Source organism: Tamandua tetradactyla, chromosome 5, assembly GCF_023851605.1.
Source record: "Tamandua tetradactyla isolate mTamTet1 chromosome 5, mTamTet1.pri, whole genome shotgun sequence".
Lineage (NCBI taxonomy): Eukaryota > Metazoa > Chordata > Mammalia > Pilosa > Myrmecophagidae > Tamandua > Tamandua tetradactyla.
This window is the reverse complement of record NC_135331.1, coordinates 24,602,837-24,746,000: the sequence shown is the minus strand read 5'-3', so window position 1 is coordinate 24,746,000 and position 143,164 is coordinate 24,602,837. Positions and strand designations below refer to the sequence as shown.

The following is a 143,164-nucleotide window of genomic DNA, read 5'->3' as shown; positions in this document are numbered from 1 at the left end:
TCGGGAGGTTTCGTGGGGTCACTGAGCCAAGCAGGTGTGGGTGGGTGGGTGCTGTCCTGGAGTGTGGAGGCCCCGTATGTCCGGGAAGGGGAGGGGAGACTCTCCTGCAGGCCATGGTGACTATGGAGAGGGTGTCATGGCATCTGGAGGCAGGCCTGGTCCCCACAGTGAAGGAGGCCAGGGCAGGGGATGGGGCCAGGCCTGGGGGCCCACTGTGGCCTCAGTGCCCCTCTTCTGGAAACTTCTGTCAGAGTTTCTAGGGTAACAATGAAAGGACCCCACAAGGAAACACCCAACCTCCACCACGTGGAGGATTTCCAATTAAAGAATGGATTCTGTTCAATCTGGAAGATTTGAGCTGCCAAGTGCATGGAAAGAAGTGAGCCAAGAGGAGCGTCGTGAATGAGAATGAGGATCCTTTCTTGAGAGAGTTTTGGGATTAGGCAGAAGGGTTGAGGGGGTGACTCTGGCAGGGTCCTGCAGCCAGGGAAGGTGGAGGTGCAGGGAGCTAAGGACACTGTCCAGCAGCCACGCTCTTCTCCACCATGCTGCCCTCATGGGTGACCTGGCAGCGTAGGTGTCTCCTCTTCTCCACTGGGCGCTGTCCAGGGACAGGTAGCTGCTGGCCGCATACCTGCTGTCGGCCTGCTTGGAGGGCCTGCTGGTCTGCACACCCTGGGAGATGGCATTGCCCCCTCTCTTCCACGTCACATCCACGCTGCCCGGGTAGAAGTCACTGATGAGTGGCTTGGTTGGTCACCAGCTCCTCAGGGGATGGAGGGAACACGTGGACATTGGGTGAAGCCTTGGGCTGACCTGCAGTTGAAGAGATAATGTGAGGTGTGCAGAGGAAGAGCCAGGGGCCTTGGTGGCCCCTTGCCTGTTCCCTCCTAAACCCTGGCAGATGTTCACAACATCCTTTCCCATTCCTCTTCTTGCTTTTCCCTCCTTATGTGGAGCTCCTTGGGAAGCAGAGAACCCAACGCTCTCTTTAGAAGCCGTTCCCCTAATGTCCTTCCTCCAGGGACCTGGCTGCATGCTGCCTCTGTCTGCCTCTCTTTCCCCATTAACAGTGTCAGGCGGTCCTTCCTGGCCCCTGGTGTCCCTGGCATCTGGGCCTCAGTCCCAGCACCCAGGACAGTGTTGCAGGGCCCTAACCCATCTTTTGCCATCCACGTGCCCCATGCCACTTTTTCCACACCCGGGCCCCTGCCCTCTGACCTGGGGTGCCCTGCCCAGCCCACAGGATGGTCCTGGTGGTGTGTACAGAGCCCCGAACCTGTGCCTGGAATGTGGTATGGCCTGGAGTACCCCATCTTGCTTGGGGGCCAGGGGCTACCCGAGCCAGGCCTTCCCAGCTTTTGGGGTGAGTAGGGTGGCTCCTTCTAGCCACAGCCCCCAAGAGCACCGCCAGGCTTCGTATACTTCTCCTCTCCACACTGTCCAACCTCAGATCCATTTCCTCAGCGGCCTTTTGGGGGTGAGGGCCCAGCGGCCCCACCTTCATCTCTGGGGCCCCCACAAATCCTGACTCACTTTACAGCTGAGTAGTGCTCTACACCCCCAATTTGCTCCAGGCCATCACCAGCAGGTCAAATGACTCTTTGTGGAAGGTGGAGAGAGGGGGCAAGCCCCGTGGCAGGGCAGACAGCGGGGCCTCAGCAGCGAAGGAGCTCGGGGACAGAGAGCCTCTACCTGACAGAACCCCGATGCCCGGGCTTTCCGCCCCGCTCCTTTCTGACCACTGTGCTGGGAGGGACGGGCTTGCTGCCCCCTCGCCCAGTCTCATTGTCTCTGCATCCCTAGAGGAAGCCGGACCCCCTTTTGCTGTCTGTGGGCTCCCCTCGGGCTGCCCCCTGCCTCCCCGGGGCCCAAGGTCCCAGCCCAGCCCCGGCGTGTCCCCAGGCCTCCCATGCAGCCTTCTCAGTCCTCAGCCCAGGACTGGGGGCTTGGGGCTCTCTCTAACACCTCCCCAGATCCCCTCGTCAGACACCTCTGCCCCCCACCCCGGCATTGCCCTAGAGGTGGGGAAGGAACCGTCCTGAGGCCAAACTCCCAGCCCCAGGCTCTGGAGCCAGGCACAGAGCAGCTGCTGGACTCTGGAGGTGCCTGTTGTGGCAGCTGTCCTGCCGGTTACCCCAAGACCAACTTGCCTCCTCTGGACCCCACAGAGAAAGGAAAGGGGTGTTAGTCCTCAGGCTGGGGAGAGAGAGGGGACACTGACTTTGTGGAGACAGGAGAGGGGTGGAGAGGCTGGGAAAGGCTGTGAGAGCCATTTACCGAGGATGGTGAGCTGGGTCCCGCCGCTGAAGACATACCATGGTGACTGAGGCTGAGACCCACACGCATGGGACCAGCATCTGGGGCCTTCCTCTTGGAGACCGGGCTGGTGGGAACTAACTGGGCATGATGGGCACATGGCTGAGCAAGTGGGGTGGTGTCCTGGGCACAGTGGGGTGGGCAGCCAGCCTCCTAGAGGCTGGGGCACCCCTAGGGTGAGCACAGCCTTAGCCATATCCATCTATCCAACTGCCCATCTGTCCGTCCATCAATCCATCCATCCATTCATCCATCTTCCACCTATCTATCTATCCAACCACCCATCTGTCTGTTCATCTGTCCATCCATCGATGTATCCATCCATCCATCATCCATCTGTACGTTTTCCATCTATCTATCCAACCACCCATCTGTCCGTCCATCTGTCCATCCATCAATGTATCCATCCATCTATCCATCCATCCATCATCCATCTGTGTATTTTCCATCATCCATCCATCTGTCCATCTAGCTATCGGCATCAGCCACTGAGCCCCCATCTGCACCAGACACTGTTTAATCTCTCCCCAAAACCTTTCAGGCCAAGGCCCTCAGTACAGCCAAGATCACTGCCCTGCCCAGGCCCCATGGTGCCTCATCCCTGCAGGATGCACTGATGAGGTCTGCCCTCCCCTTCTTCCCAACCCATGTACAGCCACCAGCCTAGGTTCCCCTCTCTGTGCGTCTGACCCTGCACTCTGATGACTGCCTGAGGGGTCTCAGAGCTGTCCTTCCAGACCTCACCTCTCTTCGCCACTCCAAATTCATATACATTCTACCCCCTGAACATACCTCTGCTCGAATGTTTCCAGGCACTTCCAACTCAACAGATCATGAACAAAACTCATCCCATTTCCCCACCACTTGCTCTCTGGCAGTGTCCTCATTTTAGCAGCTCTCTCTCTCTAAGCCAGGGACCTAGAGCCACGCCAGGATGCTTCAGCTTATCGAATTGCCCTCTTTGTCCATAACATAAAAATACCATTAAAATAATGAGAAAAAAGAGCCACCCAATCACACACCAAGAGTTTGTGACTGCAAGAATCCTCAGGTTTTGCCAACTCTGATTTATTCCCCAATGTATTATATTTAAATTGTGTATTTAAATATGATAACCCATGATATTGAAGCCAGCATTTTCTACCTTAGCAGTAGGACCATCTTTGTATGTATGATGTGCACATAAGACTTTTGAAGTAAAATTTAATATAAACATAATATGAATTCAATACCTAATTCTGATTTAAAGAAAGCAAACACCCAGCATTTTAGTAAGTTAAATGCTTACTAGTTGAGGATCTTCTCCCAGAAGCTTTACTGCAGACTTAAGAGTTAAAGGCAAAGTCACACACTCTCAGTTTTATTAGTCAACGTATTTTGGAAATTCTAGCCAATGAAGTGAGATAAATTTTAAGGAGTCATAAGTATTAGAAGAAAGGAGAGAAAATTGTTCCTTTCAGATGATGTGATAATCTACTTAAAAACTACAACAACAAAAACCCATGAGAACCAGCAGAAAAACTACTAAAACTAAAACAAGAGTTCCTAAAGTGACTGGATATAAGACCAATATACAAAACTCAGTAGGTTTCCCTTCTACACCCGGAGTAAACATGTTTATATATGAAATTGGGGGAAATTTACAACTTCGATAAAAATTATTAGGTGTAAACATAAAATGTCTAAGGTTCACATGAAGAAATTATAAAGCACTTGGCATAATAGAGAAGTGAGTGAATGGAGATACATTATGTTCCTGCATGGAAATGCTGAACATTGTAAAATTCTTCTCAAATTTAGCTATATATTCTATAAAATTACAAGCACGACAACAAAAGAATCATTTATGCAAAGTAGCAAACTGGTTCTAAAATCTGGCAGTAAGGATAATGTTGGGGAATGACACATATTTTAAAAAAGAACATTAATGATGGGTTCTTTCATCAGATATCAAAACATACTATAAAGCTAAAGTAATTAAAACAATATGGGTCTGATATAGGCATATATCAATAGATATTAATAGATCGATAGAACCACAGAGAGAGTTCAGAAGCAGAAATGTGTATAATCAATTAGTATTTGCTAGAAGTTGCATTTATATTCAACAAATATGAGATGGTCAGCTCTGCGTTTGGAAAATAAAATTGGATTCTTACGTCCACAAAAAATAATCTCCAGGTGAATCAAAAAACATCAGAATGATACAATTACCAGAATAATATATAGAAAAATAATTTTATACTATTGAAATGAAGATGACTTTCTGAATCATGGCACAAATTGCCAAAACCACAAAGGGGAAGTTATACCAATCAGACACATAAAAATTAAAAACTGCCCTATAGTGAAAGACCTGATAAGCAAAAGCCATAAAACAGACTAGGGGAAAATATTCAAGCATATATACTAGACAAAGAGTTAATATCCAAAATATATAAAGAGTTCCTACAAAACCATCAGAGACTCCAAACAATCTGAACACAGGTAACTGAATCAGGTGAGTTAGGACCAGTCAATTCACAGAAGAAATCCACCTCGGTAAAAATACAAAAGGAAAACACGTTTCACCAATGATTCAATAGTGCACAAAACAATGGCCAACAGTTCTATTTTTTGCACGCCAGATGAGCAACACAAAAGACCAGCAAGGAGGAAGGGGAAAGGGCACCGCCCTTCCCTGTAGTGACTATAAATTGGAATAGATTTTGGGAAGATAACTAAGCTCCACCTATGAGCATTTCAAAAGCACGTTCTCTTCAACCCCGCAAATCTACTTTTAGGGATTTAACCTGTGGGTATATGTAAGTGTGCCTCACACACACACACACACACACACACACACCAGTTTCCACTGCAAAATCACTTGTAATTATTTTATTTTTATTTTGGGGGGGGTGCATGGTCCAGGAATCGAACCCAAGTCTCCCACATGAAAGGCGAGCATTCTACCACTGAACCACCCATAATTATTTTTTGATGGAAGTAACCTACATGTCCATTAAAAGGAGAAAGGTAAAAACAAATTCCCGTTCATCCTGATTTTGCACTCTCATAAAGCCATTACAAGATCTTCTCATCCATGTAGACTGACCTATAAAATGTCAGCAACATGTGGTTTAAAAAACTAGTTTCACTGCATTGAATTATGTATTTGAACACAGTTAAAGGAGGAAATTTGGGGTTGTAATCTGGTACTAGCACAAAAACTAAAAAAGAAAAGTTAGTTGCAGGATGGTATGTAGAATATAGCTCCTCCTTTGCCAACTCCTTCAATATCCACGTGTGTGTGTGTGTTTCAGGAGCACGCATACATAGGAAACAGTCCAGAAATGTATAGCACATATTTCCCTCAGTGTCATCTCTGAGGACCCGGTTTTGGGGAGAAGAGAAAACAATGTTATGGCAAAACATTCACTTTTTATTTTATATATTTCCATGCTTCATTTTTATTTTGGCAACAAGCACTTGGTACTGTTGTATTAAAAATTATTGTAGAAGACAAAAATAAAGTTTATCTTCTTGTGAATGGTTTGAAGGTTACAGCCAATTATATAGCAAAAATCAAAATCAAACGTAACCCCAGCCCACCAAAGACACATCCTTAATATTTTTCCGTGTTTTCAGATGAGAGACTTTTGCAAATGCACACATACTTTTAAAGCACAATTGGATGCACTCAGTAAACTTCACATTATTGCATCCTTTTTTTTTTAAATAGCTTTTCCCATGCTAATATGCTTCAGAAGCATAAATTTGAAGTTCCGTGTAGAATTCCTTATGAAGGATATCCCATCATGCATCTTATCATACTCTTTCTGCTGCTAGTTAGGTTATTTCCAGTTTTCTCCCATTATAAATAGTGCTGCCCTACCCAGACTTGTGTGTCACCCCTTTGGCCATATCTCTCAGTCTTCCTCCCTTAGGCCAGATTCCTAGAGGTGGAATTCCATAAAGTAAACTTTTGGATAAACTTGTTGTAACTTGATGCATGTTGCTAAAATGGTTGCACAGTTTAAACTCCCTTCTACAATCCATGAGAGTGTCCCTTCCTCCCTGGCTGCTGGTTACAAATAAGCTCAGAAGCTCTGTGCTTTATCTGGGGTTGCACAGCCAGGGGTGGGGGTGGGGGTCCCACATGGACCCCCACCCGGGCCTTTTCTACAGAGGCACCCTGGGGTGGCCTGAGCTCTGGAGGGCCAGTCTCAGGAGGTGAGACCCACCCTGACCCTTGAGCCAGTGGCCCCTGCCCTCTGAGGTAAGAGGGCAGAGGTGGTGTGTCTGCGGAAAGGAGCCGGATGCCTGGGCAGCAGCCACCACCCGCCTGGAACATCCTGCCCCTGTCTCCCTACCACCATCTTCCAAGAGCTGGGCCGGAGCTAGGGTGAGGCAAGTGAGGTACTAACCTAGGATGCAAAATGCAAGGGGCGTCCAAAACTCAGTGACCAAGACAAATCGTATTTCATCACACTATTGAAAAATAAATATTCATGCACAAAATCAGCAATGAGCAAAAGAGCGACGTGTCAAATAAAGACAGCTTCTGCCAGACCCTGCCTCTCCCAGACATCCTTCCTTCCTGCTCATGTGTCTCCCCGGTCACTGCCCTCTCCCCTCTGTCCCCCGTTCTGGGCTGGGATCACAGGGACCCCCCTTGTCCCTCTGTGACCCGCTCGGCGCTTACCTGTCCAACAAGCTCTGCAGGCTCCAGGGGCTGGACCAGCTGTTGCCTCTGGGCCCCGGGGTGCTGGGCGGGGAGCAAAAGGCCTTCCAGCCTGCCCTGGGCTTCATGGGCTCTGGAGGTGCCTGCTGTGGCATCTGTCCTGCCGGTCACCCCAAGACCAACTTGCTTCCCCTCTTTTTGTGTGTGCGTGTTATTTTTTAATTTTTTATGTTTAAAGTTTAAATCTTTTTTTTATCATTATTATTTTTTTTATTTTACATGGGCAGTCACCAGGAATCGAACCCGGGTCCTCTGACATGACAGGTGAGCATTCTTGCCTGCTGAGCCACTGTGGCCTGTCCTGTGCATGTTATTTTTTTAATGTTGTTCATTTTTCCTTTTTTTGGCTTGCTCTTCAAGTGTTTTTGTATTTTAATTTTACATATCTTCTCTTTTTTGTTTTAGGTTTTTTCTCTCGTTTTTTCATTTTGTGTTTTTCCCCCTCTCATTTATTTTTTTTCCCTTTAATATTTTTTATTTTATGTTTTGTTTTTCTTGTTTGTTTTCTATATATTTTACTTTTATTTTTCTTTGTAATTTTGTGTTTGTTGGGTTCTTTGTGTGGTTTTAATTTCTTGGCCTAGTGAAATTTGAATGAAGGCAGGTTCCTTTTCTGCCTTCCCATTACGTGGGTCTTTGGAATGACTTTTGGTGTGACCTTGGACACGTGTCCCTGTTTTCCAGGCGAGAACCCTGAGGCCCTTAGAAGATGAATGCAGGGCTCAGGCTCATCCTGAGAGGGAGGCGCAATGAGCACGGCCCTTAGTTTTTAGCATCACATGTTCACACAGGAGGTTTATATTTGGCTCCAGAGACTTCTCCCTGGGCTGGATATGGTCCGAGGTGGGTTGTGGTGGCAGAAGGGAGGGAAGGGCAGGGGGCTTGGGTTGGGGTCATTTCTGAAGCCTGGGAATAATGGCAAAATGAGGATAGTGCTGCTGTTTCCATTCGGATGCCAGCTGGGTGCTTTATGCTTTCATCCAAAGAGGTAAGCATCTCCGCACCCCCGTGTGGAGATAAGGAAACTGATGACAGGGCAGACTGGGTACTCTTGGGACCCCACCCAGCCAAGCGGGGACAGGACTGGGTCTGACCTTGAGGCCTGGCTCCTCCATGGGACCAGGACCTGTTATGTTGTTGATGACTCCTAATCCCAAAGGCCCATTTGGGATCAGGCTGATGGGTGCATCGGGAAAACTCAAATCCAGAGGCCAGCACAGAGCAACTGCTCAATAAACACTGTTTGAATCTGGGTGAGTCAAGATTTCTTTTATTTCCATTGCGGTCAGACCTGCCCTGCACCCCCCCCCCCACACTCCACCATCTTCACCCCCTATCCTGGTGGGGAAGGGTCTTGTTGTGCCACCACATAGGACTGCAGGGAGGGGCAGCAACCTGAGATAATGGACATGAAGAGCTGCATGCTGGCAATTTATTGGTAGCTGTTATCCTCATTATTTTTGTCATTAGCACACTATGACCGCTCCTGGCTTACCTGATGTGGTTAGGGGAAACATCAGCTCTTGTTAAATCCTGCTGCTCCTGACCCTGGAGGACACTGCAGAGTTGCCCAGAAAAGAAGCAGCAGGTGAATAAAAGGTGACTTCCAGGTCAAGATGGCGGCTTAACAACGTGCGCATTTTAGTTCGTCCTCCAGAACAACTACTAAATAACCAGAAACAGTACAGAGCAGCTCCCGAAGCCGCGATAGTGACCAGACACACAGCGTACACCAGTCTGGACCAGCTGGACTGGCTGTGAGCACCCCCCAGAACCGTGAGTTCCCAAAGCTGCAGCGGCCAGCGCCCTCCCCAACAGGCCGCTTCCCAGAGGGGAAAGGAAAGGACTTTACCAGCAGCAGGGACTGGGGACAATCAAACGCCAATTGTGGAACTAATTAACAAATTCTGACTACTAAAAATAGGCCCCCAGCTTAGGTGAACCTGATCAAAGCGGAAGTTGCTCATTTTTGCCCTGGAGCCAAGGAGGCAGGACTGACAGTAAAAGGGGGAAAAAAAAGAAGGAAACAGAGGTTTTTGTGGCTGTGTATCTACAAAGGCTAGACTGCCTCTGGATACAGCTGCAGGACTTTTCGGGCTGCAACTGCCCCAGGCATTGGCAGAAGTGAGCTCTTTTGGGCGCCTGTCTGGAACCTGTGCCTTCCCCAGGGGAGGGGCGAAGCCCCACCCAGGTGGAATCCCTCCATCAAGGAATTCAGACCCCAGGGCTTGGTAATTTGAAGCCATTAAAACCAGCCTACAACCTCTCCTCTGTCTCCACCATGCCCCCAGCAGGGAGAGTCTGCCAAAGTTAAAGGTACCACATCATCTTATGCTGGTGGGACCTGCAGTCAGACAAGCGCCACATACTGGACAGGATAAGAAAAACAGAGTCCAGAGACTTCACAGGAAAGTCTTCCAACCTGCTGGGTCTCACCGTCAGGGAAAACCGACGCAGGTGACTCTTTCCTCCTGATAGGAGGCCAGTTTGGTCTGGGAAAATCTGGCTGGGGTCTATAATATCTAAGTAGACCCTCCTAAGTGTGTGTGGGGGGGAAGGCACCACACAAGCAGGGCAAGAAACAAGAAAACGAGAACTGAAAAATTCTCCTCTGTTAAACAAAACTGAAGCTAAAGGTCCAGATAAAGCCGAACGGAATGTCAAAGAACAGATAGACAACAAATTCATCCAGCAAGAAAACCCTAGATAAAAGAAGTGAAAGCAATCTCCAGAATAAACTAATTAAGGTAATTAAATGCCTAGACGCCAGCAAAAAAATAACAAATCACACTAGGAAAATTGAAGATATGGCCCAGTCAAAGGAACAAACCAACAATTCAAATGACATACAGGAGCTGAAACAATTAATTCAGAATGTACGAACAGACATGGAAAACCTCATCAAAAACCAAATCAATGAATTGAGGGAGGATATAAAGAAGGCAAGGAAAGAACAAAAAGAAGAAACTGAAAGTCTGAAAAAACAAATCACAGAACTTATGGGAATGAAAGACATAGTAGAAGAGATGAAAAAAAGCAATGGAAGCCTACAATGGTAGATTTCGAGAGACAGAATATAGGATTTCTGAACTGGAGGAAGGAACATCTGAAATCTGACAAGAAACAGAAACTATAGGGAAAAAAATGGAAAAATATGAGCAGGGACTAAGGGAATTGAAAGGCAATATGAAGCGCATGAATATACGTGTTGTGGGTGTCCCAGAAGGAGAAGAGAAGGGAAAAGGAGGAGAAAAACTAATGGAGAAAATTATCACTGAAAATCTCCCAACTCTTATGAAAGACTTAAAATTACAGATCCAAGAAGTACAGCGTACCCCAAAGAGAATAGACCCAAATAGACATACTCCAAGACATTTAATAATCAGAATGTCAGAAGTCAAAGAGAAAGAGAGGATCTTGAAAGCAGCAAGAGAAAAGCAATCCATCACATACAAGGGAAGCCCAATAAGACTATGCGCAGATCTCTCAGCAGAAACCACGGAGGCGAGAAGACAGTGGGATAATATATTTAAATTATTAAAAGAGAAAAACTGCCAACCAAGAATTCTATATCCAGCAAAATTGTCCTTCAAAAATGAGGGAGAAATTAAAACATTTCCAGACAAAAAGTCACTGAGAGAATTTGTGACCAAGAGACCAGCTCTGCAAGAAATACTAAAGGGAACACTAGAGACAGATACGAAGACAGAAGAGAGAGGTGTGGAGAAGAGTGTAGAAAGGAAGACTATGAGTCAAGGTAAAAAGAAGGAAAACTAGATATGACATATAAAATCCAGAAGGCAAAATAGTAGAAGAAAGTACTACCTATGCATTAATAACACTGAATGTTAATGGATTAAACTCTCCAATCAAAAGACATAGTCTGGCAGAATGGATTAAAAAACAGGACCCATCTATATGCTGTCACTACTCAAAGGACACGAGGCCAAGGACACAAATGTACATTTACACACCAATGTTTATAGCAGCATTATTAACAATTACCAAGAGATGGAAACAGCCAAAATGTCCATCAACAGACAGTTGACTAAACAAACTGTGACATTTACATAAGATGGAATATTATGCAGCTGTAAGACAGAATAAAGTTATGAAGTATGTAACAACATGAATGGACCTTAAGGACAGTATGCTGAGTGTGATTAGCCAGAAACAAAAGGACAAATACTGTATGGTCTCACTGATATGAACTGACATTAGTGAATAAACTTGGAATATTTCCTTGGTAACAGACACCATCAGGAGATAGAAATAGGGTGAGATATTGGGTAATTGGAGCTGAAGGGATACAGATTGTGCAACAGGACTTAATATAAAAACTCAGAAATGGACAGCACAATACTACCTAACTGTAATGTAATTATGTTAAAACACTGAATGAAGCTGCACATGAGAATGATAGAGGGAGGAGGGCTGGGGACATAAATGAAATCAGAAAGAAAGATAGATGGTAAAGATCGAGATGGTATAATCTAGGAATGCCTAGAGTGTATAATAACAGTGAAATGTACAATGTACAAATTTTAAAAATGTTTTTGCATGAGGAAGAACAAAAGAATGTCATTATTGCAGGGTGCTGAAAATAGATGATAATTAATACTTTAAAATGTAACCTTATGTGTGAGACTAAAGCAAAAAATGTTTATTTGTTACAAAATTTATATTTTGACTAGAGCATTTCCTAATATAACTCATGTAGATAGTTTGATTAAATGTCATAAGTACTTGGAATCTCAGGTAGGACATGAGATTTTGTTGGTTTGTCCAGAGTGATGCCCCGATGAATCCCAGAGTGATTTGATCAGTGACTGGAAAAGTATTTGCAAGCCCCTTTGGGGAATGGTGAGAGTGGGGAGAAATTCAACTTCCCCAAGTTGAATTTTTGATATTCTCACAAGCAGTGTGGACAACCAAAGCTATAGGCTGAGCCCCCAGTCTTGGGGTTTGTTCACATGAAACTTAACCCCACAAAGGATAGGTCAAGTCTACTTAAAATTTAGGCCTAAGAATTACCCCCAAGAGAGCCTCTTTTGGTGCTCAGATGTGGCCTCTCTCTCCAGCCAACATGACAAGCAGTCTCACCACCCTCCCCCTCTCTGTGTGGGACATGACTCCCAGGGGTGTGGACCTTCCTGGCAATGTGGGACAGAGATCCTGGAATGAGCTGAGACTCAGCATCAAGGGACTGAGCAAAACCCTAGAATGAGCTGAGAATTAACATGAAGGGATTGAGAGAACCTTCTCGACCAAAGGGGGAAGAGTGAAATGAGACTAAGTGTCAATGGCTGAGAGATTCCAAACAGAGTTGAGAGGTTGTCCTGGAGGTTATTCTTATGCATTAAGTAGATATCACCTTGTTGTTCAAGATGTAATGGAGAGGCTGGAGGGAACCGCCTGAAAATGTAAGGCTGTGTTCCAGTAGCCATGTTTCTTGATGATGATTGAACAATAATATAGCCTTCACAATGAGACTCTGTGAATGTGAAAACCTTGTGTCTGATGCTCCTTTTATCTACTATATCAACAGAAGAGTAGAACATATGGAATAAAAATAAATAATAGGGGGAACAAATGTTAAAATAAATTTAGTTTGAAAGGTTAGTGGTAAATGAAAGCGAGGGGTAAGGGGTATGGTATGTATAATCTTTTTTTTCTCTGTTATTGTTTTATTTCTTTTTCTGTTGTCTTTTTATTTCTTTTTCTAAATCGATGCAAATGTTCTAAGAAATGATGAATATGCAACTATGTGACGATATTAAGAATTACTGATTGTATATGTAGAATGGAATGATATCTTAATGTTTTGTTTGTTAATTTTTTTAATTAATAAAAAAAGTTTAAAAAATGAGACCCATAAAAAAAAGACTAATAAAAATTGGTTATCTTGTTAAAAAAAAAAAAGAAGCAGCAGATTGCAAATTTCTGCCATTCACACTGATCAAGTGTCCTCCTGGCTTTCCAGATGCCTTTTCTGCTGTGAGATCTTTGAAGTGTCTGTTTGATTCCAGATCTGCCACCCAGCCAGGGCTTGCTCTGTCTCTTTGTTTCAGCAGCTCATAAAGGGGCAATCAGGGTATACTAAAGTGAATTTTCTGGCCTGCTCCTTTAAGAGTTGCTCAGCCCACATTTTGAGTCAGACACTCCTTAACTTTCCTGCCAAGTTTGATGAAGACCAGTGCAGCCATTTCCATGGGAGGCAGGAACAAATAGCCTGTCACTTCATTTCATTGATACAGGTAATGATTGCTGGGAGGCAGCTCTCCAGGGGTCACGGCATGTCCACAAGAATCAAGAGCAATGGCCCTGACTGACTTCATTCTGGACTATCTTTCCAAGAATGCTTGTATACTGAGCAGCCGTGGAAGACAGAGATAGCATCTCCTTCTGGAGCAAAGAGCAAGCATGCTTGCAGCTTTGGAAGACAGAGTGTTCCCCAAGCATGCCTAAGGTCACGTATAAAAAATCTGGACTCCCTAAACTCAGGTGTGCAGGTATCACCTGGCCCTTTCTGCATCACCCTAGGGGAACTGGGGCTCGAGGAGCTGGTGTGAGAAAATGATACTGCTATTGCTGTGAGTAATAGACAGTCCTTTGTCTCTGATCCAGGAGTCTTGTGTCTTCCACCAGCATCCCTGAAATTGTGGCAGGCTTACTTTTTAGCTTGCAAGTAGGGTAAGATCTCAGACCCTCAACAGTTCTTGATGATGATGATGACACTGAGAAGGAGTAGAAGGAGGAAGAAAGAGATGAAGTTGATCATTGTAATCATGACCTAATGGTTTGACTCAACACATTAAAACTCCGAGCTGGATCTGTCCACTCTGAGAGCCAGGCCCAGTGCTGAGGGCTGGATAACACAAATAAATGCCAGAGAGCCCTGATCTCAGCGAGCTATTACAGTCAGGAGCTGAACTGGGCTGTGGGCATCCTAACAGACATAATGCATGTGCCTGGGGGAGTCCAGCCTCTCCCCCACCCACTGTGGTGCTGGCCCACTCTTGCCTTTGACCTTGAACTTCCCACACTTTGAGGATTGGGCAGAAAAAACCCCAGACCTCCAGGCAGAAGCTGCTCCCTCCCCAGCTGTCTGGTGTGGTGAGATACTCACCCCATTCTCAGGTCCCGGAAACTGTGGTCTCCCCCAGGGACAGCCCAGCTGTTGTGGAGAAAAAGGGGCTGTCCCTAACTGGAGCTATCCCCAGATGCTCCTCCCCCAACCCCAAGCCCGTACACCCGCCACGGCCTCTGGGAAGATGCCACCGCAGACCACATCCTCTCGTGGTGACCACAGTCGGGCATCCGCTTCTGGCTGGAACTTGGAGACTCTCGAGGGATGGTCTGTGCCTTTCCAGCAGGTGCAGCTGCGGCTCTTGCCTGCCCAGGCCCCTGTCCCATCCCCTGCAGCCTGAAATGTGCTGAGGGCTGGATTCAGGCTGGGCCAGAAGAGTTGGGCCCAGCTGTCCTGCTTGGCAGACACCTGGCTCAGAACCCTGGCTGCTCGACAGAGCCCCATGGGTCCACCTGGGCCCTTGTCTCCTGAAGCACTGGTGCACATGCCCTAAGTTCTCTGCCAGATCCAGGCTAATGCTTGGGTCAGTCAGCACTCCTTCTTTATAGGCTGCTGCTGATCAGTCCCCTGCCCAATTCTCCATCTCGAGAATCCACCTTCACCCCTGGGGAATTCTGTTTTCTACGCCCATGTTTTCTCATCTTTATGTTCACCCCATCCTGTCCTCAGATTCCAGCCATCTTGCCCTCCTCATCTTCAGCTCTTCCCTGCTAGGAACTCAGAAGTCAGGGACAGCGAGTAAAAGTACCAGTTTTCAGAGATGACAAATGTTCTGGAATTTTCCAGTTTCCTCAGAGTCAGGGTCTGTCTCCCCGGGAACCCTAATGTCCCTGGTTCCTCTGGTCATCCTGGGGGTGCAGCCCCCCTAGTTCTCCTCCAGGAAAAGGGTGAGAGAATCTGGCTCCCTTTATGGATGTTGCTGAGTCAGTGCCCTGGAAGAGACCCTCCACTGAGGAGGAAACTGAGGCAGAGAGTGGGAGGGTTTGTTGCCCAAGATGTAGAACATGTTGCTGTAAAGACTGCATCCCGGGACTTGGTACCAGCACTTTTGGGGACGGATGGAGCCAGCCTGCAATTGGAGTGGGGGCTTTGGGAAAGTTCTGCTCTTTATCCTCTCACCTCCCTTCTCCAGTTCCTCTTCCCCCAAGTGCTGGTGGCAGCTGTAAAGAGAAGGTCCACTAAAGGCAACAGAGACCAGCAGAAGAGGGGGGCCACAGAGCAGAGTGGGCTGGACGTCACCCACCCCTGAGGCTCTGAGTCTGGGCGAGCTGGGGGCTCTCTCTGACTGTGACCCTGCTGTGCTCCTCTGGCCTCTCCTTTGTCTTTCCTGGAGCCAGTCCTTATGGTGGGAACATCTCAGGTGCAGATTTTCTGCGCCCAAGGAAGTCTGCTCACAGCCACCTCCTGCTCAGCCCTCCCTGCAGCCCTGGAAGGCAGCTGGCCCAATGCACCGACCAGGAACCAGACATCCAGGAAAACCAAGAAACAAACCGTGTGGGAAAGGATGGCCCTGTGGGACCTGGAGCCCAGGACATGGCAGGTGTGTGTGTGTGTGGGGGGGGGGTGGACAGGGAGAGGGGAGACAGGATGGGTCAGGAGGGGTCTGATGGTTACAACCCACAGCCTGGGTTTCTGTGGTCTGGTTTTCCCAGTTGGGATCTGTTAAGGTTTGCTAAAGCTGCTGGAATGAAATGTACCAGAAATGGATTGCCTTTACAAAGATGATTCATTAGCTTACAAATTTACATTTCTAAAGCCATGAAAAATCCAAATTAAGGCATGTACAAGAGGAAACCTTCACTCGAGAAAGGACGATGGCGTTCAGGCTTTCCCTATCTTATAGTAAGGCACACGGCGAAGTCTGCTGCTGTTCTCTCTCGGGTTGTTTTCCAACATGGCTGTCTCAGTTCTTGTGGGTCCTTCTGGCTTCTGCTGGGTGTTTTCTCTCTTTAAGTGTCTGTGGATCATTTCTTCAGTTCTCCAGGGCAAACTCTGGATATCATCCCTTAGCTTAACATTTCATGGGGCATTTTCTGTCTTCAAATTTCTATGCTTTCTCTGTGGCAGGTCCATGCTGCTGTACAAGCTGCTCTGGCACTTGTACCATACGATCCAGCAGATCCAATGGTGCCGGAAGCGTCAGTGGCAAATAGAGATGCTGTTTGGAGGCTTTGGCAGGCCCTTACAGGAGAATCACAATGCAGACCCTTAGGATTTTGGAGCAAAGCCTTACCATCTGCTGAAGATAACTACTCTCTTCTTTGAGAATCAGCTTTTGGCCTGCTACTGGGCCTTGGTAGAGACTGAATGCTTAACCATTAGCCACCAAGTTACCATGAGACTTGAGTTTCCTATCATGAGCTGGGCAACCAAGCTATAAAGTTGGGCATGCACAGCAGCACTCTATTGTAAAATGGAAACAGTATTTAAGAGATAGGGCCAGAGCAGGTCCTGAAGCTACAAGTAAGTTACATGAGGAAGTGGCCCAAATGCCCATGGTCTCCACTCCTGCTGCATTACCTTCTCTTTCCCAGACCACAGCCATGACCTCTTGGGGAGGTCCTTACAGTGAGTTGACTGAGGAAGAGAAAGCTCGGGCCTGGTTTACAGATAGTTCAGCATGATATTCAGGTACCACCAGAAAGTGGACAGCTGCAGCATTACAATCCTTTTCCAGGATATCCTTGATAGACACTGGTGAGGGGATATCCTCCCAGTGGGCAGAACTTCAAGCAGTGCACCTGGTTGTTTATTGTGCTTGGAAGGAGAACTGGCCAGAGGTGTGTTTGTATACTGACTCATGGGCTGTTGCTAATGGCTTGGCTGGATTGTCAGGCACTTGGAAAGAGAATGATTGGAAAATTGGTGACAAAGTGGTCTGGGGAAGAAGTATGTGGATCGACCTTTCTGAGTGGGCTAAAAATATGAACATATTTGTGTCCCATGTGAATGCAAACAAGAGGGTGACTTCAGCAGAGGAAGGTTTTAATAATCAAGTGGATAAGATGACCCATTCTGTGGATACCAGTCAGCCTCTTTCCCTAGCAACTCCTGTCATTGCCCAATTGCCGGATGTAATTTCGGCCCGTTCCTCTAGCTCTCTGCCTAGCAACATATTCAAGCCATTCCATTGGACCTTTCTGCTCTCAGCACACCCAATCCCTCGCTGCCACCCTTAGCCTCCTCACCAATCACGCAGCGCGCCTCCCCTGCCCCCCCCATTTCCGCCTCACCACTATATAAACCTCTGTACTTCCCCTAATAAACGTTCTGGTGCGCACGCCTTGCCAGCTCCGCCAGTACCCGCGAGTCGTTCTTTCCCTCGCGCGCCCTCCACACCTTCGAGCCCCCGGGGAACCGGCACAGTTCCCCACCATCGCTGAGAGGAAGACCCCAAGCGGGAGATAAAGAGCTCCCGCACCCAATGGGCTCATGAACAAAGTGGTCATGGTGGTAGGGATGGAGGTTATGCATGGGCTCAGCAACATGGACTTCCACTCACCAAGGCTAACCTGGCTACAGCCACTGCTGAGTGCCCAATCTGCCAGCAGCAGAGACCCACACTCAGCCCCTGATATGGTACCATTCCCCGAGGTGACCAGCCAGCTACATGGTGGCAAGTTGATTACATTGGACCACTCCCCTTGTGAAAGGGGCAGTGATTTGTTCTAACTGGAATAGACACATACTCTGGATATGGGTTTACTTTCCCTGCACGCAATGCTTCTGCCAAAACTACCATCCATGGGCTTACAGAATGCCTTATCCACTGTCCTGGTATTCCCCACAGCCTTGCTTCTGATCAAGGAACCCACTTCACAGCAAATGAAGTGCGGGAATGGGCACATGCTCATGGAATTCTCTGGTTCTTACCCTGTGCCTCATTATCCATAGGCAGCTGGATTAATAGAAAGGTGGAAAGGCCTTTTGAAAACTCAATTTTGGTGCCAACTAGGTGGCAATACCTTGCAGAACTGGGGTGATGTTCTCCAGGAAGCTGTGTGTGCTCTGAATCAACTTCCACTGTATGGTGCTGTTTCTCCCATAGCCAGGATCCATGGGTCCAGAAACCAAGGCGTGGAAATGGGAGTGGCACCACTCACTATTACCCCTAGTGATTCACTAGGAAAATTTTTGCTTCCTGTCCCTGCAACCTTGAGCTCTGCTGGTCTACAGATTTCAGTTCCAAAAGGAGGAGTGCTTCCACCAGGAGAAACAACGATTCCATTGAACTGGAATCTAAGACTGCCACCTGGTCACTTTGGGCCACTCATGCCCTTGGATCAACAAGCCAAGAAGGGGATTGAATTATTGTCTGGGATGATTGACCCTGACTATCAGGGAGAAATAAGACTGCAACTACACAATGGAGGTAAAGAAGAGTTTCTTGGAATACAGGAGATCCCCTAGGGCGTCTTTTAGTACTACCATGCCCTGTGATTAAAATCAATGGAAAACTGCAACAACCCAATCCAGGCAGGAATACCAATGGCTCTGAAACTTCAGGAATGAAAGTTTGGGTCACTCCACGAAGCAGAGAACGAAGGCCAACTGAAGTGCTTGCTGAGGGTAAAGGGAACGTGGAATGGGTAGTAAAAGAAGGTAGTGATATATATGAACTATGACCACATGATCAGCTACAGAACTGAGGACTAGAATGGTACGAATATTTCTTCCTTGCTTGGTAATTAGTATCTATGTATTTATACATAAATCAAATATCTTTTGTTTTACTCTTTATTCTGTCCCGTTTATCATATGACATAAGCTGGTTTGTTCATGTTATAGTATATAAGTTGTAAGTATCACATTTAAGAGTGAATATTACTCAAGGACTTGCGCCTTGCTCTGGATAGATTTAATGTTTCCGCTTGTACGTGGGACAGTTGAGTATTGTTAGATGAGGAAAATATGTGTCTGTTACTGTTTTCTATTTAGTGGTTAAGTATGGTTTAAGGTGATGTGTATAGCTGCCAAGTTGACAAGGGGTGGACTGCCATGGTCAGTTTCATGTGTTAACTTGGCCAGGTGGCGGTGCCCAGTTGTCTGTTTGGGCAAGCGTAGGCCTGTCTGTTGCTGGGAGGACATTTCATGGACTTAAATTATGACCACGTCGGCGGCATCTACAGCTGATTGTATTTGTAATCAGCTAAGGGAGGGTTTTCTGCAATGAGTGATGCTTAATCTAATCACCAGAAGGCTTTTAAGGAGGATTCAGAAGAGACAATCATGCTTCCTGCTTCCGCTGGCGAGCCTCTCCTGAGAGTTCATTGAGGACCTTCACTGGAGCTGCCAGTTCATGGCCTGCCCTGCAGACCTTGGACTCTACATCCGCATGGTTATGTGAGACACTTTTATACATTTTATATTTACAGATATCTCCTGCTGATTCTGCTTCTCTAGAGAACATTAGCTAATACAACTGGAAACGGATTGCCTATATAAGGGGGTTTTATAAGATTACAAGTTTACATTTGTAAAGCCATGAAAATGCCCAAATTAAGGTATGTACAAGAAGATACTTTCACTCAAGAAAAGCTGGTGGTGTCCAGGGTTCTCTGTCACATGGGAGGGCACACAGCAATGTTTGATGGTCGTAATCTCCTGGGCTGGTTTCCGAAATGGCTGTCTCCGCTCCTGTGGGTTGGTATGACTACTACTGAGCATTTTCTCTCTCTAAACATCTGTGGGTCCCCTTTTAGGCTCTTCAGGGCATACTCTGGATCTCATCTCTTAGCTTAGCATCTCCCAGGACATTTTCTGTCTCCAAGTGTCTGTGCTTTCTCCTTCTTAAAGGAATCCAGTAAGCCAGTTATACCTACATTGAATGGATGGGGTCACATGTCCATGAAAACAACCTAATGGAGAGGTCCCCTCCAAAATGATGTGTAGCCCCACTAGATTGTACCAAAAGAACATGGCTCTTCTGGTGTACATAATTTCTAGGCAGCATAGGATCCTTTTAAGGCTGTTGGTATTTCTAGAAATGAGCAGCACTGGCATGGGCTGGTTTGTGCAGAGATGGCCTCTCTCCCAAAGTGAATGAGCTTGTAGGGAGAGGAGACCTGAAGCTGAGGGTCCATTCCCAGGAAGCTCCATCTCCACAGCAGCCCCCAGCTGAGCTCAGGGCCAGGGCCAGCCCAGGGTCCATGGGGGCTGAGGCTGTGGCAGAGCCTGGGGGCCTCACCTGTGCAGAGTGAGGATGGTGAGCTGGGGAGGGGCCAGGCCATGGGGAAGAGACCCCAGAGCTCCGCGACCTGAGACCCTCCCCCAGCTGGGAAGTGCTCCCTCAGGAAGGAAGAGGCTCCCTAGAAAGTTCCCACGGTGGTCAGCCTGGGTTCAGCGGGCATGGAAATGGTGAGGGAGGGGATCCCATCTCAGTCCCCACTTCCAGCCCCCAGGGTGTCCTTAGAAGGAGGAGGAGCCCACTGTCCTTCCACCTGTGGTCTCACAGCTTGTCCTAGAGAGATGGTGCCTGGACCCCATTTCCCACAGGGCTGACTTCCCAGTGGGGACTTCCCAGCCACAGCGCCACCTGCAGGCAGGAGGACCTTTGTGGCTGTGAGAATAACCAGGAGGGAGGAATGTTCCACAGAGTGAACAAAGGGGCCCCAAATACCTGAGTTTCCCTTTAAATGCTGCCTGCTTTTCAAAGACAGTAAGCCTGTTTTTCTGAAAGTTCGACCCCCATACAAGCATTGCCAATAAAATAAATGGATGAATGTGTATAAAACTATTTTCTCAAAATTCAAATAGACTCTGGGTTTTCTTTGGCACCCCAATCATCAAATTCTTGTGATAGACAGCTTTTGACTCTGGTGGCACATGGGATTGGGCAGCTACTTGGTGGGTGGAGGTGGTGACTTTAGCGTTTCCTCCAGGCCCAAGGAGGATGGCAGCCTAGACCTAGCCTTACTAGGGTGGGGGTGGAAGAGGCCCAGCCATGTCGGAAATGACCCAATGTCTGCTGAAGCACAGGGGGTGCTGGTTTTAGGAGACGTGCTGACTTGAACTCTGAGGGCCTGCTGGCAGAGGCATCAAATGAATATCAGATACGAGCAAGACATCAACAACCAGAGGCCCAAGTGTGGCCGTTAATTCTGAATTCATAGCAGAGCAAAAGAAAACAACAGGCAAATTTACAACAAGCTTGGAATTACAGTCCACACAACTCAAAGGATTTCTCAAAGACAATTTGAAGAAGCTAGAACCAGTCCTAAGGGATATATTCTACTGAAGAGTCCCTAGTTGATGTTCAGCCTGCCTCATTAAGAGGATATTTGGCCCCTGGGAAGTAAGAGAATTTGAAATTTGAAGAAGATGAAGAGGAGGGAGGTCACAGAGCTGGTACTACTGATTCCTTTCCTGCCAGAAGTCCTGGAACATTATGCCAAGGTTACTATCAGACCCAGGAAACATTCCTCACTATAAGAATTGAGCAAATTGGCAAGACAGCGGCTGGGCACAGCATTGATCTCCATATTATGATTGGTTTAAAGGGCCCAAATGGTATAGATTTAAACTATCAGATACTTGCTGTTCACGTAACACTTCAGCCTGTGAGTTGTCAGAAATCTAGACCTTAACTCTTCAAGGGGCAAGAACCACATTTTCTCCATGTTCAGTATCCTTTGAAGTGTTCAGTACCTTTGTTTGATGTTGCCAATGAGATCTAAAAATAATCCCTTAAAAAAAACTATGGTAAAAATATCCTAAAACTAGAAAAAAAATGTGATAAACAGAAGAGGGAGCCAGAGTTCCATACTAATTTAACTCTGGGCAAGATACTGCTGTGGTTTGGAGAAAAGAAGGTACTTCGGTTCATTTTAATGTGGATATTAACCTCCGCATTGTAGATAGAATTTCCAATCATTGCATATTTAGATACTTTGACATTACTCCATATGAAAATATACAAGACAGTAACTCGTTATAATTTGTTTACATTGCTTTTGACTATTGGGGCATAAATAAACTTTCATAGTACATCTCAGTTGGGCATTTGTTGCACTGATCTTGAAGATGTGTGGTGGGCTTCCTGAGGGTTAGATGGAGAACCCACATATTGTGACATTTGCTATTTTAAATGAACAACCCCAGTGTGAGGGGAATGCAGTGTCAGTGCTTGGCCTGTTTTTAAGCTAGCGTAAAAGGGAGACCACCAAGTTCACTGGCTAATTGGCTAAGAGAGAGAGGCCACATCTAAGCAACAAAAGAGGTTCTCTGGGGGTGACTCTTAGGCCTAATTATAAGTAGGCTTAATTATGCTTCCATTTAAACAAAGTAATCATGGTAAATTGTTTTTTTAGCTCATGCACTTCAAGATATCTAGATTTTACCTTCAGTTTTCTATGGTCAATTCTGCTTACTAGATAGATGCTAATAAACGCTCTATGAGCCTGAAAGAATTCTCAACCAAATGCAGTGTCTCTTATCTTGATTGGATTAATTCCAGATTCTAAAATGCTTCAACCCACAATACCTCCAGGGGTTGAAGACTTGCCCTAATCACTTACTTTGCCCTAATCACTTAGCATTTAGACTATGAGTTGCCAGATTCCTAGACCTTAACTCTGCAAGGGGCAAGAACCACATTTTCTCCAAATCCTATCCTTCCTTTGGATTGCTCTGTACCTTTTGTTTGATGTTGCCAATGAGATCTAAAAATAACCCCTTAAAAAAAAACTATGGGAAAAATGTAGCAAACTGGAAAAAAAACATGTGATAAGTAGGAAAGGGAGCCAGAGCTCCATACCAATTTAACTCCTGTGCAAGATACTGTTGTGTCTACAAGAAAAGAAAAAACTATGGTTAAAGTGGACATTGAGCTCCAAAAGAAGCATGTGGAAAATTCCCACATCTCCTTTAAATTCAAACATGTCAAAATTAATATAAGTTTTACCAGAACTAGCTTTTTACTTTGATTGTAGATGGGTACAATTCAAACTAGGCCTATTGAAAGAGAACTACCAAAGAAATTCAATGGCTTTCCAAAAAAATGTACTTATTGACCAAGAAACGACTTTATCTTCATCTACTTCAACCTTTGCAGAAAGAAGTGTCTGGACTCGAATGTCATAGATTTCCTGTGCATTTTACCTGTGCACTTGGTAAACCCTCATGGCCCTGGGAGCTCATTCATCCTGTGGTCAGCAGGTACCCTATGGGAAGCCAGGGGGTGCCCAGTGCATAGCTGGACACAGGCATCCAGTCCAGCTCATCACCGACGTATATATCTCCTTGGATATGGGCTTTGTATAGATGTCGGAACAGGCTTTTACTTTATGATTAATTGTGCAATTAGTGGTCTGTTGCCCCATCCCCATCCTCCCTCCCATGGGTAGGACATGCTTATTTTAATTTTTTTTTTTTAACATTTTCTTATTTTAAAATATAACATATTCAAAGCAAATAAAGAAAAAAGGTTATGATTTTCAAAGCACAATTTCAACAAGTAGTTACAGGACAGTTCCCAGAGTTTGTCATGGGCCACCATTCCACCATTTCAGAATTTTCCTTCTAGCTGCTCCAAAACCCCAGAGACTAGAAGGAATATTAATATAGTGATTCAGCAGTCATCAGCATTTGTTAAATTCTTTTCTCTGTTATTCCTCGTCCTTCTCCTTTGATCCTTTTCCCGATCTACAGGGATCCTTGGACAATGCCCATTCTGACTTATTCATGTTAAGAAGGGGTGTCAAAACTAAAAGAGAGGAGCATATAATTAATTAATGATCTTGGAGAGGCTGGTACCTCTGGGATTCAGGATTTCTTCTGGAAATATAGGTTCCAGGAAAGTAAACGTAGTGCATGAAGCCTTTTAAGAGTTTCAATTTGAGCCCTATGTGCTCTTAGGAGTCAACAGGGGTGATGTTGGTTGGGTTTTTAGCAAACCATGACAATAGTAGGCTCTAATGAAGTTGTATAAGAACAGCCCCCAGAATAGCTTCTTGATGCCATTGGCTCTTCCTTGGCCACTGATGTTTAATGTTATTACCCTTCTCTCTTTCCTTTGGTCCAGAAGGCATAGTCATTGCATGGTGCCATGGCCAGACTCATCCCCCCACATTATCAGGGGGATTTTCACCCCTGAATGTCATGTCCCAGGACATGCTCATTTTTAAACATAATACAGCAACAAGAATGCGCTAGAGTTTACATATCTTTTCACTTCTGCTCCAGAATGCTTTTTTTTTTCTTTCAGTTGTTGAGTTAACTTCAGATGTGGGGTTGATGTGTATAGAAACTTACTAGAGCCCTTTATAACAAGAGAAATTAGACACAGAAGTGAAGAGATGAAATGTTGTGTGTCCTTAGTCCTTCTGGGGCATGAGGGAGAGGGAGACCCAGACAGGGGAACAGGTTTTTGTCTCCCTCCCCCATCTGCCTGTGTTACTGTGGGGAGCGCCACTGCCCCCCACCTGACAGTAACAGCCTCGTTCTTGTCCTGGGCCCCGCTGATGCTCGGGGTGGCTGTGTTCCCAGAGCTGGAGCCAGAGAATCGGTCAGGGATGCCCGAGGGCCAGTTGCTATCTCTTAGAGAGGACCAGCTCAGGGGCCTGGCCTGGTTTCTGCTGGTACCGGTGGGCATATCTATCCCCGATGTTAGCTCCAGAGCAGTGAGCCTGGCCGTCTGCCTCAGGAACACTGACGCAAGCGTGGCTGGTCGGCGTGTAGGAGGCCACTGAGCCCACAATAGAGAAGAGGGGAGATGGGCTGGAGTGAGGGCTCCTCCCCTGGGGATTGCTGGACACGCCTTGCTGGTTTGATCTCCAGGGTTCTGGGACCCTACAGGGCCCCCCTCACAACAGCCCCTGAGAGTCACCCAGCGCTGTGCTTAGGGAAGTAGCCAGTGCTGGAATCACAGTGACCTGTCCCCTCTCTGGGCAGCTGCAGTGTCCTCTGGGGCTCACAGCCCAGGAGCAAAGCCCCAAGCAGTGGGTGACCCTGGGGCAGCACCTGTGCAGTGGGCCAGCAGGGCAAGGAGGAGAGGGGTCCTGGCCATGGTGGAGGCACCCCCAGATTTTTTCCCTGAGGCCACAGTGATGGGCTGGATGCCCCAGGCCTCTCTTATCCCCTGGCTGAGGAGAGCTTCAGTTACCAAATCAGCCAGGGCTCAGGGATTGCTCCTGAGTTTTGTGGCTTCCAGAGAAGTTCTCAGCCCCCAGGGACAGACAGAACAAAAGTGTAGCCCCTGAAAACACACCCACAGCTCATTGAATTTCCCTCTCCCTGCTGGGTCTTCTGAATCTGAGTTTACCTCCACCCCAGACTTCATCCTTGCCTCACTCCTGAGCTGGCCTGGCCTCAGCAGAGCTCAGAGGGGGCATCTGTCTGCCTCTTCCAGGGACATAATGTCCCTGCCTCAAGACTGGCCTGGAGGTAATCAGAGAGTTGCAGCCCAATGCTGGGCCCTCCAGACCCCAGGCTCTTCCTCTGCCCACCTGGTCCAGGAAGGAGGCAGTTAATCTGATTCCAGGGCCCAGAGATGTACAGGCCACAAGCATTTGGTAGAGAAGTTCAGAGGGTACTGCCAGTTAAACACAGCATCCCATCTGCCCTTCCGAGACCCCAGAGCAGTGAACTGATCACCTCCACCCTCCAGGGATTAGCAAGGTACAGCCTCCTCCCCAAGATGCTGGCTCGTGAGAGAGCTGGAATCGTGTCTTCCCCTGCCCAGGGCACAGGGAGGGTTTAAATCTCCACTCTGGCAGCACTCGTTCCTGCCCTTGGCTGGGAGCTCCTGGGGCAGGTCAGAGGGGCTTTGTGTCCAGGTCCTCACTGTGGGGTCAGGGGCTAGGGAAGGGGCTTCCAGGCCCAGTGGGCACAGCTGTGTCTGTAGGACAGGCGGGAGGAGGGCGACGTGGGACCAAGGGGAAGACACGGCATAAGGGGACACTTATAGCATTTTATCAGGACCAGGAAAGGCTGGGAGAGGGAGTGAGAGCCTGGAACTGCAGGCAGAGAAAGACACAGCTCCAAGAACTGGAGATAAGGCTCTTGGAGAGTCAGAAGGATTTTTACCTCAGTCCCGGAGACAGTCCAGTAGAGAAAGTAGGGCCCTTCTCCTCAAGCCTGAGGTCACTGTCACTGACCTCCTCTGGAGGTTAGAATCGCGTCTGCCCAGGTCCAGCCCCGGCACCAGGGGCTTTGCCCGGCGACTCCTTGCTGCCCCCGGGGGCTGCCCTGACTGCCAGCTGCAGCCACAGGGGCCTCCTTGTCCAGGCGGAGATACAGCACCTCTGCTCAGGCCTGAGGTTCCCTGGTCCAGGGACTTCTGGCCCCAAGGGGCAAGGACTCCACTCTGTGTGGCCCCATCTGCCTCAAGACCTGGGTCATTTAGCAGTGGGGCTGCCAGCCGATGGAGGCTTCTGCATATCTCTGAGTATTGTGTGGTCGTGGGTGGTCCTGGGGCTTTCTGAGGAGCAGCCAGACCCAAATGGGATGGCGGCTGACAGTGGATGTCATTTGTCACAGAGCTCTAGGGCAGACAGCGTAGTCCAGAGAGGTTTCCAGTTGTGACAACTACTCCATGGTGTGGCAGGGACATGAGAGGCAACTCTAGGCCGTCGCTGGGTGACAAGTGACCTTTACACAGTTAGGGACATAGAAAGTAAATTCCAATTGTCACCCAGATTCAGAGTATCCAGGGGCTGAATCCAGGGGGAGGTGATGTCACCGTGAGATGCTGCATGAGAGAGCCTTTTCCGGTGGGTGTGTCGGGACTGGGGGGTTGTTGTGAGACAGTGAATGGGAACAGGTTGGCCTGGGTGGGCTCTGAGAATTGCCAGCCCACCGTAGGGTTCACTGAGTCTGGTTTTCCCAGCTCAGGTCAGAGTGTCCATCCGGGATCCCTGATGCGAGATTCGTATCGTTGGGTAGCTGATGGCTGGGGGTAAGTGGCCTTACTGAGTCAGTCACACAGACACACAGCACACAGCACACAGCACACAGCACACAGCACACAGCACACAGCACACGACTCAGGAAGGAGACAACCCTCAGGGGTCAGTGGAAGGCGTCCGCCTTTATTGAGGAAGTGCACAGGCTTATATAGGCTGGGAAGCATGCAGGGACACATGTAGGGCTGGGATTGGTGGCCGTTGTTGCTAGGCGGAGGGCAGATTTCTGGGATTGGTCACCGTTGTTGCTAGGGCGGAGGGCAGATTTCTGGGATTGGTCACCGTTGTTGCTAGGGCGGAGGGCAGATTACCGGGATTGGTCACCGTTGTTGCTAGGGCGGAGGGCAGATTTCAGGTCAGCCATATTGTGTTGCCTTGCATCAGCCACGGCAGCCATGTTGGTGATATTTTATGATTTCTCCATCACATATCTCTAGGAATCTCTGGCCTGGGTTCCTGGCCTGGATTCTGCAGAAGTGGCATCTCTCCCAAGGCCATGGAGCCTACAGGGAGAGGAGAAGTGACCCTGAGGCCAAGGGGTCCACTGCCGGGAGGCTCCCCCTCTACTGCGGCCCCAGGGTGAGCTCAGGTCAGGTCAGCCGCAGGATCTTCTGGGGTTTGAGGCTGGGGGCAGCCCCTCTGCAGAGCCGGAGGAGGGTGGACAGGGAGGGGCCTGGCCATGTGGGGATGCCCTGGGGCTCTGCTCCCCAGACACTGCCCTGTTTGTTCCCTGCACATCGCTGAGTACGTGAAAGAGGCCTGGAGGGTTGGCTGCAGGTAAGAGGCGCTGCTACAGATGATTCCTGGAAGAGAGACCAGGAGCCATGAGAGTAGGGAAGTGGCGCAGGTGTGGCTTCCTCTTCAGAGGCCACGTGCAGCCCACAGTGTCCTTCCTGAGTGACAGGAGGCCCCTCCCCTCAAGCTGCAGCTTCCAAAGAAGCAGCTTCTTTGAGTGGAAAGGGTTGATGTCTCTGCTCCATTTCCTGTCAGGTGGTGATTGCTGCTTGTGAACTTTATATTAACACTACCCCTGCAGGCAGAAGTGGCCAGCGTGGAAATAAGAGTAACCAGCTGGAAGGACTTTTCCATGAGAAACAATAATCAAGTGAGCCACAATCTTCTGTAAGACGTCTTTCTGTTTCATAATTAATTGAGCTGGATTGGTGAAAGGCAGACATGTTCCAAGCATTGGAGATTATATGAATGAATGATATTTCATTCATTCATTTGTTCATTCATTCATTCTCTGAGATTTTCAGAGAATGAAACATCCACTAATTAAATTCAAGTGAGAGACTGAAGGATACACCAGGGTCCAATGCCAATTGGGTCCAAAAGGACTTGATCTAGGAAGGGGGTTTGGGCAGGTGGTGTGAGGTGTGGCCGGGAAGGAACCGGAAGGAAGATGTTAAAGGGTCCATTCAGATGCCCGGGGGCCTTGATGACCCTTCTCAGGGCATATCTGGAGGCTTCCTCCATCCCAGTTTATCCAGATAAACCATGTGCCCACCTTGGGGGATTGTTCAAACCTGGGATAGCAGCTCACTTAACACATAAATATTCTTATCCCCATTTGGTCAAGACTGCCACCTCCCTGAGCCCATAAATGTGGCCCTGTTCCAGCCACTTTCCTCCTTGAAGACCTCCCTTAATTCACCCACATACAAAGCTTCAACCCTTAGGGGTTGATAAATTTGGAATTATCAACCCCTATCTGCCCTCTGGAGACCCCCCAGGTCCCCGCCAGAGTGCTGTTCTCCCTGACACTAGCAAACCTAACAGTGTCCACAGAGCAGGTTTCTTGATGGCCTCCGAGAAGCTGGCATGCTCAATTCGTAATGGAAGGAGCTGAGGCCTGACCAGGTACAGGAAGTTGGTGCACCTCCCAGGGGTGGAGAGACAAAAGCAGTTCTAGAAGGTTCTCCTCCACTGAAGGCTCCTTCCTACCCAGTGAGACCAGCACAGGAGGAGGGGAGAGGCCATGAGACACCGCCTGGGAGCGGAGGCGCTTGTCTCACTTCCCCATCAGCTTGTGTCACTGGGACTCACTGCCAGGGGTGCCCACCGCCACGGTAGGTGACCCAGGAATAGGCAACCAAGACCTCTGCCTGGACCTCGCTGACCCTCAGGCTGCCACACTCCCCATGCTGGTGCCAGAGAATTGGTCAGGGATCCCCAAGGGCCGTTCGCTGTCCTTGTAGATGAGCAGCACAGGGGCCCGGCCTGGTTTTTGCTGGTACCAACCCACATATCTACCACTGATGCTTTCTCCAATCTGGTGATCCTGGCTGACTGTCACAAGGCCACCTACACAGAGGCCGACAGTGTCAGCACATAGGAGGGCACAGGGCCTGCAGAGAGGGGAGGGGAGGGGAGGAGAGGGAAGCAGGAGTGGGGGAGGGGAGGGGAGGGGAGGGGAGGTGGGACTGAGGCCGTGAGCTCACTCCCAAAGATCCACCCCTAGGATGGGCCTGTGTGACATCAGGGTTTGGGGCAGGCCCATCAGAGGGTCCTGTGGGGGCTGAGCCAAGGGCAGGGCCTGGGGGGCAGCACCTGTGCAGAGAGTGAGGAGGGTGAGCCAGGGAGACATCCTGGCCATGGTCAAGACACCCTAAAGCTCTGCCTCTTGAGGTCCCACCTGGGCAATGTTCCCCCAGCTTCTGTATTCCCCAAGGGAAGGGTAGGCCCAGGGATGCAAATTCAGACCAGTCCTCATTGGCCAGCCTGGGAGGCAGCTGGAGATTTTAGAAGAGAACCAGAGGGGCCTACCTTTACTTTGCAATGTCATGTCCACAGATTCCCCCTCCCGTGCCCAGGAAACCCTGACTCAACCTCACCACCTCCTGGAGGTCCTGCCAGGCCTTTGACCTAGGAAAGCCAGCCCTCCCTCAGCCTTCATGCTGTCCTTGTCCCTCCCTCTGCCCATTGGCACTCAGAAGGGTCGCCAGGAGCAGAAACCCCCATGAGGCAAGGGTGTCCAGGGGTGTGCCCTCAGGCTTGTAACCAGATGCAGCATGAAAGGCACATCCCCTTATTTCAAAGGAACTCTGGCTTGGAAAATGCTCACAGATTTGGTCACACTCACATCTCAGGGACCACCAGCCCAGGCCCTCTCTTCTCCAGGAAAAGGGGTCTCAGGGCAATAGCTCACTGGGAGGTCACCTCCCCTTACACAAGCCTCTGAAGTCCCAATTGGGGTGACTATTGGAACTCTTCTCTGATGACTCTCCCAAGCTGGGTGTGAGGACTGCTGAGGCACAGCGCCAGGAAGAGCCAGATGATGTGTCCCTTGTGACCATGACACCCCACGCAGTCCATCTTCATACTGGGACATCTTTGGGCTGGACCAAACACTGACTGTAAAGCAGCCTGTCCAAGGCCACCTTCCCATTCCATCCTCTATGCAGCATTGGGGGGCAGCTACCCCAGTGCACAGTCCAGGAAACGGAGGCTCAGCAAAGTGAGGGAGCAAAACATAATGGAGTATATTGCCCTCTGGCTAATGGAAACCTGCACTCCAGGCTCCAGGACAAGGCTTTCTCTAGAATAGTATGAGCTGGAGGAAGGGTGAGGGTTGGAGAGGGAGAGTGCAGCCATGGCCACAGGTGTCTGGTTTTCCAGCTGTGGCCTCAGCTGATCAGGACCCTGGAAAACCTCCTGGTATCTCTAGAAACAACTGGCACAATGTCCTGGCCTGTTTTCTGCAGAAATGGCAGCTTTCCCATGACCAAGGGTCCTGTGGGGAGAGGAGAGGAGGGTGTGAAGCTGCGGGGTCCATTCTTGGAGACCCCACCCCTTTAAAAGCCATCAGACAGAGGTGGCCAGACTCTTACCAGTGTCCTAAGAGGGCTGCACCTGTGCAGAGTGAGGTGTGAGCACAGGAGGGGCACTTTCACAGCTTGGTCTGTAGGAGTTCAAGCCTTGGACCCCATTTGCTGCCAGGTGCAGGCTTTCCAAGTTCAACTCTAGGGAATGACCGCCATGCCCTGCTGCCTGTCCCTGGGCTGAAGTCTTCAGGGAATGTTTGCTTTGAGGCCTCCCCTGCAGTTCAGCTTCTAACTGTGTCTTTGGGCTTGGGAATCTGCAAAGGGGAGGAGCTTGGGAGAGGGGGCTGGGGAGATGGGGGAGGCTGTGGAGCAGAAGAAGGAGCACCAGGTCATGGGACCCAGAGGGGAGACCTGCAGAGGAGGGAGGAAGCTGGAGGACTCAGGTGGGGAGAAAGATGCACAGGCAGGTCCCAGGTCTGCAGGGGCTGGTCTTCCATCCTTCCCTGAACCTGGCTGGAGCCATGTGGATGGGGGAGGACTGTGCCAGCCACCCAGAGCCTGTCCCCTAAACACCCACTGCTGTGCCCCTCACCCCATCATACTTTACTGGAAGGGAAGATAAATGCCTCTGTGACTGAGCTAGAATCCCACATCTCCCCTCCTGCACATGAGCATATTGATGTCTGGAGCCTTCTGTGAGCTCAGTAAACTCCTTCATCCTCCCTGCTCATCCTGTGGTGTATGTTTGCTATATCTGAGCTCTGACCATCCATGTCCACACAATTAACCATCAGGCCTAGGGAATCTGAGCCCAGGAGGACAACAGCACAGACTGTGAAGTAATGACACTTTTGGCTCCAGGCTTCCCCAAAGCCAATTATATCCAGATAACCAAGCTGCTCATCTGGGGAAAATAGTTCAGCCTGGGGCAAACAGCTCACTCCAGATGAAACAGTGTTGTCCAGGCTTGGTGCAACGCCTGCCCCTTGCTGCTGCATAGAATGAGGCTGTTGTGTCATCACGTGGTCCCGTTCTAGGCAGTTTCCCTCCTCGATGGCCTGCTTGAACCCCTTGAGTGAAGATCCTCAATCCTATAAATGTCCTTCCAGAACAGGCCCTCTGTGACTGTGGTAGTTAAGTTCAGGTGACACCTTGGCCAGGTGAAGGTGCCTAGTTCTGTTGCTGTGGACATGAGCCAATGGCATGTGAACCTCATCTGTCACTGATTACATCTGCAGTTGGCTAGGAGATGTGCATGCTGTAATGAATGATGTTTGATTTAATTGGCTGGTGCTTAAATGAGAGAGCGCAATGTAGCACAGCCCAAGCAGCTCAGCACACCTCATCTCAGCATTCGTACTCAGCCCAGGCCTTTGGGATGCAGAAAGGAATCACCACAGGAAAAGTTGTTGGAACCCAGAGGCCTGGAAAGAAGGCCAGCAGAGATCGCCCTGTGCCTTCTCATGTAGGAAAGAACCTCAGTTGAAAGCTGCCTTTCCTCTGGAAAACTATACATTAACTAAATAAATCCCCTTTTACTGAAAGCCAATCTCTCTGGTGTGTTGCATCCCAGCAACTAGCAAACTAGAACAGCGACCTTATAAAGACCCTGTTGGATGCTTTTCCCCCTAATACTAGTAGATGTAGACTTGCTGGGTGCATAGGATCTACAGTGGTCTTTGGGACTGGACTCTCCGAGCCCCCTCTCTTATCCTGTCCTGCACCTCAGGAAGTGAGTAGCATTGAACACAAATCTATTCTCCACTCCCCAACCTGTCTGTCTGAGCTTTTCTCTGAGCCCTGACCTAGGATCCTGGTGTCAGCAGTTCCCTAAGTTCAGAAGCCAGGTGGGGGCAGATGCAGCAGGGGGTGATTTGACCCAATGGAGGGCCTCAAAGAAGGCAAGTGTGAGGCTCTTGGCACTGGCACAATGACAAGGGGCTGGAGCCCAGGATTACCCTTGTTCCCAAGCTATGTCCACAGTGTCCTCTGGTGGTCCCCAGATGAATGTCTTCCTTGAGTAGGTGTTTTACAGTCACCACCTCACCCAGAGTTTCCTCACAACCCTACAGCAGCCCTTGGCTTAAGTACAGATGGAAGAACAGACATTGGCGGGTTAAATGATTTTCCAAAACTCATCCAGACAGTGATGAGTGGAGTCAAGGTTCAAACCCAAGAGACTGACCTCCAACCCTGACCTTCAGCCCCTGTGCCCTCCAACCTGCTCACCACCCTCCTCCCTCACCTCCTCCCGGGCCCCCCAGGACCCTCTCTGACTTCTTCAGTGCACCACTCCATCCTGTACTCATTCCAAAGAGTGCTCCATCTTCAGTGTTGGACTCTGTGTTCCGCAGGGAAGCCCAGGTCTCCTTTGGGACAAGGTGGAGAGCTGCCCGTGTGCTTCCTCCTTGGCAGGGAACACAAGAGCCTCTGTCAACAGGGAAGTTGAGCCAGTCCAGGTGTCTGGGAGGAGGTGGCTCACCCAGTCACACTCGCCATGTTGGACTCCTCTCCCCATAGGCCAGTCCCAGGATCCCATTTTCTCCAGTGTCAAAGCCACCAAGTTGGGACAGCTGTTGCCCTGGGAACAGAGTCTATTACTTTTAATGAGCATAACTGGCAAAAATACTCTTTTACCTAATGACTTAAAAACCATGTATTGGTTTTCCAAACCTAGTAGAGTTGATGATAATTATGAATATAATTTACTTGCCAAAGGCTGGTGGCCTTGTGTTCTAATTTGCTAGCTGCCGGAATCCAATATACCAGAAACAGAATAGCTTTTAAAAAGGGCAATTTAATAAATTACTAGTTTTCAGTTCTAAGACTGAGAAAATGTCCCTATTAAAAAAATGTCTATAGAAATGTCCAATCTAAGGCATCCAGGGAAAGATACCTTGGTTCAAGAAGGCTGATGAAGTTCAGGGTTTCTCTCTCAAGTGGAAGGGCACAGGGCAAACACAGTCAGAGTTTCTCTCTCATCTGAAAAGTCACATGGTGAACATGGCGTCATCTGCTAGCTTTCTCTCTTGGCTTCCTGTTTCATGAAGCTCCCTGGGAGACATTTTCTTTCTTCATCTCCAAAGGTCACTGGCTGGTGGACTCTGCTTCCCATAGCTATGTCATTCTGTTCTGCTCTCTCTGAATATCTCTCATTCTCCAAAATGTTTCCTCTTTTATAGGACTCCAGAAACTAATCAAGACCCACCCAAATGGGTGGAGACATGTCATCACCTAATCCAGCTTTATGACCACTCTTGATTAAATCACATCTCCAAGGAGATGATCTAATTGAACTTTCACACATACAGTATTGAATAGGGATTAGAAGAAACGGCTGCCTTTACAAAATGGGATTAGGATTAAAACATGGCCTTTCTAGGGTCCATACATCCTTTCAAACCAACACACCTTGTAAATAGAAAGTGTGAGTGGACAATGTGGTGATACAGATGCACAGACAGAGCCCCACGCTCTTACTCTTTGACATTTGGTTAAGGAAATAATTGTAGATAAGAGGAAGGCTACCTGCCACACAGACACATCCACTGCTCTTCTCCAGCCAAGTGTACCATGGAAAACTGCCCTGCAAAGTACTCAAAGACTGTGCATTTAGGGGAAAGACAGGGGTCCTTCTGTGCCCTCAGTTGATGCACAGGGAGAGCTCAGGGCACCTCCAAGCCTGCAGAAGGTGGTGCACAGCCAGGACCCAGACATAACTAAGATCACAGCTTGCGGGGCATAGCGGCATGGCTGGCAGGAGCTTTGGCCTCTAGTTCACACCCCCTTGGGAAGGCCCTATCTGTAATGGGTTTCCTTTCCCCAAGGTAACTGAATCTCCTCCTGAGGAGACCAGATTCAAGCCCCAGGCAGCCAGCAGGTTCTGCTAAGACTCCAACCCTTGCCTGACCCTCTGGAGTCATGGAGGCTTCTATTCAGACTTCTATTTTGCTCTCAGGCCCTGCAGGACTGACCAGGAATGAAGTTCATGATGGCAACTTAGGGCTCCGGTAACTTTGTGGCTTATGAATATGCATTTTATTTCTCCTAAGCTCTGTAGAAGAACAAAAGCTACTTCTCTAGAGAAGTCCATCAGTGGAGGGTGGAAAGGTTATTCTCCAAAATCATAAAGGTCTGCACTGAGATCTCCCAGAGGTCTGCTGGGACTTCAGTCTAGATGTAGGGGCAGAGAGCAGAGGGGTGGCGGGGGCAGGTCATGGAGGAACTCCCAGCGTCACATGAGCCAATGTGCTCAGAGCACTCCATTAAAGCCCGTGAATGGTCACCTCTCCCCTTCTGCAGGGGTGTTCTCAGACCTCTCCTGGGACCGTTCAGAGCTAAGCTGCATGAAATGAGAGCAACCAATGTCCTGATGAGTTATAAGGAGGAGCCAGGTTGAAGGGCCACCCCTGCAGTGCCTGGTCCTGACTGTGGAAGCCCCTGATGCAACTCCTTGGCCTCCCCTGCCCTCTTCACAAGGGGCTCCAGAAAATTCCCAGGGAAGCTCAGCCAGACATGGACCCCAAGTCTCAGTGAAGCGTCACGTATCCTGGGGGCCTCCCCTGAAGGACACGTTGCCCTTCATCATGCAGCTGTTGTGCTGGCTGATGCCCAATCCTTCAAAAGGACAAATAATGTGTGTGGGTGGCGTCCCTAGTTGAAAGAATGTAGAGAAAAGAAGTGGAAGAGTCAAAGCCAAATTCAGGATCCTGCTTCCTTGGGGAGAGAGGATGAGAGATGGATATTTTGGGGGTAGGGAGAAGCTCTAGGGGGAAATGCAGGAATGGGTGGAGGTGTTTCCATTTATGAGAGTTGTTTGAATAGGAAATAATCATTTCACTCACTTTTCTGTAGTGCAATCCCATTTCACAATAGTAGAAAACCACTCAAAAGGGGGATCATACCTGAATTTTATCCTTTCCTTAAGTACATAGAACACTGCAGAACTGGAGAAAAGTTCCCATGAGACATGACAAGCACAAGGTGAAAGAGCTGCCTCTGTGGTCCCCATGTGGTTGGAACAAATCACCCTAATCCCACACAAAGAGACTGGGAAAGAAAAGGACGGGGCCAGGGCACAGCACGCCATCCCACGCTGACCTGAGGGAGCTAAGGCCAAGGCCCGTGCCCTCCCCCCGTGCCCCTTGGCCCATCCAGGGCTTGTCCACACAGCAGGGGGAAGGAAGAGAGATGTCCCTCAACGTGGGGCTCCTCAGGAGGCCCCAAGGATGTCCCAGGAGTGCAGCTTTGCCCTCTCCTGGAGAGACCCCTGGGTGGCCTCTTGTGATTTCCAGTCTCACGTGGGAAGTGATGGTCATCATAGGATTTCAGAGACCCTTCATCCAGGAGTCATCCTTCAGTCCTATGGTTATAAAAGAAGGGACAAAATAGTGGTCATGAGAGTCCATCAGCTGAGGAATGGATAAACAGTGTGGGATGTCCATGAAGGGAATATGGGGATCATAAAAGAGAATGAACAATTCACACCTGCCACCGTGTGGACAAGCCCTGAAAACACTCTCCTCAGCAAGGGAACGGAAACACAAGGGGCCCCGCTGTATTTAAAGATTATGAGAAAGTTCAGGAAAGGTACAGCCACAACTACAGAAAACAGATGATTTCCATCCCCGGATGCTGGGGACAAGTGATGTGAGATGGTCACCAGGGGCTGTGCAGTCTCTTTTTCAGTGTTGAAAATGTTCTGACACCAGATAGGGCCGTGGTGGCCGTGCTCGTGGATGTAGAAAACCACTCAGTTAGACACGTTCCAAGGTGATTTTTCAATGAAGTAAAATCTTTAAAGTTTAAAGAAAAAGTCGGTCGGCCTAGAATTCTATACCCTGTGAAAGTATGTGTCAAAAGTGAAATACTTTCAGATGAAAAATAAATAAATTTAAAAAATAAATAAAAAGGTGATTTTTTTTTAAAAAAGGGAATTTTATCTTTGTGAATTAGCTACAAAATAATTATTAATGGCAATCATGCAATGGAGCACAGACCATGAAGGAAATGAAAAATCTGCATAGATTTATGTGCAGATAAAGACAGCACGAGAGACAGAGTGATAAGGCAGGTGGGAACTTGTTAAAAAACATTATAAAACTGTTTGAAGGATAGGCAGGAGCTCTTTATATTTATTATATTAGCAACTTTTAAGTAGTTTGTAATTATTCCAAAGAAAAATGATGATTTTTCACCAAGCACACGAGACTGATGTTAGCAGGGGGAAAGGAGTGAGCCCGGGCAGGGTTTGCTCTCACTTCCCTGGGACCCCAGAACACGTGCAGACGCTGCTCCCTGTGCAGGACACAGGGTGACGGTCGCCAGTCCTTGGGCTGGGGTCCGGAGGTGCTCAGGGGGGCTGTGGGCCCAGCCCTGGGGCTGGAGAAGCGACCAGGGGCCCCTGAGGGCCGAGCACTGACATCCTAAATGAATGAGGGGTTGGGGGCCAGGCCCGGGCGCTGCCGGAACCAGGTCAGGACATGTGGTCATCTCTCCCCCCTCCCCTGATGCTGCTGCGTCCAGCACAGGAAATAGTGACCATTGGTCCCGGAGCCCCGGACACTGAGGGAGGCTGAGTTAGGACAGACTGAGCTCAAGACCCTTGCAAAGAGAGAGAAAGGACAGTGAGTGCAGGACCCAGGCTCCAGATGGTTCAGGAGAGGAGTGGAGGAAGCAGTCCCCCGTTACCCCATAGCAGGGAACCCAGGCCCTGGTGAGACCCGCAGGTGGGCAGGGCAGCCTCAGGGCCTTTTTCCTCAGGCAGCCTGGGTGCAAGGGCGAGGGGATTCGAGCACATTGGCTCCCTTTCCTCCCTGCCTTATGGGGACCGAGGCTTGAGGAGGCACCTCCAGTGTCTCCTGCTCCTGGCCTCAGCAGGAGGGAGCGGGGAGAGACTCTCGGGCTGGTCCCCAGGGACCCAGAGCTGCTGTGCCATCACTCAGGCCCTGAGTGAGGGCTGTAAGGGACCCCAGTGTCCCCACCCAAAGGCCCCAGCTGTTGGCCCAGACTCTTCCCAGCTCCTCTGCCCCCAGGGCCCTGCCCCTTAGCAACCAAACTCCTGGAACCCCCCACCCCACCCCCACGGGCATTTCCACTATAAATCAGAGAGAAATGAGCAGGTTGCAGTGACAGAGAGGTGCTCACAGTTCTCTCCCCCACATCCCAGAGTGTCAAGCCCATGGGGGACATTTTCAAGCAGTCATTGAATTAAATAGTGAACATATTTAGAATTTTTTTTTTTTTTTTTTTTTTTTTTTTTTTTTTTTAAAGGAAAGACAGAGAGAAGGAAGGAAGGATAGAAGGAAGGAAGGAAGGAAGAAAGGGAAACATTTTTAAACATTTTCTTGTTTTATTGTATTCTGTTTCTCCGTTTTTGTTACATGGGCTGGGGCCGGGAATCGAACCGAGGTCCTCCGGCATAGCAGGCAAGCACTTTGCCCGCTGAGCCACCGCGGCCCGCCCCATATTTAGAATTTTATAGGAAAAGGATTATATGGCTCTTGTTCTTGAGTACTAGATTTTTTCCAAAAATATAATTTCAAGTGTAATTTAAAAAATTTCGTTTCATACCTTTTCCTCTCTCCTTCCTGCCCAACTCAGAGTCCAGACTAAGCTCTATGAGTGACCCCTCCCTTACCATGAACCCATCTCCAAATGAAACCATTCCTTCTGGTGCCACCTCCTGTCCATCCTCAGATCTGTCCACTGCCACCAGGGGCAGGTCAGGCGCAGCCCCAGGAGGGGCAGGGCCTCCCACCACGCCCTGCCTCCTCCCTTGTCCCCTATGCTCTGTCCCCACAGCAAACATAGGGACTGTAAAGCATCCCCCAGGCCCTGTCACTGTGCCACTTACTAACTTCTTTTTCCATAGCAAACCCCAGCCCTGGCTCCCACGTCCCACCTCTAACCTGCTTCACAGTTCCCCCCTGGTTCACTGGGGCACAGCCCCCAACCCCATCTTCCTTCTGGGGGACCCTCCTCAGCAGCCACTCCTGGGCCCACAGTGCTGATGGGTGCACCCAGGTGAGTCTTGAACCTGGACGAGGTCCCAGCACTGGAGGAGGGTGGGGGATAGGCCCCAGGCCCTAAGGACTTAGGAAAGGTCTTGGAAGGATGAAACCTGAGGATATGCCCAAGGTGTGCACACCCTGGAGAGGAAGAGCAAATGGAATCTCGCTGGGTTCGTGTCTCTCCCTGAGTTACATCCATAGAGATAAGGCCAGGGAGCAACCTGTGCCCCCATCTGTGGGGGCCTGTCCAGGGTTCCCTAAAGACTGGTCTCCTTGTCTGCATGAGGAGCTGGATTTGTCCTCGGCACCAGTTATCTCTGGGCATCCTGAGAACATAGGTTTGAGCTCGCCACCTTCTTGTGAAAACTCCTTTCATCCCCAGTCAAAGACTTGGATTAAAGAGGCTCCTAGAGTGAGATAAGACATGGAAACTTTAACGAGGATGTTGGGTCATTTGGTGATTGGAAACGTGCACATCAAGCTGAGTTTAATGGGAATGGGGTGGTGATGCAGAGATTGGGGCTGAGAAAGTTCTGAGGACAAACTTTCAGCATCACTTCTTCCCACCCGACATTTCTTATACAACACCTTTAAGAACGGTGGTCTCTAAACAAGGGAGAAAGTATTCTGAGGTCACCTCAGTAATGGCTCTCAGTAGGGGAAATGGGTGCCAGGAAGGAAATTTATGTTATAAAGATGCTGGAGTTCTGCTTTCTTTCTCTTTAGAAGGTAAGAGGGCTATTTTGCCTTTCCTGACCTATGTGGCTTTTGGTCCTGAATCTCAGAGGTACAAGCAGCATGTCTCCCAAGGACAGACCTGAAAAATGACCTGGCAGAGGAGATGACAAGTTCAGATGCCATCACTCTGGAGTGTGGACCTGGACTGGGGTCAGGGAATGGAACTTGGGCTTCAGCATGGAGAGAGCCCCAGGAAAATCCCACCTCCAAACTGAAAAGTCTCTTTTCCAGACATCAAGTTTTCCTACATCCTGAATCTGCAGTATATTCCTGTTTCCCTGCAGGCCAGCACCTAGCCCCAACCTTCCATCTGTGAGACTCTCCACAGCAGCCAAAGCGTCCCTGGGTGGAGAAAGTCATTTTGGGGAACAAGAAGAGGCTGGGCACTGGGAGAGGTAAAGAGAGCAAGAACAGGGGACTAGGGATTTGAGAAAGAATTTGGAATATGCAGATGCTTTCAGTTAAAAACTCAATTCCTCATAGTCTAAACAAAATGAAAAATATTTTTGCCACGTAAGAATTTTGATATAAAACATTAGTAGCATTGATTCCAAGATGACAAGGCCCTGAATCAGCCTCTCTGTGATTCTTTTGGCCTTGCCTCAATGTCACAAAATGGCTGCAGCACTCCTCATACCACCTTTAGAGGAAGGATGCAGGTGGCATTGTCACAGAGAGCATTTCTCCTCAACTTCTATCCCAACAAGGAAAATCCTTCTCCAAAGCTCTCAGCTGAATCTACTTAAAAGTTATTAGCCGATAAACAAACTGTGGTATATACATACTATGGAATATTATGCAGCTTTAAGACAGACTAAACTTATGAAGCATGTAATAACATGGATGGACCTAGAGAACATTATGCTGAGTGAGTCTAGCCAAAAACTAAAGGACAAATACTGTATGGTCCCACTGATGTGAACCGACATTCGAGAATCAGCTTGGAATATATCATTGGTAACAGAGACCAGCCGTAGTTAGAAAGAGGGTAAGATAATGGGTAATTGGAGCTGAAGGGATACAGACTGTGCAACAGGACTAGATACAAAAACTCAGAAATGGACAGCACAATACTACCTAATTGTAATGTAATTATGTTAAAACATTGAATGAAGCTGCATGTGAGGTATAGTGTTTTTTTTTCTTTCTCTCTATTATCGTTTTATTTCTTTTCCTGTTGTCTTTTTACTTCTTTTTATAAATCGATGCAAATGTACTAAGAAATGATGAAAATGCAACTATGTGATGATGTTAAGAATTACTGATTGTATATGTAGAATGGAATGATTTCTAAATGTTTTGTTAGTTAATCTTTTTTAATTAATAATAAAAAAAAAGTTATTAGCCGAACTTGGAACAGATGCCTGCTCACCCCTAAACCCTGAGCCCACCTTTCATGAAATCAAGGAATTTCTGCCTGAAAAATAAAAGTGGAGTCTTGTTAGCAAAGAAGAAAAGCAGATAACATCTTTGGGTAGACAACCTACAGTGTGCGCCCCAGTTGCTGTGCCTTAAAGGTAGCCAGGGTCTCAAGTAATAATTAAAAAAAGAACAAAATGAAACAAGACAAAACCTCTTCACACACCATTTATGTTGTGATAAATTGCATAATGCAGTTTATGGGCTGAAGCAAAACTGGAAAGAGCTGCATTCGTTCTCTATTTCTGCAGAACAAAGGACCCCAAACTTGGGTGCTGCCCACCTCTTTATTAGCACACAGCTCTGCAGGGCAGGGATCCATATGAGCTCATCTGTTTTCCCTGCTTATGGCCTCACGAGGCAGAAACCAAGGTGCAGGGCCAGCTGATCTCTTCTCGGAAATTCTGGGGAAGGACCCGCTTCCAAGCTCCCCCAAGTTGCTGGTAGAACTCACTTCCTTGTGTTGTGGGACTGAGGTCCCTATTTCCTGCTGTGGTTTGCTCTCAGCCTCTAAGGGCTGTTCTCCTTCTGTGTGGCATCTCTGACTTTCCCTTCTACTAACAGCTGAAGATATTCTGGCCTCAAGAATGGCAATGCTGTTAAAGTAAACCCACCCTGATAATCTCTTCATTTTACTGTTCACCGGTGACTGTGTTAATTACAGCTCTTATCCCTCTTGCTAAGTAACTAAGGGAGAGAAGCCTGGTCAAGGCTTTTTCCTGGCAGAGGTCAAGGAAGACTTCTTGGACTTCTGCCTAAACCAGAATTGTGCAAATAAATCACTTCAGGTGGGTGCCCTCAACAAAGAACATCAAAATGATGTCTCATAATTTTTAAATCATAAAATATGCATACTAATTTATTTTAATGATAAAAGTGTATCTAAGAGAGATGTCCAGTCTGGAAAATACATAAGAAAGCTGAAGCGAGAGTAAGTGCTTCTGCGAAGTGGGAAAGGTTTTAATATCAAGCAAGCTATAAAAGAAAACTTTTCAATAGAAGTAGAAAAATGCTTGCGAACTATTTCCACCGAAGTTGAATCTTTTCATAGAGAAAGAGTTAAAATGAACACTATAGGGTTGTAAGGAGGGCAAAACTGTGAAATAAAGAACCATTCCCAATATGTTTACATGTAATGTCCTATTACACACATTAAGTCCCCTATGATGAATGCCAAGAGATGTAAAATGTTATGTACAAAAACCAGGCGTTTCCCTTGCCCCCCTCAAAAAGTGCACATTTTTAAAAAGGCCTTAGAGATGCAGAACCCGAGGAGAGGCCCAGGACTGCAGGCTCTGGAAAGGAAAATCTAAGAGACTCCACTGGGGCTGCCTCTGCTCCGGGGTTATGTGAATAGGGCCAATCCAAAGAGCAGCTGGTGGCCCCAGCTGCCCTGTCAGGGGCTCTCAGGTGGGCATCTTGTCCGCATGGAGGAGGACAGGACCTTTTGTCTCCTGTCTGGTTCTCTTGGAGCCTCCTGAGAACCTGGATGCTGAGCTCAGCTGCTTCCCATGGAAGTGTCTCTTTCATCTCTCCCTCCCTGACTTGGTCTGATGGAGAGTCTTAGGGAGCTGTGCCACCCAAAATACTTTAAGTGTGGACTGTGGATCCACAGTTAGGGGAGGGGGGCAGGGGTGAGGTCGCTCAGGGAATGGAAAGTGCACCCCTTCCTGACTCTAATAAGAATAGGGGGAGGGTGGAGTTTGGAGGTGAGACTCTCCCGAGGACAATCTTTCAGCATCCCTGCCCACACCGTGGGCCACTTTCTGAAGACCTTAAGGCCTGTGGCCCTTGAATAAGGGAATGAGGATGAGGGGTGCTGGGGAGGAAACTCTAGATAAAAGGCCTGGAGACTTGCGCTTTCTGTTCAGGAGCTAAGAGGCCATCCCTTACTTTGCTAGACCTCTGTGGAAGTTATTCCTTTGGTTTCTTAGCAAGGTTCCCGGACACAGCATTACCTTCCAGGGAGACACAGTCACAAAGGGCAGAGCGGACGATGGTTCACATGCCAGCAGGCTGGGGGCGTGCGTTAGTTTGCAAGCTGCTGGAATGTGATGTATCAGAACTGGAGCAGCTTTTAAAAAGGGGGAATTTAACAAGTTACAAGTTTACAGTTCTAAAGAAGTGAAGGTGTCCAGATTAGGGCAGCCACAGGAGGCTACCTTCACTCAAGAAAGGCCAAGGGGTCAGGAGCACCTGTCAGCTGGGAAGGCACGTGGATGGCATCTGCTGGCCCCTTGCTCCTGGGTAGAGGCAAACTTGGCAGGAACAAGATGAGACAAGCAGCTCAGGCAAAGGCTTTATTTCAGACAGAAACAGAGCTGCCCGGCAGCATTTCAAGAGAGAAATGGCCACCCTAAGGTGGCAGGGGATAGGGTTTTTATGGCTTAAGGTTGGGGGTTGGGGGCAAGGATTAGGTAAGGTTCTATTATCTAGTTTTCAGAGTTAGGGGGTCAGGTTAGGAGCTGGCAGTGCTTCAATGGTCAAGTTAAAATTTAAGCGCTGCCTGAAGCATGCAGGGTTGTAATTGTCTTCTGCCAGGGGGTAGGGGTGGAGGGTGGGGGTGGAAGTTGAGTAAGGGGCATTATTAGAAGAGAACAGTTGCTAGAGGATGAAAAGGTACAGGCTAGGGTGGGAGAGCTATTTGAAATATTTGCCAGGTCACATCACGGGGGGAAGGAGCCTTGTTCTCCAAGCCAAACAATGGGCTTCACTGCTTTCGGCCTCTGTTCCTGCAAGGGTTCCTCACTTTGTTTCTCCGGGGCTGGTCTTCATCTCTTGGTTTCCCTTGGCTCTCTCCAGGTCCTAGCTTGCTTAAGATCCAGTGGTGATATCTGCTAAGCCCCAAGCAGCTCCAAACATCTGTGTCTCTGTTCTCGGAAGCAGCTGTTCTCCAAGCATCTACATCTGCTCTCTGTCGGTTCTGAGGCTTTTGTTGATTCTTGCTCTCTCCAAAATGTTTCCTCTTTTAGTAAACTAATCAAAACCCACCTGGAATGTGTGGAGTTATATCACCATCTAATCAAAATTAACCCACAATTGGGCGTGTCACATCTCCATGGAGATAATCTGATCAAAAGTTTCCAGCCTAAAGTATTGAATCAGGATTAAAAGAAACAGCTGCTCCCACAAGATTGGATCAGGATTAAAATATGGCTTTCCTGGAGTATATAATACATTCAAACCAGCACAACTGGGGTACAGAGAGGGATGCTGTCATGGTTAGGGACACGTGTCAATTTGGCCAAGTTGTGGTACCTGTTTATCTGATTGGGCAAGCACTGCCCTGTCTGTTACAATAAGGGCATTTCATAGGATTAGGTCATGATCACGTCAGCTGCATCCACAGCTGATTCCATTTGTAATCAGCCAAAGGGGAGTGTCTTCTGCAATTAGTGATGCTAAATCTAATCACGGGAAGCCTTTTAAGGAGGACTCAGAGGAGACAGGCCCTATTCCTGCTTGGCTGGTGAGCCTCTCCTGAGGAGTTCATCCAGGCCATCCATCGGAGTCGTCGGCTTCACAGCATACCCTGTGGATTTGGACTCTGTGTTCCTGCGGTCACGTGAGACACTTTTATAAATTTTATATTTGCAAGTGTTCCTTGTTGATTCTGTTTCTCTAGAGAACCCTAATACATCTTGGTACCAGGAGTGGTTCTTAAGAAACAGAATCTTAAAAATGGGTTTTTATGAGTGGTTTTCTACTCTGACTGGACTCAGAGACACTAAGGACTCTGATTCCCGTAATCAGAATGACACTCCCAATCCATGGACTGAGTTGGCAAAGGAGATAGTAAAAATATCATCATTCGATTCTCCTAATGCTTCGCTTGTACGAAGCCAGACTCTGGGGGATAATGTTTTTGACACCTTTACAGAGTTTTGTAGAAATAAGAGTTATAGAGATGTTGGTTGGTTGTTGTTAGATACACTGGCTACATTAAGGGGTGAAAGGGATGGGCTTAAGGCTTCAAATGAGAAGCTTAAGCGCCGTGTGAAAGATGTAGAAGTTTCTATGAGTATCCTGAAGGAAAATCTTATTTCCTGTAGCCGTAGACTTGAGATCTCTGAAAATCAGACTCAGAATCTTATTGTTAGAGTAGCAACTTTACAACATAAACTGAAATCTCAGTCTTGCATGGTGTCTGCCATTAAAGTGAGGTCATTGATTGGAAAGGAGTGGGACCCTGAAAAATGGGATGGTGACATATGGATTGATAATGATGTTGGGGGTGAGGTTGAAACCCTAGGCCATGCTGAGTCGTCTCTAGATAACCCTGTAATAGTCTGCCCTGAGGACATAGCCGCCCCACCTCCAGCCTGCCTTGAGGAATTGGCCACCCAACCTCCTCCTGAAGGGATTAGCCCTAGAGTGATTAATCTTGTTTCACCAGATGAAACTGCAAATGAATGCCCTGAAGCAAATGGCTTGGAAGATATTTCTAATTCTTTTCATGACCCACCCCCACCACCCCTCATTTCTTCTAGACCTATAACTAGACTAAAGTCCCAACAGGCCCCTAAAGGTGAGGTACAAAGTATCACACATGAGGAGGTATGTTATACTCCAAAAGAACTGTGTGAGTTTTCCAATTTATATAGACAGAAATCAGGGGAATATGTGTGGCAATGGATTTTAAGAGTGTGGGATAATGGTGGGAGGAATATAAGGCTGGATCAGGCTGAATTTATTGATATGGGCCCACTAAGCAGAGATTCTGCATTCAATGTTATAGCTTGAGGGGTTAGAAAAGGGTTAACAGCTTGTTTGGATGGTTGGTTGAAACATGGATCAAAAGGTGGCCAACATTACCTGAGGTTGAAATGCCAGAAATGCCCTGTATAATGTAGATGAGGGGATCCAGAGGCTTAGAGAGATTGAAATGTTAGAGTGGATTTATCATGCAAAGCCTGCTCTTACACCCCAAGAATGTCCAGAGGATGCACCTTTTACCAGAACAGTGAGAAATAAATTCGTGAGACTAGCACCATCATCCCTAAAGAGCTCTGTGGTTGCACTTCTCTGTAGGTCAGATATTACTGTAGGAACTGCTGTCACTGAGCTGGACTCCTTAAACACAACGGGGATGACAGGATCCCGAGTTGGCAGAAGCCAGGTGGCAGCACTTAATCGCCAAAGATAGGGTAGATATGGCTATTATAATAGACAGCAAACTCAAAGAAAGCATCAAAATTATATGCCACGAAGAGATTTGTGGCATTGGCTAGTAAATCATGGGGTACCTAGAAATACAATAGATAAGCAGTTTACTAAATTCTTGTTGGAGCTGTATAAACAAAAGAGTTCTAGGTCAAGTGAACAGAAGTCTAACTTGAATTACAGAAACCCAGAGTCATGGCCCCTTAATCAATTTCCAGACTTGAAACAGTTTACAGACCCTGAGCTCCTTGAATGAAGGGGAGGCCAGGTCCCTTTGGGGGAGAACCCGTTACACTGCCACAAATTTATACTGTTAATCTTCCTCCAAGTCTTCCCCAAGGAGACCGACGGCCTTTTACCAGGGTAACTGTGCATTGGGGAAAAGGAAATGATCAGATATTTCGGGGATTATTAGACACTGGTTCAGAAGTGACATTAATTCCAGGGGACCCAAAACATCACTCTGGACCATCAGTCAGAGTGGGGGCTTATGGAGGCCAGGTGATCAATGGAGTTTTAGCTCAGGTCTGTCTCACAGTGGGTCCAGTGACCCCGGACCCATCCTGTAGTTATTTCCCCAGTTCCAGAATGTATAATTGGCAGAGACATACTGAGCAACTGGCAGAATCCCCACATTGGCTCTCTAACTCGTGCAGTGAGGGCTATTGTGGTGGGAAAGGCCAAGTGGAATCCACTAGAACTGCCCCTACCAAGCAAAATAGTAAATCAGAAGCAATACTGTATTTCTGGAGGGATTGCTGAGAGTACTGCCACCCTTAAGGACTTGAAAGATGCAGGGGTGGTGATTCCCATCACATCCCATTCAACTCTCCTATTTGGCCTGTGCAGAAAACAGATGGGTCTTGGAGAATGACAGTGGATTATCGTAAACTCAACCAGGTAGTAACTCCAATTGCAGCTGCTGTTCCAAATGTGGTATCATTGCTTGAGCAAATCAATACATCCCCTGGTACCTGGTATGCAGCTATTGATCTGGCAAATGCTTTTTTCTCAATAGCTATTAGTATGGACCACCAGAAACAGTTTGTTTTCAGCTGGCAAGGTCAGCAATATACTTTCACTGTCCTACCTCAGGGGTATATCAACTCTCCAGCCCTATGTCATAATCTTGTTCGCAGAGACCTTGATCATTTCTGTCTCCCACAAGATATCACACTGGTCCATTATATTGATGATATCATGTTGATTGGACCTATTGAGCAAGAAGTAGCAACTACTCTAGATTTACTGGTAAGGCATTTGTGTGTCAGAGGATGGGAGATAAATCAAACAAAAATACAGGGGCCTTCCACCTCAGTAAAATTTCTAGTTGTCCAATGGTGTGGGGCATGTCGAGATATCCCTTCTAAGGTGAAGGATAAATTGCTGCATCTGGCCCCTCCCACAACCAAAAAAGAGGCAGAACGCCTAGTTGGTCTTTTTGGATTTTGGCGACAACATATCCCTCATTTGGGTGTGTAACTCCGGCCCATTTATCGAGTGACCAGAAAAGCTGCTAATTTTGAGTGGGGACCTGAACAAGAGGAGGCTCTGCGACACGTCCAGGCTGCTGTACAAGCTGCTCTGCCACTTGGGCCGTATAATCCAGCAGATCCAATGGTGTGGGAAGTGTCAGTGGCAAATAGAGATGCTGTCTGGAGCCTTTGGCAGGCCCCTATAGGAAAATCACAATGCAGACCCTTAGGATTTTGGAGCAAAGCCTTACCATCTGCTGCAGATAACTACTCTCCTTTTGAGAAACAGCTTTTGGCCTGCTACTGGGCCTTAGTAGAGACTGAACGCTTAACCATGGGCCATCAAGTTACCATGAGACCTGAGTTGCCTATCATGAGTTGGGTGTTGTCTGACCCACCAAGCCATAAAGTTGGGTGTGCACAGCAGCACTCTATTGTAAAATGGAAATGGTATATACGAGATAGAGCCAGATCAGGTCCTGAAGGCACAAGTAAGTTACATGAAGAAGTAGCACAAATACCCATGGTTTCCACTCCTGCTGCCACATTACCTTCTCTTCCCCAGATCAGAGCTATGGCCTCTTGGGGAGTTCCTTACAATGAATTGACTGAGGAAGAGAAAACTCGGGCCTGGTTTACAGATGGTTCAGCATGATATGCAGGTACCACCCGAAAGTGGACAGCTGCAGCGTTACAGCCCCTTTCTGGGTTGTCCTTGAAGGACAGTGGTGAGGGAAAATCCTCCCAGTGGGCAGAACTTCGAGCAGTGCACCTGGTTGTTCATTTTGCTTGGAAGGAAAACTGGCCAGAGGTGCATTTGTATAGTGACTCATGGGCTGTTGCTAATGCTTTGGCTGGATGGGCAGGGAGTTGGAAAGACCATAATTGGAACATTGGTGACAAAGAGGTCTGGGGAAGAAGTATGTGGATAGTCCTTTCTGTGTGGGCTAAAAACATGAAGATATTTGTGTCCCATGTGAATGCACACCAGAGGGTGACTTCAGCAGAGGAAGGTTTTAATAATCAAGTGGATAAGATGACCCGTTCTATGGATACCAGTCAGCCTCTTTCCCCAGCAACTCCTGTTATTGCCCAATGGGCTCATGAACAAAGTGGTCATGGTGGTAGGGATGGAGGTTATGCATGGGCTCAGCAACATGGACTTCCACTCACCAAGGCTGACCTGGCTACACCCACTGCTGAGTGCCCAATCTGCCAGCAGCAGAGACCCACACTCAGCCCCTGATATGGTACCATTCCCCGAGGTGACCAGCCAGCTACATGGTGGCAAGTTGATTACATTGGACCACTCCCTTCATGGAAGGGGCAGCGATTTGTTCTAACTGGAATAGACACATACTCTGGATATGGGCTTGCTTTCCCTGCATGCAATGCTTCTGCCAAAACTATCATCCATGGGCTTACAGAATGCCTTATCCATTGTCATGGTATTCCGCATAGCATTGCTTCGGATCAAGGAACACACTTCACAGCAAATGAAGTGCGGGAATGGGCGCATGCTCATCTAATTCTCTGGTCTTACCATGTTCCCCATCATCCAGAAGCAGCTGGATTGATAGAACGGTGGAATGGCCTTTTGAAAACTCAATTACGGTGCCAACTAGATGGCAAAAACTTGAAAGGCTGGAGCAGTGTTCTCCAGGAAGCTGTGTATGCTCTGAATCAGCGTCCGCTGTATGGTGCTGTTTCTCCCATAGCCAGGATCCATGGGTCCAGGAACCAAGGCATGGAAATGGGAGTGGTACCACTCACTATTACCCCTAGTGATCCACTAGGAAAACTTTTGCATCCTGTCCCTGCTACCCTGAGTTCTGCTGGTCTACAGGCTTTAGTTCCAAAATGGGGTGTGCTTCCTCCAGGAGAAACAACAATGATACCACTGAATTGGAAGTTCAGATTGCCACTTGGTCACTTTGGGCTACTTATACCTCTGGATCAACAAGCCACGAAGGGGATTACATTATTGTCTGGGGTAATTGACCCTGACTATCAGAAAGAAGTAGGACTGCAACTACATAATGGAGGTAAAGAAGAGTTTTCTTGGAATATAGGAGATCCCTTAGGGTGTCTATTAGTACTACCATGCCCTGTGATTAGAATCAATGGAAAACTGCAACAACACAATCCAGGCAGGACTACTAATGGCTCTGAAACTTCAGGAATGAAGGTTTGGTCACCCCACCAGGCAAAGAACCACGGCCAGCTGAAGTGCTTGCTGAGGGTAAAGGGAACATGGAATGGGTAATGGAAGAAGGTAGTGATAAATATGAACTTTGACCATGTGATCAGTTACAGAAACGAGGACGGTAATGCTGTTTTCTTCATGTTACACTGTTTAAGTTGTAAGATATCAAGTTTAAGAATGAATGTTGCCTAAGGATTTGCACCCTATTCTGGAAAGATTTAATGTGTTTCCAGTTATATGCAGGACAGTTGAGTATTGTCAGGTAAAAGAAAAAAAAAGTGTGCTTATTTGTTTTCATTTGGAAATTAAGTATGGTTTAAGGTGATATATATATAGGTGCCAAGTTGACAAGGGGTGGACTGTCATGGTTAGGGACATGTGTCAACTTGGCCAAGTTGTGGTAGCTCTTTATCTGATTGGGCAAGTACTGGCCTGTCTGTTGCAATGAGGACATCTCATAGGATTAGGTCATGATCACGTCAGCTGCATCCACAGCTGATTCCATTTGTAATCAGCCAAAGGGGAGTGTCTTCTACAATCAGTGATACTAAATCTAATCATGGGAAGGCTTTTAAGGAGGACTCAGAGGAGACAGGCCCCATTCCTGCTTCGGCTGGTGAGCCTCTCCTGAGGAGTTCATTCAGACCCTCCATCAGAGTCATCGGCTTCACAGCCTACCCTGTGGATTTGGACTCTGTGTTCCTGCGATCACATGAGACACTTTTATAAATTTTATATTTGCAAGTGTTCCCTGTTGATTCTGTTTCTCTAGAGAACCCTAACTAATACAGATGCTGAAAGTGAGATCAAGCCCCCAATTTCTTACTGTCCCTTCAACAAAATTTACGGTCTGAAAAATGGATTTGGAAACAACAACAAAAAAGCTTCACGTTTATGGATGCTATACGTACCCTAAAGTAACCCCAAATAGTCACACCCTTGCATAATCTCCTGTTACCAAATATGGGAGGAAACGTTGGCTTCTAATGAATAGTTTGGTAAGGGTAATAGGATGCCACTCACATGATTACATTATATTATACAAGACACCATCTCAGCAAACTGGAGAGAGAGAGATACACCCTGTTGGCCCTGAAGAAGCAAAAACCCCTGCTGGGGACGAAGGTGGCTGAATGCCAGAGACGTGCATGAAGGTTTCGGGAAAACATCTGGGTGTGTGCTCTTTCCTCAAGATGAGATACACTTGAGGCAGGCAGCAGATTCAAGGTTATAGCAAGGAAAGCTGGGTGTGCTTCCAGGGAGTCAGGGGAGGGGGGCAGGGGTGGGATCAATCCTCAGTCATGTAGGAAATGCTCTAGGTACTATGCAAGGCCTTGTGACTGAGGGACAGAGGGGGCATTTATAATGAACCCTGTGTATTAGCCAGGTTCCCTAGAGAAGCAGAACCCATAGGAGATATCTGTAAATATGAGCTTTACAAAGGTGTCTCACACAACCTTGGGAATGGAAGAGTCCAGATCCATGGGGCAGGTTGGTGGCTCCGAAGAAAGGTCTGGATGAACTCCACCTGGGAGGCTCACTGGCTGAAGAAATAGTGAGAAGTCCCTCTTCTTCTTTAAAAGTTCTCAAGTGATTCGAGTATCTCATTGGCAGGGGACACACCTTAGTTGATTGCAGATGTAATCAGTCACAGATGCAATCAGCTGACTGATGACTTCTGGTTTATCAACCAGCCATGACATACCTTTGCAGCAATGGTCAGGTTATCCTTGCCTGACCACACAACTGGCATCATCACTTGGCTAAGTTGAAACCAGAACCCAACCATCACACCATTCTAAGAATGGAGTGAATGGAGATGCAAGAATTGACTTCAGGAGAGCTGTCAAAGAGACCTGAGGGTAAGGTTAGTTCAGACCGAAGGGTCTGTCACAGAAATGAGGTTCTGGATGAGAGACCCTGAACCAAGGATGGGGCGAGGGGAGGGATGCTGAAAGGACAGAACTGAAGTCTCCTGCGCCTGCCATTCCCTTGGCAAAATTTGTAGGGCTTTTCCACATGAGGCTTAAAAATGGATTTAATGTGGCAAAGTATCAAAGGATGTTGGATCTGCGTTTCTAGGATAGAGGATATGGTATGGATCATGTATTGTTTTTGCAACTGTTTGGTAGTCTGAAATTATTTCAAAATTAAAACTTTATTTTTAAAAAATGGGTTTGAATTAAACACACACACACATTCTGTGTTTATGGGGTGTGGAAGATGCATCCCATGGTAACCCCCTGTGCTGGTTTGAAAGGATTCATGTGCCCTAGAAAAGCCATGTTTCAATCCTAATCAGTCTAATGGAAGCAACAGTTTCTTCTAATCCTTATCTGGTACTGAAGATTGGACACTTGATTAAGTTACCTCCATGGAGCTGTGACTCAATCAATTGTGGATATTAAACTTGATTAGATGGAGACATGACTCTACCCATTCCAGATAGGTCTTGATTAGTTTCCTGGAATCCTACAGAAGAGGAGACATTTTGGAGAAAGAGGGAGATTCTGAGAGAGCAGAGAAGGAAGAAGCAGAGTCCACCAGTCAGCAGCCTTTGGACATGAAGGAGAATGCCTCAGGGGGAGCTTCATGAAGCAAGAGACCTGGAGAGGAAGATAGCAGATGATGCCACATTCACCATGTGCTTTTCCAGATGGGAGAGAAACCCTGACTATGTTCACCATGTGCCTTTCCACTTGAGAGAGAAACCCTGAACATCACTGGCCTTCTTGAACCAAGGTATCTTTTCCTGGATGCCTTAATTGGACATTTCTGTAGACTTGTTTAATGGGGACATTTTCATGGCCTTAGAACTGTTAATTTGAAATTTATTAAATTCCCCTTTTGAAAAGCCATCCCATTTCTGGTTTATCCCATGAAGCTCCCCAGGAGGTGTTTTCCTTCTTCATCTCCAAAGGTTGCTGGCTGGTGGACTCTGCTTCTCCTGGCTGTGTCATTCTCTGCTCTTTCAAAATCTCTTTCTCCAAAATGTTTCCACTTTTTTAGGATTCCAGTAAACTAATCAAGACCCACCCGAATGGGTGGAGACATATCTAATCCAGCTTAACAACCTCTTCACAACATGTTTAATCCAGTTTAACAACCACTCATGATTGAGTCACATCTCCAGGGAGATGATTTAATTACAGTTTCAAATATACAGTACTAAATAAGGATTAGAAGAAATGGCTGCCTTTACAAAATGGGATTAGGATTAAAACATGGCTTTTCTAGGGTACATACATCCTTTCAAACTGGCACAACCTGTTTACAAATGGTTTCACACCCAAAGCACTGAGAATTTGGGGTTGAACATGTCTTGTGGGGGACACGATTCAGTACATAACAGTGGGCATATACTTTCAAATGTCTTGGGTATATAACTAAGAGTGGAAATGCTAAGCCATGTTTAAGTCTGTGTTTAATTTTTTGAGGAAAGGCCAAGTTGATTTCCATTGCAGTTGCACCATTTTAGCTTCCCATCAGCAGTGTATAGGATTCCAATTTCTCAACATCCCAAACAACACTCGATTGTATCTGACATTTGCATTTAGCTATCCTAGTGGCTATCAAGGGTTATCACCATGGTTTTGATTTGCTTTTCCCTAATGACTAATTATAATAAAGAAGGTGATGTCGTTTGTTGATGTTTGAATGTTGATGATATTTAAGCTTCACCCCTCCCTCTTTCCTTTCTCTTGCATATCTGGGCAAACTGATAAGCAAGTCTGTATGCTCCCACTTTGGCACTGGTGGACGATTCAAAGCACATAAGTTATGTGCTCTCTCTCTCTCTCTCTCTCTCAGCCAACACAGTAGGTGAACTCACTGCCTCCCCCTCTCTACGTGGGACATGACTCCCAGAGGTGCAAATCTAGCAACGTGGAACAGAAATCCTAGAATGAGCTGTGACTCAACATCAAGGGATTGAGAAAACCTTCTCAACCGAAAGGTAGAAGAGAGAAATGAGATTAAATAAAGTGTCAGTGGCTGAGAGATTTCAAACAGAGTCAAGAGGTTATTCTTACACACTATGTAGATAAAACCCTTTCTTAGTTTATGGTGTATTAAAGTGGCTGGAGGGAAGTACCTAAAACTGTACAGCTGTGTTCCAGTAGCCATGTTTCTTGAAGATGATTGTTTTATATATAGGTTTTATGAATGTGACTGTGTGATTGTGAAAACCTTGTGTCTAATGCTCTTTTTATCTATGGTATGGACAGGTGAGTAAAAAATATGGATAAGAAATAAACAAATAATAGGGGGGACAAAAGTTAAAATAAATTGAGTAGTTTGAATTACTAGTGGTCAATGAAAGGGAAGGGTAAGGGGTATAGCATGTATGTGTTTTTTCTTCTTTTTTCCTTTTGCTGGAGAGATGCAAATGTTCAAAAAATGGTGATGAAGACACAACTATGTGATGAAATTGTGAGCCATTGATTGTAACCATGTCAAGAATATTTATATGTCAAGAATGTTTGTATGTTTGTTCATTGTTTATAACAAAAATTTATATTTAAAAAGTCCCTGCAAGAATCCTCTTCCCAGCCTATACCCTAACCACCATAAAAACTAAAACCTGGCGTCCTTTCCTTACTCTCTCCAACTGTTTTACTTTGCTAGCTGCTGGAATGCAATACACCAGAAACAGAATGGCTTTCTATAAAGGAGAATTTATTAAGTTGCTAGTTTACAGTTCTAAGCCCACGAAAATGTCCCAATTAAAGCAAGTCTATAAAAATGTCCAAATTAAGGCACCAATATGAGGTTACCTTCACTCAAGAAAGGCCGATGACGTTCAGGGTCTCTCAAATGGAAAGGCAAATGGTGAACATGGCGATGTCTGGTAGCTTTCTCTCCAGGCTTCTTGCTTCATGAAGCTCCTCTGGTGGGTTTTCCTTCTTCATCTACAAAGGTCTTTGACTGCCTGGGCTCTCATAATTCTCCTGGTTCTCTTGTCATCCTGAAGTTTTCTACAAAATGCTTCCTCTTTTAAAAGATTCCAGTAAACTAATCAAGACCCATCTGGAATGGGTGGGGTCACATCTCCCTCTAATGCAAAGTTAATACCCACAATTGGGTGGGTCACATCTTCATGGGAACAATAAAAAACCTCCCACCAAAGCAAAATTGAATGAGGATTAAAGGACACGGCTTTTCTGGGGTCCACCAAAGATTCAAACTGGCACACATCGCATAATGTGAGATCTGCTTCCAACTAATAAAATAGAGCAAAGGTCTTGGGATATCACTCTCTTGATGAGGTCATGTCTATAAGACTCAGGTTAGCAGCCTGTGGAGAGAGGCTGGCCTGGGGAAGCCGAGGCCCCTGCTGAAAACTCCCCAAGGGCTACAGGGCAGCCCTCTAGGTTCCTCTCCAGTTTAGCCTCCTGATGATGCGACCTTTGGCTCAGGCCTTGATTTCCCCCCATGGTAAGCCCTTGACCAGAGACGGGCAGCCAAGTGGGGCTTAGACCCCTGACCAAGGCAATCAATGAGCTAATACAAGGGGGCTGCTTGCAGGCATCTGCTTGTAAAAGTCATTTTGCTGCAAGGGAAACTAAGACATGGATCACTGGGTCACTTCATTATTGCCCACTCAAGTCCGCTGGGAGACAGCTTCCCTTTTCCACTTCATTATGAGGAGCCACAGCAGTTTGGGGAGCCTGCTCCTGAAGCATCTGCCACATGGGGAGAGGAGCACAGGACCCAGCAGGAATCACCATCCAATCCTAAGGACAGGGTGAAACTGGGAGACACGGAGTACACGGGAAGCTTGGGCCTCATCTCCCCATGGCCTTGGACCCATGTGTTGGTGCTGCTGCCCCAGCTGCCCCACAATGCTGATGCCCCTCGACCTCAGGGTGGGGCCCAGAGAGGCTCAGGGGGGCCGTGTTCTCAGATGTGGAGTCAGAGGAGGGAGCCAGGACCCCAGAAATCTGAGAATTGTTGGCATAAGTTGGGAGCTTGGATGGTATGTTGACCTGCTGTTAGCTCCAGGAGAGCTGGTTATAATTTCCAGTTGCTGTTGCTTCCAGAGCAGGAGACAGTGACTGTGTCCCAGAACCCTAGACACTGAGGGAAGCTGAGTCAGGGCAGACAGAAGCCATGGGCCTAAGAGGAGGGAGGAGTTCAGTGAGGGATGAGGTCAGGGACATGAGCCAGGGGAGCCCAGGGAGGAGGGAGAGAAGGGTCAGTTCAGGGCCCCCTGTGGTCTCCTCCTTTGGTGCCTCTCAACTGTGCAAAAAGCAAGGAGAGAGAGGGGTGTGGGACCCAGGTCACAGTGGAGATGCCCCAGAACTCTGCCTCCCGAGGACTACAGCTGGCTCTGGGGTCCCCCAGGCCTCTCTCATCTCCTCTCCATCTCCTGACATGCACAAAGGGACTCCATCTGCTACTCCCTGAACCCTGACAATTCTTAGCCCTTCTTTGCTCTGAGCCCTCAAGGCTTGGCACTGAACAGACAAGGTAGGAAGGGAGAGGGGTGATAAGTCCCCTAAGAAAGAAGTGGAGGACACAGCCCATCAGTGAGCACCTGGCCCTCTAACCACTTCCCTCCCACCACACCAGCCTTCCCTGACCCTCACACTCCCAGGAAGATCTATCCTGCCTCTGCAAATCCAGACCTGCAGGAGGCCTAAGACCAGGATGAAATGATGCAGCCGACCCCTCTCCCCCAATGACCGCATTCGTAGCCAACCCCCAACTATTTTGTAGAGTGGTGGTTCTCCCACCAGGGCACGCAGTCATGGTGGGACTTCAGCCCACCCTGAAATCTCTCCAAGGCCACCCTCTGGGGTGACTCCTGCCTCTGCTTAATCCTCAAGTAGATTAGGGCCATAAAGACCACTTCACGCAGGTGTTGTTAAATCAGGAACACAGCATGCACCGGGTGTCACGGGCATGTGGCTGTCCAGAGAGGCTCTGTGCTAGAGCAAAGGACTCAGTAGCACCAAGCTACATCTTGCTTTGGCCACTTTCTAATGCTGTGTCTCTTGTGCAAATGTCTTATCTTTTCAGTCTCACTGTCTGAAAGAAACCTAGGACAGTGTGATGGTTAATTTCATGTGTTACTTGGTTTGTGTATGGTGTCCAGTTGTTTGGTCAGACCAGCACTGGCCTGATTGTTCCTCTGAGGGTATTTTGTACATATATTTGCATCTATAATCAGTTGAATGCATCTACTGTTGATTGCATCTACCATCAGCAAAGGAAGCTGCCTCAGCAGTGAGGGGAGTTTCCTCATCCAATCAGTCTGGAGGTGATAAACGTCCGAACTGGGAATTTTCAAATTTAGAAAAAAGAATCTCTGCCTCAACTTCAGTCAGCAGCTTCCCCTAGGGAATTCAGATTTCACTTGAGCATCATTTTTATTAGCATTTCCAGCCTGTGGCATGTCCCACAGAATTCAGATTTACCAGCCCCTGTGATCACCTTAGCTGATAGCTTATTATAAATCTCGCATATGTATGTGTATGTTGTCTATTCTGGTCTTCTGAGCACCCTGGCTAACACAGACAGCTTTAAAGTTCACTGTGACCTTGGATGAGTCTAGACAGAAAATCCTATACAAGTGAGATCAAAGTGCTCCCCTTCTGTTCTAGTCTGCTAACTGCCGTAATGCAATATACCAGAAATGGAATGGCTTTTAAAAAGGGGAATTTAATAAGTTTACTAGTTTACAGTTCTAAGGCCGAGAAAATGTCCCAGTTACAACAAGTCTGTAGAAATGTCCAATCTAAGGCATCCAGGGAAAGATACCTTGGTTCAAGAAGGTGGATGAAGTTCAGGGTTTCTCTCTCAAGTGAGAAGGCACACGGCGAACACAGTTTCTCTCTCATCTGCAAAGGCACATGGCGAACACGGTCAGGGTTCCTTTCTCATCTGGAAGGGCATATGGCGAACACAGCATCATCTGGTAGCTTCTTCTCCTGGCTTCCTGTTTCATGAAGCTCCTCAGGAGGCATTTTCCTTCTTCATCTCCAAAGGGCGCTGGCTGGTGGACTCTGCCTCTCGTGGCTATGTCGTTCTGCTCTGCTCTCTCTGAATCTCCTTCATTCTCCAAAATGTTTCCTCTTTTATAGTGCTCCAGAAACTAATCAAGACCCACCGAATGGGTGGAGATATGTTGTCACCTAATTCAGCTTAACAACCACTCTCAATTACATCACATCTCCTGGGACATGATCTGATTACAGTTTCAAATGTACAATGCTGAATAGGGATTAGAAGAAACGGCTGCCTTTACAAAATGGGATTAGGATTAAAACGTGGCTTTTCTAGGAGACATACATCCTTTCAAACCAGCACACCTTCATTGGTCTGTGCTCCATGGGGAGTTTAGTTCTTTCAGCATCAGGCACAGAAAGCATCTCTTTCCTGTCTCGGTTCTCAGTGTCATCCCGACACCAGTGAGTGAGGATCCGGCCTCCCTCGGGCCAGGCTGCTGCAGATCAGGATCTTTCCCGATGCCTCGTCCCCTTTCCCACTTGGTGGAGGCTCTTATAGCCTTATTCTAATTCGACCCAGGTAGGCTCTTACTTTCCCCAAATGAAAATACCTCTATTTGTGCCACTGATCAAGGGGAAAAAAATCATAGAAAAAGTTTACAAGTCAGGTAGAAATATGACTCAAATTCGTGCACTTTATAGGGACCCATGTCATCACTGTAGACTCTCCTGGGCATCTAGGCATGCTTATCTAAGAAGGTCTCAAATATGAGTTACCTGTACCTCCTGAGGGCGGGGCTCGTGGAACTTTCACTCCCTGTTTGTGCCAGTTTGAAAGGATGATGTACCCCAGAAAAGTCACATGTTAATCCTGATCCAATCTTGTAGGAGCAGCCATTTCTCTGAATTCCTGTTGAGCTCTGTAGGTTGGAAACTTGGTTAGGTTATCTCCATGGAGATGGGATGCCCAATTGTGGGTATTAACCTTTGATTAGAGGGCGATGTTATGTGACTCTCTCTGTTCCAGGTGGGTCTTGATTATTTACTGAAGTCCTTTAAAAGAGGAAACATTTTAGCAAGAGCTCGGAGCAGATAGAGCCCACAGGAACGACAGAGCTTAAAGAAATGACAGAAGCTTCAGAGCCAAGAAATGTGGACATGTCGAGAACAGACACGGATGTTCCCTGCAGGAACAGAACTGAAAGCAATGGAGCCCGGGAGCAAGGGACAAGCTAGGGACCAGCGTGCCTTCCCAGCTAACGAAGTCATTCCAGGTGTAGCAGCCTTTCTTCAATTAACATATCTTCCCCTGGATGCCTTTGTTTGGACATTTCCATAGGCTTAGAACTGTAAACTTGTAAACTTATTAAATTCCCCTTTTGCAAAAGCCATTCTAGCTCTGGTATATCACATTGCAGCAGCTACACACTAACAGCCCATTCTATATCCAGTATTTCAAACATTCGGGAAAGCATTACTTGAAATAATGAGTGAATGAATGTTATATTCATACATAATTTTGCAACGGACGATTGCATTATGTCATCAAAGTGAACCTGTGTTTTGTTGTCAAACATTACATCAGCTTTTCATCATACGCTAGCTCGTCCAAAAAGTACCAGTGCCCAACAAAGCACTTTCTCTTTCCCCTGCCACTGTTCCTCACCATAAAAACAAGGACCAGTGGCCAGCCCACTATGTCACAGCTCTGGAAGTCATCCTCCAGCCACTCGTTTCTTTCCCTCATGCTCCATACCTGAACCTCTTACAACCTGACAATGCCACGACACTTCCCACATCTAACACCTCTGTGCTCTCCTCAACTACACTTCATCCAAGTCTGGTCTGCAGTCATGCAGGCTTGAAGTTCTCCTTTCCTCCACTATGGCTCCTTCCAGCATCACCACAGCGAGCTTTAAAACACGAATCGGGACTTGATCTAGAAAGACACCCAGCATTCTTATTTCTTCTCTCCCACGATCTGCCTGCTTCCCCTCTCACTCCCTGCTCTCAACCCTCCTTTCCATGGCTTCTTCCTGTTCTCACAGAACCCTGAGGTCCAGCACGCCATGCCCTCCAGCTCGCCTGCCTGGCTCACTTCCCATATCATCCTGCCTGCTTTCTTCAAAAATCAGAATCAACTTGCTACTTCAAAACAGAGGCCTTCCCTGATATTTTTTCTTGTTTTCTCAGCTAAACTTCACAAGTCAGAGCCTATGTTTCTTTTTTTTTAATTTTTATTTATAAAACCAATCAACATACAGTATGACATTCTTTTATTTTATCACATAGTTGTATATTCATCATCATGATAATTTCTTAGAACATTTGCATCAATTCAGAAAAAGAAATAAAAAGAAAACAGAAAAAAATTCGTACATACCATACCCCTTACCCTCCCTTTCATTGATCACTAGCATTTCAATCTACTAGATTTATTTTAACATTTGTTCCCCCTATTATTTAGTTTTAAATTTTATATTAATTAAAAAAATTACAAGAAGGAAACACAAACATTCCCAACACATACACTCAGCAATTCACAATATCATCACGTAGTTGCATATTCATCATCATGATCATTTTCCAGAACAACCTATGTTTCTTCTTGAGCAAGGGTTACACATGAGCACCCCATGTCTAATGTGGATAAATGCAAAGCCCTCATTTATATGCATTTTTTCACTCGTTCATTCATTCATTCAGTCAGTCATGGTGGAACTTGGAGCCTGAAGCTCTGTGGCTCATAAACAGGAACATGTCTAGGGGAACAGCTGGCCAGATGCACAAAGTAAAGCCAGCCTGGTCACCCCTCTGTGACTCTGAAGGCGCCATGACCTGCAGTAAAAGACCTGGGGTCACTTGAAATGACAGGTCACTACCAGACCACACTTCCTGCCGTTCCTTACCCCAAAGACCCCTGCGCAGGCTTGACTGGCAGGGCTCTCACTCCCCACCCCCCCACCCCAACTCTCCAGCAGGAAAGGATCCCCGCCCATCTCGCTCTCCCAAATGGCCCGAAAACTGACTTCCTCCTCTGGACCATGTTAGGGCGGGGAACGGGGAAGCGCACTGCAACTTGAGCTGCGGAGGTTGTGTCGCCCCTCCCAACACGACTTCCAAAACTAATGAACCGCCCCTTCCGGGCGACATGACTTCCGGAACTAATGAACCGCCCCTTCCTGACGACATGACTTCCGGAACTAATCAACCGCCACTTCCGGACATCACCTGACCTTCATCCTTAAAAGCTACCCACGCACGAACTCACCTCTCTCCATCTTGGGTTTGGTGAGCTCTGATAGGGAGTGCAGAAATAAACTCGCCCACTTTAAATTTCCTGGTCTACCTTCCTTGTTTCTCACCCTTTCGCCTCCTAAACCTTTCAGACCAAGTGGCAGAAGCCAAAATCGGACCCAAACTGGTTCAAACAGCATGGGCTCTGGGTTCTGCCGTGGGGAACTCCGACAGCCCCACACACCATGTACCTTGCGAAACAGTGCCTGGCCCTGCCCACTTCCCAGACCCCTCCCCCACCCACCCGTGGCCCCGCCCACAGACCCTCCTCCCCGCAGGCCTGCCCACTATGCCTTGGCCCCACCCACCCCCGACGCGCCGTCACAGGTTCACATTCTCCCACCCAGTGTGACGCTGGTGGAGAGGATTCGTCCCTGAGGTAGAAAGGAGGACAAAGAAATCTGAAGTAATTGTTAGGATGGTGGGAGGCAGTGTAGAGAGGACTGGAAGTGTCAACTTCTGAGGATGCCGCAGAAAAAGAAAAGGTCGGGAAGGCAGGGGTGCTGAGGAGGGGCTGGAAGAGAAAAGAACATTCTGGAATGAAGCAAAGCTAAGGGCAGCACTGTTGGGGGAGGTGGGCTGCTAATTCCGGGGCCGCAGAAATGGGGTTGAAAGCCCAGAGTGGCGGGCGACCCCTCTAATGAAGAGAGAGAGGAGAGGGGTTCGGGGACGAGCCTCACCGTGTCCTGGCCAGCTGGGTGCCCCACACACTCCTGCACCCGAACCTGAAGGAGGAGAGCGCGACTGGAACAGTAGGCCGTGGGCGCTGGCTGTGAGCTTGTCCTCTCCCCCCATCCCGGAGCCCTGAAATTCGGCGGGTGTGGCCGTAGGGGGAGCACCCCGCCCCCCAACTCCCAGACCCCACCCTGGGCACCCGCATGCCAGTCCCCTCCCCCACCCGAGACACAGCCCAGTCTCCTCCCCAACCGAAGCCCAGTTCCTCCCTATCGGTCCCCTCCCCCACCCGGCCCCAGTTCCTCCCCGTCGGTCCCCTCCCCCACCCGGCCCCAGTTCCTCCCCGTCGGTCCCCTCCCCCACCCGGCCCCAGTTCCTCCCCGTCGGTCCCCTCCCCCACCCAACCCCAGTCCCTCCCCGTCGGTCCCCTCCCCCACCCGGCCCCAGTCCCTCCCCGTCGGTCCCCTCCCCCACCCGGCCCCAGTCCCTCCCCGTCGGTCCCCTCCCCCATCCGGCCCCAGTCCCTCCCCGTCGGTCCCCTCCCCCACCCGGCCCCAGTCCCTCCCCGTCGGTCCCCTCCCCCACCCGGCCCCAGTCCCTCCCCGTCGGTCCCCTCCCCCACCCGGCCCCAGTTCCTCCCCGTCGGTCCCCTCCCCCACCCAACCCCAGTTTCTCCCCATCGGTCCCCTCCCTCACCCGGGCCCAATTCTTCCCCATCTGTCCCTTCCCCCACCTGACCCCAGGTCCTCGCCATTGGTCACCTCCCCCACCCGGCCCCAGTTCTTCCCCATCAGTCCCTTTCCCCACCCGAGCCCAGGTCCTCGCCATTGGTCTCCTCCCCCCCACCCCAGTTTCTCCCCTTCAGCCCCTCCCCCACCACAGCCCAGGCCTAGTCGGGACATACCACCCTATGGTATGGTACCCCTCTGTTGGCAAGACTCCCCACCCCAGTCCCCTCACCCCTCCTTACTCCAGTGGGGTCCTCCATCTCAGTCCACCAAAACAGACCTCTTTCAGATTCCCTGGGTGACTGCCTATGAGATCCCCAATATCTCCTGGGATTTTGCGGCAGAACTAGATGCCAGATTTGGTCAGACAAGAAAAGCCAACGCTGGTGAGGATGCTTCTGTCCTGCTAAGCTCTGGGCGATTTGAGTCAGCACCCTCCTTTCCTTCCAGATTCTGTAGATCAGGAACATCGGTGAGAAGTGCATGAGTCGGACAAAAACCACGTAAGTTCAACCCCCTGTTGCTCCATGTTCAGGCAGCATGACCTAGGGCTGTACCCCAGTGACCCTCCAGGGCCTCTGCTCCCCTTATGGTAGAGCTTAGGGGTCCTGTGAGGGCAAATGAAATCCTGCATGCCCCTCAGGTCAGCCCTGGTCTCCTGCTTGGTGAAAGTTGCCACAGCTAGATTGGTAACTAACATCTCTGTATTTATTGATGGATCCTATTGCTGACTGGGTGACCAGCCTGAAGTGAAGTGCCCTAGTCCTCGGAGTCTTGCTGTCTTGTCACGCTGGAAGGTGGGGGGCCAGAATGGAGGATGGGGCCAGGGTGCAAATTCACCAAAGGCCTTCTTCCTGGAGGGACAGAGAGTTGCCTCTTGAGAAGGGGAAGAAAGGGCCACAAATGTGGGCGGAAGCCCAGTGGTCAGGCACTCTTGATGGAGATGAGGTGTGCCTCTCAGATTGACCCTTGGCTCAGCCAATAAGGAACTGGAGCTCAAGTTGGAAGATAAAGAGGAGACAAGCTAACAGGGCGGTACCAGGTCTCACTTTTTAACCTCCTCAGCCCTGTTGGCAGAGGTTTTCACATGAGACCATTGCTTTATAAAAATGGATGTAATAAAAACACAGCTTCTGTGTTTGTGGAGCACCTTGGTAACTGTGCTCTGATTGGGGTGGGATCGGGCCACTGAGACCACAGGAGACCTGAGAAACAAAGTCTTGCAAGATTCGAAGCCAGTCTGAATTGGACCCAAGCGGGCAGAAGACGTCTTCAGGTAAGATGGACCCCAAAAGCATGGCCCCCTCTGTCCTTCTCACTGAGGAGCTGGTACTGGGCAGGAACAGCTGTGTCATAATCATTGGATGTCCAGGACTGTGTGAATGTGGACGGAGAAGTATCCATTGCCTCATGGGGAGGAGAAACAGGGAAAAGATGTTTGGCTTAGACTTCTCAGTTTTCAGGTCAAATACAGTGGCCACTCTTGCCTCCTTGGACTTCAGAGAAGGTGGAATCCCATAGAAACATCCCTGGCTAGTACTTCTGGAGTGTTCCCATTTTCTCATGAGGTTTACGTGAAGTTAGTTGTTTGCAAGATTTAGGTTGTCTGACAATTTGAGGAATTGAATGGGGGCCTATCACTTTCTCACTATGTGAACCTGAACAGCCTCCTCTTCTCCAGCCATATTTGGGGTTCAGTGGCCTAAAAATGGGGACCACAATAGTGAATGTGAAACTTTCTATGAATCTTGAGATTTTCTCAAGATATTGAATACAAAGTACCCAGCACCATTTTCTGGGTCCACAGGATGCCCTGTAACAAAGCGATTATTAGCATTGCCTCTAATCTCAGTCTCCTGTTGCTGATTACTGATGGTGATTGCCTGGGAGTTAATAGAGCACATTCCATTGGTTCTGAGGGTAGAAGTGTAGAAAACAATCTCCAGAAGGATACCCAGATGGGTATCCTTTAATAGAGGCACATTCTGGGTGGAAACTGAACTCTGCCATTGGAGTATAAGAGTTGTACAGGCATCCCATTGAACTGAGGGAGGGTGAAAGTCGGAGAATTTCCTGGGGTGGGGGGAGGTTCTCTCTCTTTGTGTTCTGACACTTCAGAGAATTAGTGTGTGCCATCCTTGAATGGGAGTCATCTCAATGCATGATGGATACTTAAATGCAAAATCCATCTGCAAAGTTTGCAGAGGGAAAGGTGTTGGTATCTGTGCATTATGATTAAAAGGTACAGGGAAAAACTGAATTTTATTGATATGCCTAATGGGGTAACTGTTAAGAATATCTGTGTTGGAGACACTTAGCACCAAGAAGGGGCTTTTTAAAGCTGCATTTGCATCAGTGGTTATCCAAGCTTTAGAAAATACCAAGCATCAAAATAGACTTAGAAAAACAAAATAAAATTTAAAAAAAAAGAAAAAGAAAAAAAAAAAAGACTGGGAAAGGGACCTGTGGAGATCATGGTTAGGTACAAGGTTCTTGGAAACTGCTTGAGCTGACTGCTGCCAGAGAAATGTCCCACTGTGAGAAGAGGAGCCTCGACCCACAAAGAGAAGGTCTTGTAGCAGCTTCTGTAATGACAGGGACATGGGACTTTGGGCCACGGTTATTTCTCTCCTTGGTTCTAGTATCACAAAGAGGCTACAGACTTCATACTCCATGGCTCTGAGACTCCAATCTGGGTGTCCAGTGTAGCTCTCTTGGCCACTCCCCTAGTTCACAGTCCTACATTAACCCTCTAAAGCCAATTGGCTGAGCAGAAGGAATCCATCTCTCTGAGAGGAGACACCCCATAAATTCAGGTAGGATGGAAGACCAAACCTCTCTCCCTGCCCTCAGTGATTATATTGGTTTAAAGGGTCTATACTGCCTCTCCTTTTAATTTCTAAACGTGAGCCAGACAAATCATATTTTGCATTGCCTTAGCTCATGCCCTTTTCCCCATTTGGAACACTCAGCCACACCCTGCCCCCACCCTTCTCCTGATCAACTTCTAATTTTAATGTTAACCTGACTTCTCTCAGAAAAGCTTTGATCTTCTGACTCTGGAAGAATGAATGGGCACATGATTTGCTCTGTCAGGTAGCATACAGGGTAAATGAAAGCTTGATACACAGATATGTTTTATTACATTTTTTTTGATAAACTTTATTTTTTTTGAACAATTGTAGATTTATAAAAAAAATTGCGCAGTAAGTACAGTCCCATATATCTGTAACCCGTACAAACACACAAACATACATTTCTCTCTAGTTTTGACATTTTGAATTTGCATTTGGGGATTTTATGGTTTTACTTTCTTTGGGGGTGACACACTGTCTTCATGAAGCTGTTTTCACTCTTGAACATTTTGACCATTTCGAGGGGACCAAATAATCCCCCAAAATTATGCGTGCAGGATTACCAGTGTTCTAGTTTACAAGATGCTGGACTGCAATATACCAGAAACAGAATGGCTTTTAAAAGGGGGAATTTAAGTTGAAAGTTTACATTTCTAAAGCTCAGAAAATGTCCAGATCAAGGCAAGGCTATGAAAAATGTCCAAATTAAAGCACCAACAAGTGGTTGTGTTCACTCAAGAAAGGCTGATGAAGTTCAGGGTTTCTCTTTCAGCTGGAAAGGCACATGGTGAGCATGGCGACGTCTGCTAGCTTTCTCACCAGGCTTCTTGTCTCATGAAGCTCCCCTGGGAGCATTTTCCTTCTTCATCTCCAAAGGTCTCTGATGGCCTGGGCTCTAAAGCTTTTTCCAAAATGGTTCCCACATAAAAAACTCCAGTAAGCAACCCCACCTGAAAGGGTGGAGACGCATCTCCATGGAAACCATCTAACTGAAGTTACCACCCACAATTGGGTGGGTCGCATCTCCATGGCAACAATGAAAAAGCTCCCAGCCAGAAATACTGAATGAGGATTAAAGAACTTGGATTTTCTGGGGTACAACAACAGATTCAAACCAGCCCAGGGGGTATCTTTTTTTCCAAACGAATGAATGAGTCCCTGACTTCTCGCCCCAGCCTTAATTCTTCCAGTTTTGTGAGCAATTGAGTCTGCCATTGAGTCATATTAATTAAGCTCATAAAGCCAAAGAGCCAGGCAGGATTATCTGGTTGGAGATTCAGGAATGTAACTTCATTTTGCTTTTCAGTTGGAAGCTAGGAGCTGAAAGGGGAAAGTGTGAACATAGAGGTGTAAAAAGCTTTCCAGGAGCCAGAGGAGGGGCCCGGGTCCTAACTGGCCATTGTCATCCTGCGGTCTGTCCTTAGTGAGGTCAGAGCAGACGGCTCCCTGCTAGCTCTGCCTGGAGCTGGTAAGTAAGAACCTCAATCTCATAAAGTGTTCCACAGCATATTTTCAAGAGTGGTGCTTTTGTTGTGGATGTGAACTGTTTATTCCCCTGATCTTCATCCCAAAATGCTTATCCTAATATACATTAAAAGAGATAGGCATTAAACCGTACATCTCAAAGCTAGTGTTGTCGTCTTTGACAGCCACATGATATTTAATTGTTACACTGCTGCTCGTTTCTCATTCCAATTCTTTTTTAATGAAAAATAATGCACCCATTTTCTGGCTGCCCGTAAATCCTTCCCAGCCTGGTTATCTGCTGGAACACATAGAATGTTGACTCTGCTGGGCCACATCATTCTTCCACCCCATTCCCAATGGTTTAGCTCCTTGAGTAATCATCAGAAACTTCTCCCTAAAAGGGTGGGGCCAGCTTGCAGGCTTATCTGGACTCACTTGCTACTGGTATTAGTGGAATGGGGCGGTGGTTGTCTTCTCACTTCCTAGGGGCTTGATGAGACACTCTCCTGGTTGGAGTGCAGGGTGTAATTAAGATAAGCTGAGGACACCCCAACCACCACCCACCCCCACTGTGAGAACAGTAACTTTGGCCCTGAGTCAGTTCCTCTGGGAATGGAGAAGATGAGATTGTTCGTGCTTGGCCTTGAAGGACGTCTTGTTCCCTGGGTGTTTCCTCAGGATTCTTTTCAAAGCAGATTCATCAGGATGAGCAGCCAGGCCCCACCCAGGCTCCTGGAACTGGCCTGTGAGAGCCTGCTAAGGGACAAGGCCTTGGCCATCTCAGTGCTGGAGGAGCTGCCTACCGAGCTCTTCCCACCGCTGTTCACAGCAGCCTTCACTGGGAGACACTGTGAGGCCCTCAGGGCCCTGGTGCAGGCCTGGCCCTTTGCCTGCCTCCCATTGGGGGCCCTAGTGACGGAACAGCGGATTCACCGGGAGACCATACAGGCTGCGTTTGCTGGGATCGATGGCCTGCTTGCCCAGAAGGTTCGCCCCAGGTGAGTGTGATCAAGGTCACCTGGTAGGGGCCAGGGGAGTCAGCATGACAGGTGGGTTAGAGAGGATCAGGGTGGATCCCAGACTCTTAGGTGTCATGAGGAAGCTTGAGGAGGCCTGGGGCCGTTGCTCGGCTCACTTAGGAGAAGGGCTTCCGGAAATAGAAAGCTAATAAAAGTGCAGAGCTGACAGAGGAAACATGCAGCCCCCTCCTCCCAGGGATACTTAAAGGTTCTGGAACTGGGCACGTGGAGGAGGAGGAGGGGGAAGGAAACAGCTGCTATCCAGTATATGGGATTAAAAGTGCCTATCAGATCTCCGGTCCTTGCCTAAATCCTGACCCGAATAGTCTTCTTCTAAATTGATCTTGAAGTGTCTCAGCCAATCATCTGTTACCCCCACAGGAGATGGAAACTACAGGTGCTGGATTTACGGAAGCATGCTCATCAGGACTTCTGGAACGTTTGGTCTGGATCTGCACCCCGTATGTTCTCACTGACAGAGCCAGGGACAGCCAAGCCCATGACTAAGAGGCAGAAAGTGGAGGAGAAGCAGCCCTCCGCTCCACTGGAGGTGCTCCTTGACCTTTGCCTCAGGGAGAGCGCCCCTGACCAGTTCCTCACCTACCTCATTAAGAAGGTCCAGCAGAGGAATGATTTACACCTGTGCTGTAAGAAACTCAAGATTTTTGCCATGCCGATGCAGAATATCAGGAAGATCCTGAAGGTGGTGGAGCTGGAGTCAATCCAGAATTTGGAAGTGAACTGCACCTGGAAACTGTCCACCCTGGGGAGGTTTGCTCCTCACATGGGCCAGATGGTGAACCTGCGCAGGCTCCTCCTGTCCCACATTCACGTGTCTTCTGATATGACTCCAGCGATGGAAGAGCAGTATGTTAGCCTGTTCACCTCCCAGTTACTCCATCTGCAGCATTTACGGGTCCTCCATTTAGACTCTGTCTCCTTTCTTGAAGGTCGTTTGGACGAGGTGCTCAGGTGAGGAGTGGTGAGGCCTTTCTGTGGACCAGAGACAGGCCGTCTACATTTCTTTACATAATAACAGGCATTGATTGTGTGCTCACTGGCAGCATGTAAAGTTCAGTAGTATTTCTTCGCATTGTCTTTTTCAATAATGTCTATAAAGTGGGGTAAGGAGGATAGATACATGGCACTCTCTTGAGAGCTGAAGAAAGGGATTAGTAGAGATTACATTCACTTGACCCAGTCACAGGATAATTAAAGTCATGGGGAAATTTCCACCTAAGATCAGACTGCCTTACATACCCATAAGCCACCATGTGGCTTGCCAAGTGCTGACCACCATCAGATGGTGAGAATGGCTGGGCTTGAGTATAACTGCCGTTTTCCCATACGAGGTCTTCGTGGACAGATGCTATGTCTGCCCCAGGTCTTTCCTCAGCACCCTCTAGCTACCATGACCATTCCCCAGAACTAAATCTCTCTGTGTGTTTCTCCCCAGGTGTGTGAAGACCTATTTGGAGACCCTGTCCATCACTAACTGCCTGCTGTTGGAATCAGACCTGATGCATCTGTCCCTCTGCCCAAATGTCGGTCAGCTGAAGAATCTGAGTCTGAGTGGTGTCAGCCTGACCAACATGAGTCCTGGGCCCCTCAAGTTTCTGTTGGAAAGAGCCTCATCCACCCTCCGGGATCTGGATCTGGATGAGTGTGGGATCATGGATTCCCAGTTCAGCGCCCTCCTTCCTGCCCTGGGCCGCTGTTCCCAACTGAAGACCCTCAGCTTCTGTGGAAACCCCATCTCCACAGCCGTCCTAGAGGACTTGCTGAGGCTCACGGTGGGGCTGAGCAAGTTAAGCCATGTTCTGTATCCTGCTCCTTTGGAGAGCTATGACGACACCGACGGGACTCCCCACCCAGGGCGACTTGCCCAGCTCCACGCCAAGCTGAGGCAGATGCTGCAGGAGGCCGGGCGGCCCAGCATGATCTGGTCCCGGGCCAACTCCTGTCCTCGCTGCGGCAACAGGACCTTTTATGACCCAGGACCCCTCTTATGCCCCTGTTACCTGCCTGTCTAACTGGGGTGCACACACCAAAGCCTTGATTCTCTATGCCTGGAAACAAACCTAGGACACAATTCATAAAGAAATACAGAGATTGCATTTTCAGACCATCATTCAGTGGGAACAAGAAAAGGGAATGGTGATTGGGGTGGGGTGGGGCTGCTGTGTTGGATGGGCCTTTCCAGGGACATGTGTCCCGCAGAATCAGAATATGAATCAGACTTTCTAGAGAGGGATTGGGGCTTGAGGGGTACAGCTGGGAGTTATTCTTGCATGGATGTTCATAAAGAAACAGTTAAAAATAAAGGAAATTTGATTGTAAACCATCTGGTATTCCCCAATGTATATTTATCTGTTTTTCCAGTTTAAAACTTCAGTATAGGCAGCCATAGTAATATTAGATAAAATAAATTCCTGAAATTGAAAAAAAAACCCTCAGGAATCTCCAGTTAACTGATTTAATAAAATGGACTTGCATATCTATGATGTTTAGAAGCTCAGACAAGATTTGGCTCCAAGAGCTCACAGCATCATCATCCACATTTGTTTCTTCCCTGTGAGGCATCTTTTACTGCCTCACTTTTTTCTGGGGTTGTTCAGTAGGTCAGTGGATACAAGGTATGTGCTCAGGGTTCTGGAATATACTTAGTGGCCAATAGTGAGTACCCAGTAAAGTGTCCTTGACAGGGGTCCTCGCCACCAATTCGCTGAGACCCCGGACCTGAGCACTCCTAACAGTTCAGCAATGCATCCATAGGTCTCAGGCCCTGGCTGAGGCCTGAAAATGCAAGAGCTGGGGGGTTTCATGTCAGCCAGGCTAGCTCCAGTGCATGCTGTACCTGTCAGATCTCTGCTAGCTGCTCACTCTCGTGGCCCTGAGGAGTGAAGGCATAACTATTCTAGTGCACAGCCTATCCAATTCTGTAACTTCCTTTGGTGAGATGGATCTGTGTTTTTACCGTTTTACCCTTGGGTGATGATGCATAAGCTCCACTTTCTTCTTAGGTCAACTACCCTAACGTTTTAGTTGAGGTGTAGAGAATTGTTTCCTCGCAACCCTTAAAGGAGCCCCAAATCGGTGAGGACAGGGATGGAGCCTGATTTCCATATAATTGCTTGCTCTTGTCAAGCTTCCTGCTAATGAGGAAGCCATGCTGCACACTTGGTTTCTTGGTGATGGGCCATTGCCCATAGGAAGGAGGGAAGGAAGATGTGCTGGTTTACTTATGCAAAGGTTCGTTCACCTTTTTCAAAATGCCAGATTCTGTGCTCGATGCTGGGGTTACCTCCTAGAACTGGATAGGACACTGGGTGTCAGGAATGGATTGTGAGGGTTGAACATGGGTTGTGATTACGAGTCTTAAACACTGCCACACACGTATACATGAGGTGGTCCCTTATATATTTCAGTTTTCTGATGTCTTCTAAAATAATAGCTTCTGGAAAAGCAATTCCTGCAGCAGGGCTAAGGGAATTAGAAGAAAGCCTGAAATTATAGCTTCTTTATTCCATAAATTTAATGTGTAATAACACACCATTTATTGAACATAAATTCAACTGTGGGAGCTGGAAGTCCAACTTGTATAAGGCAGGAGGCAAGATGGGAGGTCCAGTGAAAAGTAGGCTGTCTAAAGTAGAAATAGTCTTTGTGACTGCTGAAATCCTCAGGACTCCCTTTCAAGCCTCCAATGGATGGGATGAGTTCTCCTGCTGCTTCTTGCTAAGGGTGTGTTCTAGTTTGTAGCTGCTGGAATGCAATATACCAGAAATGGAATGACTTTCATAAAGGGGAATTTCATAAGTTGTTAGTTTACAGTTCTAAGGATGAGAAAATGTCCCAATTAAAACAAGTCTATAGAAATGTGCAATCAAAGGCATCCATCTAGGGAAAGATATACCTTGGTTCAAGAAGGCTGATGAAGTTCAGGGTTTCTCTCTCATCTGGAAGGGCACATGGCAAGCAAGGCATCATCTGTTACTTTCTCTCCTGGCTTCCTGTTTCATGAAGCTCCCCGGGATGCATTTTCCTTCTTCATCTCCAAAGCTCACTGGCTTGTGGACTCTGCTTGTAGTGCTGCAGCATTCTCTGCTCTCTCTGAATCTCTTTCTTCAAAATGTTTCCCCTTTTATAGGACTCCAATAACCCAGTCAAGACCCACCCAAATGGGCGAAGATATGTCATCATCTAATCCAGTTTAAGAACCACTCTGGACTAAATCACATCATCCAGGGAGATGACCTGATGACAGTTTCAAACATACAGTATTCAATAGAGATCATTCTACCTTTATGAAATGATATTTTGATTAAAACATGGCTTTTCTAAGGGGCATACTTCCTTTTAATCCAGCACAGGGTGGTCTCCTTGTTGATTGTAGATGTAATCAGCTGTAGATGCAATAACTAACTAAGGATTTAGATCCGTCTGGGAAATACCCTCACAGTAACAATCAGGCTACTATTTTCTTTAACAAATAAGTGGACACCACAACAAATAACTGGACACCATAACCTAGCCAACTTGATACATTAAATTGACCATTTCAGTTTTAGACAAGGATTTCTCAACCTTGTCAGTATTAATACTTTGGGTTGGATACTTCTTTGTTCCAGGGGCTCTCCTTTGTGCTGTAGGATGTAACCTTGGCCTGTACCCACTAAAGGTCACTAGCGTCCCCCAGTTGTGACACTCAAAAGGGTCTCCAATCATTGCCAAATGTCTCCTAGGGTTCAAAATCAACTGGAGTGAGAATTATTGCTCTAGAATGAGCCAAAAATTGAAAGTCTTATTTCCTGGTCATTAGAAGCAATTGTGTTGTCACCAATATTTCAAGTTGTCCTATTGTTTATGCTCTGGGAGCTTACACCCAGGGCCATCTAACCTAGAAAGAGTCAGCCTTTCCTCGGGTTTAGCGTACATGGCATTGAGGATCTGGAACAGGATTCCCCCTCAACTCTAATTTAACTGACCTGGGTGGGACCATTGGTGTTTCTAAAAGGTACCCAGGCACTGCTAATGGAGAGGCACAGCAAGAATCACAGGTATAAACATTCTATATTAGAAGGCTTGCAAAAGTGACTTACTAAAATATGTAGGGTGGTGAGCAGAAGATGGGATGTGTCTATGAAACTGAACTAGCACAATTGCTGGAGTACTCCTGTGGAGCCCAAGGGGCTGTGTCGTGTCATATTATTCCATCTTACACCATGCCTCTGACCCATAAATTCTGAAACTAGTGAATTTACATCGCCATTAAACCAGAGTTTGCTAAGCTGCAATCCACAGGCCAAATTAACATACAGAGATCTTTAACTTGGCTTCATCAAAGCTTTAAATTACCAACATGTTTAAAAATTACCAACATTTCAAAATTGGGAGACAACATAAAAATTCAGAGCTTCAGCTTTGTTGCAAAATTGATAAAACACACTGGCATTGTCACCTGGCAGAAATAAAATGAAATCAAGTAGCGTCATTTGAAAGGCCCCTCAGTAATTCTGTTTTATTAGGGACCCTTTCACCTATACCTGATCCTCTCCTCCTGCTTGGCTCTTACAGGGATTTGAGTTTAAGAATCCTGATCGAAACACTTCGTGGAGTTACAAGAATGTTGGAGATGTTAGGGGAACTCCAACTGGGAAACCCCCTATAGGACTCTTTAGAACCCACTTTACAGACAAGCCTATTGATTAGATAAAGCTTATCATAATCATATCACTATATATTGGCGAATTGATTGATTGCTCCAATCATTAAGCCAACCAGATTTATCTTTGGTATTGATTGAATCATTTATTCATGCAAGGGATAGAATAGGAAGTAGACTGAGGGTCATGGAAGGGCAGAGGTCAAGGATAAGGTTGATGTTGCTTACATCCACTGTACTATGCAGATGAAACAGAGAGAAAGGTGAAAGTTAAATTTGGGAGATATAGAGAGTTGCTCAAACAAATGGACTCAGAGTTGGAATTGCTGTTGCATTTTTAAAAATATTTTTATTGATAAATCTTCGTACACATGCAGTCTATACATGGTGTATAATCAGTGGCTCACAACATCATCACATAGTTTTGTACTCATCACCATTATCATTTTTTAGAACATTTGCCTCATTCCAGAAAAAGAAAAAGAAAAAAAGAAAAAACTCATACATACTCTTACCCCTTCATCTCATTTACCAATAGTATTTCAATCTACCCAATTTATTTAATCCTTTATCCCCTGTTTTAGTTGGTTAGCTGCTGGAATGCAATATAACAGAAATGGAATGACTTTTAAAAAGGGGAATTTATCAAGTTGAAAGTTGAAAGTTCTAAGGCTTGGAAAATGTCCAGATTAAGGCAAGGCTATGAAAAATGTCCAAATTAAGGCACCAACAAGAGGTTACCTTCACTCAAGAGAGGCTGATGAAGTTCAGGGTTTTTCTTTCAGCTGGAAAGGCACATGGCAAACATGGCGACTTCTGCTAACTTTCTCTCCAGGCTTCTTGTCTCATGAAGCTCCCCTGGGAGCATTTTCCTTCTTCATCTCCAAAGGTCTCTGATGGCCTGGGCTCTAAAGCTTTTTCCAAAATGGTTCCCACATAAAAAAACTCCAGTAAGCAACCCCACCTGAAAGGGTGGAGACACATCTCCATGGAAACCATCTAACTGAAGTTACCACCCACAATTGGGTGGGTCGCATCTCCATGGCAACAATGAAAAAGCTCCCAGCCAGAAATACTGAATGAGGATTAAAGAACTTGGATTTTCTGGGGTACAACAACAGATTCAAACCAGCCCAGGGGGTATCTTTTTTTCCAAACGAATGAATGAGTCCCTGACTTCTCGCCCTAGCCTTAATTCTTCCAGTTTTGTGAGCAATTGAGTCTGCCATTGAGTCATATTAATTAAGCTCATAAAGCCAAAGAGCCAGGCAGGATTATCTGGTTGGAGATTCAGGAATGTAACTCGATTTTGCTTTTCAGTTGGAAGCTAGGAGCTGAAAGGGGAAAGTGTGAACATAGAGTTGTAAAGAGCTTCCCGGGAGCCAAAGGAGGGGCCTGGGTCCCAACCCGCCATTGTCATCCTGCGGTCTGTCCTTAGTGAGGTCAGAGCAGACAGCACCCTGCTAGCTGTGCCTGAGCTGGTGGGTAAGGACCTCAGTCTCATAAAGTGTTCCACAGCATATTTTCAAGAGTGGTGCTTTTGTTGTGGATGTGAACTATTTATTCCCTGATCTTCATCCCAAAATGCTTATCCTAATATACATTAAAAGAGATAGGCATTAAACTGTACATCTCAAAGCTAGTGTTGTCGTCTCTGACAGCCACATGATATCTAATTGTTACACTGCTGCTCGTTTCTCATTCCAATTCTTTTTTTTTTTTTTTTTTTCACTGTTTAAGGAATTTTTATTAAAGCAAGAATTTTATAATCCAAATCACGTTTCCTTGCTCAGTTGTCAATTCTGTTATCTTAAACAGAAGTGACATTCTGAGCTATTCCACAGTAAAGAATTACAAAATTAAAGAAAGGAATGCTTTAAATTTTTGTACTTTGCTGAAAATTCTTTATCCCAGGGTCTATAAAACATTAATTTGTTTTTATATTTTACTATTTTTTTGTGGGTTTTTTTGTTGTTTTTAAATCAATAAGTAATCTAGGACTAGCATATTTGCTAGACCTGGCATTTGCTCGGTACATAAGGTTCAAAGTTTCCTTTCCTTTTTTTATTTATTTTATATTTTGCAATGTTTTTTTCCACAATATTTAAGTTTTTCGATGTTTAGATATTTTTCTCCGGTGAAGCACAAGTTTCTTTTCGTGGTCCCTGATCAATTTTAAACAGTTGGAACCCCAGTGGCACTGTTAACTGCTTTCTGGGCAGCCTCTTTAGCTTGGTGGGCTTGTAATACAGCTACAGCTTCGTCAACCTTAGAACGGAGTGACTCTGGAGACTCAAGCATATGAAGAAGTTCCGAATTATCAATCTCCAACAACATGCCAGTGATTTTACCAGCAAGGGTAGGGTGCATGGCTTGAATAAGGGGAAAGAGCCGTTCACCCAACATCTGCTTTTGCTCTTGAGGAGGGGCAGATGCCAACATGGAAGCAGTCAAAGGTTCCTGACCTTGTACATGAACAGCGGGCTGCTGCATGGTAACTTGTGGCTGTGCATTAAGATGTTGTTGTGGATTGCGAACTCCTGCAGCATATTTATACTGTGGAACAGTGCGGACAGCAGGAGTAGCTGCAGCAGCAGCAGCTGCAGGACGTGGACCCATTGTCTGTGTTGATGTATTAGCAACACGTTGTGTTGACATGACTCGTGGAACCTGTGAAGAAGCTGGTCGCATAGTACTAAATGGTGGTCTAGGAGCGGCTGGGCGGATAGCACCGGGCATATTCTGGAATGGATGAGGTCTGGCACCCTGAGCAGTCCAGCGAGGACTTGGTCTTAGTTGAGCAATTTGGCTAGGAGGATAGTATGCAGCACGGTTCTGAGTCTGTGGGATAGCTGCCATGAAGTAACCTGAAGGAGGGGCTGGCTGGTAGGGGTTGATTACAGGGTTCGGCACAGCTCTTACACTTGCCATTCTCTGCATATACTGGTTAGTGAGGTGAGCCTGGCGCTCTTCTTTGCGCTGAGCTAAAGCTACATACAATGGCTTGGTGGCCACAATTCTACCATTCATTTCGGTAACTGCTTTAGTGGCTTCTTCTGGGGAGGAGAAACATACAAAACCAAACCCTTTGCTGCGACCACCCTCCATCATAACCTTTGCACTAGTGATTGTACCAAATGGAGAAAACTCTTTCCGAAGACGCTCATCATCAATACCATCATCAAGGTTTTTCACATAAAGGTTAACACCCTGGTATCTGGTGATCCGATCTTGCTTCATCTGTTCAAATTTGCGCTTAAGTTCTGTCTGTCGTTCCACCTTTTTCTGAGCTCTACCAACATAAATTTGTTTTCCATTGAGCTCCTTTCCATTCATCTCATCCACAGCTTTCTGTGCATCTTCATGCCTTTCGAAGCTCACAAATCCAAAACCTTTGGATTTTCCACTTTCATCAGTCATTACTTTCACACTTAAGGCAGGTCCAAACTTGCCAAAGAGATCCTTAAGGCGCTCATCATCCATGTCTTCTCCAAAATTCTTGATGTAAACATTGGTGAACTCTTTAGCCCTAGCTCCAAGTTCGGCTTCTCGTTCTTTACGAGACTTAAATCGTCCAACAAATACTTTGCGATCATTTAGAAGCATCCCATTCATTTTTTCAATAGCTCTTTCAGCTGCTTCCTGTGTCTCAAAATGTACAAATCCATAGCCCTTGGAACCATTTTCATCACAAACCACCTTACATGAAAGGATGTTACCAAAAGCAGAAAATGTATCATACAGTGCTTTATTATCAATAGATTTGTCCAAATTTTTAATGAATATGTTGCCCACTCCACTTTTGCGAAGCGATGGATCACGCTGAGACCACATGATGCGTACTGGCTTGCCCTTTATAACATCAAAATTCATGGTGTCCAAAGCACGTTCCGCGTCTGCTGGCTGCTGGAAGTTCACATACGCGTAGCCCAAGGAGCAGCGGGTGATCATGTCCCTGCAGACCCGGATGGAGAGGATGGGCCCGGCCGGGCTGAACTTCTCGTAGAGCATCGCCTCGGTCACGTCGGGGTGTAGGTCCCCCACGTAGAGCGAGGCCATGGGGTAGCTGGGGGCGCTGGGGTTCATCTCGGCACGGCTGCCCGCAGGGCCAGAGGCCGCGACCTTTCCGTGAGAGGAGAGCGAGTGCTGGGGCCAGGGGCCGGGCCGGGGCCAGGGGCCGGAGCCGGGGGGAGAGGAGCGGGGGCAAGCGCAGAGGGACAAAAATCAACCGGAATCGAAAACTACTCAACGGACGCAGAACGGGGTCGATCCCCTGCCGCTGGCTGCTGGCTAGGAAGCCCGGGTGGCGGTGTCGGGTCGGGCAGCGGGAAGGCCTCGGTCTCCTGTTTCCTTCTTGGAGCTGCTGCGGGGCCGCGGGCGGGCGGGCGGGTCGGTCTCGGCTGCTTCACCGGGTTATTTTATAAAAGAGGAAGGAAAAAAAAATAAAAGTCTCCGGCGGGGGAGACGCGGATTTTTTGTAAATTTTTTTTGGGTTTTTTAAAAGATTTTTTTAGATTTTTTTTGGATTTTTTAATAATAAATGTGTGTTCCGAGCCCGGAGCACACACTCCGCACTCTCAGCACTAACCGCCGGGGAGAAGGGGCCCAATTCTTTTTTAATGAAAAATAATGCACCCATTTTCTGGCTGCCCGTAAATCCTTCCCAGCCTGGTTATCTGCTGGAACACATAGAATGTTGACTCTGCTGGGCCACATCATTCTTCCACCCCATTCCCAATGGTTTAGCTCCTTGAGTAATCATCAGAAACTTCTCCCTAAAAGGGTGGGGCCAGCTTGCAGGCTTATCTGGACTCACTTGCTACTGGTATTAGTGGAATGGGGCGGTGGTTGTCTTCTCACTTTCTAGGGGCTTGATGAGACACTCTCCTGGTTGGAGTACCAGAGTGGATTTGGGATAAACTGAGGGCACCCCAACCACCACCCACCCCAATTGTGAGAACAGTAACTTTGGCCCTGAGTCGGTTCCTCTGGGAATGGAGAAGATGAGATTGTTCGTGCTTGGCCTTGAAGGACGTCTTGTTCCCTGGGTGTTTCCTCAGGATTCTTTTCAAAGCAGATTCATCAGGATGAGCAGCCAGGCCCCACCCAGGCTCCTGGAACTGGCCTGTGAGAGCCTGCTAAGGGACAAGGCCTTGGCCATCTCAGTGCTGGAGGAGCTGCCTACCGAGCTCTTCCCACCGCTGTTCACAGCAGCCTTCACTGGGAGACACTGTGAGGCCCTCAGGGCCCTGGTGCAAGCCTGGCCCTTTGCCTGCCTCCCATTGGGGGCCCTAGTGACGGAACAGCGGATTCACCGGGAGACCATACAGGCTGCGTTTGCTGGGATCGATGGCCTGCTTGCCCAGAAGGTTCGCCCCAGGTGAGTGTGATCAAGGTCACCTGGTAGGGCCAGGGGAGTCAGCATGACAGGTGGGTTAGAGAGGATCAGGGTGGATCCCAGACTCTTAGGTGTCATGAGGAAGCTTGAGGAGGCCTGGGGCCGTTGCTCGGCTCACTTAGGAGAAGGGCTTCCGGAAATAGAAAGCTAATAAAAGTGCAGAGCTGACAGAGGAAACATGCAGCCCCCTCCTCCCAGGGGTACTTAAAGGTTCTGGAACTGGGCACGTGGAGGAGGAGGAGGGGGAAGGAAACAGCTGCTATCCGGTATATGGGATTAAAAGTGCCTATCAGATCTCCGGTCCTTGCCTAAATCCTGACCCGAATAGTCTTCTTCTGAATTGATCTTGAAGTGTCTCAGCCAATCATCTGTTACCCCCACAGGAGATGGAAACTACAGGTGCTGGATTTACGGAAGCATGCTCATCAGGACTTCTGGAACGTTTGGTCTGGATCTGCACCCCGTATGTTCTCACTGACAGAGCCAGGGACAGCCAAGCCCATGACTAAGAGGCAGAAAGTGGAGGAGAAGCAGCCTTCCGCTCCACTGGAGGTGCTCCTGGACCTTTGCCTCAGTGAGAGCACCCCTGACCAATTCCTCACCTACCTCATTAAGAAGGTCCAGCAGAGGAATGATTTACACCTGTGCTGTAAGAAACTCAAGATTTTTGCCATGCCGATACAGAATATCAGGAAGATCCTGAAGGTGGTGGAGCTGGAGTCAATCCAGAATTTGGAAGTGAACTGCACCTGGAAACTGTCCACCCTGGGGAGGTTTGCTCCTCACATGGGCCAGATGGTGAACCTGCGCAGGCTCCTCCTGTCCCACATCCACGTGTCTTCTGATATGACTCCAGCGATGGAAGAGCAGTATGTTAGCCTGTTCACCTCCCAGTTACTCCATCTGCAGCATTTACATGTCCTCCATTTGGACTCTGTCTGCTTTCTGGAAGGTCGCTTGGACCAGGTTCTCAGGTGAGGAGTGGCGAGGCCTTTCTGTGAACCAGAGCCAAGCCGTCTTCATTTCTTTACATAATAACAGGCATTGATTGTGTGTGCTTGCTGGCAGCTATGTTCAGGAGATTCTTTCTTCGCATTGTCTTCTTCAATAATGTCTATAATAAAGTGGGGTAGCTGCTTACAGGACAGAAACTATGTTAGGAACTCTATGATGACCATCTGGGCCTAGCCAGGGAAGACTTGATAATTCTGCTTTAGGAAGTAATGTCTAAGTTAAGATGAAAATAGGAGAAGAGGGAACGGGGGAAAGCCCAGCTAATGAAAAGTGTCAAAATGTAAGCTCTGCATTCACCAGCTCTGTAAACAGGAGTCACCTCCTGCAAACTTCCCTGACTGTAAAAGGGTTGCCTTGTGCTCCTAACAAGTTATTGTATGGGCAATGTGTGATTCTTCAGGTGTGGGTGAAGGAGCAAGTGCTGGAAATTATAAAAGATGATAGTTGCTTTGCCCATGACACAGGGCTATAGGCAAACCCCTGAAGCCCTGCAGCCTCAGCTGATGTGAACAGACCATGCTCAGGTTTCTCCTTTATGCTTGTCTGCCAGGAGCCTCATCTGGCACAGATATGGGTGGCTGGGCCCAAGCAGTGGCCCTAAGGACGCTGAGTTGGAAATTACTTTCAGTCTTGTCTCCCAGTAATAACATCCAGTTGTGCCACCTGTTGATAGACGCATCATGTCAGTGTCCTCTGAGCATGTTTCATTGTTATCTTGATTCATTCTCACAGCAAGTCAGTGGGGTAAGGAGGATAGATATATGGCTCTGTCTTGAGAGCTGAAGAAAGGGATCAGTAGAGATTACATTCACTTGACCCAGTCACAGGACAATTAAAGTCATGGGGAAATTTCCACCTAAGATCAGACTGCCTTAAATACCCATAAGCCGCATGTGGCATGCCAAGTGCTGACCACCATCAGATGGTGAGAATGGCTGGGCTTGAGGATAACTGTCGTTTTCCCAAACAAGTTCTTTGTGGACAGACGGTATGTCTGCCCAAGGTCTTTCCTCAGCACCCTCTAGCTACCATGACCATTCCCCAGAACTAATTCTCTCTGTGTGTTTCTCCCCAGGTGTGTGAAGACCTCTTTGGAGACCCTGTCCATCACTAACTGCCTGCTGTTGGAATCAGACCTGATGCATCTGTCCCTCTGCCCAAATGTCGGTCAGCTGAAGAATCTGAGTCTGAGTGGTGTCAGCCTGACCAACATGAGTCCTGGGCCCCTCAAGTTTCTGTTGGAGAGAGCCTCATCCACCCTCCGGGATCTGGCTCTAGATGAGTGTGGGATCATGGATTCCCAGTTCAGCGCCCTCCTTCCTGCCCTGGGCCACTGTTCCCAACTGAAGACCCTCAGCTTCTGTGGAAACCCCATCTCCACAGCTGTCCTAGAGGACTTGCTGAGGCTCACGGTGGGGCTGAGCAAGTTAAGCCATGTTCTGTATCCTGATCCTTTAGAGAGCTATGAAGACACCGACGGGACTCCCCACCCAGGGCGACTTGCCCAGCTCCACGTCAAGCTGAGGCAGATGCTGCAGGAGGCCGGGCGGCCCAGCATGATCTGGTCCCGGGCCAACTCCTGTCCTCGCTGTGGCAACAGGACCTTTTATGACCCAGGACCCCTCTTATGCCCCTGTTACCTGCCTGTCTAACTGGGGTGCACACACCAAAGCCTTGATTCTCTATGCCTGGAAACTGAAACCTAGGACACAATTCATAAAGAAATACAGAGATTGCATTTTCAGACCATCATTCAGTGGGAACAAGAAAAGGGAATGGTGATTGGGGTGGGGTGGGGCTGCTGTGTTGGATGGGCCTTTCCAGGGACATGTGTCCCGCAGAATCAGAAATATGAATCAGACTTTCTAGAGAGGGATTGGGGCTTGAGGGGTACAGCTGGGAGTTATTCTTGCATGGATGTTCGTAAAGAAACAGTTAAAAATAAAGGAAATTTGATTGTAAACCATCTGGTATTCCCCAATGTATATTTATCTGTTTTTCCAGTTTAAAACTTCAGTATAGGCAGCCATAGTAATATTAGATAAAATGAATTCCTGAAATTGAAAAAAAAAAAAAAAACCCTCAGGAATCTCCAGTTAACTGATTTAATAAAATGGACTTGCATATCTATGATGTTTAGAAGCTCAGACAAGATTTGGCTCCAAGAGCTCACAGCAGCAGCATCATCCACATTTGTTTCTTCCCTGTGAGGCATCTTTTACTGCCTCACTTTTTTCTGGGGTTGTTCAGTAGGTCAGTGGATACAAGGTATGTGCTCAAGGTTCTGGAATATACTTAGTGGCCAATAGTGAGTACCCAGTAAAGTGTCCTTGACAGTGGTCCTCGCCACCAGTTCGCTGAGACCCCGGACCTGAGCACTCCTAACAGTTCAGCAATGCATCCATAGGTCTCAGGCCCTGGCTGAGGCCTGAAAATGCAAGAGCTGGGGGGTTTCATGTCAGCCAGGCTAGCTCCAGTGCGTGCTGTACCTGTCAGATCTCTGCTAGCTGCTCACTCTCGTGGCCCTGAGGAGTGAAGGCATAACTTTATTCTAGTGCACAGCCTATCCAATTCTGTAACTTCCTTTGGTGAGATGGATCTGTGTTTTTATCGTTTTACCCTTGGGTGATGATGCATAAGCTCCACTTTCTTCTTAGGTCAACTACCCTAACGTTTTAGTTGAGGTGTAGAGAATTGTTTCCTCGCAACCCTTCAAGGAGCCCCAAATCGGTGAGGACAGGGATGGAGCCTGATTTCCATATAATTGCTTGCTCTTGTCAAGCTTCCTGCTAATGAGGAAGCCATGCTGCACACTTGGTTTCTTGGTGATGGGCCATTGCCCATAGGAAGGAAGAAAGGAAGATGTGCTGGTTTACTTATGCAAAGGTTCGTTCACCTTTTTCAAAATGCCAGATTCTGTGCTCGATGCTGGGGTTACCTCCTAGAACTGGATAGGACACTGGGTGTCAGGAATGGATTGTGAGGGTTGAACATGGGTTGTGATTACGAGTCTTAAACACTGCCACACACGTATACATGAGGTGGTCCCTTATATATTTCAGTTTTCTGAAGTCTTCTAAAATAATAGCTTCTGGAAAAGCAATTCCTGCAGCAGGGCTAAGGGAATTAGAAGAAAGCCTGAAATTATAGCTTCTTTATTCCATAAATTTAATGTGTAATAACACACCATTTATTGAACATAAATTCAACCGTGGGAGCTGGGAAGTCCGACTTGTATAAGGCAGGAGGCAAGATGGGAGATCCAGTGAAAAGTAGGCTGTCTAAAGTAGAAATAGTCTTTGTGACTGCTGAAATCCTCAGTTCTCTCTTTTAGGACTCCACCGGGTGGGATGAGTTCTCCTGCTCTTCTTGCTAAGTGTGGTCTCCTTGTTGATTGTAGATGTAATCAACTGTAGATGCAATAACTAACTAAGGATTTAGATCCGTCTGGGAAATACCCTCACAGTAACAATCAGGCTACTATTTGCTTTAAAAAATAAGTGGACACCACAACAAATAACTGGACACCATAATCTAGCCAAAATTAATACATTAAATTAACCATTTCAGTTTTAGACAAGGATTTCTCAACCTTGTCAGTATTAATACTTTGGTCTGGATATTTCCTTGTTCCAGGGGCTGTCCTTTGTGCTGTAGGATGTAACCTTGGCCTGTACCCACTAAAAGTCAGTGGTGTCCCCCAGTTGTGACACTCAAAAGGGTCTCCAATCATTGCCAAATGTCCCCTAGGGGTCAAAATCATCTGGGGTGAGAATTATTGCTCTAGAATGAGCCAAAAATTGAAAGTCTTATTTCCTGGTCATTAGAAGCAATTGTGTTGTCACCAATATTTCAAATTGTCCTATGTGTATGTTCTGAGAGCTTACACCCTGGGCCATCTAACCTAGAAAGAGTCAGCCTTTCCTTGGGTTTAGTATACATGGCCTTGAGGATCAGCTCTAATTTAATTGACCTGGGATGGGACTTTAGTGTTTCGAAAAGCTACCCAGGCATTGCTAATGGGGAGGCAGAACAAGAACCACAGATATAAACATTCTATATTAGAAGTCTTGCAAAAGCGGCTTACTAAAATATGTAGGGTGGTGAGCAGAAGATGGGATGTGCCCATGAAACTGAGCTAGCGCAATTGCTGGAGTACTCCTGTGGAGCCGGAGGCGCTGCACCCTGCCACATCCTTCCATCTTACACAATGCCTCTGACCCATATGTTCTGAAACTAGTGAATTATAACATTTACATCGCCATTAAACCCGAGTTTGCTAAGCTGCAATCCACAGGCCAAGTTAACATACAGAGATCTTTATCTTGGCTTCATCATAGTTTTAAATTACGAAACATGTTTAAAAATTACTAATGCTTCAAAATTGGAAGACAACATAAAAATTCAGACCTTCAACCTTGTTGCAAAATTGATCCACAACACTGGCATTGTCACCTGGCAGAAATAAAATGAAATCAAGTAGCATCCTTTGAATGGCCCCTCAGTAATTCTGTCTTCTTCGGGCCTCTTTCTCCTATACCTGATTCTCTCCTTCTTGCTTGGCTCTTACAGGGCTTGGAGTTTACGAATCCTGATCAAAACACTCCGTGGAGTTACAAGAATGTTGGAGATGTTAGGGGAACTCCAACTGGGAAACCCCCTATAGGACTCTTTAGAATCCACCTTACAAACAAGCCTATTGATTAGATAAAGCTTATCATAATCATATCATTATATGTTGCCCAATTGATTGATTGCTCCAAATCATTAAGCCAACCAGATTTATCTTTTGGTATTGATTGAATCATTTATTCATTCAAGGGATAGAACAGGAAGTGGAGTGAGGGTCATGGAAGGGCAGAGGTCAAGGATAAGGTTGATGTTGCTTACATCCACTGTACTATGCAGATGAAACAGAGAGAAAGGTGAAAGTTAATTTTGAGAGATACAGGGAGGTACTCAATCAAATGGACTGAGAGTTGGAATTGCTGTTGTATTTTTTTAAAATATTTTTATTGATAAATCTTTGCACACATGCAGTCTATACATGGTGTACAATCAGTGGCTCACAACATCATCACATAGTTTTGTACTCATCACCATGATCATTTTTTAGAACATTTGCCTCATTCTAGAAAGAGAAATAAAAAGAAAAAAAGAAAAAACTCATACATACCCTAACCCCTTCATCTCATTTACCAATAGTATTTCAATCTACCCAATTTATTTAATTCCTTATCCCCTGTTCTAGTTGGCTAGCTGCTGGAATGCAATATACCAGAAATGGAATGACTTTTAAAAAGGGGAATTTAATAAGTTGCAAGTATACAGTTCTAAGGACGAGATAATGTCCCAACTACAGCAAGTTTATAGAAATATCCAATCAAAGCTATCCAGGGAAAGATGCCTTGGTTCAAGAAGGCCAATGAAATTCAGGGTTTTCTCTCTCATCTGAGAAGGCACATGTTGAACATATTCACGGTTTCTCTCTCAGTTGAAAAGGCACATGGTAAACACGATGTCATCTGCTAGCTTTCCCTCTTGGCTTCCTGTTTCATGAAGCTCCCCGTGAGGCATTTTCTTCTTCATCTCCAAAGGCCGCTGGCTTGTGGTCTTGCATGGCTATGTCGTTCTTCTCTTATCCCCCTTATTATTTATTTATTTTTTATCCGTGTGTTTTTACTCATCTCTCCACACCCTGGATAAAAGGAGTAGCAGACACAAGGTTTTCAGAATCACACAGTCACATTGTAAGAGCTATATCATTATACAAATGTCTTTAAGAATCCAGACCACTGGAACACAGCTCAGCGGTTTCAGGTACTTCCTCCAGCCACTCCAATCCACCATAAATTTAAAAAGGGTATCTATATAGTGCATAAGAATAAGTTCCAGAAACCTCTGGACTGTGTTTGAAATCTCTCAGCCACTGACACTTTATTTTGTCTCATTTCTCTCTTCCTCCTTTTGGTCAAGAAGGTTTTCTCAGTCACTAAATGCCAGGTCCTGGCTCATCCCAGGATTTCTGTCCCACGTTGCAGGGAGATTTATACCCTTGGGACTCATGTCCCATGTAGAGGGGAGGGCAGTGAGTTCACCTGCTGGTTTGGCTTAGAGAGAGAGGCCACATCTGAGTAACAAAAGAGGTTCTCTTAGGCATAATTTGAAGAAGACTTAGCCTATCCTTTGGAGGAATAAGTTTCATAGGGGTGAACCCCAAGATCAAGGACTCAGCCTCCTGATTTGTTTGTCCGCACTGCTTACAGAGAATATCAGAAATTTTCCAAATGGGGATGTTGAATATTTCCCCCTTTCTCCCCATTTCCTCAATTGGACTTCACAAATACTTCTTAATTCACTGCCCAAATTATTCTGGCATATATTGGGGCATCACACTAACCTGGAAAAACCAACAAAATCTCATGCTTATTTAAGATTCCATGTACTTAAGATGTTCAAACAAACTGGCCATACCAGTTAAGTAAGGCAATGTGCTACCCCAAATATAAATTTTGTGGAATTACTGTTTTGAGACAGCTATGTCAAAGGAAGAAATGAAGGAGAGAAGGAAGGGACAGAATGTGAATACTAGAAGAGAGAATTTTCTGAGAATAAAGGCCCAGAGGTACAGATATTCCTTGGCCTATAAAGGACAACAAGTAATACAAAAATATCCAATATCCAAAAAGATAAAATTCACAATATCTGGAATCTAATAAACAATTACCAGAGAGGCAAGGAAACAAGGAAGTACAATTCATAATGAGAAAAAGCAGTCAATAGAAATAGGCTCCGAATATCACAGATGATAGAACTAGTGGACATGGCCACAAAAACAGCATTTTTTTTTTCAGTGCATGGTCCGAGAATTGAACGTGGGTCTCCCACATGGAAGGTGAGCATTCTACCACTGAAACACCCGTGCACCCAAAAGCAGCTGTTTTAACTGTAGTATAACTATACATAGAGGAAAAATTGAGCATGTTAAGCAGAGAGATGGAAAATACAAAATAAAGTCTCCAATCATTATAGAGATGAAAACTACCATATCTGAGACGAGGAATACACTGAATGGATTAGCAGAGGGTCAGATTAGACTCTGCAGAGGAAAAGATTAGTGAACTGGAAGACATAGCAAAAGAAACTCCCCAAAACAGGAAGAACAGCAACAACAACAAGACTGGAAAAGAAAATGACTAGAACATCAATGAGCTGTGGAGCAACTTTTAGCAGCTCAACAGTATGTTTAGTTGAAGGCCCTGAAGTGTTGCTTCCATGGGACTGGAGCACGAAGGACATTAAGGAATGATGAGAAAGAAAGATGGGATCAGGGGGTCTGAAGATCAGTGATAACAAACAACAGACAATTTTATTCTTAACCTGATCCAGCCTATATACTACAGGGTGACAAAAAGGCATGCATACATTTCCTGAGGAATCAGAGTGCTTAATTTTCAGTGCTCTCTTCTTTCATACTTAACATAACCATTTGGGGTAGACATTCTCTTCTTTCCAGGCTGCTCTACATAACAATCTCCACAGTTTACTGCTGCCACCACCCTGACACCAGCTGCTCCCAACAAATTCTGCAGGTCTTGTTTTAACCCTTGGTCCTACACTGAAGGAGAGGAGAAACAGAAAGTGTAAGGGCAATAAAAAAATGTATATTTAACATAACCATGGCCGAAGAGATTTCAAATTTGATGAAAACTAATCACTTCTTTTTTCTTTGAGATTCCCTGTCTCATTCAGCATCAGTTCCAAAATCCTTTCAACAGCCATATCTCTAACTTCTCCTCTTATCCTTTGTCCCTTTAGCAAGAGCCACACTTGCCTCCTTGCTTTTCCCATTATACCTGTTCCCTGGATCTTTCCTCTGTCTGGAAAATTCTTTCCCTTCATGTACACTTCCCATTCTTTCCTTCCCACCTTCCTTTTTTTTCGATGTATCTGTCTAAAAAACAAGTTCAACTCTGAGTCCATTTGTTTGGGTACCTCTCTGCATCATCTAAATTTAACTTTCAGCTTTCTGTCTGTTTCACTGACACAGTATAGTGAGTGTAGGCCACACCGTATCCTCAACTTCCATGACCCTTAATCCAATATTCTGTCCTTTGAATGAATAAATGATTAAATCAATAACAAAAATAAATATGAATTAATTATTGAAGCAATCAATCATTTGAAAAGTACATGATAATTCAATTATGGCAACTGTTCTAGTTTGCTGGCTGCCGGAATGTGACATACCAGAAACAGAGTGGCTTTTTAAAAGGGGAATTTAATAAGTTGCTAGTTTACAGTTCTAAGGCCAAGAAAATGTCCCAATTAAAACATGTCTATAGAAATGTCCAATCCAAGTCATCCAGGGAAAGATACCTTGGTTCAAGAAGGCTGATGAAGTTCAGGGTTTCTCTCTCAAGTGGAAAGGCACATGGTGAACATGGTGACGCCTGCAAGCTTTCTCCCCAGGCCTCTTGTTTCATGAAGCTCTCCCAGGGGTGTTTTCCTTCTTCATCTCCAAAAGTCTCTGGTTGGTAGACTCTGTCTTTCTCGGAATCTCATGGCTTTCTCTCTTGTCATTCTGTCGTCATTCTCTGCTTTCAGAATCTCCCATCATTCTCTTTTATGGGATCCCAGTAAAGTAATCAATCCCACATAGAATGGGTGGAGACACATCTCTATCTCATCAAGTTTAATGCCCACAATTGATTGAGTCACATCTCCATGGAGATAATCTAGTCAAGTTTTACAACCCATAGTACTGAACAAGGATTAGAAGAAACTGTTGGTCTCACAAGATTGCTTAGGATTAGAACATGGCTTTTCTAGGGTACACAAATCCTTTCAAACTGCAACCTTTAAAATAATCACTACACTTGTTTGTATGTGAAGTGGGACTGTTCTGATAGTGCTACAGGGGGTCCCAGTGACAGTTCCCCTATAGCAGAGGAACCTCCAAAGAGACCAGTACCTCCTCCCACTCAACAGAGATGAAGTAGCAATTCTGTGGATGTCTCACTGCACCCCAAACCTTTACAGCTATCCTAACTGATCTGGTCTGCCTGTTACCCTAGTGCCAGCAAAGGGTAAACTCTGGGAAGGGACATAACCATTTCACTTACTGGGTAAGTTCTGCCTCCAGTTGCAGATTTATATTCTGATTTTAGCAGTAGTAAATTTGTTAGAATAGCTTGTTGTGTGGATGAGGTGTAGTTCTGGACTGTTAATACTGACAAACAAATTCATTGAGTCAGAAGTTAGAGTAAAGGTTCCCAGTGGCAGGGATGGGTAGGAAAGGGAGGTTAATGCTTACTTGTCTGGGGGAATGGAAAGTTTTGGTCACAGATGGTGGTACATTGTGCATATAGTTAACACCACTGAATTTATACTTCAAAGAGGTCAAATGGAAAAATTATGTGGCATATAGGATATCACAATAAAATAAAAAAACAACACTGACTTGTGCAACACAGAATGAACTCTAATGTAAACTATGGATTTCGTTAATAATGTATACTGTCTACATGATTTTTCTGCAAACCTACAACTGCTCTAAAAAAATGAATTGAAACTGAGCCACACCAGGTAATTAGATGAGTCACTCCGAGATGTTTCCAGCTGTTTCTGGACACAGAAATGTTCTTGAACGCCTGCTATTTTCTAGGTATTTGGGAATGTTAGTGACTGAAACAGACAAAAATATTACTTTCTTCATGGGGCTTAAGTTCTATCAAGGGAGGCAGACAAACACAATTAGTAAATAATTAATGATTACTTTGAATAATTAATTATGAATAAATTAATTGCATTGTCTATTAGAAGGGGAAGAGTGCTCGGGAACACCACAGAAGAAACGTAACAGGGAAAGGGAGGCAGGGGATTCTAACATGGGGAGAAGTGGCAATTTTAATTAGGGTGGTCAGGGTGGACATCGATGAGATGCAGCTTTGCCATAAAGTCTTGAAAGATGTAAAGGAAAGAGCCAAGAGGATGTCTGGATGCAAATATTTCAGAAACAAGGAACAAAACTGCAAAGGTCTTAGAGCAAGAAAGGCAAAGGGGTTGAGTAACAAAGGGCAAAGTGGTGGTGGGGGGAGGCGGGAGGTGTCAGGCAGGATAGAGTCCCATGGTTTAGGACCTTGTTTATTTATGCAAGCTGCTGGAATGCAATATACCTGAAACGAAATGGTTTTTTAAAAGGGGGAATTTATTATTGCAAGTTTACAATTCTAAGACCCTGAAAATGTCCAAATTAAGGCAAGGCTTATACAAATGTCCAATTTAAGGTATTCTGGGAAAGACACCTTGCTTCAAGAAGGCCGGTGACCTTCAGGGTTTCTCTCTCAGCTAGGAGGGCACATGGCGACGTCTGCTACGTTGCTCTCCCAGCTTCTTGCTTCCTGAAGTTCCCCGGGGGGCATTTTCCTTCTTTATCTCCAGAGGTCTCTGGCAGCATGGGCTCTTGGTTCTGGTTGCTCCGTCAGTTGTGGTGGCCCTAAAGCTTTTCCCCAAATGGTTCCCTCTTAAAGGGCTCCAGTGAGCAGCCCCACCTTGAATGGGTGGAGACACATCTCCCTGGAAACCATCGGAAAGATGTCACCCAGCAATACTGAATGAGGATTGAAAGACAAGGCTTTTCTGGGGTATTTAATAGCTTCAAACCTGCACAGACAGACCTCCAGCTGCCTCAGGGCTGGGCACCAGCAGGTGTTAGTTCTCTGGAGCTGAGGAACTTGTGAGCTAAGACATTTGGTAAGGCCATGTCCCTTCTCTCACAGCAGGGGTGGGACTGGGGAGGGCCACATAAGAAAATACTTTAGGCCCTGGGGACCACAAATTCTGCAGGTGCACAGCAGTCCCGAGGGCCTCGCAGACAGCAGACTGTGCGCGTGCCTGTGTTCTAATGACAGTCTGCTGTAGGATGAGCCTGTGAACCCCTGATGGTACAATCTGTTGGCTGATTATACGGTGGGTGGATGCATGTCTCAATAAAATCGCGATAAAACAAAACAGGAAGGAGTGCAAGGGTGGTTCTCAGGGGCAGAATCCCCACCTGCCCCTGCCCCTCACCTCCCCCCCCTCAAAGTTCACAAACTGGTGCTGCGATAAGGGCTAGCCACATAGATGAAAGAATGAAACGTGAACCCCGCCGTACAGCGTACAAAAAATAAACAGCAACATTTTATTTATGGCTGCTGTCGGCCTAGAAATAAGAAACTGTGTTGCAGCTCCAGCGCGGTCTGAACAGCTTGGCCACCGGTGCCCGCCCCTGCCCTGCCCGCCCCAGCAGCTAGAGACAGGTGGTGGCCTACGGGCCTCCCCGCCCCGGCCCCCTCCCCAGCGGAGCTCTCCGCTGGCCTGTGTCCCCCAGGCTCTCCTGTGATTGAGTGTGGGTGGGAGGTTGGACACCAGCCCGGAGTCTAGCCGGGAGAACCCCCTGCAGGGAGGTGCTGAGCTCCGCAGACCCCGTCCAGAGCGCGCGGGGGAGGGGGGAGGCCCCCGCAGCAAGCGGCTCGGCGAACCCCGGACCCCCGGAGGCTACAAGGTAACTATTTATCCCAGGGCCGCTGGGCCAGAGTGGAGGCGGTGAAAGCAGCCCCAGCCAGACAATGACCAAGCTGTGCTCTAGCAAAACATCATCTGCGCACGCGGTCCGCGTAGGAATAGCAAACCGAGTTGCGAGGCAACCGAGGCATGTATTGGGGGGCTTGGAATCGCGGTCTGGGGAGCACAGGTGCAGGCAGCAATCCCAAAACGCGTCTGGCTTTTTAAAGGAAGAGGTAAGAGGAGCTGTGTGTGGTTGGTGGATACATGGGGCGCTCCGTTTGCCCTTTGGATTGCACGGTTAGCTGAGTTATTTATCTCTGGTTTGTCTTACGGCCCAGGTGCCCTAGGGTGCCGGGAGCTTTCTTACTCGGAGGCTTTGCAGACTTTGTCTGTTTGCAACATCTGGGACACAAACTGAGACTATTCTCCAAAATGACCTCCTGACTCGTTTTAAATGCCGTAGCCATAGTAACTCTAGTTTGTTTTACTTCTTTTTTCTAACACTGAAATTTGAATTTCGTATAATTTACATGTGTCATGATATAGTCTTCCTTTGGTCTATTTTCCAAAATTCAAAAATAAAAAAAATGTTCTTTTTTTAAAAAAGTGTAAAAAACTTTAAACATTTAAAAAGTTAGTAATGTATCTGGTCTATGACTAATTGTCACACTGTGCTTTGAAATTTGTTGCTTTTCTGTACATATGTTATTTTTCACAAAAAAGAGAAAATAAGTTGATTGTATTAATGAAAAAAAAATTATTCCTTCTAGCCTCCAATGTTCTGGAGCATTTAGAAGGAAAAATCTGAGAGGATATCCAATGAGAAACTCTGGGATCTATCCTGTAACTAATTGTTGAAGAGTGCTTTGAAAACTATTGCTTTTTTCTTTCCTTGCTTTGTATATATGTTACATTATGTAATTTTAAAAGTTTTTTTTTTTTAAGTTAGTAATGTAAAAACAATTCTTTGCTTCCTACAAAAACTAGACAGGCTGATTTGCCAATTCCTGCCTCAGACCAATTTTTGCCAAAATGCAGGTAACATCCCACCAGTGAACTATGAAATCAATTTCGTGGGTTGCAATCAACTTATAAAAATGAAAGAGAGTTTATTCATGGACTCTAAGATGGCATCAGTTATAAGATGCATTATTTTTGGTGCCACTATAAAAATAATCTAGCCTGCAAAACAAACCACGGAAATGCTATTGAGGAGATGCAATCTGATTTCAGAGATGTTAAAAATATGAAACTGTAAAATTTTAAATGGTCTGCTCAGAATCAATGGAATTTGTTAATGGCATAGAAGATAGAGTATATCCCATGTACTGAGGGTATTATTTTACAAAACTTATGTTTCAATTGTATATACGTGCACCTGCATACATCCTGGCTTAATTATTCCTTTACCTCATAGCGGTGAGTCACTTTAGATTTCAGATTTCATTACATGTTGGACAATCTGAAATTAGTGGATTCAAGTCTATTGTACACAGAATTGAGCATATTAAAAACAGCTATGATTTATTATGTAACAATGGTGTGCATTGTTCTAGAAGCTGGGGATAGAGCATTAAACAAAACACAAGTGCCTGTGTGCATGGAGCTTACAGTCCAGCGGACAGAAATAAAAAAGAAGCAAGATGTATTTTATATAATGTTTGTTAAAATAAAAACTTGAGCAAGATTTGGCTAGATCTCAGAGAGTTTTATTGAATCAATTCATAATCTGGAAAGGTTCCATTTGCCTTGAAGTAGAGTGGTAAACTGCTGATCAAAGAGTGCACAGTCCATTAAAAACAGAAAAGGAGAGGACATAGGGAGGAAATATTCACTGGTTAGTGCAGACAGCATTGTCTAATTGGTTAGCGAAGGCAGTTGCTTAGCAACGAGGAAGTTGGCTATCCTAAGAATAGGGAGTTGATGATAGCTGATTGGGTGACTTAAATTCATTTTGGAGGGTGGATGGAAATAGCAAATTACTTAGATTTTGGTTTTGCTGACATGGGGCTTAGCATGGGTGCCTGATAGTGTTAGATTTTGGAATTCATTACATGTTGGACAACTTCAAATTCGTGGATTTGAGTCTATTGTACACAGAATTGATCCTATGAAAAACAGCTATCATTCATTTATGTTGGGCCTGCAAGATTGCATTTATCATGTGCAATGACAAACGTTCAGTTGAAAAAGAGCCTCGTTGGGAGAACAGAGCATGAAAGGTGGGCGTGATTAGTTTTTGATAGGGTGGTGTTATGGCCAAGTTCATGTGTCAACTTGGTCAGGTGGTGCTGCCCGTTTGTCTGGTTGGGCAGGTGTTGGCCTGTCTGATGCGATGAGGACATTTCATGAACTTAAATCATGATCACGTCAGCTGCATCCACAGCTGATTCCATTTGTAATCAGCCAAGGGGAGTGTCTTCTGCAATGAGTGATGCTTAATCTAGTCACTGGAAGCCTTTTAAGGAGGATTCAGAAGAGACAGTCACTCTTCCTGCTTTAGCCAGTGAGCCTCTTGTGTGGAGTTTGTCCAGACCCTCCATCAAAGCCATCAGCTTCATAGCCTGCCCTGTGGATTTGGAATGTTCCATTCCCACGGTTGCCAGCTCTCCTGAGAGTTCGTAGAGGACCTTCATTGGAGTTACCAGCTCACAGCCTTCCCTGCAGACCTTGGACCCTTGAAGTCCCACAGTTGTGTGAGACACCTTCGTAAATTTTATATCTATGGATAGCTTCTGGTGATTCTGTTTCTCTCGAGAACACTAGCTAGTATAGATGGTCAGGGAGGATGAATAAGAAACATGGTCTGAAGGGGGCTAGGGGCCATGATGGGAATGTTTGGGAAAAGAGTGTCCCAGGCAGGGGTGCAACTACAGTCCTGGGAAAGTAAAAGGCCTGGCATTCCAGACTCCCAGAGCTCGCATGGCTTAAGGCGCTATTGGGCCTTTCAAGTTCATTGGTGTTTTCTTATGAGTAAGATGGGAAAACACTGAAATGAATAAGGAAAATAGTGAATGCCAGCTCAGTTATATATTTTATCAGGAGAATTGGGGCTGCTGTGGGGAGTTCTGAAAAATAGGCTGGAAACTTCTGCAGTGGTCCTGGGGGAGAGAATAGGTGCCTTCCATCGGGGAGGTGGAGCTGGGGTGGAAAGGAGTGGGACTCTGGATACCTTTAGAAGAGAGAGCAGATATGCTATTTGATATCCTATAGGGTTTGTCAACCAAGAAATAACCAACTAAATTGCAAGGCAACAAAGACATTTTGGGGGGATCTTAGAATTGCAATTGGAGGTGCACAGATTCAGGTAGTAGCCAAAATTGTGTCCAATCTTGGCATTTGCAGGCAAAGGTTTCTAAAGGAAAAAGATTAAATAGGTTGTTTGTGCTTGGTGGATATTTGGGGTACTCCAGTTGTCCTTCAGGTTAGATAGTTAACTGAGTTTTTTATCTTGTGGTTTGTTTTATGGTCCAGGTATCCTTGGGGTTTTGAGCATTGTTGCTTGTGCCTTTGCATACTTTGGCAGTTTCTGATAATATCTGGCTGAAATTTGCCTGAGAGTAACCTCCCAACTCCATTTTAAATATCTTAAGCATAGTAACTATTTTGTTTTATTTCTTTGAACTGGTTTGAGGGAAAGACTGACAAAGTTTATGAACTGAGCAGCAGAATGGGTTTATGAGAAAGGGAACACTCCAAGAGCAGCGGGGTTTTTAGTGGAATGTCTAGTATTAAATTTTGGTAAGTTTGCTTAGAAAACTTAGTATCCAAGACGGTAGGGCTGGGTCTGGGATTCTGAGGAGGGGGTGAGGCACCTAGGACTCAACAATTATGAGGCGTTCACTCAAGGATATTGAACCCACGTGTTCTGGTTTGCTAAAGCTGCTGTTACACAATATTCCAGAAATGGGTTTATAGATGTACAGTTCTAAGGCCATGAAAATGTCCCAGGCATCCAGGGTTCCTTTGGCAGCTAGTGAGGCACAGGGCTGGCATCTGCTGGTCCTTCACTCCCAGGTCTCACTGCATACAGCTTCTGGTGCCAGTGGCCTCCTTGGGGCTTCTGTGGGTCTTCTCAGCATCTCTGGGCCTTTTCTGTCTCTGTTGCCTCTGGGGGCTTTTTCTCTAACTCTCTCCAAACTTCTCTGGGCGTTTTCTCTCAGAGCTCTCTGGGCTTTACTGCCTTTATCCTCTCACCAAGGACTCCAGGAAAGGGCTAAGACCTGCTTTGAATGGGGCGGGTCATATAGTTTAAAACAATCTAATCAAAAGGTCCCACCCACAACAGGGTCTGCACCCACAGGAATGGATTAAAAGATCATGTTCTTTTCTGGGAAGCATCACAGCTTCACCCCAGCTTCACGGTGTGCCTCCTTCAGCCTTGTATGCCAGGCGCCTCACTCTCTCACCTGAGTTCCAGCCCTGCAGGAAGGATGTTGAGCAGTTCACCTGACATCCTGGGGCACTGGGTGTTGGAATGGCTGGAGAGGTGAAGTTAGAATTACCAGCAAATAGATTGTAAAGATATGGGGTTGGATGAGAACCTAGGGAGTCTGAGAGCTCATGCTGTGCTAGGAACTGGGCTTGGTCCTTTACAAGTGGACCTTCCTCTTGGGCTTTCCCTCATCAGTTTTATCTGGTCTTTTAAAGAACAGAGACTGCAATGTGCAACTCGAAGCTCTGACGCTGGAATTGGACACAGCTGGGCTTCTAATCCTGGCTCACCCTCTAATTAGCTGTCACTTAAATGATTTCAGCCTGTTTTCCTCATGTGTAAAACAGGGATGTTAATAGTTAACACAGTGTGTTTTGGGGGAAGATTAAATAAGGTCACGATTTTTGACTTTTCAAATAAATACGGACTAATGTCATATGGTTGTGTTTAGGTAGCAATTTATAAAAAGAAAGCTCCAGAAGTTGAAGGAACCCCTGGCTTCAATCAGAAAAAAAAAAGATAGCAAAATGGCACTACTCTTGAGAGAGAAGGAACAGGAGCCAGCACCACAGATGAAGAATGGAGACACCAAACGCCAAGATGATGAAGATGCTGAGCTGATCTTTGTTGAGGTGTGTATTAGTTAGGGTTCCCTGGAGAAACAGAGTCAACAGGGAACACTGGCAAATATAAAATTTATAAAAGTGTCACACGTGACCATGGGAACGCAGAGTCCAAAATCCGCAAGGCAGACTGTGAAGCCAATGATTCTGATGGAGGGTCTGGACGAACTCTACAGGAGAGGCTTGCCAGCCAAAGCAGGAAGAGAGCCTGTCTCTTCTGAATCCTCCTTAAAAAGCTTCCAGTGATTATATTACGCACCACTCATTGGAGAAGACACTCCCCCTGGGTGATTATAAATGGAATGAGCTGTGGATGCGGATGACATGATCATGATTTAATTCTATGAAATGTCCTCATTGCAACAGACAGGCCAGCACCTGCCCAACCAGACAAACAGGTGCCACCACTTGGCCACGTTGACACATGAACCTGACCATGACAGGGTGGAACGTGAACGTGAAGATCCTGACATTCTCTTTGTCAAGGTGGTTTCAAGTGCAAAACCTGTCATTTCAAACATTTTGAACAGAGTTACCCCAGGCTCAGGTTCAACCAAAAGGAAAGGCCATGGGGGTCAAGCAACAGCTCCAGCACTGAAGCTTGTAGACCACGTGACCCCATCATCAAGGGCAGTGGCCGACTGGCCAGTTTCTGCACCTGCATCGAGGCTAACGGATATTCCTATGATTATGGAGCATTCGGCTAAACCTGGTTGTCAAAGGAGCCCACTGCAAGTCATGCTGCTAATGGCCTCAGATTTGCTCGACCATGGACTCAGTGTGTGGCTGGAGCTGCTCATTCTGTAGGAAGCAAGGATGAAAGTCCTTGTGATTCAATGTGACCTTCCCCTTCTGATATACACAGTGGAAACCCCAAAAGGCCTAAACTCAGTGATGGGACCCCTGGGGAACAGTCTTCAGGTACCCTTTCAGGCGCCTTCCCCACAGTGGATGCTGGTGTTCCTACCTCTTTAAACCATGTCCAGAATGGAACATTATTTCCATGGGCATATGCGAATGACAAGACACATTTGGATCTTGTGACTCAGGACACAGCAAATAGCTTTGAAGGATAGGCAAAACCAGACTTTTCAAGCCTAACAAGTCAAAAGAAGACTGCTGATTCCAAGAAAGGAAATATGGTTATGTTACTTCATGACTTTTACTATGCACAGCATAAAGGAGACAGTTGGCCCAGAGGAGAAGACTCAACTGAAGTTTAAGTGCCTCAGCTGCTTGAAAGTTCTCAAAAATGTTAAGTTTATGAAGCACATGAAGCACTATTTGGAGCTTGAGAAGCAGAGGGGTGACAGCTGGGAAGGCCACACCACCTGCCAGCACTGCCACCGGCAATTTCCCCCTCTCTTCCAGCTGCAGTGTCACGTTGAAAGTGTGCACATCCCCCAGGAGCCCTCCCCTGTTTGTAAAATCTGTGAACTGTTGTTTGAAACAGACAAGGTTCTCCAACAGCCCATGAAGGACAGCCACAAACCTGATGAGATGCCTATGTGTGCCAACTTTGCAATTACAGGTCGTCGGCCTTTGCTGATGTGGAAGCACATTTTAGAACATGCCATGAAAACACTAAAAATTTGCTGTGTCCGTTTTGTCTGAAAATTTTCAAAACAGCAACATCATATGTGACTCATTTTTGGCGGCACTGGAACGAAAGAGCTTTCCAGTGTTCAGACTGCCGGCTGCAGTTTTTGACTCTGAAGGAGAAAAGGGAGGATAGAACCAAGAATCATCGAACATTTTAAAAGCCAGAGCAACTGGAAAGGTTGCCTCCTGAAACAAAGTTTATTATTGAAACTTCAGTTCAGTCGGGATCAAGAGATGCAGCATCCGTCATTGTCAGCATCAGTCATAATAATGGACCTGAGGCTGTCACCTGCTTGAACCAAAAAGAGAATAAAGAGAATGGCTATGAACACTAGACTTTCCAGACTGCCTTGCTCCTGTGGTTCTGGCTGGCAGTTATATTCTGTGTCTACTTCCAGGAATTATGAAAGACACAAGTTAGGCCATCTGTGGATCTTGGCTGTAGATGTTACAAGTCTTGTCATCAAATGTGAATTTTCCATGGACAATTCTTCAGCTTTCTGGTTTCAAGGAGTAGCCCAAAGTATCCTGCATACTCCCTTCAGATACCTTCTTCCAAGTAAAGCCTATTTTTTAAGCCCTACCCCCATAGGTTGGTTTTGTCTATTTTGTAACTAAATAAATGGAATCACACAACATTGTCTTGCCTTTGCCTTCTCTTAAATAATGTCTGTGAGATGCATTCTGGATGTGTTTTAGCGGTGACGCACTCTTCTTCATGGGTTGGTGGATTTCCATTAAATGAACATGGTGCCATTTTATGTGTCCATTTCACTGTTGATGGACTTTTAGGTTGATTCTTTCTTTTTTTTTTGGTATGCTGTATGACAGGTGCCACATTTCATTCTTTTTCCATCCATGTGAGTGTCCCCTTGTTGCAGCACCATTTGTTGGAGTTTTGTTTAGTTGGTTTTTCATTTTGTTTTGTTTTGCTTGTTTGATTGGGAAGTGCGTGGGCCAGAAATTGAACCCGGGTATCCCACATGGCAGGCGAGAATTCTACCACTGAACTACTCTTGCACCCCTGATTCTTTGTTTTTTTAATGAAGCTGCTATGAACATCCCTGTGCACCCCTTGGTGTGCACCTGGACTCATTTTTTCTCAGGTATACAGAGTTATGAGAAGTGCTGGAACTGCAGATAAAGTGTAGATACTATCAAAATTTTTTTCAAATGTAATTGAAACAATTTATATTCCCACCAGCCGTACTGAGAGTTCCATTGACACAGATCCTTTCCAGCACTTGGTACTGTCCAATCTTTTCATTGGAGCCATTCTCTTGAAGTTGTAATGGTATCTCATTTAGTGCCTATGCTGCTTTGAATCTGTGGTGGACCCCAGAAGAGCCACGTCCTTTAATCCTCATTCAGTATTGCTGGATGGGAGTTTTTAAATTATCTCTGGAGCTGTGACCCATCCAATTGTGGGTAGTAACTTTTGATTAGATGGTTTCCATGGAGATGTGTCTCCACCCATTCAAGGTGGGGCTGCTTACTGGAGCCCTTTAAGAGGGAACATTTTGGAAACAGCCACAGCCAGAGGCCTTTGGAGATGAAGAAAAAAAATTCCCCTAGGCGAGCTTCATAAAACAAGAAGCTAGAAGAAGAAGCTAGCAGATGCCGCCACGTTTTCTATGTGTCTTTCCAGTTGAGAGAGATATTTTGAATGTCATTGGCTTTCTTGAACCAAGGTATCTTTCCCTGGTGCCTTAGATTGGACATTGTTATAAACTTGTTTTAATTGGGACATTTTCTCAGCCTTAGAACTGTAAACTTGCAACTTAATAAACTTTCCCTTTTTGAAAGCTATTTCATTTTGGTATGTTGCATTCCAGCAGCTAGCAAACTAGAACAGTGGCTTGTGTAAACTTTGTTTTTTTTTTTTTTTTTTTAACTCAGGTGCTGGTTGGGAAGGGGTGAGGGAAATGCTGGGGCACTGAAATGCCCTGTGTCTTGATCTGGTGGTGGTTTCATGATTGTGCATATGTACATTATGGCTGGTGCTTTGTGTGTCCCTTTTAAGAAATTTAAGATATTCCAGCTATGTTTTCTTCTAGAAGTTTTAATGTCTAGCTTTTTACATTTACATCTATGATCCATCTCAAGTTTGTTATGCATGGAGTCCTTAAGGATCCCATATGAGACCGCAAGTTAAAGATTAACAGATTTATTGAAGGAACAAAGCAGGGAGGAAGCAGGTGGAAGAGCAGAAGGGAGAAATCACGTAGGTGCCTGAAATTGGCCTCCACCTGGGGAGCAGCAGGAAGAAAGAGAAAATGGCCCTTGTTCTGGGAGCTGCGTTTTATAAGGAAGTGATGCCGGGAGGGGAGGGTGCCCACTGGGTACTATGTTGTTTCCTGATTGGATGGGGGATTGTAGCAGGTTTATATCTGGATCCTTGGATCTGCCAAGGACACTGCGGAGGGGAAGGGGGCTCTGCATCTTAGAATTTTCTTTCTGAGACCTAACAAAATTGATTTTTGTTTTAGGTATGAGGAATTGAGGCATCAAAGTTAATATTTTCCCATATGCATATCCAAATCAACCAGCACCATTTACTAAAAAGACCACTCATTCCCCTACCATATTGCAGCAAAACCTTTGTGTGAACTAGGTAAGTGACTATGTATGTATTTCTGGATTTTATTCTTTTCCATTTGTCCAGTTCTCCATCCTTGTGCTAGTTCCATGTTATCTTAATCATTGTAGATGTATATAAATTTGTGTATCTTGGAGTTTAAGTGCTCCAGCCTTGGTCTTAAATTGCCTTGGCTTTTCCAGATGCTTTGTTAACTTGAAGTGGTCACAGCAGACATCTGTGTCTTATTCTTAAATTCATGTTCAATAAATGTGTCACCATTTTTACAGTATTAGCTGTAGGGCTTTTTGCAGGTACCCACAAATTCAGTGGAATTGAACGAGAAATAAATAGCAGATAATTAAAAAAAAACAAACCATAGTTTGGAAATTAAGCCATGTATTTTTAAACAGAGTTGGGAATAGGGTGAGGCAAGCCAGGGGCCTGAGGTGCAAAGTGCCGTTTGTCCCTGCACTTTCACAAGCCTGAGAGGGAGTGGGCCCTTAAGTCTGTGTTCAAAGCCCCTTGTTTTCCCTACCTTAGTCCATAGGTCCACTGTGCTGGTTTGAAAGGAAGTATGCCCCCTAAGAAAAGCCATGTTTTAATATAAATCCCATTTCATAAAGGTAGAATAATCTCTATTCAATACTGTATGTTTGAAACTGTAATCATATCATCTCCCTGGATGATGTGATTTCGTCAAGAGTGGTTATTAAATGGATTAGGGGATGACATGTCTCCACCCATTTGAGTGGGTCTTAATTAGTTTCTGAAGTCCTATATAAAAGAGGAAACATTTTGGAGAATGAGAGATTCACAGAGAGCAGAGAATGCTGCAGCACCACAAAGCAGAGAGTCCACCAACCAGTGACCTTTGGAGATGAAGAAGGAAAACGCCTCCCGGGGAGCTTCATGAAACCGGAAGCCAGGAGAGAAAGCTAGCAGATGACGCCGTATTCGCCATGTGCCCTTCCAGCCGAGAGAGAAGCCCTGACTGTGTTCGCCATGTGCCTTCTCACTTGAGAGAGAAACCCTGCACTTCATCAGCCTTCTTGAACCAAGGTATCTTTCCCTGGATGCCTTTGACTGCACATTTCTATAGACTTGTTTTAATTGGGGCATTTTCTCGACCTTAGAACTGTAAACTAGCAACTTATTAAATTCCCGTTTTTAAAAGCCATTCCATTTCTGGTATATTGCATTCCGGCAGCTAGCAAACTAGAACATCCACCAAGAAATCACCATGAAGGAAAGGCAATATTTAGAACTGAAACATTTATGGGAATGAATTAAAGTAGTTTTTCAAAATTTATATCTTAAAAAATATGTTTAAAAAGAGGAAAGGTAACAAAATCTATGATCCAAATCAGAGCTGTCCATTGCACTTTCTGAGAGGATGGAAATGTGCTGTATTTCCACAGTCCAAAATATAATAGCCTCTAGCCACGTGTGACTTGATCTCCTGAGCTGTGGATAATGTGACTGAGGAACTGAATTTTTAATTTTATTTAACCTTGATTAATTAAAAATTAAATATAACATCTTCCTTATATTTAATCTTAAATTTAAATGTAAGGAAGAAGAAATAGATGTTCCTTGATTAATTTTAAATTAAATATAAGGGAGAAGAAATAGATACTGTCCCCCAATTAAGTAGATTTTATTTATTTTAATATTTTTATTGGAAAAAAATTTAACATGCAAACATTCTATACATGGTGTACAATCATTGGCTCACAATATCATCACATAGTTGTGTATTCATCACCATGATCATTTTTAAAAAATATTTGCATCACTCCAGCAAAAGAAATAAACAAAAAAGAAGAGAACTCATATACAACAAACCCCTTATGCTTCCCAATGAAGTAGAATTTAATTCCCCTGCTCTGCCACCCTTACCCCCCTGCATTACCTGAGTGTAGGCTAGATTGCATAACTTGCTTCCAAAGAACAGAATATGAAAAGGAGAAAATACTTTTTTTTTGCATGGGCAGGCACCGGAAATCAAACTGGGGTCTCCGGCATGGTAGGCGAGAATTCTGTCACTGCACCATTGTCACACCACCCAAGGGAAAATAACTTTACAGGGAAGAAACCTGTCAATCCTTTGACCTGCTATTCAGGGCTGGCATCACCAGTGGTAAATCAGATTGACAGCATGTGTCCCTGCTATGATGAGAATAGTCTTGTCACTTCTGTGGTATTCCCAAAAACCGATAGCCCCAGCATGATAGCGTTTTAGTTTGTTAAATGCTGCTGGAATGCAATATATCAGAAGTAGAACGGTTTTAAAAGGGAATTTATTGAAGTTACAAATTTACGGTTGTAAGGCCATAAAAATGTAAAACTAAAGCATCCAGAGGGAAGTACCTTGACTCATGAAAGGGCTGATCATGTCCAGGGCTTCTCTATCAGCTGGGAAGGCACTCGGAAACTCTGCATCTGCTAGCTTTCTCTCCTGGCTTCTCATTTCAAATGGCTTCCTTGGGGACATTTTCTTTCTGTATGTTCAAAGTCTGTCTGCCTCAGCCTTGAGCTCTCTCCAAAATTCTTTCCTTTTTAAAGGACCAGTAAACCAATCAAGACCCACCTTGAATGAGCAGAGTCACATCACCTGATCATAAGGGCACACCACAATTGGGCGCAGCACATCGCCACAGAGATAATCCAATCAAGGACTCTGCCCCACAGTACTGAATCAGGATAGAAAGAAATGGGACTCCTCCTGCAAGATTGGATCAGGAAAAAGGATGTGGCTATTCTGGGGTACACAACAGCTTCAAACTGGCACAGATGGTGAGAAAACCAGCAGACAAACCCAAATTCAGGGAAATTTTACAAAATACTTGACCTTTATTCCTTAAAATTCCCAACATGGTACAAAACTCGGTTAAGTCTGAGAACCGCTTACAGACAAGAGCAGGCTAAGGGATGTGATGATTAACTGTACGGTGATATCCTGGGTGGAATTCTACAGACAAGAACATTAAAGGAAAAACCAGTGAAATCTGAATAAAGCCTAGAGTTTAATTAATAGTAATATACAACACGCAGTTATGGTTAGGCCTAAGGATGTCATTTCACATCTCTACAGTTTAGACATTGCAAATTTCTTCTTTAAATTTATGATCTCTTAATCTGAACTGTGAAACAGAAATCTTCAATTGCGAAGTAGCCATCATATTTAGATTGAGTGATCTGACCATAATACCACAAAGTTAGAAACTGATAGATGAACAGCTTTAAAAAAATCCCACAGGTTTTGAAAATAAATAACATATTGTCTTAGTTTGTTAAGCTGCTGGAATGCAGAAATGGAATGGTTTTTAAAAAGAGAATTTTTAATAAATTACAGTTCTAAGGCCATGAAACATGTCCAAATTAAGACATCAACAAGAGGTTACCTTCACTCAAGAAAGGCTGATGCCATCTGGAACACATCTGCCAGCTGGGAAGCCACGTGGTGATGCCTGCTTGCTTTCTCTCCCAGCTTCTTGTTTCATAAGGCTTCCTGGGGTATTTTCCTTCTGCATCTTCAAAGGTCTCTGGCTATGTGGGCTTTATCATCTCTGCTTTCCAGGCATCTGCATTTGGCTCTGTTGTTTGTGGGCTTTCTCCAAAATACTTCCTCTTTTAAAGGATTCCAGTAAACTAATCAAGACCCACTTGGAATGGGTGGAGTCACATCTCCATCTAATTAAAAGGCCACACCCACAATTGGGCATGTCACATCTCTATCGAAATAATCTAATCAACAGTTCTGCCCTACAGTATTAAATCAAAATTAAATGAAACAGCCACTCCCATAAGATTGAATCAGGATTGAAACATGGCTTTTCTGAAGTACGTAATATGTGCAGACTGGCACACACATTTACCACCTAACCCTTGCTATAAAAGAGAATCCCTAACAGGACTGGGGGTCTTCCGGGAAGAGCTTGTCTTGCTGCCACTGCTGCCAAGGAAGAATGTGGGTGGACTCAGGTAGTGTCCTTGAAGTCACTTTTGTGTCCACTGAGAGGAGGGACTGCCACTGCCCTGTGTTGTTCCCTCTCTGCCCCAGGAGGAGTGGTGTGGAGCCGCCACTGGTGTCACACTTTTGGGAAATGGACCCTACCTCTGGGCTGGACTTTTAAATCTTCCTCTGAGGATCAGCTATCAGACTTTTTATTTTAATGTTCTCAGCTATTTAGTATTTTGTTGGAAGAGCAGAGTGACACCCTGCCTCATGTTCTTCATAATGATCCTCAGGCTAGATCTTCAGGTGGTAATGGACAGAATCATCTAGGACAGACGAACTTTAGTGCAGAGGCCAACAACATAAAGATGTGGACAGAGGCACCACTGAAAATCTCTATCAGAAGGGTGAAGGTCTTTGCTGGGTTATGGCAGGACTCAAAAATATCTAGAAAAAGGCCGAACATGTCAAAGCTACATGGGTGCAATGGTGTAATAAAGTTTTGTTTACGAGTTCAGAAGAAAATAAAGACCTCCCTACATTGGGATTAAAAACTGGAGAAACAGAGATCAGCTATACTGGAAAACAATTAAAGCTTTTCAATATGTTTATGACCATTATTTAGAAGATGCTGATTGGTTTATGAAACCAGATACTGATAAAGTGTCATACCAGACAATTTCATTGACTTCTTTCAAAATACGCCCCTGACAAACCCATTTACTTTGGGAGAAGATTTAAGCCCTATGTAAAGCAGGGCTATATGAATGGAGGAATGCTATTCTAGTTTGCTCGCTGCTGGAATGCAATATACCAGACACAGAATGGTTTTTAAAGGGGGGAATTTATTAAGTTGTCATTTATTAAGTCCATAGTTCTAAAGCCATGAAAATGTCCCAAATAAAGTACAGCTATAGAAATATACAATCTAAGACATCCAGGGAGAGATATCTTGGCTCAAGAAGGCCGATGAAGTTCAGGGTTTCTCTCTAAACTGGAAAGGCACATGGCAAATATGGCAGCATCTGCTAGTTTCTTCTCCAGGCTTCTTGTTTCATGAAGTTCCCCCAGGGGCATTTTTCTTCTTCATCTTCAAAGGGCTCTGGCTGTGTGGGCTCTTGTGGTTCTTTCCAAAATGTTCCCTCTTAAAGTACTCCAGTGAGCAAACTCCAACTTGAATGGATGGAGACACATCTCCATGGAAACCATCTAATCAAAAGTTACCACCCACAATTGGGTGGGTCACATCTCAATGGATAATTAAAAAACTCCCATGCAGCAACATTGAATGAGGATTAAAGGACATGATTTTTCTGTGGTCTACCACAGATTCAAACCAACACAAGCAGGATATGCATTGAGTAAGGTATCCTTCAAGAGATTTGTTGATGCATTTAAAGCAGAAAAATGTATACATAGTTCCTCCATCAAAGACAGCACTGGGGAGATGCATGGAAATGATAAACGTAGAAGCAGGAGATTCCAGAGATACCACTGGAAAAGAAACTTTCCATCACTTGTACCAGAGCACCACTCAATCAAAGGTTATGGACCCAAAATCTTTTGGTACTGGGATTATTAACTATTACATTCCTGTAGAGGATCCCAGATGCTGTTCTGATCTCGCAACTTCTTTTCATTATGTTGACTGTTTTGATTTGCTAATACTGCCAGTACACAATACATCAGAAATGGAATGACTTTTAAAAAGGGAATTTATTAAGTTACAAGTTTACGTTTCTAAGGCCATAAAAATTTCCAAACTAAGGCATCCAAATAAAGATACCTTGACTCAAGAAAGGTCAATGTCTGTCACTTGGGAAGGCACATGGCTAGTGTCTGCTGCTCCCTGTTCTGATTCCATTGCTTCCAGCTTCTGATGCCAGTGGTTTCCTCTCTAAGCATCTGTGGGCCTTCACTTCACTCCTCGGGGACATAACTCTGGGTTCTGGCTTGCTAGCATCTCATGGGAAGGCACATGGCAATGTCTGCTGGGCTTTGCATCCCCAAACGTCTGTGTCTAAGCATCTTTACTCCAAGCATCTCTGAATGTCTGCATCTCTGTTGGTTTTGAAGCAACTGTTCTCTAAGTGTCTGCATCTGAGGTTACTCTAAAATGCTTCCCTTTTTAAAGGACTCCAGTGAACCAATCAAGACCCACGTGGGATGGGAGGAGCCACATCTCCATCTAATCAAAAGCTTATACCCAATATTGGGTGTTACATCTCCATGAAAGTAAACTAATAAAACATTCCACCCTACATTGTTGAATCAGGATTATAGAATATGGCTTTTCTGGAGTCCACAACAGTTTCCAACCAGAACACTGACCCTCCAACTATGTATGAGTTAGAATACCTCATTTATTATCGTCACCCATTTGATTATTTTTATGGGTGATATCAACCTGAGAATATTCTAAAGCAAATAAGTGAAATGTACAAAAATGATGATCGAAAAGTAAAATTAGGAAACTGTTGAAAGAAAGACATAAATGAACAGAGTTAAAATGTCTGACATTGCACTGAAGAAGGACGTCTACATTTCTGATATAGAATACCGGAATATCAGCATGGAAATTCTTTATAAATGAACATTCCATATTAGAAATCTTCCATATGAATGACAGTAAACTGAAGATTTAATGAGCTGTGAAGTCAGTTAAAATGTATTTTTCATATATATATGAAGAATATGTGTTTTGAAAATGGTAGCCAGGAAGAGGGAACAGGAAAAAGGTTTTGTTGCCAGTTCCTGACCACACGTGTTAAACTAAGACAATTAAGTTTACTAAAACCACACCACACCATGTTAGCAACACACACAATGCTAAAAAGCTCTGCCTTCTCCCCCAGTACGTGGAACATGTCTCCCAGGGGTGTAAATCTCCCTGGCATTGTGGGACAGGACTCCTAGGAATGAGCCTGGCCCTGGCATAGGAGTGAGAAAGACTTCTTGACCAACGGGGGAAGAGAAAAGAAACAAAATCAAGTTTCACTGGCTGAGAGATTTCAAATAGAGTGGAAAGACCATTCCAGAGGTTGTTCTTATGTGGTACAGAGATATACCTGTTCTAGTTTGCTAGCTGCTGGAATGCAACACACCAGAGATGGATTGGCTTTTAATAAAAGGGGATTTATTTTGTTAGTTCTTCAGAGGAAAGACAGCTAACTTTCCACTGAGGTTCTTTCTTACGTGGAAAGGCACAGGGTGATCTCTGCGGGCCTTCTCTCCAGGCCTCTGGGTTCCAACAACTTTCCCCAGGGTGATTCCTTTCTGCATCTCCAAAGGCCTGGACTGAGCTGTGAGTGCTGAGATGAGGTATGCTGAGCTGCTTTGGCTGTGCTACGTTGAGCTCTCTCATTTAAGCACCAGCCAATTAAATCAAACATCATTCATTGCAGTAGCATGCCTCCTAGCCAGCTGCAGATGTAATCAGCAACAGATGAGGTTCACGTATCATTGGCTCATGCCCACAGCAACAGAACTAGGCACATTCACCTGGCCAAGTTGACAACTGAATCTAACTACCGCAACACCTTTTCAGTGTTTGGTGTATTGGAACAGCTAGTGTGAAATACCTGAAACTGTTGAACTGTAATCCAATGGCCTTGGTTTTTAAAGATGATTGAACAAGTATAGCGCTTTTAAGGTGTGATGTATGATTGTGAAAAACTTGTGGCTGACACTCCCTTTATCCAGTGTATGGATAGATGAGTAAGGAAAAAAAAAGACAAAAATAAATAAAAGGAGGCATGGGGAGGTATAGGATGTTTGGGGTGTTCTTTTTTTACTTTTACTTTATTCTTATGCTAATTTTTATTTTTTGGAGTAGTGAAAATGTTAAAAAAAATCAATTGTGATGATGAATGCACAGCTATATGATGATACTGTGAACCACACTGATTGTACACTTTGGCTGTTTATATGATATGTGAATATATAATATATCTCAATAAAACTGCTTTTAAAAAGTGATCTGCCTGAAAGAAAATTTTAGAAGAAAAAATTTATTGCTCAGTGTTGTTTGTAAACTCAAGACATGAGTTTGTATCTGTAGTACAACATAAATGAAACCCTCCTGTTCTAGTTTACTGGCTGCCAGAATGCAATATACCAGAAACAGAATGGCTTTTAAAAAGGGGAATTTAATAGGTTGCTAGTTTACAGTTCTAAGGCTGAGAAAATGTCCCAGTTAAAGCAAATCAATAGAAATGTCCAATGTAAGGCGTCCAGGGAAAGTTACCTTGGTTCAAGAAGGCCGATGAAGTTCAATGATTCTCTCTCAAGTGAGAAGGCACATGGCGAATACAGTCAGAGTTTCTCTCTCATCTGGAAGGGCACATGGTGAACACAGTGTCATCTGCTAGCTTCTTCTCCTGGCTTCCTGTTTCAGGAATCTCCCTGAGAGGGATTTTCCTTCTTTATCTCCAAAGGTTGCTGGCTGGTAGACTTTGCTTCTCGTGGCTATGTCGTCCTGCTCTGCTGTTTCTGAATCGCTCTCATTCTGCAAAATGTTTCCTCTTTTATAGGACTCCAGAAACTTATCAAGACCCACCCAAATGGGTGGAGACATGTCATCAGCTAATCCAGTTTAACAATCACTCTTGATTAAATCACATCTCCAGGGACATGATCTGATTACAGTTTCAAGCATACACTATTGAATAGGGATTATTCTACCTTTATGAAATGGGATTTTGATTAAAACATGGCTTTTCTAGGAGACATGCAGCCTTTCAAACCAGCACACCTCCCTTCTGTGACCCCCTCCATACACAGTTTGTCTAATGAAAACTTTCCTGTGATTATTTATAATTAGTAGTATTCATTTCAGGAAAAAACGTGGCATATGAATGGCACTTGTTCTAAAGTGCATTAATAAAACCATACTAAAGAAAGAATCACTAGGGAAATTAGGAAATACACAGAATTGAATGATAATGAACATATTATGTTAAATATTTGTGACACAAAGCTAAATCAGTACTTAACATTTATACCATTAAAAACACTGCGGGGGACGAGGTTATAAACAATGAGCTAGACAGTCACGCCAAAAAGTTGGGAAAAGTAGCAACAGAGCAAACCGACAAGGTCCAAGAAGGAAGAAAATAATAAAGAATAAGAAAAAAAAAATAAATGAAATAGAGAAAAATACCTTTGCAGAAGTTTAACAAAACCAAAAACCGGTTCTTTCACAAGATTATCAAGATAAACTCCTGGCAGAAATGGTCAATACATTAAAGAAGAAAAAGTACAAGCAAACCAACGTTCTGCCAACTTCTCCTGGAACCATCCAGGCAGTAGCCGTCTCAGGTTTTGGGAGCAGCAGGTGCCCACCCACGCATTTCATCAGCTTTGCTGTTGTAGCAGGATATATCCCTGTTCCAATACAACGTTCTTTCACGGCACAAATTTGAATTTCACAGAATTTTCACGGGACCCAAACAATCTTCTTCTTGTAATCTTAATTTCACAATTTAAATTAAATCGTAAACGCCATTCTCAGCCAGCTGCAAGATGTGGCCACACGGGCCACACGCTAGTGCTTTTACGAGACAGGTGACACACCGGGGGTCTAGGAGAGCTGGACGCCAGGAGGGCAAGCACATCCCCCAGGGGCTGGACCAGGCACCCCCGCCCTCCAGGGACTCGGGGTCCCGCTGCCCCGCCCCCCGCAGCCAGAATGCGCAGAGCCGGGCCGCCGCCAGGGGCGCCAAAGCGCGCGCATGCGCCCGACCGCGCCCGGCCTCGCGCCGGCACCGGCACCGGGCAGCCAATCATCAGTCGCAGCGCGTGCGCGTGCGGGGGCGGGGCCGGGGCCGGAGGGGCTAGAGGGGCGCCCGGGCCTGAGGGGCTGCGGGGCTGCGGGGCCGCGGGGCCGCGGGCTTCGCCCCGGGGGTGCGTCGGGCCGGGAACGCCGGGAGAGGACGCGGCGTGGCGTATCGGATACCTGGAGTCGCCCCGAGCGCCCTCTCCGGGGAGGGGGGAGGGATCCCGCGGCCGAGGCCCGGCACTCCGGAGCTGGTCCCGGTCCTGCGCCGCAGATGGTCTGCCCCCGCCGCGGCCCTCCAAGGGGGGTGTGGCGACCTCGGGAGTCCCTTTCCCCTCCCTTCCCCGGCCCTCATGCCTACCCCCTCCCCGCTGTCCTGAGGGCCTGGCGGTGCCGCCCTCCCGCCCTCCCCCCCCCCGGGCCCTGGCGATGCCCCCCTGCCCCGAGATCCTGGTGATGCCCCCTCCCGGACGGCCTGGCGGTGCCCCCTCCTCCCCGAGGGCTTGGCGATACCACCCTCCCTCCGAGGACTTGGAGGTTCCCGGTTCCCTCTCTTCCTGAGGGCCTGGCGGTATCCCCCTCCTCCAGGGCCTGGCAATACACCCCCCCCCCCCCCGAGGGCCTGGAGGTTCCCCCTCCCCACGACCTCACCTGCTCACCTGCTCTCCCGTGGAGGGTTCCACCTAGGCCGTAACACCCCCTTCTGCCTTCCCAGCCCGGGGCCCTCTCCTGGTCTCCGGAGGCGCTTATGCTCTAAGAATCCTCAGCGGGTTCTGTCACCCTGCCTCGGCGCCGCGATCGTCCTCCCCAGCCCCTTAATGCCCTTTCAGGCATTTAAAAATTCAAAATTCATTTCTTGGCCTCTCCCCGCCACTGCACACCTTCCCTTTTTTTTTTTTTTAACCGCGTGCATCTACCCTGACTTAAGTGTGGCACCCCCCTCCACCCCACCACCCCCTAGATCTCCGGGGTTTTGATTTGGGCGGCTCAAAAGTGGAGTGTTTTCTTTACCGACTTAAAGTGGATTGAAAGGATGGGTTTTAGGAAGCAAAGTTCAGTTCTTTTCAGCCAAGTGTGAGATGCTTGATAAACGCCAAATGGCAGTCCTTGTAGGTAGTGTGACGGAAACCGTGCCTGGATGTGTATGTCCCTAACCCTCCTCTCTGGTTGGCTCTAGGATGTGACGTGCCTGAGATGCCGCAGGTGCATAGACAAAGCAGCGCACGCCCGAGGTGAGAGAAGAGATCTTTATGAGAAGAGCCAAGGTCACTGCTTCTGTTTTCCAGCCTTCTCTCTCCTGTGCTCCTGCGCGAGAGCATCCTGTCTCGGAGGTGTTTCCTGCAGGAATCTTGATGTGTGTGAGCCATTCAGGCCGCCCGTTGTTCCTGTATTTCCTGAGTCCTCTAAGCTGCTTTCCTAAAGAGAAAGATGGCAGTCTATCGCCGGATGTTCTGAAAGGTAAAAGAGAGTAAACGAACACCTGAAGATTAAAGCTCTGTAAAGCTCTGACTTCTCTTACTGTGTTTGGGAGCTAAAATGGGTTAATAAATATAGTTTATACCTAAGATCTCAGTTAATGAATTAAAGTTGTTCATTCAAAGGACGTTTGTATTTTTTAAAAAGGAGTTTGTTTCCTTCTGTACCCTTTCACGTAGGGTTTTGTGCGGCTGGACAGGGGAGGCTGTCTGAACTCATCACATGCTGGTGGGTGAGTATAGGTGAATTCTTACCCAACACACTTAAGCATACAGCTCACTGAAGTCCCATTGTGTTCGTTATCTATTGCTGTGCAACAGACTATCCTAAAATTTAGAAGCTTAAAGTAGCATTTATTATCTCACACAGTTTCTGAAGGTCAGGAGTCTGGAGGTGTTCAGCTTGGGCAGTACTGGCTCAGAGCCCTCCTGAGATTGCTGACAAAAATAAAGCCAGGTCTGTACTCCCTGAGTACTTCACTAGCTGTTTGATCTGCTTTAGGCTCACTTACTTGGCTATTGGCAAGAGGCCTCACTTCCTCATCAAGAGAACTTCAACCTCAGCCTGTTCCTGTCATGGGCCCCCAAAGAAAGTTTTGCAAGAGAGAGCTTGCACCCAAAGTGACCAGTGCCGTAGAGTCTTCTGATAACCTAATTTTGGACTGACAAAACATCATTTCTGCCTTATATGATTGGACGCACAGACCAACCCTGGTGCAGTGGGGAAAGGACTGCATGAGGTATGAGTACCAGGAGGTGTGGTTTGTGGTGGGGGTTGGGGGACATATTGGAGACTGGCTACCACCGCCATTATTCACTATTCAAGCCTAATTCCATAAAATCTCAGGCATTGTCCCATTACTTAATTGGGGGGATTATTTGGTTTCTAGCTAAGGTAAAACCTTCTGCCCGTGCACTAAATCTGAAAGACTTGTTTATTCAAGGATATTGTTCTAAGATGCCTCCTTTTTTCCTGGACTATTTAGTTTTCTTTCTTTCTGGATTGTCTCATCAGCAAACATAATGATTGTAACATCACCTCTCGTTAAACGCCCTTCTTCTGATGTCACATCCCTGTCCTAATTATTTTATTTTATTTGTGTTTATGGTTATGGAAACTTTGCTCCTGGTTGTCTGTATTTGTGGTCTCCAGGCATTTCCCATTCTCCTTTAATATCACTGTTGTGGAGGTCACCAATGAATTCCACGTACTTAGTCTAGTGGTCCATTTTTTAGTTTTCAATGTATTTGATCCATTGGCATCATTGCCAGGTTTTATTTTCTCCTACTTCAAAATAGTTGTTCATTTGGGTTCCAGGATGCCTCTTATCTCAGAGGCTCTGAGTTCCTTCTTGAGCTCCTTTTCTGTTTCCTTCTCATCTCCCTGAACTCTCTGATGGCGTGTTCCAGGGCTCATTTTTCTCCATCTGCTTTTTTCCCTAGGCGATCTCATCCAGTCTTGTATTTTAAATAGTGCTATATGCTGAAGGCTCCAAAATTTATCACCCTACCCAGACCTTTCCCTCATCTCTAGTCTAATATATCTACCTTCTGTATGTCATCCTCCTGTCTTTCACATCCCACATCTAATCCATCAATAAAATTTGTGGAATATATCTAAAAGATTTTGATCCAAGCAACAGCTAAGTATGACCATTCTCTACTCTGTTTGATAACCCCATCTTTTTTCTGTGTTATTCCAATATCTTTATAACTTGTCTTCCTGCTTCCCTCTACATTCTGTACACATCAGCCAATGTAATCCTTTTGAAACATAAGTCAGACCATACCCTCCTTCAGAACCTTCCAGTGACCTCCCATCACACTCAGAGTAAAAGCCAAAGAACTTGGAATGACCAGCATAGCCCTACGATCTTGACTCTGCTCCATGGCTACCAGTTCAGTCTTTGACCTCATCTCCAACTTCTCTCTCTTTCAATTGGCTCACCTATTGGTCATTGCGTAATGACCAATTTCAGAGCCTTTGTATTTTCTTTTCCCTTTGGGAGATTACTCTTTCCCCAGATACGCATAACCCCATCAATCAAACATCAGTCTGTTTCTATCTCCTTGTCCCTGCTCTGTCTTTCTCCATGGCATTTATAATCGTCTGATATACCATATATCTGTATTTCTATCTGTTATCCATCTGTTTATCTAAATTTAACTGCAATGATATCAGCTCTCTTACAAGATAGGGACTTTACTTGGGTGTCTGCTGTATCTCCGGAACCTAGACCAGCGCCTAGTATATGATAGGTTCACCAGCCTTGTTGAATGGATGGTCTGCTCAGGTTCCTCTCGGACACATCAGTACCCCCTCACCCCTGCTTTTCTTTTTTCATGTGGTCACAAGACTATCAAAACCGTGCAAACTTTTCTTTACTATTCCTGTTTCATGTCTGTCTCTCAGTCTCTTGTGAACAGGAATTCAGTGCATTTTATAGCTACCGAAAATAGTCAACATCAAAATAATACCAAACATGAATATATGACTACGAGTAGAACCTCTTACGACGTTCCCATAGATGAACAATATCTCCCTCCTTACTTAAGAAAAATAAAATCCGTTTCCTTTTTCCATTGCTTTTGCTTTCTGGACTCTTGAGTTTTGATGTAGCAGTATTACCATGTGGCCAGTTTGAGATGGTGGGGAATAATAGTGACTCACCTTTTTAGTTCTTAACACTTAGTATACATGGGCACAACCTATTTTAACGTTATCCGTGTAAGCTCCCTATACTTGTGAGGTACCTGATTCTCAGTCCATTCCTCATTCCTTACCTTAACGTATATATTAATTAATCAGTCATTTAACACTGAATAATGCAATCTTGAGATTCTTTGTGCACATTTTGGGTGGAAAAAGATGCCCTGAAGAAGCCTTATCAGGATATTCCCCTCAGGTGCTTTCCAGCAGGGAGATCCTAGTTACCTGGACATTGATGACAGGGCCCACCTGTCTTGCATGGAGGGAGCCCTTTCACAACCCCTTGATGCCTTATAATGAGGGTGACCATAAAATTTATCATCCAAACTGGGGTACTTTTAAAACTGAAAAGGGCACTATTGATAAAACCTTGAGGACAGCAGGTTAAGCTGGGACTGTCCTGGTCAAACCAGGATATTTAGTCACCTTACTTAAAACAGATTTTGTCTGCTAAGTCCTTGGTACCAGAAAAGTACCACTAATGTGTTCTGTGGGAAGATAGAAGTATTCCATCCCTGGGAAGGTATGCCTCCTGCAAATTTATAAAGTAGCCAGCTGATAGTAGCTTAACTCTCTTTATTAGGTTAGCTTGTATTGTTCCCATAATCCTAATTATTGACCCGTTGTTCTGTGTATGGTGTCTGCTTGGGGGCTTTGCTTTGGGAATTTAGCATCAGTTGTTGAGATGTGCTGGCCACACCAGCCTATTGGCCTTTTTTTTTTTTTTAATTGAATTGTAATTTATGTACCATAAAATTCACTCTTTTAAAGTGTATACTTGAGTGTTTTTTCTATCCAGTGGTTTTTCGTATTCAAAAAGTTGTGCAGCCAGGGCCACGGTGGCTCAGCAGGCAAGAATGCTTGCCTGCCATGCCAGAGGACCAGGGTTCATTTCCCGGTGCCTGCCCATGTAAAAAAAAAAAAGAAGTTGTGCAACCAGCTCCACTGTCTAATTTTAGAACATTTTCATTAACCCAAAAATAAACCCTTTAGCATCTACTCTCTGTCTTAGTTTTTTTTGGTAGCTGCTGTGATAAATTACCACAAACTAGGTGGCCTAAAGCAACAGAAATTTATTTGCTTATGGGTTTGAAGGGCAGAGATCAGTACCATTGGTCCTGAAACGAAGGTGTCTGCAGGCCGTACTCCCTCTGGGTTCTTGAGAATAGCTTGTTCCTCAGCTGTTCCACACTGGGGGCTGCTGGCGTTACTCCGCTTAGGGCCACGACAGTCCGGTCTCTGCCTCTGGGCACCACGCTCTCCTCATGTGTGTGAAATCTTCCTCTCTTTTTTTTCTTCCTCTTTTAAAATAATTAGCTGTATTTTTAGAGCAGTTTAGGTTATGGAAAATTTTTCACAGAGATTAACAGAGTTCTCATACACCCTGTCGCCCTGCTACACACACACACACGCACACACACACACACACACACACACTCTCTCACATGTAGTTTTCTCTATAGTTAGCACCTTGCAGTAGTGTGAAACTTTTGTTACAATTGATGAACCAATATTGATGCATTATTAATAATTAAAGTCTATAGTTTATTTTAGGGTTCACTCTTTGTTCAGTTCTGTGGGTTTTGACGCTACTGATTTTTGCGTGTTGATCTTGTATCTCAACTCTTTACTCAATTTATTAGTTCTAATAACTTCTTGGTAGGCTCTTTTATGGACTTTCTATACATAGTGTTCTAGTTTGCTAGCTGCCAGAATGCAATATATCAGAAACAGAATGGTTTTTAAACGGGGGAATTTATTAAGTTGCAAATTCATAGTTCTAAGGCTGTGAAATTGTCCCAAATAAAGAAAGTCTATAGAAATGTCCAGTCTAAGGCATCCAGGTTAAAGAAGGCCGATGACGTTCAGAGTTTCTCTCTCAGTTGGAAAGGTACATGGCGAACATGGAGTCATCTGCTAACTTTCTCTTCAGGCTTCCTTCTTTCATGAAGATGTTCCCGTGGTGATGTGTCTTCACCTATTCAAGGTGGGGTTGCTTACTGGAGTTCTTTAAGAGGGAATGATTTTGGAAAAAGCTACAGAACTGCCAGAGCTGAGAAAGCCACACAGCCAGAGATCTTTGGAGATGCAGAAGGAGAACAACCCTGGGGAAGCCTTTGAAATGAGAAGCTAGGAGAGAAAGCTAGCTGATGTTGCCTTGTGCCTTTCCAAGTGACAGAGGTGTTCTGGACCTATCAGTCTTTCTTGAATAAAGGTATCTTTTCCTGGATGCCTTAATTTGGACATTTTCACAGCCTAAGAATTGTAAAATTGCAATTTAATAGTTCCCCTTTTTAAAAGATGTTCCATTTCTGGTATATTGCATTCTGGTAGCTTTAGCAAAGCAAAACAGGTATATACCTAAAGGTGGAGTTACTGGGTTATATGGCAGTTCTGTGTTTAACATTTTGGGGAACACTTTGATGTATTTTGAGTTAATTTTTGTATATGGTGAGAGTTAGGAGTTAAATTTATTTATTTTTTTTGTTTATGGATATTCTTTTGTCAAGCACCATTTAGTGAAAAAAATATTCTTTCTGCATTGTTTTGTCAATCATTTGACCATAAATATTAGTTTCTGGACTGTCAGTTCTATTCCATTTATCTACATTTTTGTCCTTATGCCAGTACCATAATCTTCATTACTTTAGCTTTGTAGCAAGTTTTAAAATTGGAACATGTGAATTCTCCAACTTTGCTCATGTTTTCCAGGATTGATTTGACTCATCTGTGGCCCTTGCCTTTCCAATGAATTGTAGGATCACATTGTCATTTTCTGTGAAAATCCACTAGGATTTTGATCGAGTTTGTGTTGATGTTTTAGGTCAATTTGGGGAGTATTGCCATCTTAACAATACTAAGTCTTCTGTTCTGTGAACAATGGATAGCTTTCCATTTGTATAGTTCTTTAATTTCTTTCAACAATTTATTTTGTAGTTTTCAGTTTATATGTCTTACATCTCTGATTAAACTTATTCCTATGTATTTTATTCTTGATCCTCTTGTAAATGAAATTGTTTTCTTAATTTCATTTTTTAAGAATGTCCATCGCTAGTGTATAGAGATATAATCAATTTTTGAATACTGACTCTGTATGCTAACAGTGTTGCTGAACTCATTCATTTGTTCTAATATATTTTTTTATGTGTGGATTCCTTAGGACCTGATTTAAGGAGGAAAGCTGTAAGTGTTAGGATGCTGGCTGTGAGTCTTTCAAAGAGCCCTTTTTTTGGGTGGAGAAATTTCCCTTTTTCCCTAGTTTGGCAAGTGCCTTTTTTTAATATCATGAAAGAAGGTTGGATTTTATCAAATGGTTTCCTGTGTCTGTCAGTGGTCATGTGGCTTTGTCTTTTATTCTATTAAAATGATGCATTATGTTAATTGATTTTCGTATAATGAATGTAGATCTCACTGATATATATGCAGTATCATGGCATCTGTAAATAGAGATTGTGTTACTTCTTTTCCAATCTACATGCATTTTACTTTTTTTTCGTATCTGTTTGCCTTGGCTTTAAGAACCTCCAATGTAATGTTAAATCAGTGTGGCAAGAGTTGACATCCTTGTCTTGTTCCTGATTTAAGGAGGAAAGCTGTAAGTGTTAGGATGCTAGCTGTGAGTCTTTCACAGAGCCCTTTTTTTGGGTGGAGAAATTTCCCTTTTTCCCTAGTTTGGCAAGTGCCTTTTTTTAATATCATGAAAGAAGGTTGGATTTTATCAAATGGTTTTCTGTATCTGTCAGTGGTCATGTGGTTTTGTCTTTTATTCTGTTAAAATGATGCATTATGTTAATTGATTTTCGTATAATGAATGAACATTACATTTCTTGGATAGATCTCACTGAGTCATGGTATATAATCCTTTTTATATGTTGTTAGATTTTCTACTATTTTGTCAAATGTTTTGCATCTGTATTCATAAGGGACATTGGTTGGGAGTTTTCATTTTTGCATGTGCTGTCTTTGTGTATGGTATCATGGTGACATTGGCCTCATATAATGAGCTGGGAAATGTTCCCTTTTCTACTTCATCCAAGTGTTTGTGAAGGGTTGGTTTGAATTCTTCTTTAAGATGTTTGGTAGAATTCACCAGTAAGACCATATCGTCCTGGCTTTTGTTTGTGAGAAATTGTTTGATTACTAACTTAATATCTTTACTTTTTGTACTGGCTTGAAAGGATGTATGTACCCTAGAAAAGCCATGTTTTAATCCTAATTCCATTTTATAAAGGCAGCCATTTCTTCTAATCCCTATTCAGCACTGTATGCTTGAAATTTTAATTAGATCATCTCCCTGGAGATGTGATTCAATCAAGAGCGGTTGTTAAACTGGATTAGGTGGAGATGTGTCTCCCCCCATTCTAGGTGGGTCTTGATTACTTTACTGGAATCCTATAAAAGGGAGATTCTGAGAGAATGGAATGATGTAGCCATGAGAAGCAGAGAGTCCGCCAGCCAGCGACCTTTGGAAATGAAGAAGGAAAATGCCTCTTGGGGAGCTTCATGAAACAGGAAACCAGGAGAGAAAGTTAGCAGATGACACTGTGTTCACCATGTGCCTTTCCAGATGAGAGGGAAACCCTGACAGTATTCACCATGTGCCTTCTAACTTGAGAGAGAAACCCTGAACTTCATTGGCCTGCTTGAATGAAGGTATCTTTCCCTGGATGCCTTAGATTGGACATTTCTATAGACTTGCTTTAATTGGGACATTTTCTCAACCTTAGAACTATAAACTTGCAACTTATTAAATTCCCTATTTAAAAAGCCACTCCATTTCTGATATATTGCATTCTGGCAGCTAGCAAACTAGAACACTTGTCATGGGTGTGTTCATATTTTATTTCTTCTGGAGTCAGTTGCAGTTTTTGTTTTTGAGAATTTGCTCATTTCATCTTGGTTATCTAAATTGTTGGCATAGAATTGTTCATAGTATTCCCTTAAAATTATTATTATTATTATTTTTTCATACATAACATATAGCTTGCTCCTTCCTTTTACTGACCACTATTATTGCATCTACCCAATTTATTTTACCCTTTGTCCCCCCTTTTATTTATTTTCATACACTTTTTTTATTAATTAAAAAAAATTAACACAACATTTAGAAATCATTCCATTCTACATATGCAATCAGTAATTCTTAATATCATCACATAGATGTATGATCATCATTTCTTAGTACATTTGCATTGATTTAGGAAAAGAACTAGCAAAACAACAGAAAAAGATATAGAATGATAATATAGAGAAAAAAATAAAAATAATAAAAATAAATAAAAAATATATATAAAAAAAGAAAAAAACAAAAAACACAAACAAACAAACAAACAAAAACTGTAGCTCAGATGCAGTTTCATTCAGTGTTTTAACATAATTACATTACAATTAGGTGGTATTGTGCTGTCCATTTTTGAGTTTTTGTATCTCGTTCTGTTGCACAGTCTGTATCCCTTCAGCTCCAATTACCCATTATCTTACCCTGTTTCTAACCCCTGATGGTCTCTGTTACCAATGACATATTCCAAGTTTATTCTCGAATGTCGGTTCACATCAGTGGGACCATACAGTGTTTGTCTTTTAGTTTTTGGCTAGACTCACTCAGCATAATGTTCTCTAGGTCCATCCATGTCATTACATGCTTCATAAGTTTATCCTGTCTTAAAGCTGCATAATATTCCATCGTATGTATATACCACAGTTTGTTTAGCCACTGGTCTGTTGATGGACATTTTGGCTGTTTCCATCTCTTTGCAATTGTAAATAATGCTGCTGTAAATATTGATGTGCAAATGTCCGTTTGTGTCTTTGCCCTTAAGTCGTTTGAGTAGATACCTAGCAATGGTATTGCTGGGTCGTATGGCAATTCTATATTCAGTTTTTTGAGGAACCGCCAAACTGCCTTCCACAGTGGTTGCACCATTTGACATTCCCACCAACAGTGGATAATGTGCCTCTTTCTCCGCATCCTCTCCAGCACTTGTCATTTTCTGTTTTGTTGATAATGGCCATTCTGGTGGGTGTGAGATGATATCTCATTGTGGTTTTGATTTGCATTTCTCTAATGGCCAGGGACATTGAGCATCTCTTCATGTGCCTTTTGGCCATTTGTATTTCCTCTTCTGAGAGGTGTCTGTTCAAGTCTTTTTCCCATTTTGTAAGTGGGTTGGCTGTCTTTTTGTTGTTGAGTTGAACAATCTCTTTATAAATTCTGGATACTAGACCTTTATCTGATATGTCATTTCCAAATATTGTCTCCCATTGTGTAGGCTGTCTTTCGAGTTTCTTTTTTTTTTTTTTTTTGTAAAACTAAGGCTTTTTTTTTTTTATTAATTAATGGAAAAAAAGAAATTAACCCAACATTTAGAAATCATACCATTCTACATATGCAATCAGTAATTCTTAACATCATCACATAGATGCATGATCATCGTTTCTTAGTACATTTGCATTGGTTTAGAAGAACTAGCAACACAACAGAAAAAGATATAGAATGTTAATATAGAGAAAAAAATAAAAGTAATAATAATAGTAAAAAAAAAAAACCTATAGCTCAGATGCAGCTTCATTCAGTGTTTTAACATGATTACTTTACAATTAGGTATTATTGTGCTGTCCATTTTTGAGTTTTTGTATCTAGTCCTGTTGCACAGTCTGTATCCCTTCAGCTCCAATTACCCATTATCTTACCCTGTTTCTAACTCCTGCTGGACTCTGTTACCAATGACATATTCCAAGTTTATTCTCGAATGTCGGTTCACATCAATGGGACCATACAGTATTTGTCCTTTATTTTTTGGCTAGACTCACTCAGCATAATGTTCTCTAGGTCCATCCATGTTATTACATGCTTCATAAGTTTATCCTGTCTTAAAGCTGCATAATATTCCATCGTATGTATATACCACAGTTTGTTTAGCCAGTCTTCTGTTGATGGACATTTTGGCTGTTTCCATCTCTTTGCAATTGTAAATAATGCTGCTATAAACATTGGTGTGCAAATGTCCGTTTGTGTCTTTGCCCTTAAGTCCTTTGAGTAGATACCCAGCAATGGTATTGCTGGGTCATGTGGCAATTCTATATTCAGTTTTTTGAGGAACCGCCAAAGTGCCTTCCACAGTGGTTGCACCATTTGACATTCCCACCAACAGTGGATAAGTGTGCCTCTGTCTCCGCATCCTCTCCAGCACTTGTCATTTTCTGTTTTGTTGATAATGGCCATTCTGGTAGGTGTGAGATGCTATCTCATTGTGGTTTTGATTTGCATTTCTCTAATGGCCAGGGACATTGAGCATCTCTTCATGTGCCTTTTGGCCATTTGTATTTCCTCTTCTGAGAGGTGTCTGTTCAAGTCTTTTTCCCATTTTGTAATTGGGTTGGCTGTCTTTTTGTTGTTGAGTTGAACAATCTCTTTATAAATTCTGGATACCAGACCTTTACCTGATATGTCATTTCCAAATATTATCTCCCATTGTGTAGGCTGTCCTTCTACTTTCTTGATGATGTTCTTTGATGCACAAAAGTGTTTAATTTTGAGGAGCTCCCATTTATTTCTTTCTTTCTTCAGTGCTCTTGCTTTAGGTTTAAGGTCCATAAAACCGCCTCCAATTGTAAGTTTCGTAAGATATCTCCCTACAATTTCCTATAACTGCTTTATGGTCTTAGACCTAATGTTTAGATCTTTGATCCATTTTGAGTTAACTTTTGTATAGGGTGTGAGATACAGGTCCTCTTTCATTCTTTTGCATATGGATATCCAGTTCTCTAGGCACCATTTATTGAAGAGACTGTTCTGTCCCAGGTGAGTTGGCTTGACTGCCTTATCAAAGATCAAATGTCCATAGATGAGAGGGTCTATATCTGAGCACTCTATTCGATTCCATTGGTCGATATATCTATCTTTATGCCAATACCATGCTGTTTTGACCACTGTGACTTCATAATATGCCTTAAAGTCCGGCAGCGTGAGACCTCCAGCTTCGTTTTTTTCCCTCAAGATACTTTTAGCAATTCGGGGCAGCCTGCCCTTCCAGATAAATTTGCTTATTGTTTTTTCTATTTCTGAAAAATAAGTTGTTGGGATTTTGATTGGTATTGCATTGAATCTGTAAATCAATTTAGGTAGGATTGACATCTTAACTATATTTAGTCTTCCAATCCATGAACACGGTATGCCCTTCCATCTGTTTAGGTCTTCTGTGATTTCTTTTAGCAGTTTTTTTTGTAGTTTTCTTTATATAGGTTTTTTGTCTCTTTAGTTAAATTTATTCCTAGGTATTTTATTCTTTTAGTTGCAATTGTAAATGGAATTCGTTTCTTGATTTCCCCCTCAGCTTGTTCATTGCTAGTGTATAGAAATGCTACAGATTTTTGAATGTTGATCTTGTAACCTGCTACTTTGCTGTGCTCATTTATTAGCTCTAGTAGTTTTGTTGTGAATTTTTCCCAGGTTTGCGACGTATAGTATCATATCGTCTGCAAACAGTGATAGTTTTACTTCTTCCTTTCCAATTTTGATACCTTGTATTTCTTTTTCTTGTCTAATTGCTCTGGCTAGAACCTCCAACACGATGTTGAATAATAGTGGTGATAATGGACATCCTTGTCTTGTTCCTGATCTTAGGGGGAAAGTTTTCAATTTTTCCCCATTGAGGATGATATTAGCTGTGGGGTTTTCATATATTCCCTCTATCATTTTAAGGACGTTCCCTTGTATTCCTATCTTTTGAAATGTTTTCAACAGGAAAGGATGTTGAATCTTGTCAAATGACTTCTCTGCATCAATTGAAATGATCATGTGATTTTTCTGCTTTGATTTGTTGATATGGTGTATTGCATTAATTGATTTTCTTATGTTGAACCATCCTTGCATACCTGGGATGAATCCTACTTGGTCATGATGTATAATTCTTTTAATGTGTTGTTGGATTCGATTTGCTAGAATTTTGTTGAGGATTTTTGCATCTATATTCATTAGAGAGATTGGTCTGTAGTTTTCTTTTTTTGTAATATCTTTGCCTGGTTTTGGTATGAGGGTGATGTTGGCTTCATAGAATGAATTAGGTAGCTTTCCCTCCACTTCAGTTTTTTTGAAGAGTTTGAGGAGAGTTGGTACTTATTCTTTCTGGAATGTTTGGTAGAATTCACATGTGAAGCCGTCTGGTCCTGGACTTTTCTTTTTGGGAAGCTTTTGAATGACTGATTCAATTTCTTTACTTGTGATTGGTTTGTTGAGGTCATCTATTTCTTCTTGAGTCAAAGTTGGTTGTTCATGCCTTTCCAGGAACCCGTCCATTTCATCTAAATTGTTGTATTTATTAGCGTAAAGTTGTTCATAGTATCCTGTTATTACCTCCTTTATTTCTGTGAGGTCAGTGGTTATGTCTCCTCTTCCATTTCTGATCTTATTTATTTGCGTTCTCTCTCTTCTTCTTTTTGTCAATCTTGCTAACGGCCCATCCATCTTATTGATTTTCTCATAGAACCAACTTCTGGCCTTATTGATTTTCTCTATTGTTTTCATGTTTTCAATTTCATTTTTTTCTGCTCTAATCTTTGTTATTTCTTTCCTTTTGCTTGCTTTGGGGTTAGTTTGCTGTTCTTTCTCCAGTTCTTCCAAGTAGACAGTTAATTCCTGCATTTTTGCCTTTTCTTCTTTTCTGATATAGGCATTTAGGGCAATAAATTTCCCTCTTAGCACTGCCTTTGCTGTGTCCCATAGGTTTTGATATGTTGTGTTTTCATTTTCATTCACCTCGAGATATTTACTAATTTCTCTTGCAATTTCTTCCTTGACCCACTCGTTGTTTAAGAGTGTGTTGTTGAGCCTCCACGTATTTGTGAATTTTCTGGCACTCCGCCTATTATTGATTTCCAACTTCCTTCCTTTATGATCCAAGAAAGTGTTGTGTATAATTTCATTCTTTTTGAATTTGTTAAGAGTTGCTTTGTGACCCAGCATATGGTCTATCTTTGAGAATGATCCATGAGCCCTTGAGAAAAAGGTGTATCCTGCTGTTGTGGGATGTAATGTCCTATAAATGTCTGTTAAGTCTAGCTCATTTATTGTAATATTCAAATTCTCTATTTCTGTATTGATCCTCTGTCTAGATGTTCTGTCCATTGATGAGAGTGGTGAATTGAGGTCTCTAACTATTATGATATATGTGTCTATTTCCCTTTTCAGTGATTGCAGTGTATTCCTCATGTATTTTGGGGCATTCCGGTTCAGTGCATAAATATTTATGATTGTTATGTCTTCTTGTTTAATTGTTCCTTTTATTAGTAGATAGTGTCCTTCTTTGTCTCTTTTAACTGTTTTACTTTTGAAGTCTAATTTGTTGGATATTAGTATAGCTACTCCTGCTCTTTTCTGGTTGTTATTTGCATGAAATATCTTTTCCCAACCTTTCACTTTCAACCTATGTTTATCTTTGGGTCTAAGATGTGTTTCCTGTAGACAGCATATAGAAGGATCCTGTTTTTTAATCCATTCCGCCAGTCTATGTCTTTTGATTGGGAGATTCAGTCCATTGACATTTAGTGTTATTACTGTTTGGATAATATTTTCCTCTACCATTTTGCCTTTTGTATTATATATATCATATCTGATTTTCCTTCTTTCTACACTCTTCTCCATACCTCTCTCTTCTGTCTTTTCGTATCTGACTCTAGTGCTCCCTTTAGTATTTCTTGCAGAGCTGGTCTCTTGGTCACAAATTCTCTCAGTGACTTTTTGTCTGAGAATGTTTTAATTTCTCCCTCATTTTTGAAGGACAATTTTGCTGGATATAGAAGTCTTGGTTTGCAGTTTTTCTCTTTTAGTAATTTAAATATATCATCCCACTGTCTTCTAGCTTCCATGGTTTCTACTGAGAAATCTACACATAGTCTTATTGGGTTTCCCTTGTATGTGATGGATTGTTTTTCTCTTGCTGCTTTCAAGATCCTCTCTTTCTCTTTGACCTCTGACTTTCTAACTAGTAAGTGTCTTGGAGAACGCCTATTTGGGTCTATTCTCTTTGGGGTGCGCTGCAGTTCTTGGATCTGTAATTTTAGGTCTTTCATAAGAGTTGGGAAATTTTCAGTGATAATTTCTTCCATTAGTTTTTCTCCTCCTTTTCCCTTCTCTTCTCCTTCTGGGACACCCACAACACGTATATTTGTGCGCTTCATATTATCATTCAGTTCCCTGATCCCCTGCTCAAATTTTTCCATTCTTTTTCCTATAGTTTCTGTTTCTATTTGGAATTCAGATGTTCCATCCTCCAATTCACTAATTCTAGCTTCTGTCTCTTTAAATCTACCATTGTAGGTATCCATTGTTTTTTCCATCTTTTCTACTTTGTCCTTCACTCCCATAAGTTCTGTGATTTGTTTTTTCAGACTTTCTGTTTCTTCTTTATGTTCAGCCCATGTCTTCTTCATGTCCTCCCTCAATTTATTGATTTGGTTTTTGAAGAGGTTTTCCATTTCTGTTCGTATATGCAGAATTAGTTGTCTCAGCTCCTGTATCTCATTTGAACTATTGGTTTGTTCCTTTGACTGAGCCATATCTTCAATTTTCCTGGCGTGATCCGTTATTTTTTGCTGGCGTCTGGGCATTTAATGAGATTTCCCTGGGTATGGGACCCAGCAGGTTGACAGAGTTTCCTGTGAAATCTCTGGGCTCTGTTTTTCTTATCCTGCCCAGTATGTGGCGCTCGTCTCTCTGCGGGTCCCACCAGTAAAAGATGCTGTGGCTCCTTTAACTTTGGAAGACTCTCGCTGTGGGGAAGGGTTGCCAGCCGAAGCGACTTGGGGGAGTGCCGCTCCAAATCTCCCAGCCAGCCCGGGAGGCCGCGCGTGGGGGGGGGTGCGCCGGCCTCTGCGGCTTGAGGGGATCGCCTGTCCAAATCTCCCAGCCGGCTCGGGAAGGAGGGAGGGAGGGGCTCCAGCCGCCAGCCATCACGGCCCGGGTAAGCGCGCGCCCGTCAGGGATCTCACCGCAGCGGATTCTCCCAGCCGATTCAGCCATTCCAGAATGGGGTACACTGTCTTTTCGGTCTCTGTCGTGGCTCCGGGAGCTGTTTTGTACCGTTTCTGTTTCTTTAGTAGCTGTTCTCTTCATACACTTTTTTTTGCTCATTTGTCCATACCCTTAAATTATGTTCACAACAGCATGTTCTCCAGTAGCTTGCACAGGTGCTATTGCTGGTAATTCCTCTGATCATATCTCATGTTACTTTTCTTCCTGGTCGATGCCTGCAGCCTCCGGGACAGCCTCTGGGTGTGGAGCTGGCATTGACAGTGCTGGAACCTCGGGGACAGCAAGGGACGACAGGCCCCTTAAAATTATTTTTATTTCTGTATGGTTGATTTTATTTCCTGATTTTAGTGTATGTATCTTTTCTCTTTTTTTCTTGATCAGTTTAGCTAAAGGTCTGTAAATTTTGTTAATTTTTTTTCCAAGCACCAACTTTTGGTTTAATTGATTTTTCTTGATTGGATTTCAAGTTTTATCTTTAATTTCACCTTTTTCTTTCTGCTTTCTTTGAATTTTTCTGGTTTCTTTAGATAGGTTAATAATTTGAGATCTTTTTAAATATAGCTATAAATTTTGCTCTAAGTACTGTTTTAGGTGCATCCCGTAAGTTTTTGTGTGTCATATTTTCATTTTCATTTTCCTCAAAATATATTTTGATTTCCCTTGTGCTATCTTCTTTGACTCATTGGCTGTTTATGAGGTTGTGTTGTTGTTTTTTTGTTTAATTTCCATATATTTGTGAGTTTCTTTTATTAATTTCTAATTTCATTCTGTTGTGGCAAGAGAACATACTGAGTGTGATGTCAATCCTTTTAAACTTACTGATATTTGTTTTATGGCCTAACATATGGCCCATCCTGTAAAATAATGCATGTGCCCTTGAGAAGAATGTGTATTCTGTTGTTGGTAGAGTGCTCCAGGGTACCTATTAGGTCTGGCTGGTTTGTGATATTGTTTAAAACCTCTATCTCTTTGTTCCTTTATGCTGAGATCTTCTATCCATTATTGAAAGTGGTGTATCAAATTCTACTGCTGTTATTCTAAAACTATTTCTCCTTTCAATTCTTTTATCATTTGCTTCATGTATTTTTGGGTTCTGTTACTAGATCCTGTTTTAGATTGCTAAATGCTGCCAGATTGCAGTAAACCAGAAATGGAATGGCTTTTAAAAGGGGAATTTATTAAGTTACAAATTTACAGTTCTAAGGCTATAAAAATGTCCAAACTAAGGCATCCGAAGAAATATACCATAACTCAAGAAAGACTGATAGTGCCACAGGGTAAGGTATGTGGCTGGCATCTGCTGGTCCTTGTTCCAGGTTCTGTTGCTTCCAGCTTCTGGTGCCACTGGTCTAAGCACTTGTGGGCCTTCACTTAGCTCCTTTGAGACACAGCTCTAGGTTCTGGCTCGCTTAGCATCTCAAGAGAAGGCACATGGTGATGTCTGCTGGGCTTTGCATCTCCACACCTCCGTGTCTAGGTGTTTGCTCTCTCTGTTGGCACTCCAAGTGTCTCCAAGTGTCTGAGTGTCTTGGCTCTGAAGCTTTCTGCAAATGTTTCCTCTTTAGAAGGACTCCAGTAAACTAACCAAGACCTACCTTGAATGGGGTGGAGTCATATCTCTATCTAATCAATTGGGTGTGCTACATCTCAGTGGAAGTAATCTGATCAAAAGGCAACATCCACAATTGAGTTCTTCAATCTCCATGGAAACAATCTAACCAAAGGTTGCCACCCTAAACAATAGGTCTGGCCTTACAAGATTGGATAAGGATTAGAAGTAGATGGCTTTTCTGGGGTAGATAACAGTTTCAGACTAGCCGATTTACATATTTATGATTGTTCTGTATTCCTGATACATTGGCCCTTTTTTTCGTTATCAAGTATCTTTCTTTGTCTCTCATAATAACAGCTTTATCTTAAACTGTATTTTCTTTTATACTGGTATAGCCACTCTAGCTCTGTTTTGGTTACTTCTTGCATAGAATATCTTTGTCTTGTTGGGAAGAGTGTTTTAGGGCATGCTTTCAGTATTGAAGCAGCGTGTTGTTGTTTTTTTTAATTTCCACATTTCCCTGTCTTTACTTCCTACTTGTGTAGCGCCCAAGGATCAGTCAGAGGTGAGTGCTTAGGGACTTCTTAGATATTTTCTGGGCATTTACATAACAGTACTCATGCTTGTGGTCTCTTGGTTTCCAGGACACTTTCTAGAATAGTTTGTAAGTCATTCTTTTTTCCTAAGTTGCCTACGGAAATCCTATTTCTCAGTTTTCCTTTTAAGTCTTTTGGTCAGCTTTTATGTTTCCCAGCTGTTATTGCTGTGTTGAACATCTGTGATGCTAAATGGTTACCATTGATTGTTTTCACAGACACCCCCAGGAAAAGATTGTCAAGTCAAATAAAGATGAATCCTGAGTGGGGTTTCCACAGATCAGCTAAATAATGACAGTTCCATTTCAGAATGGTGCTTTTGTGACACTTTAAACCTGTTCTGCTAATTCAGTGGCTATAGGTTGCTAGTTTTCACTATGATTGTGGGACTCATTTTTATTAATTTTAAACAAAATTTAATTTTTAAATTGTAATGACATTGCATAAAATTTGCTATTTAAACTACTTTTAGCCCTACAATTCAGTGGCATTAGTTAAATTTATAATGTTGTATACCATTGAGACTATTATCAAAGCTTTTTCATCACCCAAAACAGAAATTCTGTACCAGTTTAAGCAATAACTTCCTATTCCCCCTTCCCCTCAGCCCCTGGTAACCTATTCTGCTTTCTGTCTCTATAAATATGCTTATTTTAGATATTTCATATATGTGGAATCATACAGTATTTGCCATGTGTTTGTCTTATTTCACTTAGCATTATGATGTTTTCAGGTTCATCCATGTGGTAGCATATATCAGAACTTCATTCCTTTTTACCCATTCCTTGTTTAGCCATTCATCTGTTGATGGTTACTTAGATTATATACACCGTTCCACTATAGTAACTAATGCTGCTGTGAACTTGGTGTACAAGTATCAGTTTGAATCCCAGTAGAATTGCTGAGTCAATAGTAATTCTGAGTAAAATTTTTGAGGATCTACTGAACTGTTTTCTACAGTGGCTACACTATTTTATATTCCTACCAGCAATGCACAAAGATCCAATTTCTCTATATCCTTGCCAGCACTTGTTGTTTTCTAGTTTTTTAATAGTAGCCTTTCTAACAGCTGGGAGGTGGTATATCATTGTGGTTCTGATTTGCATTTACCAGGCGACTTATGTTGAACGTGGGTTTTTTGTTTTTTTTTTTAATGTGACTGTGGGCCATTTGTATTCTTATTTGGAGAAATATTGTTCAAGTCCTCTGGTCATTTTTAAATTGGATTGTCTTTATGTTTCTGAGTTGTATGAGTTCTTAATATATGCTGTATATAAACCCATGGCAGATCTAGGAGTTTTATTATTTTAGCTCTTATATTTAGGCCATTGGCCCATTTTGAGTTAGTTTTTGTATATGGTATGAGGTAAAGGTCCAACTTGATTATTTTGGACATAGATATACAGTTTTCCCAGAGCTATTTATTGAAGAAACTGTTCTTCCCCATTGAGTGGACTTGGCATCCTTGTGAAAAATCAGTCGGCCCTAGATATGAGGGTTTATCTCTGGACTCTTATTCTGTTGGTCCATATATCTGTCCTTATACCACTGCCACACTGTTTTATTTTATTTTTTTTTGGGTACATGGTCCAGGAACACACTGTTTGGGTAACTGTAACTTTGTAGTAAGTTTTGAAATTGGGCAGTGTCTTCCAGATTTATTCTTTTTTTTCCAAATTGCTTTGGCTATTCAGGACCCGTTGCAATTCCTATAATTTAAGGATTGCTGTTTCTATTTCTGGAAAAAATGTTGCTGGAGTTTTGATTGCAGTTGTATTGAATATGTAGATTGCTTTGGGTGATACTGAAATCTTAACAATATTGTCTTGTGATTCATGAACACAGGATGTCTTTCCATTTATATAGGTCTTAATTTCTTTCAGCAATATTTTGCAATTTTCACTGTTGAAGTCTTTTACATCCCTGGTTAAATTTATCTTATAGATGTTTTAGTTTTTAGATGCTATTATAAATAGTGTTTTTTTCTTGATTTCATTTTTGGATTGTTCACTGTTGACACGTAGAAACATAACTGATTTTTGTGTGTTGTTCTTATATCCTATAAATTTGCTGCATTTGTAATAGCTTTCTATATATTCTTTGGGATTCTCTACATATAGAGCCATGTCATCTGTGAATAGCAGTTGGCTTTACTTCTTTCTTTTGATTTGAATACCTGCTATTTCTTTCTTTCTTTTCTTTCTTTCTTTTTTTTTTTGCCTAATTGTTGTAACTGAATAGTGGTGGTGAAAGCTGGCACTGTTATGTTCTTGTACTTGGGGAGAAATCTTTCAGTCTCTCACCACTAAGTGTGATGTTTGTTGTGGGTTTTTCTTCCAGGTTCTTTATCATATTTAGGAGATTCCCTTCTATTCCTGGTTTTCTGAGTTTTTATCAAGAAGGTGCTGGATTTTGTTAAATACCTTTTATGTATCGGTTGAGATGTTCATTTGTTCGTTTTCCTTCATTCTTCTAATGTGGTGTAATACATTGATTGATTTTGTTATGCTGAACCACCCTGACATTCCTGTGGTAAATACCACTTGGTCATGGTGTATAATCCTTTTATTATGTTTTTGTATTTGTATTTTTAGTATTTTGTTAAGGTTCTTTGCATCTGTGTTAATAAGAAGTATTGGTCCATAGTTTCTCTTGTTTATCTAGGTTTGATAACTGAGTAATGCTGTTCTCATAGAATCAGGAAGTATTTTGGACTATCGTTTTCAAAGGCTACTGCAGAACTTGGGAGAAGGGGATAGGAATAGGACAAGTTAATATGCCGTAAATCTTGCTGTTCTTACCAAAGTAAAGGCATTTTTCTCATATAAACACTCCCCACATTATTGCGCGCCTTCGATAATTTACAGATTTGAGAAAGGATGATTTTGACAGTTTTTGCTAGTGTTATCATTATTTTTTACAAAGGATTGGTTTCACAAGTTCTTACTCACCCTCTTCCTGGTCCTTAACAAAGTGATGTTGTTATGGTTTTTGGTTGTTCTTATTGTGCCTCTTCATCAACCCCTGTTTAAATCATTCTTCATGCTTCTGGTACTCTCAGAGCTTTTCCAACCCTCCACCTCAGTGAAATAACTTGTCTTCGAGCGAGCACACAACTTTTTGGTTGAATTGCCACCCTGATTGTGTCTCCATTTTGTCTGTTCTTCAGATCAAGATTCTGTTGTTGGTATGAAAAATGAGAGAAGGGAAAATTATTTCCCCCTCCTGCTTGGGAGAATATCCTATGCAAGGCTCTGGTCTGAGAAAAGTATCATTACCTATGAAGGGATCTGGCCTGAGGCATTCTTTCTCTGAATGCCAGGATCCCAGGCATCTCACATTTGTTGTAACAGCACACCTTGGAGGCTTCCAGACTTGAAGAAATTGGCTAGTTCCAGTTTTGAACATTTCTTAACTATTCCCTCGTCTATCTTCCTTTGTAGAATTTATTTCTAACTCCTTCAGATTAATTTTTTTTCCTTCAATGAATATTTGAGTTCTGACTATGCACTTGGCAAAATCAGTGACCAAAACGGACAAAAATAAGATGAATATATTAGGTATACATTTTCTAGTATAATAGGTGATAAGGAAAAAAAAGTTGAGCAGTGTCGGAAGATTGGAGGTTGGGGTTGTAATAGTATTGTCATTTTACAAATGAAGGTCAGAGTAAGTCTCATGGGGAAGGAAAGTTTGTAACATAGATTTCATGGAGTTGAGGGTATTCGCCATGGGGACATCTGAGGGACAAGCCTTTCTGGCAGAGACGCCTTAGAGAGGTGTTTAGGGAGCAGCAGGGTGGCCCCTGGGACTGGATTGGGATGAGGGCTAGAATAATGGGAGAGCAGGTGAGCAGGGTAAAAGGAGCAGGAATTCTTGAATTTCTCTCAAGCTAGTGTATGGAAATAGTTGTATCTTTTGACGGTGTGCTGGTCTGAATCTGTGGTGGACCCCAGAAAACCCGTGCCCTTTGATCCTCATTCAGTATTGCTGGGTGGAAGCATTTTGATTGTTTCTATGAAGATGTGACCCATCCAATTGTGGGCGGTAACTTTTGATTAGATGATTTCCATGGAGGTGTGTCTCCACCCACTGAAGGTAGAGTTGCTTGCTGGAATCCTTTAAAAGAGGAAACATTTTGGAGAGAGTCCCCTTTTGGTAGAGCCATGTGAAAGCCAGCAGACGCCGCCATGTTCGCCGTGTGCCCTTCCAGCTGAGAGAGAAACATTGAATGTTGTCGGCCTTCTTGAACCAAGGTATCTTTCCCTGGCTGCCTTAGATTGGGCATTTCTATAGACTTGTTTTAATTGGGACATTTTCTCGGCCTTAGAACTGTAAACTAGCAACTCATTAAATTCCCCTTGTTAAAAGCCATTCCGTTTCTGGTATATTACATTCCAGCAGCTAGCAAACTAGAACAGACGGTAACAATTTTGTTTAATAGTTATTCTCCTCCTAGACCCCCAAGCAAGGTTAGATCCTGTTTTTGCACTCTTCTGCCATCCTGGAGGTAATTTTATTTTAATCCTAAATTCAGGCAGTAAGTCTACAGAGTACATTTTTATTATAACATTACATTACTCAAAAAAAACTAAAAAAGGAATAAAACTAAAAAAGAACAACCAATATCTCAAGAGTCTAGTAAATTATAGAAAATAAGATGGTGTCTGAACACCTGGAAGAGAGGCAATAGAAAACTCCCACCGTCTAACGCTGCTCTTGTTCTGAATGAACTCATTGGTGGTGTATTAGCTGAATACCTGATTTTTACTTTACTCCTCATTTTAAAATTTTAAACAATAGATTGGATGGAACATTGTTAGTCAGTATGGGCAGCAGCCAGAAACTCCAGCCAAGATGAGAGGGGCATGTCCAGGTTACTGGGATCCATTCAGTTTGTGTGGCTTGGTTAATGGTTTGCAGGACCCATACTGGGCTACAGAGAATCCTGACACATTTTCAGAAACTGGTGAGTTAGGAAATGTGGTTTAAGGCACTTCCATTTTGTTACTCTAAAGCCAGTGTTTTTCAGATAAAAAGTAGTGACCAGTAATGAGTTTTAATCATTGTTGTGGGTCAGGATTGATTTTAAAAGAGAAATAAAAAATTGTCAAAACACATCCCATGTAGTGAGGACAGACATGTACGTGTGTGTTCATGTGCACATCTTCCCTCGGATTCCTTGTCATAAGTTTTAAGATGGGTGGTTAGAATGTTCGTAAAATGCTAACAGCACTAAATCCTTTATTGGCCTCCTGAGTTTCAGACTAGGATATTCTGAGTAGCCCAGGAAAATGTCCTTGAAGAGGAGTTGAGATGGCTATTACTAACTCTGGAGTTTAATAGGAGTCATTAGAGCAATTTACCGTGTGATAGGCCAGGACTTTGCTAAACTGTCTTTATTCTGAAAGGTCCATTTTGGGCCATACTGAAATCTGACATTCAACTTCAGAAACTGCTGAGTTAAATGTGATTTAAGATATACCCTTTAGCCAACATTTTTTAGATTACTAGTAGTGACTCATTTTCATAATTGATTTTTGTGGGTCAAAAATTGATGTTTTTAAGATGAATTTAAGAAAAATGAAATAAAAAATAGAATGAGGTATCTCATACAGTAAGGGCAAATATTGTTTAACTGCGTCTATGCTTGTGGGACTCCATTGCTTTTCATACTATGGTTGTGGTCAAAAATGTTTGTCAGATGCTAACAGCTTTAAATTCTATATTGACCTGCAGAATTTTTTACTTGGACAAGTTTCTCAGTAAATTCATGTAAAACATGTAGAATTAATGGAACATAGTCTGCCCTGCAAATAAAAGATCTTATTAATGAGAATTATATTTGTTAGTTCATTTAGCAAATCCTGTATTTGTCAAGCCATCCTGTGCCAGGCCCTGTTCTTTGGGTTGGGAATACAGCAGTGAAGAAAATAGATACCGTTTCTACCCTTTGAAGGTTACATTTCACTGGCTAGATGATAAAAAATAAGATTAATAAGGAAAGTTTGCAGTGTGTTAAGTGGTGATAAGTGTCTGAAGGTAAAAGAAAAAAAAAAATCAGGGATGTGATGTAGGGAAAGTGAGCTGGAGGTGGTTGTACATTGAGAGGGAGACTGGAAGGGATAAGCAGCCAGCCCTGGAGGGATTGGACGTGGAGCATTCATGTCAGAGGCACGAGCACATACAAAGGCCCTGAGCTTAGTCAAGTTTGATGTGTTCAGGAAACAGCAAAGAGGCTGGTGGGGCTGCAGTGATGAGGATGTGGGAGAAGAGTATGAAATTGTTTCAGTACTGTATGCGGGGTGGGGAAAATGTCTTATGGGCCATTGGAAAGACTTGGCCTTTTACACTGTGTTCTAGTTTGCTAGCTGCCAGAATGCAACACACCAGAGATGGATTGGCTTTTAATAAAAGGGGATTTATTTTGTTAGTTCTTCAGAGGAAAGGCAGCTAACTTTCCACTGAAGTTTTTTCTTGTGTGGAAGGCACAGGATGGTCTCTGCCGGTCTTCTCTCCAGGCCCCTGGGTTCCAACAACTTTCCCCTGGGTGACTTCTTTCTGCATCTCCAAAGGCCTGGACTGAGCTGCAAGTGCTGAGATGAGGAATGCCGAGCTGCTAGTGTGTGCTACATTGTGTTCTCTCATTTAAGCACCAGCCAGTTAAGTCAAACCTTACTCATTGCAGCAGACATGCCTCCTAGCTGACTGCAGATGTAATTAGCAACAGATGAGGTTCACATACTGTTGCAGTCTTTCAGCAACCCCTGCGAAATAAAAGACACAGAGGCCGACACTTCCTGCGGAATGAGTCACACAGACACACACAGAAGACGGACAAGATGACTGCAGCCCCGAAGAGCTCCAGCTGCTTTATTTTATATCATTTCTCATAGCTTTTTTGCTGATTATTTTCAATCTAGCCTCCTGGATATCTGGGTAGCAAAAAGGGAACATTCCAAACTTCGTGTGTGAAAGTAGGAACAAAGCAAGTCTGTTTGCATATCTGTTCTTCCCCTTGGTCCCCAGATAAGGCTCACAGCTGGGAGCTTGCTGTTTGCAGCAGACCTCCTCAAGGCCAATTTGAAGCCAGTCACTCCCAGTAAATTCTTCAGGTTTTCTGTTAACCCTTTGGCTCCTACAACATGCCATTGCCTTGTGTCCACAGCAACAAAACTAGATATGCTCACCTGGCCAAATTGACAACTGAATCTAACTAACACATGTCCACCCCTTGTCAACTTGGCAACTTCAAGCATCACCTTAAACAGGTGCAAAAATTCTCTTCTTGCTGTGGGCCTGTGAATCTCAAAACAAGTTATCTGATGCCAATCTGCAAAGGAAGATAAACACCAGATCCATAGGGAGAAACTGAAAGGAAAACCTGCAGGCAGACACCATTGGATTTCCAAGTCTGAAAGTCATTTATCCTTCAGCTGCAGAAAGTGGCAGTCCCACCCTTTCCAAGGGCCTATGCAGTGGCCTGGCTCTTTCCAAATCAACCTCGGGGAACATCGAGGAGACCACCTCTGGGTTCCACTCTCTCCAGGCATCAGGGCCACCCCTGGGCTCTCTGTCATTTCTGGGGCACACGCTCAGTCCCTCCACATGGTGGCAGCCAGGCTCTCCCAGTGCCCCAAGGAGCGTGCTATGCTTTTTCCAATGCCCGAGGCTGTACAACTATTCCACTGCAATGAGAGGGGAGACTCATCCTCGCCCTTCAGGGTAAACTCACCCTCTCCCTGTATATGGGTGGGTCCACTCTCCTGGCCGAGATTTCTTGGCTTCAGACCCAAGCTTCCATGGTTCTCACTCTGCAAACTCCAGTTTTTTCCCTTTTGTGTCCTCCTTTGTCAAGATTGGTAGTAGTTCCATTTACACCAACCGTCTTTTCAAACCCTCCAGAACTTCTCCATCATTCTCTTCACAGTTCCTCCAAAATCTTCCCTTTAGCCATCCAAAAACTGTTCCAGCATACCTGGTATTTGCAAACTGCAGCAGCACCCCACTCCCGGTACCAAATCTGTTCTAGTTTGCTAGCTGCCAGAATGCAACACACCAGAGATGGATTGGCTTTTAATAAAAGGGGATTTATTTTGTTGGTTCTTCAGAGGAAAGGCAGCTAACTTTCCACTGAGGTTCTTTCTTATGTGGAAGGCACAAGATAGTCTCTGCTGGTCTTCTCTCCAGGCCCCTGGGTTCCAACAACTTTCCCCGGGATGACTTCTTTCTGCATCTCCAAAGGCCTGGACTGAGCTGCAAGTGCTGAGATGAGGAATGCCGAGCTGCTAGTGTGTGCAACATTGTGTTCTCTCATTTAAGCACCAGCCAGTTAAGTCAAACGTTACTCATTGCAGCAGACATGCCTCCTAGCTGACTGCAGATGTAATTAGCAACAGATGAGGTGACCCAGAAAGCCACTACGGATGGGGGTAGGGGACTCTGTACTGGGGAGTGGTAGACTCTGACTTGGTTTAACAGAATCACGCTGCTGCCGTATGGAGAAGAAGCTCGGTGGGATGAGGGAGGAAGCAAGGTCATTTAACTTGGTGCTGCATTTAAGTTCAGTGGAAAAGTCAGAACTGGAGGGACAAATTGAAGAGACAGCAATGAAGAGATTATACATAAAGTAGTGAGTTGGGATGAGATATTTTAAGAGAGTTCATTCCCAATTTGTTCTGCTTGACACATGCTATGCACTTGACATTGCATTATGCCATTTATTGACTGTGTAGGTACTCTTACTTTTCATATTTGACACCTCTTTCCTATAAAATCATTTATGAAATTATTATGTATGAATCAGTTTACATATGCATTTAATATCTTTTTCTTCTAAATTCTACAAAAGAAGTTGCCATCAAAAATTGATGCTTTTTAAAAATAGCTATTACTTTAAGTCTAGGAAATAAAAATTTCTGTACCTTTAGATGTAGAAATACATTTAAAAGTTCAAACACTTGCCAAAGAAGACACTGCTGGTCATGTGTGGCAGAGCTATGATTCCAGTGCAGTCTTCTCTAACTCAAGGCCCATGTTTTTAAACACTGCACAATTGTAAAACTATATGTCCTTTCCATATAATTTCACCTTGTGATTAATTGTTGGAAGATTTTTTTTCTTTACCTTTGTTTTTAATAGGAGAGATAGTAAAGTGCAAAGCTATGATTCTGGAGCCACACAACCTGATTTTGTAACTATAGGCTTAAGCTGTCACCCCATTTGAGTCTCATTATCGTTATCTATAAAATAAGGGTGTTTATAACTATCTTAGAGTTTTGGGGGAGAATTAAGTAAACTAAGATAATGCATTTGTCTATACTTACTGATATAGTGTGTTTATACTTAGGTGGCATTTTATATAAAGGAAGCACTGGGACTTGTGGCCATACCCCCCAAACAAACATTTGAAGATGGAGCATCCATGTATGTTATGTGAGGAAGAACAAGATCTGGAACCGCAAAAGAGCATAAAGGAGAGCAAACAAGTGGATGGCGAAGATGCTGAGCTAATCTTTGTTGGAGTGGAACATGTAAATGAAGATGCTGAGCTGATTTTTGTTGGGGTGACTTCAAATTCAAAACCAGTTGTTTCAAACATTTTGAACAGAGTCACCCCGGGTTCTCATTCAAGGAGAAAGAAGTCTGCTCACCTCCGACAAGATACTGCTCAGACATTGCAGTCAGTGAGTCACATGCCTCCTACCTCTAGAGGAGTGGCCCTCTTGCCAGTTTCTCAGTCTGAATCAAGATCAACAGATAGTCCTATTATTATTGAACCTTTGTCCGAAGCGGATTATAAAAGTAATTCACCACAAGTTGTGCCTAAAAGCTCTTCAGAACTATGTTCTCCTTTGATTACATTCAGCAGTTCGTTGCAGCATCCAGGAAGAGCAGCACTTTCTGTGGGAGGTATGAATGAAAGTCCTTGTGTACCAAAGCGACTTTCCTATTCTGAAGTGAATACGGTAGATCCCAAAAGGCCTAAACTCAGTGCTGGACGTTCTTTAGCTTTATCCCCCTTGGGTATGTCTCGTACAAAAAATGATCAACAAAATATACCCTCCAAAGATGGCCATGCCTTGTTAAACCACGTTCAGAATGGAACACTTTTTCCAATAGCTTTTCCAAAGGACAACTTCAAGCCTATAAATCCAGTCAGGGAAAAAGGGAGTCTTTCAAAATCAGATTTTTCAAGCATAGCAAATCAAAAGACTGCTGATTCCAAGAAAGGAAATATGGTTGTGTTACTTCACGACTTTTACTATGGACAGCATAAAGGAGACGGGCAGCCAGAACAGAAGACCGACACAAACTTTAAATGCCTCAGCTGCTTGAAAGTTCTAAAAAATGTTAAGTTTATGAACCACATGAAGCACCATTTGGAGCTTGAGAAGCAGAGGGGTGACAGCTGGGAAGGGCACACCACCTGCCAGCACTGCTACCGGCAGTTTCCCACTCCCTTCCAGCTGCAGTGTCACGTTGAAAGTGTGCACATCCCCCAGGAGCCCTCCCCTGTTTGTAAAATCTGTGAACTGTCGTTTGAAACAGACCAGCTTCTCTTACAACATATGAAGGACAATCACAAACCTGGCGAGATGCCTTACGTGTGTCAGGTTTGCAATTACAGGTCATCAGCCTTTGCTGATGTGGAAGCACATTTTAGAACATGCCATGAAAACACTAAAAATTTGCTGTGCCCATTTTGTCTGAAAATTTTTAAAACTGCCTCACCATACATGTGCCATTATAGAGGGCACTGGGAAAAGAATGTTCACCAGTGTTCCAAATGCCGGCTACAGTTTTTAACTTTCAAGGAAAAAATGGAGCACAAGACCCAGTATCATCAAATGTTTAAGAAGCCTAAGCAACTGGAAGGATTGCCTCCTGAAACAAAAGTTGATATTCATGTGTCCCTGGAACCTCTTCCACCAGGATCGGTGGAAATAGCGTCCATTACCGTGAGCACATCTGATTCTCAGCCATCACCCCTCCCATCTAAAAGTAGAGTTTCAAAAACCTCTCATTAATTCTAGTTTTGGTGAATTTTCTAAAGTAGATATTTCAATCCAAGACAAAACCTCCCCAAAGACAAAATATTTAAACCTTGCATTTGTCAGTAGCACCAAAAATAGTGAAGGCAATGGATCATTCATGGATTTCTTTAAATTCATGATGTACAGTGTGGTTTTATCTGAATTATGAGGTGTTACTTTGATGTGTATTACTTAGTTTTCATGTAACTATCTAGCTTAACACATGAAAGTTGTTTGTATGTAAAATAGAATGTGAGAAAAAAAGATACCTTTTTTATTATTTTGATATTTATTCTTTTGAAAGTTTTCTCATCTGTATATATATAGAATGTCTGAGGTTTTTGAAGTACTTAATTTTATTTTCAGCTTTTTCCATGCATTGGAGATTTCAGTATTAACTCTTTTCCAATTGGAATGGCTTTGTTATGGGGTGAGACCTGATTGTTTTTGCTGCCAAGCTCCCAGAAGTGCCTCTGCTCTGCTGGCCTAAAATAATGGGAGTATGGGGAGGCAACTAGACTGAGGCTGGTTGAGGGAGGAGGAGTGGCCCCTTGTCTCCATTGAGGGAAATTCACCCATCTGCTTAGGTCTTGGAGTGAAGGCAGAAGGACACTGCCGGTCTTCATCTGATGCAGGAATATCCAAGGGGGCAAAACCATTTGAAGTAAAGTGCTTTTGCTTTGTGAGAGGCCCCTGCGGACATAGAACAGCTGTATCAGCTGTCACTGGCTTTAAGTATAGAAACAGCAGTGATTAGTAGTGTGGGGCCTGGCACCAGTGAACCTTCTGTTGGTGATCCAGATGGGAATCTGCTTCATCTGCTCCTGCAGCCTCTCTCGTTGGCCTTCAGTGGAGAGCAAACTGGCTGTGTCAGCCTGTGATGCCTCCAAGGGAAAGGGGCTCCCACAGTTAGAATTCTGGGTCCATAATTTTAACTGAAGAGGGCCAAACAAAGGTCATTGCCCAGTTGATGGACTGGACTGAAGTGATTTCTTCCACTATTGAGCTAGAATGGGGGCTTGTCCACAAACAGGTACAGTTAGATAAAAAAGATAGCCCAGGTGACTGAAATTAAACACATTCTAGGACTTTTCCACTTACTTTTCTGTGTGTCTCTTACTGTAATTGAACATGTGACACTTGCAATATTGTATCTTGCCTTGGACATGAATATCTTATATTTAACAATTATTCTCTTGTAGGTATAACTTTTCAAATTTATCAAACTAATAATGACTTGTGTCTTACTTGACACTCTGGTGTGCAAGAACTGCCCCATTTATTTCAATAAATAGTCTTAGAGTGACTGTCTTTCAGTGTTGACAGGAATTTAATCTGCCACTGTACTGTGGGGGAACCCTTGCCCTTGCCCTCCCCAAGTGCTCTTTAACAGAACTGAGGGTTGCCCTCTTGAGTGTAGGTTCCTGAACATCAGCACGTATCTGCTCATGTGGGTTCCCAGGGTTGCATCTCGAGGCATTGTCCAGGGCCACCCCTCCTTCACTGCTGACTCAGGTGTCCAGCAGCTTCTGCGCACCACTGAAGGAATGTGGGTGCTGGCTCTAGACCAGGCCCGGAGAAATGTTTTTTCCCTTCCTTTCTCCTCCTCTGTGAAGGCACCTTTACCTCTCCCCACTTCTGTTTCCTCAGTATGTGACATTTCCTAGATTTTCATGAAAAGCCAGGAAGAGAGACCCTTCAAGGGCTCAGCTTCCCTCTTAGATTTGGAGGACAGAATGCAGGGAACAAAGTCATTTTGTGAATATACTGTCCACATTTTAGTGTCATTTTATTTACTGAGTATAGTCTTATTGGATTGATTTGCACTTAAACATTTTACCAGGCCTTTTCTTTTAGTTTGCTTGGGCCATAGCACTTTCCTAAAATTTCAGGCCCAATATTTTTTTAAGGAGGAGAAATTTTTTTTCCTAATTATTACATTTTATTGGTTTTCTTTGCAATTATTTAAAAACTATTGCTTCTCTTCCACTTGTTCTGGTCTCAGGTGGAAAATCCTACTGTGTATAAATAGTCTGCATTTTTTTGCATACTTACCTCCCTTGTTGAATCTATGCTTTTGTGGTTGCGCAGTATTATCAGCACTGTTGTTTGCTGCTTCCCTAAAGCAGGCTCCCAAGGAGTACAGATTGTCCTTTACTGCCGGCTCTGAGGTTCCAGTGATCTGCCCCCTGCCTACCTCTGCTCTCTTTTCCATTCTCTGCTGTGCTTCTCTACATTTCTCCCCTCTGATGCACCATTTTCTGGCAGCTTTTTCTTAAGCAAATCACACTCTTGACTCAGAGACTTTGTACATGCTGTCTGCTTTGTTGGCATCCCCTCCCCTCGGCCTGCATGGCCTGCTACCTCGCTTTGTTCACACTTCCTTTGGCTCATTGCACTCCATCAGCATCCTCACAGTGACACCAAAAATGCAGTCTCCCTTCTTTTTTCCCTGATTTTGTCTTCTTCCTTAAAAGCACTTTACTTCTCCCCCAGCTCCTTTCTTCCCTCTCCATTCTAATCTAATTTCCTAGGCTTTCACAAAAAGCCAGGAGCAGATAATCATCAAGGGCTTTGCTTCCCTGTTAGAATTGACTAGCTTGAGCCAATCTCTGTGCCTGCAACTGAAAGGAAATTAATATTGTGAGTTCTTTCAGGAGCTTTCTCTGCTTTTCTATTGATATCTATTTTTTTAAGGCAGTGTTACTAAATAACTGTCAAGAGTATGAGTTTGTTATTACCTTTCTCTTTGTGAATTTCCTTGTCTATTTTGCTTGCTTGTTCTCCAGATAAATGTTATTTTATTAATGTTGCCAAAAAATCTAAATAAAATAGCAATTGTAAATAATAAAATGTTTTCTGAAAAAAATGTTTTCACTGTGTTGTCTTTCTTCAGTAACAGCATGTTTTTAGTTTTATTCAATTTTTGTTTAGTACCACTGTGTAAACTCTGCCTTCTTGACAATTATGCTCATTTTTATCTTGTTACATTAACCAGAATTTCAAATAGTGACACCTGTGATGGAGTTAATGGCTTTCTTGTTCCTGGAGAATTGTTTACCATGAAAGGTAATGAATGTATTGCTTAAAAATGAATTGCATAACTTTTTCTATATTTAGAACATTAAAGATAATTATTGTTTCTTTTTTTTGGTTGTTTACATCTTTTGGAGACAATGATTTGCTTCTTTATTAACTCAAGGTTTTTTTTTTTGCTGGTCTGCATTAATAACTTTTCTATTAGAAGTGTTTCTTCCTTGAAGCAAAAAAAGTCCCCCTTGGGGTAGAATATTGTCACATTACCCATTTCTCATTTCTGACATGGAGCTATCTTCCCTCTTCCCTCAGATTTGCCACA

At 44.7% G+C, this 143,164-nt stretch overlaps 3 protein-coding genes and 5 pseudogenes across 29 annotated transcripts; 6 read left to right on the top strand and 2 right to left on the bottom strand.

Annotated features, from left to right (window-relative positions):
• Nucleotides 1-508: 508 nt before the first annotated feature.
• Nucleotides 509-33,300, bottom strand: LOC143682987 (immunoglobulin lambda-1 light chain-like; annotated as a pseudogene).
• Nucleotides 20,282-23,393, top strand: LOC143682137 (axin interactor, dorsalization-associated protein-like; annotated as a pseudogene).
• Nucleotides 33,301-60,982: 27,682 nt separating the features above from the next.
• LOC143683798 (melanoma antigen preferentially expressed in tumors-like) lies at nt 60,983-69,938 on the top strand. 20 transcript variants are annotated; one of them, XM_077160146.1, is made up of 8 exons: nt 61,449-61,835; nt 62,917-62,969; nt 63,667-63,742; nt 65,109-65,282; nt 66,628-66,789; nt 67,467-67,786; nt 68,189-68,779; nt 69,264-69,938. In XM_077160146.1, the coding sequence occupies exons 6-8, from the start codon at nt 67,494-67,496 to the stop codon at nt 69,838-69,840; spliced, it is 1,461 nt and encodes a 486-aa protein (XP_077016261.1). In that variant the 5' UTR covers nt 61,449-61,835; nt 62,917-62,969; nt 63,667-63,742; nt 65,109-65,282; nt 66,628-66,789; nt 67,467-67,493; the 3' UTR covers nt 69,841-69,938. The 20 variants fall into 20 exon arrangements, with proteins under 20 accessions (XP_077016272.1, XP_077016276.1, XP_077016270.1 ...); XM_077160161.1 differs by lacking the exons at nt 61,449-61,835; nt 63,667-63,742 and adding an exon at nt 60,991-61,057; XM_077160155.1 differs by lacking the exons at nt 61,449-61,835; nt 65,109-65,282 and adding an exon at nt 60,994-61,057.
• Nucleotides 69,939-75,404: 5,466 nt separating this feature from the next.
• On the bottom strand, nt 75,405-77,632 carry LOC143683797 (polyadenylate-binding protein 1 pseudogene; annotated as a pseudogene).
• A 502-nt stretch (nt 77,633-78,134) lies between these two features.
• LOC143682304 (melanoma antigen preferentially expressed in tumors-like) lies at nt 78,135-81,850 on the top strand. Its single transcript, XM_077159108.1, has 3 exons — nt 78,135-78,852; nt 79,254-79,844; nt 80,960-81,850. The coding sequence occupies exons 1-3, from the start codon at nt 78,467-78,469 to the stop codon at nt 81,534-81,536; spliced, it is 1,554 nt and encodes a 517-aa protein (XP_077015223.1). The 5' UTR covers nt 78,135-78,466; the 3' UTR covers nt 81,537-81,850.
• A 9,673-nt stretch (nt 81,851-91,523) lies between these two features.
• On the top strand, nt 91,524-142,684 carry LOC143683795 (zinc finger protein 280B-like). 8 transcript variants are annotated; one of them, XM_077160134.1, is made up of 6 exons: nt 91,524-91,667; nt 100,584-100,708; nt 111,587-111,867; nt 112,065-112,117; nt 112,387-112,624; nt 138,120-142,683. In XM_077160134.1, exon 6 carries the CDS (start codon nt 138,184-138,186, stop codon nt 139,798-139,800), a length of 1,617 nt encoding a protein of 538 aa, XP_077016249.1. In that variant the 5' UTR covers nt 91,524-91,667; nt 100,584-100,708; nt 111,587-111,867; nt 112,065-112,117; nt 112,387-112,624; nt 138,120-138,183; the 3' UTR covers nt 139,801-142,683. The 8 variants fall into 8 exon arrangements, with proteins under 8 accessions (XP_077016249.1, XP_077016247.1, XP_077016254.1 ...); XM_077160139.1 differs by lacking the exons at nt 91,524-91,667; nt 100,584-100,708 and adding exons at nt 110,550-110,686; nt 136,961-137,202 and having other exon boundaries at nt 138,120-142,684; XM_077160135.1 differs by lacking the exons at nt 91,524-91,667; nt 100,584-100,708 and adding an exon at nt 110,550-110,686 and having other exon boundaries at nt 111,587-111,612; nt 111,696-111,867.
• LOC143682986 (zinc finger protein 280A-like) lies at nt 96,397-98,730 on the top strand (annotated as a pseudogene).
• Nucleotides 104,812-105,538, top strand: LOC143682985 (glycoprotein-N-acetylgalactosamine 3-beta-galactosyltransferase 1 pseudogene; annotated as a pseudogene).
• Nucleotides 142,685-143,164: the final 480 nt, after the last annotated feature.

Bases quoted from the DNA above. Each gene is read 5' to 3' on its own strand.
- LOC143683798 (XM_077160157.1), top strand. From the start codon at position 67,494: ATGAGCAGCCAGGCCCCACCCAGGCTCCTGGAACTGGCCTGTGAGAGC. The intron at 67,787-68,188 runs GTGAGTGTGATC...TTACCCCCACAG, and splicing joins GCCCAGAAGGTTCGCCCCAG to GAGATGGAAACTACAGGTGC. The intron at 68,780-69,263 runs GTGAGGAGTGGT...GTTTCTCCCCAG, and splicing joins CGTTTGGACGAGGTGCTCAG to GTGTGTGAAGACCTATTTGG.
- LOC143682304 (XM_077159108.1), top strand. From the start codon at position 78,467: ATGGAGAAGATGAGATTGTTCGTGCTTGGCCTTGAAGGACGTCTTGTT. The intron at 78,853-79,253 runs GTGAGTGTGATC...TTACCCCCACAG, and splicing joins GCCCAGAAGGTTCGCCCCAG to GAGATGGAAACTACAGGTGC. The intron at 79,845-80,959 runs GTGAGGAGTGGC...GTTTCTCCCCAG, and splicing joins CGCTTGGACCAGGTTCTCAG to GTGTGTGAAGACCTCTTTGG.
- LOC143683795 (XM_077160139.1), top strand. From the start codon at position 138,184: ATGGAGCATCCATGTATGTTATGTGAGGAAGAACAAGATCTGGAACCG.